Here is a 121,705-nt window from a genome sequence, read left to right on the forward strand (position 1 = left end):
GTGTTAGACCGGAGTGTCGATATTTACTCAACCGCCAGAGGTCGCATAGTCAAAACGTAACACTCGGTCGTAATACGGGCGTGTACAGATGACCAATGTGGTCGTTTTTGGTTTGAGGACAGGCTGCCTTAAAGAGTAACAATCAGAGGATTTTCAAACTTAACCACATTTTCCTTGGTAATGATCCAAGATTTAAACAGTTAGCATTAAGTTTGTAGGGAGCATTTAACTCCGGTGCAGCCAAGTCAAGCTGTGATAACATTACTCATACCCAGAAAGCCTAGTAAAACCTTTCTCTCCTGTGCCATAACACTCACACTGAAATCTGACCTGACACATCCAGATCTCCTACCTGCTCCCAGGTGTATTCATACAGGATTAACAGAATAAATAAAGTGTCATCAGCAAAATATTGTTGTGTGACACATACGCTGCAGCAGAATCCAGTTACATGAAGCTCACAATAATATATCAACACTGATAAAAAGAACAAAAACAAATTGACTACCAGACCTTAAAGCTCGATCCACTAATTACTATTTTTATATTAGCAATGAATAGTGAATATAAGAGGGAATTAGACCTTAAGTCATCACCGCATGCATGTAAAGGTTCTCTATATCTGTGTGATGTAAAGGGTTATTAACACATTGATGAAAAGTGAGGCAGGATGGGAGTTTGTCACCTTGTTGTGCTGTCCCCATGCGGCCAAAAACGTATGAATGCAGCTTTAAATGTTATAATTGTTCAGTCAAAGATGTATAAAGACCTGCGATTGGAGACAAAAACATAATCTCCAGTAAAGAAGCCCTGAAATTCAGATCAAAATGGCAACCTTGGATGTTATCCTTGTCCTAAAATGGCATAATTATAATCGCAGTTAAAGCATTAGTGCGGATCCAGATACTAATAAAACCCACTTCGCCTTAACAAAAATGTCAGTTTTTATTTAGAGCATTGGTAGAACTGGTAGTAGTTCCATCCATCCATTCTTAATACAACGCTTTACCTTCACTTGGGTCGCGGGGGTGCTAGAGCCTATCTCAGCGGACTTGGGCGAAGGCAGGGGACACCCTGGACAGGTCGCCAGTCTGTCGCAGGGCCTGGTAGTAGTTATGATCCATATTGCATTTATTACTGACGGTCTGAAAAACAATGTGTCCATACAGCCTTTGGTCTTGGTGTTCCAGTCACTTTAAAGCTTAATTACACTATGGTCAAAGATTCTATAAAAGGGGAACTATTCCACGTAGACCAGCAGATATCGTCATTTAAACATTTTAAAGAAAAACTGAGAAAACTGCGGTCACATGTTTGAAATGTTAATCCTTCTGCCTGATATTTAAAGAGGAATGGTGCTTTGTCATGTTGCCAAAGCTTTGCCATAGTCCACTTATAACAGTGAGAAAAAGTTATATATTATTATCCAAATATTTTTCCTTTCAACAATAGAACATAACACATTCTTCACATACTTGAAAATAGCCTACAGGATACAGATATTTGGGTCAGGAGGGGTTGCTGTGCCTTTGGATCATTTTCATCTGCATTCTTTTGATCTGTAGAGATTAACTACAGCATGGCAGTATTTCATGTAATGACAGAGATTTTGTTGCGTCTGAAATAACATTCTTATTGTTCTCCCTCTTTCTGACATAAAAGCCCAACACATTTTGAAGGATGACTCGTATCTTCGTGTAAGTTCTGATTGTTTCTTTCATGCAGTTTCATGTTGTACCCCGTGAATGTGTGTGCTCTCAGATGTTTCGTATTAATCCTCAAAATGGCACTTCTCTGACAATCAGACGTGTAAAGTAGCAGGTGGACAACACACAGAATGTAAACTTAAAAAGAAAATTTACTTGATACGCATTATGAAGTCGGTTTCGCCGTACAAATGAGTGTATGTTTAGGGACATGTGGACAAAGGCTAACTCGTAAATGCTTGTAGTCGATAGAATGTTGTCAATAGTATTTATTTTTCAGCTATGTCAATCAGCTTGCTCCTGCATGTGTCAAAGACAGATGGCCCAGTTTCTTCTTTTCTTTTTATAGCCTGCTTTTTATGATTGTATAGGATTTTCTAATCATACCTATTTAGAAAACAGGAGATTACTATACAGCGGTCAAAAATATAAAATAAGATTCAAAAAAACATGAAAACATGGATGACTTTGTAAATAAACATGTACATAACAGAATACCTGCAATAAATTTAAAAAATTAAAGCGTCTTTCTGGATTGTGATCCTATTATTTCAGGTTTTTGTTTCCAGATATATTTATGCAAGCATGAGGTAAACTTTCGACACAACTTACATTTTAAAGAAATGTATCTTTATTGTGGTATGAAGCAAATTGTCTTAATCTGTTTAAATACAAATAAAAATTAGCACATAATGAGTTTAAATCTAACAATTACGATAAACAAATATAACCTATGATATTTTGGCAGTTGTATATAAACATAATGTAGAGATTTTCACTTTCTATAATTCCATATATTTTCAAATCTGTAAATCGGGGTAAGTGTTCCTACACATATGGTGCTTGTTTCAGAGTCTTGCTGAGAAGAGCCGATGCTGAAAATGTGCTTCTGTGGAAATACACATAGAAGTTTGTGCTAACTTACACATAGGAAGGAGTTCTTGAAGCTGATGTATACAATGTCCAAATTTCGATGCTGCAAGATGAGGAGCAATGTGTCAAGAAAGCTGACTGATCGATCCAGAGACCTCCGCTTTGAACCAGAAAAGAAAACAAAGCCACTGTCAGGATGCTGACATGCTCACAATGACAGTGCACAAGTGTTGCACTTAGTTTTAGTTTGTCACGATGAGACTGTGAGCACACTGGCTATGTACTAGTTCAGACAACAGTCCAACAAGCTGCCTCTTGTTTTTTTCAATTTTGGTCTTTTTGGAGGGTTAAAGTGACAAATTCTTGTTTACTTTGCTAATAATGGCTTTGATAGCTTGATGTACTTCAATCTTTATTTGGGAACCATTCTTGCGACATGATTTTAAAATCACACATGGATTTATTCTTTTTTCTTTGCCATAGTAGGTGCTCTGATAGACATATAAACAACTGAGCTTGGGGTGAGCAGCTAGCTAGCTGACTTTGGCCACATGCATCTTGATGCTTCATGTCAGTACTCATCCTTTCAGCCAAACCTGCATCTGCCACTAATTGGAGGAATGCACAGCTCATCTGAGTAAAACTGGGGTGGCTGAAGTGGTTTTACAGTGTATGGTTTTGCATTGTCTGTCAATTACAGGTACTGTATGCTTTAGTTTCATGCACTGTTCTGCCTCCAAATTCAATTTGGTTCCCCTTTTTTTATTGTTTAGTCTTTTGCTATATATTCAGTCTGCTTTTCAGCATTTATTGTGTTTTTGGTTCCCAGCTTGTAACATCGGGTTTGGACTGCATTTCCATGTCCTGCTTCAACGCTGGTCAATTGGCATTAAGTACCAAGTGTATGTAAGGCTGATGGAAATGGCATTAGTTTAGGTTAGATCAGAAACCAGACTATTAGGATTATTTCTTCCTGATAGAGGAAAAATCATATGATCACCAAAGTTGATTGGAAAACATCTTCAGCAGAAAAATTAATGCGTGACATGCAGTTCATGGCAATTTTTCAATAGCTGCTGTTGAAAATAATGTCCTTGAAGTCACAATTTTAAAGATCAAAGTGACAGAGGAAAAGTTATTAAAGTCACTGGGATTAATCATCAGAGAACTTTGAACTTCTACACCAGATATTTAACAAATTTATAAGATCTGCTGGTGACGCCACAGAAAAATGTGTCAGGAGATTGCCATAGTCATTTAGATTAATCATCATTTATGGAAATTCATTCAATGTCAATGTCAGGGTACCACGACAACAAAAGTCAGAGGGATTCACAAAATCTTACCTTTAGTTGTGTAGATTTTTCAGTCTGTACCGCAGAGGTGGACTAAAGGCCCACATTACACCACAGAACCGCATTTTTTAAACTAACGAGCCAATCGGAAACAGTGAACACGGAATTAACCCACTTAGAGCAACAAAGGCAAGTTTTTATTATGTGTCCGTGCTATTATAACAGCATGCGACCCACAAACATAATCACTGTATACAAATTCAGAACAGACATTCCAGAAAACATCAGTGTGTATACAAGGTCATGACCCTAACTGAGGAGAAAAAGACTTTTGGGCAAGAAAAGAGAAGGTAGCCGTTTCAAACAACTTAGAGGTGAAAATGGGCTGAATTAACCCATAACATTAAAGAATGGGTAATTATTGTTGGCTGAATAGTGCCTCACAAATACACACAAGATTTCCTTGGCATCTGAACCGTCCACATTGATAGTCTACATCATTAGACATTTTAGAGTTTCTCTTATTAAGGAGCAACATAAGGGAGTTGGAGGGACTGACAGTCATGTCCTGTCTGGGATTGTACTTTTTCAGTTTCTTTTCTTTTCTTTTTTAGACTTCAGTTTCAATGTAACTCTTTAGTTAACTTTAACTTTTTTTGGTTAAGTTTAGGCACCAAAACGTTTTGGTTAAGTTCAGGAGAGGATCATGGTTTGAGTTGAAACGCACAACATTAAGCACGTGTTCCATCTCATTGTCTGAAAAGAAGTGAAGAAACCATTAGAGAAAACTTGGCTGCTGTCTTATGTTATCTATTCCTTAAGTTCAGGGAATTTTATTGATCTATTAAAGCACCTTGTGACACTGAAGGATACCCAGATCGTAATGTCATAAACCAAAGTAATGTCATGCCAAAGGGACCTGATGAAGCTAGTGAATCTGACCGAAGTTAGTGTGAGACCAGGCTCAATCTCAGTCTCCTGGCAATTCTCTGTGGAAGATGGCCAACGTTTTGTTTGTTTCTTCTCCTATTTTAAGGTCTTTTTAGCAGTTGACTAATGACTAGTTTTGTTTACAGCTTCTTCTCCTCTGTTGTCATGTGAAACATAGCCGGACAACATTACCCAGCCTAGTTTATTAACTCTTAAATCACAGTTTCTTTTTTAATTCTTTCACTTTGTAAAAAATTCCTTTCAATTTGATTGTTAATATGGAAATATGGAAACTGACTTGTTAGAGTGGGAAACTACACTTTTATCATTTTTACTAGGACATGGAGTTTGATGACCTAATTATTTTCAGTGCCCACCTTCAGCTGTGAGAGCTTGTCCAAGGCCTTTAATCTTTACCATTTGTATCTGTAGAAAACACTGCAGGACATGAGTAAACATTAATTAAATTGAGCTGCTGGAAACAACAAATTACACTGTATTGTTTCCACCGTTCCTTAATCCATCAGATAATCCAAGGGATTAAATGTCTGCAGACAACCTTCTTACCTTGTACTACTCGAGAGCTACAACCCCCAATAAATCTTCTGCACAGCATGCATGTGTCTTAATCCTAATGTTGGAGCAATTTACAGCAAATCATACTGTGCTACAGCTGGACAGAGTTGAGGCTTTAAATCGTTGCATTTCTGGAGTCTACCCAAGTAGAGATGCTGCTACTTCTGAGTGCTTATAGTTCACTGTGATGTTGTGACATTGCTGATTGCTGATTGTTGTGTGGTTGCTCTACGTGAAATTATGAATCCATTTGTTCAATCAAAAAGTTCTATTAATTTCAACACCATAATGAAGTCGAAAATTGTAGTAAGTCAGGTTATACAGCTAATTTGTTTATTAAGAAAATAGTCAAATTTCCTTTAGACATGTCAAGAAATACAGGAATGTGTTAAGGAAATATCCAAATTTTTTTAAAATATAATTTTACTTGTGATCTTGTACTTTAAAGCAAAGGACGAGCTACCAGTTTGGGTTCACAAAGCTAACACCATCTCTACTTTTAAGAACTTTTAAAAATTAAAACTTGCATTTTGATGAAGCGTATAGTTTGTGCTAGCTGAGGTGACCCTGAATCATCCTTTGGTTATGCTGCTTTTGGCCTAGGCCAAGATTATCTTTGCATTTGTTTGGTTTCTTTATATAAATTTGTAAAATTTTCACTTGCTTCTTTAATGCCTCAAGATTACAAAGTTGATGCTGTATAAATACAATGGTGGTTCGTGGTAAGAAATGTCGTCTCACAGCTAGAAGATCTCCTGCTCGCATTTCGGCCTGGGCCTGGGATTTTTCTGTGTGGAGTTTGCATGTTGTCCCTGTGCAGCACTGGTTTTCTCCGGGTGCTCCATTGTCCATGGGTGGGAATTTGAGTGTGATTGTTTGTATGTGTAGCCCTGAGATAGAGTGGCGACCTGTCCAGGGTGTCCCCTGCCTTTGTCCTGAGTCAGCTGGGATAGACTCAAGCCCCCCATGATCATGCAGAGGATAAAGCGGTGTATAGACAATGGCTGGATGGATGAATTAAATCATCCATCCATCCATCCATTCTCTATACACCGCTTTATCCTCACTAGGATCGTAGGGGAGCTGGAGCCTATCCCAGCTGACTCGGGCGAAGGCAGGAGACACCCTGGACAGGTCGCCAGTCTTTATTGAATCACTACTCGAGGTTGGATCCAAGAGTGAGTATATTCCCATACATCTCCATGTTAAAATACCCAACCTTAAAGCAAAAATAAACAGGTGTAGAACCTGATACAAAAACTGTTTTAGTCTCCATAGGTAATTTCCATGTTCATGGCATCTGTACATGGGATGAGTTTTTACAAAACCAGAATGACTCATAATCTTAAGCTTAAGATTATGAGGAGCCCCACTAGTTCAAATGGTTGACCCAAAATCAGAGGTAAGCAGAGGTTATTGTCCCTAACGCAGCGGATGCTCAAAAGATACAATAACAAAGGTGGTACAGTGGGTTGTTTAATGATTCCAGGGTTGGTAATTCGACCTCTAGTGCCTCCATGTGTCACAGTTTCCTTTGGCAAGACTTTGAACCCTAAGCTGCTGATGGCAGTCGAGCACCTTGCATGGCAGCTCCGCCATGGCAGCTGTGTGAATAGATGAACGAGAAGCACACTGTAAATTGCTTTGCAGAACCCAGTTAAGGTTGAAAATCACTAAATATGTCACTAAATAGATCATTTATCAAAGATGTCACTACAGAGAAATGCCCACTTGAGCCTTTTGTATGCATGATTTCATTCTTTTGGTCACCACCCAGAGCTCATTAGAAGAGGTGAGGGTTGGGTTTCTTTTGTTCTGTATTTGTATGGAGTATTGATTGCTACTTTAGTACAGACATGTGTGCACAGAGGTCCAACATCTCACCGTCCTTCCACTGACCAACTCCACTTCCATGTTTTTATTCACTGAGTGACTCCCACAGGAAGAACAGAATTGTGACAAATTTCCATCTACAGAGACAAAAGACAAAACTTACATGAATTGCGACATAACCATTCCGGTTCCTTTGCAAAATTCAAGACTTGTATGTTATTTTGGACCACATATAGAAGTGACTCAAATGTGATCTGACTGACCTGTAACCAAATACAAAGATTTGGGCCACTTTTGTCTACAGTCTGAACGCATCCACACAGTCTGGTGTTAAAAAGGGTCTGTCAGGGAACTCTGATATCCACAGTTTTACTCATGATGTGCAGTGCTGTGAAAAAGTATCTGCCTCCATCCTGATATCTTCTATTTTTGCATTTTTCCCACACTTAATATTCCAGATCATCAAACTAGTTTTAATGTAAGATGAAGATAACCCAAGAAAACACAAAATGCAGTCTTTAAATCAAGATTTCATTTCGTGAAGGGAAAATGCTGTCCAGATCCACCTTGTCCTATGTGAAAAATGAATTTCCCCCTTCGCTTCCAATCCACCACATGACCGAAGACCCACGTGTGACTACTGCCAGGCTTATTGGATCCAAATATCATTTGAATCTGTCTGGCATTGTAGAGTAGACTAAAGGGTCTCACAGCACTGGAGAACCTGAACTGCCAATTTCAAGAGAGAAGACTTGGGAAAGTGAAGATGAACAAATACAAGCAGGTTGCATATGACACACCTTGCACTGTTCCACCACTTTACCCTCCCTAGTCTCTTCCTTTCTCTCAATTTCTTACTGCCTCTGCCCATCCCTCTGCCTCTTCAATCCTCCTTTACTCTGTGTGATCCTGCTCCCAGTCCCACCGGCTACCCCTCTGCTCTCTCCACCGCACCATGGCCTAACACACTGACCTAGACTCCCAGCCTCCTTTGATGTGAGTGATGTGACCCCCGCGCTCCAGATGCCCCCGCACCGCCAGTCTTATCCTCTCCGAGCGCCGGCACAGCCCACAGAGAGGGCCAGTCATTAACCCCGTACAACCCGGGCCTCCCCTCCACTGCTTAAACACATGATGTATCACGACACCCACCCCCACACATCCCCCCAGAATTCACCCAAACATGCATGTGTGGGCGAGGGCCGATGATGCAATAGGCTCTTTAAACATTTAAAGAACAGGTCAGCTTTTCAAAGGGAGGGGCTGGAACCTTTGGCCACTGCTTCAGTTATCATGGTCAGCGGTTGAAAGTCTGATGATATGTCAGGAGGAAAATAAATGAATGTCTAATGAATGGAAAGCCTGGATAATGAATGAAGCTTCACACTGGCGCATCACCCGTTTATTTAGATTATGAGTGTATATCTTTGCCATACCGGGACTGATGGGGTTAGATAGGATGAAAAGAAACAATCCTTTTAAGTACTAAATGACAGAATATGATGAAAAGTAGAACAAATGTATACATAAATATGAGGAGAACTGTTACGTATAAGACCTTGAAACAGCACTGAATTTCTTTTCAAGTATCTTTTGGCCAACCCTACATCATTTTGTTACTTTTGCAGAGAGAAAATTAAAACAAGTCATCTCAGAGTAATGATGAGTCATGGCCTTACTCAACCTTGAATCTTAAACCTAAACAAATCATAGTCCGGGTGCCCCGCATGACAAAGGAGAAGAGTGCAAGAACAAGAGCATTCCTAGGAGCAGAAAAACGAGGGAGGGATTACTTTATTAAGATGTACTGAAACACAGATCACCACAGATGGATGAGCGCCGCGCACAAAGAGGGTTTTCAGAGAGCCCAAATCCATCTCGTGCAGGAGTCACAAGCATCTGTTTGAAAAGCTAAACTGTTGCAACTTTATGTCTTTCATTAGAAACTGGAAGCCCTCTTTTGAAAATCCTTAGACAACAGGCTAAGGCATCAATGTCACAGGGCTCAGTTAAGGCTTAAGAAGACAAAGAGAGGAAGGAACAAAGAAATGAGCTCTCCTAAGAACTAGAGTTGTGCTTCTCCATGCAGTTCAAGCACAGACAAGCAAGTCTGGGCTTCAATCGACAGAGCATCTGGGCCATCCACATAAGGAGGCAAATGCTAATATTGTTCTTGCTCCCAGATAAAATAGAGCGAGCACAGTCTAGTCTGAGGCTTGTGGCGGGATGACAGTGGTGGTCAGTCTGGAATTAGCAGAGCTTTCCATCAGATCGCACATTTTCTGGTTCATGTAAAGATGTCCAGCACATCAGCGAGGACATGCATCACCACGATGAGAAATTTGCCTCTGTGCACAGCGGCCGTTTTTTCGCCGAGACAAGTCCTGGGCCTTAAGCGCCGACACAGGAGAACAGACCCTTCCATCTCCCACCATTCAGTCTTTCAGCACCACTCCTGGCCAGAATCCTGGAGAGAGAGCGAGAGTGGGAGGAGAGAGGGGAGGGCAGGGAGTGTCCTGGGAGGGAGGCAGTCAGGGATGGTGCAGTGTTGAAAGGGTGAGAACCAGAGAGTGTCTCTGAGCCGGAGAGCCGAACACAAGCTGCTAAGCTGTGTCCAAAGGCTAGTTGGGAACTTTGAGCTGGAACTGCTAGCAGTGTGAGTACGTACATCAGCAAACAAGCATCTGCTTATATCTGAGATGTCCATCAGCAGAAAAGCCGAAAATCATTCCTCAGGTTCCAACTGCACGCATTTCTATAGAATAATAATAATACGTCTCGCCATCAGTCTGGCCGAGCATTTCACCTTCCTGATAAAAAAAGGAACATTGTGAGGCACTGTTTCATTGCACTCATCTGATGTGTCTGACACTTTTGATGATGTTAATTTTGGTAAATAAAGTGACGCTGGATATTATCTTTTCAAAAGAATCTTTGACAGTAAGAAAAGCAGAGAAAATCAGCGAAGTTTGCATTTAAACTACATTTTTTTATTCAGCTATCTCACATATCAATATATTCCCAATTCATTTAAATAATATGTGCAGCTCTGCAATTGCAATATTCATCTTTATGCTGGTGTTGTCATCTTCTCTTGTATCTACCTCATTGCCATTTTGCACGTACTTGTCATTCGTGTTTGTATTAGTATGTTACCAGGTTGTGTTTTTTTGTCTTTTTTTCTTTACTTTTTTCTTTTTATTCTTATATTACTTGCTCTAGATTTCTATATGTATTTATCCATATTTCTTTCTGATGTCATTGTTGCACTGCCTGCTCTACGTACCTTTTTAACTGAAAGTTTTCTGAATCTGAATCTGAATTCTCTGGGTTACAACCACTTCTCTTATCATTTCAAATCTCATTCTTAATAACAAAAAAAACAAAATGTATGCATGTATGCTTCATGGAAATGTAGTTTGTAATATGTTTTTCTATACTTGAATAGAGATTGTATCTCCTTTCAGAACAGATCACAGCTCACTATACTATCTAGAATAGATTATGGAGATATCCTGTATGCCCATGTTGAGACTATTACTCTTGAACCACTGCAGGTCATTTATTATCATGCCATTCAATTCATTACTCAAGATAATTTACCACTGTGAGTTATAAGAAAAAGGTTGGATGGTCATCGGTGACATCCAGAAAGCATCAGCATTCCTGTGTTTTGTCAGCGTACTTTACATCTTGGTGGAGTTCAAACTGAACAGCCGTGACACCAGATGATAGGAAAGGACAGCTTTGAAAGTTCCTTATTCCAGCTCTGACAAACAGGACTGGTTTCTGCTTCTACTACAAGTGAACTGATTGTTCTAATGTTTGACACTGACAGATCTTGATCTCAAGAGCACGATGCCTAAATAAAGTAAAACTGAACAAACTGACTACATAGCAAAGTTTTGAGACCATTACATAAGAAAATATGTCGACTGATATGAAGACAGAAAGGAAGAGGAGGGAAAGAATCTTGATGCACTTTCATCTAGCCAGACAGAGTTGATGGTACGGGTGAGAAAAATTGTTTTTATCGTGTAAAAGAATATTGAGAAACGCTGTGTGAATCTGGGCCAAATCAATTTACGGTAACAGATGAGAGGTCTTTCCATGACAGGTAAATTATGACTTTGCAACAATTCTTATCCCAAAAGCGGCTTCATTTGAGTGAATTATTGTGCCGTACCAACCATGCTATCCGGTTTAGTGCAAAGAACGCGCATCTATTCATCATTTACACAGAGACATCTTGGTGGAGACTCTTTTTAATCATAGCCCGCATTAATCAGGATTTGATTTTAGCATTATGTTTTCATCAGACAAAGAGGATTCACTGCCCCGCTATGACAGGACATTTTTTACCAAAATACGTCTCTCAGCTTCAGTTTTCCATGGAAGATTACCAAGACTGAGTGAAATTATAGCATTTGCTCAGTAAAGCCATCATATCAGATTTGAATGAATGGTTAACGTTGTAGAAGTCACATCCATCTTTGTCATGGGGAGACTAGGCAGAGTAGACCATAAGTGTTTCAATGTCAGAGCTGGGTCCAGCTATAAAATGTCCTCCAGCTGTCTCATCATTAGAGCTGATAAGGCTCCGGGGCCAGGCTCCCCTCATTCCTCTCTCAGTCTGTGGGAATTACAGGTACAGACTGTAAGTACTGGTGAGTAGAAAACAGCCTTTTCTCTCATCCACCTGGGTAGCAGTTTCTCCATATGGAACCCATTTAGACTAATGTCAGTCTACAGGATCTTGAGCGTGCTGGTTTATTTCAGTCTAAACATTTCTATCAGTTTTGTCCTGGGAAGATCTCTGCAATGCAGCTACAGACTGCAGAACAAATACAACTTTTATATGGGTCAATATATAATTGAGGGACTTTTGAAGTTCATGGGATATATCTTGCATCCATTTTTATTAAAAGTTAAAAAAAAAAAAAGTTTTTAGGCTCATTATGATCATGTCTTTACAAATTCCATAAATATTTATTATGGAAACAGTCACTTATTAATAAAAAATGACTGTATATCACTAAAATCTCAACTAAATCCAAAAATAAAACTATCCATCTAATTCTGATTTCAGACCTTGGTTCAGCTGTGACCTGCAGCAGTTGAAAGTGCAGACAGTTTTCCTGTGCAGTGAAAGTTTATTAGCATCATTTTGGGTGAACACACTTTACACACAGGTAGTTCAAGTGGTTCGAATAGTCTGACTAAAATGTTGCAGCTGTATTCCCAGACCTATGCCGTTACTTTTGTGAGTGCACTATGATCATAACCAAAACAATGAAAATATTGTAATTCTGTTTTAATTTAACTGATTTTAATTGATAGTTGATTATTCAAATGTGATTGGGTCAAATGGTTGGTTTTGTTTGCTTCTATGTGATCTGTCTAGTTAAATACTGTCAGTTGCTTGTCTCTTCTGTATAATTTCAACCATAGAGGCAGCTAATTTAAAAATTCCAAATAAAGAAGAAATAAGCAGAGGCTTGCTCAGACTGTGTAACATTGTTTCAGCTTATTAAAAATATTAAATATTTGAATCGAAAGTCGAATAGAGTCAAAAATGTCAGTGTTAAAACTGAATGAAGATTCTGGTTAAACGAGCTTGTGTGAACTGATTACACATAATCTAATAGCAGTAGGACACAGTGGGCTTAAACAATCTGGTCATACGAAGCTGTCGATTGAGTAGCGCCGCAACAAGAGAGTACCACACCCTCGTACAATAACCTTGCTTCCTACGAGGCATGAGCTATTGGAAACTTCGTGACTGCAGTCATTCATCTATAGGAATACTCATCAGGGAGCTCTGTAACTGCTGGGGGATCAATACCACACCTACAGAGTAACTGAACCCAGGGGTAATGAGGCAACAACCCAGCCTGACCCCTCTGTGGCTTCAGAGACAGTGTGCCATCGCAGCAGGTCAATACGTCTAGAAGCAGCAGTATGGGGCCATCACATTTTGGGACAGTAAGCTGACCTATCATGCGTGTCACACAACCTTTTGGAAATGGTTCATTCACATTATGTTGACAAAATGTTGCTGTTTTACAGGTTTTTGATTGCTATAGTCTAATGTGTTGTCAAGACTTTTAATCTCTTTTGGTAACTACTTTTTCCAACATTGTTAAACCCAAAAAATGCAGGTTAATTATACTGTCTTTCATATTGTCAGCAATGTAACAATATTGCATTACAAGGTGACAGGAATGGGTTCGCTTCTTATGGGATTTTGCTTTGGAAACATAAAAAGCGTTGACTTGAGCGGAGCATATCAGAAATATCATCTCTCTCTATGAACAACAGTTGCAAATCAATAAATGTCACTCTCCAGAGACACTCTTAGCTGCTTGTGCCACCATATTGATCTCCCTAAATGCAGGTGTCTGCATGTTGCACTTGGACAGATATTGTGGTCTGTCTGTGCACCAGAATACCAGAAAACCTCCCAACCCCCTTTGACCTTATGCTTTCATCCTGTGTCTCCCTCTCTCTCCCACCACCCGGGCAAAACAGCCAGCGTAGCACCTCCACAGAGGCCGATGTGTGACTTGATGGCATCAATAAAACCATCATCTGAGATGGACTTCCATCGCACCCCGCACAGCCAGTCAGGCCCTCTGCGATCATTCACCTTGATAGAGGCAGGCCCTCAAGGAGACAAACACTCAATATCTCACCAGTAGGTTTTCTTGGATCCATACCAGTTCATGTTTTTGCTTTTTTTTCAGTATTTTTTCTCGTTCCTGCATTGTACTCCAGGTCTTCGGGGCTCTCGGTTAGTCAGCAGCAACACTCACTGGATGACGGCATAATGGGTTGAAAAGTAGTGAGGTCTAAAGTGAGCAGTGGATGAATGACAGGAAAAGTTAAGCTGAGAGGCCTTGTTCTAAAGCAGGAAAAATCATGTAGCTGCTACTGAAAAGGAAATTTCTAAAAACCTGAGCTGATCACAGCTTTTAAGTAAGTGTGATGGAGCTTAGAGGTGTTTTAAAGCTGAGGTTGAAGGTGCACTGCAGAAGAACTGAGGATTACTGAGCTTTTTGTGTCTGTGAATCAGCTGTTCTGTTTTTATCTTATCACTGACAGGCTGTTTGGTTTTTGTAACAGCTTATTATCTACGCATGTGAAAAAGGTCACACTTTTGTAAATGTACGAGTGAGTGTCTCTGCATGTGTGTGTGAAAAAGAGAGAAAGAGGCTGTGATATCATGTTGGTGGTCTTTTTCTTTCTCACACTTGAAAAGCTAATCTGTGAAATACAAACTTTCTGAGTAACTTCACAGAATCAAACATGAAGATGCCATTTTAAGAATTCTGTAATTTCTTGTGTTGTCTAAGCGCAATGCTGTTAAAACCTCCAAACACATTTTTATAACATGTGAGGCAAAGTTTCTAGGAGTGAGTATGGGTAAAAATCAAGCACCCCTTTTGTAGACATTACTAGAATTAACTTTGCCTGTTGTTGGCACTGGTTCATAGTTAACATTGTCAGTCTAACATTTGACAGTTGACAGTAACAGTATGGAAGACACCCCATGGTCCCATATCTGAAGAGAATCCCCTATCAAGATGGATGGCTCTGGAAGGACAATAAATGGCTGAACTCACTGATAGGACAACAGACAGACATCAGCTATGATAAATAGGTCTTTAAATGCAGCATGCAAACATAACTGTAATCTTTAGGTGTCTTTTTGATTAAATTAGTCTAGTCTCGGTGATGCATGTGACCAAAGAAGTAACTAATGATGGGCTGCAGATATAGAATCTTGTGATTTATGAAGTCCGTTATTGTCATTAAAAGTCTATGGGAAAGTATAATGTTACAGAAACTCCCTGCTATGTCTAAGAATATCCATACTGGTGTAGTTTATACAATCTTTTTTCCTGCCTTCTAAGATCCAGACTGAAGGTAACCTACTTCTAGTGTTTAGGCTCTCAGGGAGAGAACTGCTACACCCGGCGTTTGTCCAGAATGTAGCTGAGATGGATGAGTGTGTGACAGCACTCTCCCTTTACTCACTCTATGGGAGTCTCACACTGAGCCATGCAGAGAGTGTGTGTGTGTGTGTATGCGTGTGTGTGTGTGTGCATACTGGCTGTATAAACTCACCCAGAGGGACCCCAGGCCTGGGGGAGATAAAGACCTCTCCTAAAATGTAAACACTCTCTGAAGTGGCGAGTGGGGCAGCTGTAGTTGCACCACACACATTTAGAGAAATGCAATCCCAAGGTCAAGGTTAAGCGGTACACTCTTTCAAGGCTCACTTTCCCTCTTGACCCTCTGCCTTGCTGTTGGATCTGCTTTTTGGAGTTTGGGTGCTGAAACATGGGCCGCCTCGACAAAAGAAAAACAGTGAGAATGTGCAGAGTGCTGGTGCTGCAGAATAGTGGTCGTGCTGCCACTAGAGTTTGACACAAGAAAGGTCTCACTGAGGCCCACTGATGAGGAACGTTGGAAGAATGGTGGAGATGACACTAGTGACGTAAATAAGAGGAAGGATTAAAACTGTTTTAGAATCAATTTTCCTTCATCAGTCCTCAATGAAACCCCTAAATCGTCTCTGTGAATAAAGCTACATACAGTATTTTAATGTTTTTATCCATGACAGATTATGCTCCCCGCATTAAAATGGTAAAGGTATAACTCTGGGCCTCTAGATTGTACTGATCTGTGAACTTTCTATATGGACTCTTCAACTTTCTTTGTTAACTTTCTGCTTCAACTTTAAACTAAATTTACTTCACTAAGCCAGCCCTCTGGACTTCCATCCATCCATTCTCTATACACCGCTTTATCCTCACTAGGGTTGCAGGGTCACTGGAGCCTATCCCAGCTGACTCGGGCAAAGGCGGGGGACACCCTGGACAGGTCACCAGTCTGTCTCAGGGATTACATATACAGACAAACAATCGCACTCACACTCACACCTACAGGCAATTTAGAGTCATCAATTAACCTCAGCATACTTTTGGACTGTGGGAGGAAGCCGGAGTGCCCGGAGAAAACCCACGCATGCACAGGGAGAACATGCAAACTCCATGCAGAAAGATCCCAGGCCCACCCCAGGATTTGAACCGGGGATCTTCTTGCTGCAAGGCGAAAGTGCTAACCACTACTACACTGTGCAGCCCCCTCTGGACTTCCAGTAAGCTGTTTTCCTATTGGCTGTCCAGGTGGTTGCTATTATCAGGTACACCTGAGGAGCTCAGTGTCTTCCTGCTTTATGTCTGCAGTCAAACATTTCCTCTGCTTCTCTTCACTGAACTGGGTTTGGTTCCGTTGCTTTAGTTTGTTCTTTAGGCGTTGGCTTGCAGCTTCCAGCAGTAAAATCCTCTTTAATGTGTTTCTTGGTGTGTTTTAGGGCTTTGTACTGGATAGTTGTCTTGGTAAATGTGGTTCTTTAGCCACAGTTATCACATGGTGCTAATGTGTGCAGTGATTAGTGGATTTGGTGCAGCTGAGTGTCTTTATCTTGGCTGTAGTGAGTCTTTAGAGGTTTTTGGTTGTTTGTGAACCAACGTTGGTTGTCCAGAAGGTAAGAGTTCCTGTCCTGATTCTCTGTTTAAAGAGCTTCTCTGGTAGGCTGCAGGAGACTTTAGCGTTTGGGTTGTTCTAGTTTGGTTTTTGTACGGTTTCATTTGGACGACTATCTTGAGGCCCGTCCATGTGGTTTAGTGAGGTTTTCTGGAACAGTTCTACAAAGCAACCTGCAGCAGAAGAGACTTAGTTTTTAGGAAGTTCAGGAGACCAGACTTTAGAGCAGCAGAAAGATTTGTCAGCAGTTTGAGCAGGAGAAGGTGAGCTTCAGAGTAGAAATGAGAAGGAAACCTTCTTGACCCGTGTGGTGAGGTCCTGTACCAAGAGTTTGAACAGGTTGTGAAGAGTCTGTAGTTCTTTGGTCTGAAAGCACCAGAAGAGTCGACTCATTAAAGGAGGAAACAGCAGATTGGTTCTTCTGTTGCTTTGCAGTTTCCTTAGACTGAATATCAAGTTTATTTCAAATGATTTACTGTGTGAGCCCAAGAAGACTTCAATAAACTCCCTCCAACCCCTGAACACAACATATTTTATTACCATGTTAAATGTTTTTTTAATGTTTTTGAGTTTTAATCAGTTTTTTTCCCTCTTTGCTTGTTTAGTTTTGTCTGTGTGAAAGGTTCTAAGCAAATAAAGTTGAATTAATAAACTGAATAACTGATGAACTCATGATTGTGACAACAGAAGTATTTTTGTGATTTTTAAGGGTTTGTTTAAGTTTTAAGGCTGTTTTTTTTTTAATCAAGTATGTTTGTTTATAAAATATACTGGACATTAATAAAAATGTCTGCATAGTGAAATATATGAATTCCATCTGCATTTATGTGTATATAATATACAATATTATATATATATATATATATTATTTATAAAGTGTGACTTTGAAAATGTAAACAAACTGTAATAAGCGTTAGCTAGCTGCTCCACTTGCTCTGAATATTTTTGTTGTCGCCTTTGTGAAAAACTAAGCCATATTCTGGCTACATTACAGACAACAGCGTCCATGGAGTGACCGGAAGTTAGCCGACCTAGCGGAAGTGCTAATGAGGTCTGCTCTGGCATGGATCATTACTGTCACACATGTAGCTTTTAAAATAAATCTTCTACAAGAGACAGAGCTGGAGCTCCGTTTCACTGTGAGCTCTAATGTTTCTCTGTGTGACTGTGTCTGATTTCCTCTAATAAAATCCTCCTGTTCACTGCCAGCTGCAGCCATATCTATCTACTGATTCATATCTATGCTAACTAGTCCTGTCTGATGCAGTCTCGATGATGACGTTTCATGAGTACCTCAGAACCAAGTACGGACAGTTATGTACTGAGAAACGGCCACAGTCTTCTTACCGCAAAGGTACAAAGCTGTTCGTCTTCTCCTCCGGCATCAGGAAACTTCTTCAAAGCTTCTTCAAATCCAAAGGAAATACAATCAAAACATCAACTATTGGGGCATTCAGGTGCAGTCGGAAAATGAAGTTATGTTCAGGAGCGTCAGAAATCGGATTTTCACTGATGTAAAGTTGTTGTTTTTTGTGGGGGGGGGGGCCACTGGGTGGCCAATCAGATCACTGGGGGTGGGGGCGTGAGGACACTGCCACTGAATTGAACACTTTCACATTTATTCCCCTCTTATATTTCTCCCCTTATATCCCTGCTGCTTAATGGGAGAACTGAGCTGCAAGTTGTCCTGCCAGTATTTTGAATCGTGGTCTGAATGGTGTCAGGGTCGTTCTCAAACACGTTTGGAGCTCATTGGTCAGTCTGGTACGATATTTAGTTTGGATTACATTCATAGATGAGAAAACTGCCTCATAGCTGTATGTTCAGCCGAACATAATCAGCATGTGCAGGGCTACTTTCTTCTCGGTGTCGCATTATTTGTCTTTCTATCTACTCTGTCCTCTCGTCTGTCCTTTGCCTCTAAATTGTTTTCTGAACGCTGAGCTTGCTTAGCGGCTACAATGCAGAGATTTCATTGACTGAGTAGCGTCACGTGGGATGCCTGAATTCATATGTACTTGGTCTGTGTGTTTCCTGAGCTGATAACCGACGACGTAAACACTGGAAAAGCTGCGCTGGGATAATAGAAGTGACCTGTGAAATTTAAAATGTCATTACAATTTACTGATTACAGGTCCGGGAGAACCTGTTGACCAGCCCCACTAGACACTGGCCCACCGGGACAGTGCCCCATATGCCAGATGGCCAGTCGGCCCCCTGTCTGTGGACAAATATACTCAAAAACAGTCACATAAAACCTTCAAGTGCTGTGTAGGGTATTACCAGGGTGATGTTTGTGTGCACAAAGAATAACACTTGACAAGTACTTAACAAAGTACCTTCTGCTCAGTGAGAGTGCTGAGAAAAATGAGGGGGGACTGGTCCGGTCCGCTGGTAATCTTTGCTCGAGTCCATCTTTATTATCTTGGTCAATAGACAGAAGTGGATCCTGAGGTAAAAATACCCCAGTCTGCTTCCCATCAGTGTGATGGTCTTATCTGACATTTCAAACACATTCAGCAGGATGAGTAGATGAGTATGTGTGTGTGTGTGTGTGTGTGTGTGTGTGTGTGTGTGTGTGTGTGTGTGTGTGTGTGTGTGTGTGTGTGTGTGTGTGTGTGTGTGTGTGTGTGTGTGTGTGTGTGTTTGTGTGTGTACACGAATATCATACATTTTAAAAACATCAAATTTTTTTAATGTGCAAGAGGATCATACTGAGATAAATAAGGATACTTGACTACAGTGCAATGCTAATGGTGGTAATGGATCTCTGTGGTCATGGTTACAAAAACAGACTCTCCACTAAGGTTATGAAATGGTCATGGTTAATTTTCAGTGTGAAAGTACATGTTAACATCCAGTGTTTTGCCCTGCCCGTACATTAAGACCACGGATCTGTTAAGGAGAACTGAATAAGAAACGGCAACGGTGGTTCCCATGGACTTGAATGAAGACTTCTCATCTGGTGCATGAGCTTAAAGAGCTTATAGCATCCAGATCTACTTTCATGTTGTGCAGCTTTAGCATTTCTCACTGAACCCCAGTCATGAGTTGCTACTCAGCCTATATACTGCATTCGAATTCTGAACTTTTCCAAATGCATAGACAGTTGTGCATTTCACTTATTGAACGCAGAGTGCACGACGTAAAATCAATAGCATAATTGACTTTATAGAATAGGCAAAACTGGAGTGAATGTTGACGGGAAACTGATGTAAAATGCAGAAGATGGACATGAGAAACTTTATCATCAAATGAGAAATCTGACATCCGGAGTCAGAGATCAGACATTTTAGATTCCCAGTTTCTGCAAGACAATCAATTTACATCACATTTATATTATGTGATGCCACTAAAATAAAACTCAGGATGCTTTCCAAATTATTACTACTATGTGAGATGCTACCATACTAAACAGTATTCGAGGTAAAAATAAAAAACTGTATCCTCCAAATGTTGCCAAATGCCACCCAAAATCCTAGAATGTCCTACCATACTCAGCCACATTTTGCAGTATGCAAACCAACTGCTCATTCTGAACAACAAGCTTCTTTCCAAATTGCATACTTTGTGTTTTTCTTTTAGTATGAACTGCAGCTGCCTTTACAAAGTATGGACTGTTTCATGCAGTATACATACATACGTCATTATGATATTGCACTTTAGGTTTTCGCTGTTGCAATTAGTAATGCTAAATAGGTTATTTGTTCATTTAGGTTATCTTTCTGTGTGCTCTTGGTGGCTAAAGCTTGTTTATACTTGCATAAGGCACCATGACATAATGTGTGTGACGTACCTTCTGTTGCAGGAAAGATTGTAGAAGCCTTCTAATACCCATACTACCCCACTATATAGCATGCCAGAAAAAGATTTAGTTTAAGTCAGTACATAGTATGACAAATGCAGTGCACCAAAAACACCAGGATGTATACTACATTTCATAGTCACAACCTAGCATGCTTTTCTGGCCATTCTGATCCATAATAATGATACACTTCACGGGTTCTCACCTGAGTATGAACAAGCTTGAGCTGCTGAGAGTTCGCAAACAGATGACAGCTCATTTCACACTTTATATAATGATGTCTCAATTTTATGTATACTCCGTACAACAGTATGTATTTTGTCAGGGTAGCTGCACTATGTACTGAAAGTAAAAAGAAAAATTACTCAATTTATATCACAGCTTGTGGTTCTGAATAGCCAGAAATGAGTGTTGGCTTGCATGTTGCAAAACGCAACTGTATGACTATGCAATTTGGAACTTATGGTCACTTTTCCAGCTGCAGGGGAGATTTTACAATTATGAAATCCCCACGGAAGATTAAAACTGAAAGAGTTTTCAGCTGAAGTGTCCTGTCAACAGTTCTACAGATATCCCTTAAAATATATCTTATTGTATAAAGGGAATATAAAGTACTCTGTGGTTGCAGTAGAATTTTTAGTTGCAATATGGCAAGTGGTCATTAGAAAAAAATTGACCTTACACATACCCTAACCTTAATCCCACAACATCATGCACCCCTTTACTGTTGTGTACTGTATAATACATGCATGGTTTTGGCTTTATATCGCCTTACTTCCATCATTGCTGCTACAATAATTACTGCAACCCCTAAAGGTCACTGCTAGAATAAAACATAAGTACTGATCATAATTAGGAATGTCCAATATTGGCTATATTGTCAATAATCAATATGCCGATATTGTCCAACTCCCAATTTCCGATTCCGATATCAGCCGATACCGATATATGTGGGCTATTTAACTAATTTTAGGTAGCATTACATCTCCTGTCATGGAATTAACACATCATGACTAATTTTATTGTGATGCCCCATTGAATGCATTCTCAAATGCAACAAGGCTTTCAAATGTAAACATTGTCTGTGCAAAATAATACAACTATTTCTACTTAAGTCAGTTTTTTAAATTGTCTCAAACAGTTTACACTCTCCCTCCTTCTATGAGTCTATTACAGTGTGGCAAAAAATACTGTAAAATTTTGAAAACTGGTGGCAAAATCCAGGCATTATTTTTATCGTTTTTCACGATAGACAAAAAAACACATTAAAGATATTGACCGATATAACATTTTTATGCAATATCGGGCCAATAACATCAGACATCCCTAGCTGTAATCATACATTTGTTGCTGAATTTTTTACTGCTTTTCAAGAAATTAGTCTTTTTTTCATTGTTGTTTTTGGGCAGAAACTACTGGATCAAGATCATTTTAGCTTATTTTTGTGGCTGACAGACACGGTGAAAGGGTTAAAAGGAACAGCCATCTACATCTTTGAAGCGCAACAGATATCAATCCAGCACAAGGTGGAGACAAGGGGCAACATTAGCTGGGTTTCAGAACAACAAGGTGAGAAATTGCAGCTCACAGCCTACAATAGTTCCACTCTAGTGAGCTATTGATTTTATCCCCAGTTTTTCCGAGGCTTGGAACACTCTCCGGCCTTCGGTGGCAGTCTTCGTCCTCCTCTGGGACGTGGGATAAAAGGACACTGCCACGGAACAAGTAACTCCAATGTGTAGCAAATCGTTTAGGGAAACACCTCCAGAGATGGCTGTCCTTGTTTTTAAACTGAAACAATGGTCCTCTTCGTTTGGCTGCTGCATCCCTGAACTGCTTAGGGATGCAAACACTTGCTTTCATTCGGTCAGGTACAAAGAGAAAGAGGCAAAAAACCTGAAAACAAATAGGACTGGAGGGAGAAAGATGAAAAATGCAATAAGTGCACTTTGTACGGCTGCATGCACATCAGGAAGAGTCAGCGACGTGCAAAGAAAAGACAATTTAAAGCAGACGTTGCACCTCATTGCAGTATTACACTTTTACACTTTTTAAAATTAGAATATTTTTGGTTGACATTTGTAAATAAGGAGTTTTTAGTTGTTTTAGATTGTTATCTGCCCGATAAATATCAATACAATTTTTGTTTGATTTCTAAAATGTTAGCGTTTTCTGCTTTTGATGACAGGTAATTTGTTCAGCATTGTATATAGTTGTAAAACCCTCAAAATCAAAAATCAAATTGAAGGAGCAGGACAGCAGCTTTAGGGTGAAAGAGGTTGCTTAAGTTCCCCTTCAAGGAGGCAATTGGGAAAGCTTACTTAATTCATTATCTCGGCCATCTGGCTTGAATGAAATGTTCTTGTTGGAGTGATATTTGGGATATTAGTCAGTGAGAATTGCCCGTTACAAGCTCCGTCTTTAAATGGGTGTTGTCTTAAATACTTTAAATGTTCTATTGGCTGCGTTGCTGTGCTTCATTATTGTACTCCTTGTCTTCTACGTCAAAAGTTACAAAAAGTTATTTTCAACTATGTTTTTTTTTCTTCAAGTAATAAATGACAGCACAATGACTAAAACAGCAATGGATAACTGACAAACAGATGTTCATTGCAGCTGCTGCTTCAAAGATCGGACATATTTGGATGCCAGATGATTTGAGGTCTTTCAGACTCTGTTGGCAAAGACGCGTTCCTGAAAAACTGACATTTCAAAGCAGCTACTTCTTAACTTTCTTTGTAGTAAACAAAATCTGCTAATTGGCATGTGACATAGTCTTCCCATATCCTTCATGATTGAGTTTCTTCTGAGTTAAACTCATTTGCCCTGAAGTGTTTCACTCATTTTACTGAGTGTCCATATATCAAGTTGCCAAGGAGAGTTAAAATGTAAAGAGGGAATAATCCATCAGAAGGAACAAATACGAGCAACAGTTTCTCAGTGTTGCACAGATACAAGCGGCAGGAGCGTCGAGGGCATTAAAGGGAGCAGGCAGGCAGACGAGCAGGCGACAGATAAAGAGGACTCTTATTAGTCTCGGCTCATTGCGCCACTCTGATTTCTTTCCACTTCCTAATTGGCTGGCTTCTGTAGGCTTGGCGGCCATATTTCAGTTTAAAGGAGAAAGCTGCACAGGTCACGGGAATAAAGGAGCCCGTTTGACAGGTCAGCAAGCTGATGTCTACAGCATAGTCTTAGGTCAATGGTCAAACTAACATCAAGATAGGCCGTGGCAGTGTGGGTCAGCTCCTACACCGGAGAGCCCAATAAGTACGTCGGCAGACTCAGTGGAATGTTGTACCTCAGAGTTTTGGTAGACATTCGAGACAATGAGGAAATTAGGTTCATCATCTATAAAATTTTTTTAGAATAACATCATCCAAGCTCAGGGCTCAGGCAACGTGTTGTGAAAGAGATAAGAAAACTACTCAAACTCAAATTACACAACTGACAATGCAATCAACTGCTGCATTAATGGTGTTAAGTTTCAAACATTGTTCTTTTAAATTTCGGAAATTGTGGTGCAACTTTTGTTGCACAATAAGTTGTTTCACATTGGTCAAAAATATGAAGTTTAATGAATTTCCCTCCATTCTGTCCTATCACCCCATTTTTAGTGTTAATTATATATTAATTTAATTAAAAAAGTTTCATTTATAGCTACAGACGTCACAGTTTAAACAGAAGTTAAAGTTAGAGAGGGGGATTCAAAACAAATACATTTTTTCTCATTATTTTTTACATTACTGGCGCAGAGTAAGACAAAAATAACTAAAGTAATCCAATTATGAGTAATCCATGAATTGCAGTAGTCAGGGGGCTTAGGGACCTGACAACAGTCTTTAGGAGGGATTTGATGTGTGCAACAGATCACATTGGAATCAGTACCTTCCTAACTCAATTAGCATTAAAGTTCACCTCGAGGAGATGAGTAGTCCTAAAACATGAAATTCGCTGTTTGCATTTGCACACGCACACACACACACACATAAACGTGTGCACACACACACACAAGCGCAGGACAGTCTGCCTGGCACCAGACAGCAGTGCACGGCCAAATGAGATGTGTGAGAGCCCCCTGCTGCCAAGAGGCGGACAGGAAGAAGAAACAAACCCTCTCTAATGGAGACATGACATGCTCGCCGGGGCGGAAACTCAAACAAACGATTAATGGGCCATGGAGCCTTTGGTACAGCAGCAAAATATCCTCCGGTGCACCCCCCCCCCACTCCCTTGCTCTCTTTCTGTCCCATGTTGGTTGGCCGAGGGGGTTTGACATTTGAAGACCCAGGCCTCTATCCTGAGGCGACATATTTCTGTCACCCCTTTCCCCAGTTCTACTGAGATCCCAGTACTGATGGAAACGGACATACGATATAAGTATCGAGAAAATCTCTAAAGAATCCTGTCCACCAAAGAAAACTGATTTCATAGTAATTAATTACTGTCATTAATCTATTGCTGAGTCTGTGGTTTAAGGTTGACAGCGAGTTATGTCTGAATTTTGTACAACTGATAGGTAAATGTCCAGCTTATCTCCCTCTGAGCAGGGATGGGAGTCTATTTCAAGACGCAAAAGCAATGTCCCTATCAGAACAACACAAGAGTACTGCAATCATGTCCTCTGGTAAGGGGCAGCTGGCTGCAGGCAGTGACCTGACAATGGTGATGCAGCACCGAGGGAAAGAACAAAGCCAGGCAAAAGATAGAGACCAAAATCCACAATTCCCATGTGAATCTGTGGTGCAAATATGATGGAAGGTATTGATAATGCGGTAAATGACAATTAAGTGAAGCAGAAAGAACCTTAAAGCTTTTATGGCGTAGCTTATAAAATTGCAATGCAGTGAATTTGTAGCTTGTTCTAATTTAGCATTTAATATAGCAGTATATGTAAAGTTAGTTAATAGCAGGTGAAAGGATTCTTGGAATGAGTCCAGCAAGTAAAGAAGTTGACGTCTTCCATTCTCATGGGGCAGTGGAGGTCCATCCAGTTCAGTAGCTGGTGCCGTCTCCTCCTTCATCTCCCGGTGCATCTACTCCTAAGCCTCAACTCAGCTAAAGAGAAGCAAAAGAAGAGGGGAAGAAGGGAAGCCCTTATGTTCATGTGTTTTGATTAGCAGGTAATGATCTTTGATCTAATGCGCTGACTGGGAAAGTGCGGCTCCCATTGAAATCCGGTGGATGCTTGGCCGACCTGGAGCCAGTGTCACTTCTCGTTAGGGCCTGCAGCTCCATGACCTCCCCGTTGCCAGTCCCAGCCCCCTTCCTCACAGCATGAGCACCCTGCGTAATGATATCAATAGCAGCAGGGGTGCAATGAATACAAATCCGCGTGCAGAATGTTTGGACAAGAATTCGCTCCCAGCCCTCCCTCCTTCGGCCGCCCCGCTCACCACCGTTCAACCTCTATCCCCCGCACAAAGGGCTAGGTTAGGCTGTAATCTGGATGGTTGCTTTCCTTCAAAATAGGTGGCTACTGCAAAGAACAAATGCCCCCTACTGGCTGGCTACAGTTGCTTACCTGATAAAGCACTAGATTATATATTTTTACATCAGTAGCCAACACTGGGCCTAAGAATGCGCCTGCAAAAATGTGTGCAGTTGCATTGAATTGTTTTAATTTACTCATGCATGCAGCTAAAACCATTCAAGCTGCAAACTATATGATAATGACTGTTACATGCTTAATTGAGAGAATACAAAACTCACTTGTCCATCTGCATGAAATAGGGCAGTTCACAAAAATCTTCAATTAGAAATATTGTTTGTTTCACACTGTTGCATATAAGGTCTGTTTTCTGTATGCTGCTGAGCTAAAACCTCTTTTATCTGTCATCAGGAGGCTCACCAATTTCCCTTACAGCCTCACTATAGCAAAATGTAATTTTATTACTGTATATCATATCATAAAATAAACACCAACTGTCAGGGGGGGGAAATAAACGAGTACAGAGTTCTAGTTTTAGGTACACAGTCGTCCCCTATTGAACACTCTGTGCAGTGTTGGACCTGACATGGCAGCCACCAGATTTCCGTCTCTGGTATTGACACAGCCATTTAACGCAGCCTGACCACCGGTGCCCATAACAAAGGTATGTTCATGGAGCCAGCCAACGAAAGCCTCAGTTAAATCAGGAAAGAACCAATGCATTTCTTTTCTGAATTAACAAGACTGGAAAAGCTATAAAAATCCCTGCTATGAGACCTGTTTATTATCAATTACTGCAGCACAATGCAGCCACACTGTGAACATACATACATGTGCTGCAGCCATGTGCCTCCCTGCGCAGATTGCATGCCATGTGCACATGCCCGGCGCACACAGAGTCCTCTCTTCTTCGGCTTGCCTGCTTCATTACCGCTGTCTGAACACACCTCTGTTGCTTTCTACAAAGCTCTCAATTGCATGGTTCAGTGTTTAATGTGCTGTGCGATGCGGCAATGTCAAGAACAATGTCCAAGAGGCCTTAGTTTTAATTATCGGTTTGGAAGAAGAGATAATTGAAGCAGTGGAGTCATCCAAAACGGCAAACCTCAAAATGTGCTGAAGTTTCATAGTCGAATTATGGTGGTTTCAGACTAAACTGCTAGGAAGAACGAGTCGAAAGCAAGAAAACAATCAACAGATACAAATATTTGTAATAAATATAATATTTAAACCTATTCTTACATTCAAATAAATGCAAGTTTATGTTTTTTCCACATACCAAAACCATATGTGCCAAAAATTGCAGCAGCATAGCAAAAGCAAATGTCATTAGTAGCTGATTAAACTCAATGAAGATGATGATGACACTGCTCATGTGAGCGGCGGTGACACTCTTTCGCCACTTTTTAAATGAAGTGTGGTTTAGATCATCTTTTTTGACACTGAAACTGGACGGCATAATTCATGTTCCTCCAATATCTGAGGCATGCTCCTCGTCACAGAAGCTTGTGGCCTGTCAGCGCCGAGGATGACACCATTTAAAATCTGTTAATTGCAAACACACAAGTGCACGCGCTGTCATTATGCGGTGCAAAAGACAGATTAATAACTTACAGAGAGAAGTGGTGTTTTCTCCGCCCTGGCTGCCTTCTGCTTGCTCTGTGTGGAGATTTGTTATTTTGCATTTTGTTTTAGGGATGGAAATACTTACAAACACAAAAGGTTTATCAGATGCAGAATTTAGTTCTACATTTAAGAAGTCACAAAAGCTGGAGAAGGAGAGAAAAAACTGCCAAATGTGGACTGTGTTGAATAATTAATCATGTAATATATAGTCACAGCATGACATTTAAACAAGTGTGAGGAGTCCCATCTCCTCTGAGTCAACACTCAGGGACTCTGTGTCTCAAAAGCTTTTTATTCAAGTACATCTTAAATGCATTAGCATTAATATGACTACAGGAAATTAAATCTTTATGCGTACATGAAGAAGCTTCCTGGGGTCACATATCTTTTGTCATACAGTGTACAGAATATTTCAGCCTACAGCTTTTTTGTTGCACTGATTCGTCTTTTGTTTTTGATATTTTATATGTAATGGTGACAATATACTCAACACATCCTGATTATTTTCTCATAACAACATGTCCTAATGTTTGATAATGTAATGAAAAGAGAAATGGTCTCCAACTACATCTAGACTGAATGAGAGGAAAGATTAAGATAAATAGCTACATCTGGCTCTCACTTGAAACTCTAAAGGAAGTGAAGATAACCAAGGAGGGTCTGGTTATTCATCACCATCCAGACATGTGCCCGTGCACCACTGCAGCGGCTTACAAAAACAGACACAGGCCGTTAGAAACTCGCCAGCCGTGCGCACTCGAAAGCAGCACCTGACTTTGAGCCATGTTTTTAAAAAAACATTCTCAGAGTTTCATTGTTGAGCAGCAGAAGGGAAAGCGATGAATTGACAGCTGGGCCAGGAGGGCACCTGGTTAATATCACCTATCATCTAGACCCTCAGTGCCCCACACATCCGCTTGCATCCCTCTCTCATTTTCTTTCCAGTCTTTTTCTCAGGGGAGCAACTTTTCCTCCAGATCCTGACTGACATAAACCCCAGAGCCTCAGACCCCAAACAGAATTTGCTGCAGACCCCGGGCTGCTTGTCTTCTGTCTGCTTCATCTATCTCTTTCTTCCACGATTTCCATCCCGTTAACCATCGCTCCCTTTGTTCTTGTAGTCGATCGATGCACCATAACTCATCTGGCCTCTGGCGTTTGATGTCTGAGCTCTGGATATCATTTCAACCATTTTTGTTGAACCAGTGAACCACACTGATAATACCATGTCTCACGAACACAGGCGTGCAAATGATGTGCGCGCACACACACATATGCAGGCACAATAAACCTACACTTAATAATAAAAATAAATGGAGGCAGAGAGATCACTTGAGGGGAAAAGAAAGAGAGGCTGTCGTGAGTCTTCAAACATGCATTAAGCCTGAAAACAGTAGGTGATATGTCAAAAGGTTTAGCATTCTGAACGGTTGTCAGTTTAGGACACGAGCATTTAAATAAAAATTAGTGTGTTGAGGGTTGTTGGTGATAAAACTGCTCACTTTATAGCAGTAATAGAAAAAAGATAACCTTAGTTCCAAACAATAAATTCAGTCTACTGGAAAATGCTGCAGAGAGCATACAAAGAAACATCATAAATAACTCATAAAGCAGAAGCAAAGTATGGTTCTTATTAATCTCTGATCCCAAATACACATTGTGTTTTTTTTCCTTTATCCAGCGTGAAGCAGTCTATGCAAAATGATGTGCATGAAGGAGGCAGCAGGAGAAAGTCGAGTTTTTGAGGGTAAAGTGACAGATTTGCACAAGATAACACTTTATCAGGTAATAGGTCTGCTACAGTCATAAATAATGAGGGCAAATACTGTCCAAGCTTTTTGTAGGTTTTCTCTCTGACTACTCAAAACCTCTCATTTTGACTTTTAAATCATGCAGCGGGTTTTGTTTTTTATCAGAATCATGTGAGTGGAGAAGAAAATATTCACGTACATATAGTAAATTTAACAGGCATGTTTAAAATGTTTCAAGAAAACAAAACAACCCCGGTTAGATTTTGCTACCTCAAGAATGAAGTGGAGCCTGACTTGTGGCTGTATTGGGTCTATTATTAGAGTAAAAAGAATCATTTAGCAAAGAGCTAGTACCGTGTATCATGAATTAAATTTGCAGTTCGTAATTTTATGGAGCATCCAGTAGTTATTTCTCACACAGTTTTTAACAGACATTTAAAACTACTCATTAAAAATGGCTAAATATCCATGTCGTAATCATTTCTGAACGCCACTGTAATCATTTCTTTCAAGTAATGTCTCACTGAACCAAAAGCCAGATGACATTTTACAGGCGGCAAGTGGCTCTGAACCAACATTGTTGGATTATCCATTTCACAGATTTCAGAGCTGCCTGTCAAAGTTGTAAACGTTACCTTTAGCATCACACGAGGACCTCGGTTTGTGAGCTGTCTACTGCTATCATCATGAGCACCATTCCAGATTTAAGCTTCAGATCCGAATATAAACTAATCTATCGGGGTCGCTCACAAAATCTGGAAAATACGGACATTTATTTCATCCAGTGTGGAAACAAAGTCATCAAGTTCCCATTCAGTGGTTCAAATCTTTTTTAATTTGATTGTAATTTAGTGGAATTGAAGAAATATGGCTTCATATTTAACTTTTAACAGCATAAACCAGCAAAATCAGTGTGCTCAAACTAACATGCATACAGTCTTGTATTCTGTGCAAAACCAAGCATGCTTAAGAACGGTTACTTACAAGGTGTAATTTAATAGAAATCTATCCCCGTCTTTCCTCATTCCCTTAAATCTTGCTGCACCAGAGAGAGATCTGATTTGACCTATCATGTCATGAGATAGAGGAGTGTGTTCAGGTGCAGTGACCTGGGAGGGAGTGCAGTTGTCATGTTCCCTAACGTGTAGCAGGATGTATTGCTGGCAGAAGCAGCAGGGGAGATCCAGAGTCTCTCCTGAACACTCACAGCCTCATGAAAGAATGATGGTTGATTACCTGCAGGAGATGAACTACACAGGCCCTCCAGGATAGCACTCCGACACCGCAGAGCTGCACCGCAGAAGATGACTGTGAAAAAAATCCATCTTTGCCCTGTTTCTTAATTGAGGGTGTTTCCCTCAGAATCGAACAGAAAATAAGAGCTCACACAATTTATGAACTCAGATCAGTCAAATTTCTTGCCTTGTGCAACGGAAAATTAGCTTAAAGCATGATTTCATATTTTAACTTTTCTTTCAGTGAACCAGCTTTTCAAAACACATTACCTGTTTATCTTCAACACCTGTCAACACTGTTACCTAACACTGACTTTCTTGGTTTAAAAACACAATCGAGTCATATTTTCCTTCGTATATTCATCTTCAGATTTCACCGTCAATAACCTATTCTGTGCCACCGCCTGACTTTTTGGTAGAACAAGTTCCAGATGGCTCGAGGGCCCCGTCATTTTCCTTCCACCAGCCACTCTGGTTATCGGCAAGTTCACTTCACTTCAAGGAACCACTGACAGCCTTGTTAATTAGCACCTTTACCCCTTTTTTCCCAGAGACAGACAACACTAAGACATTCATATGTCGGCTAACTCTCGTCCTCTTCTAGCATCTTGACCCTGTTTTTCTGTTTCAGGTCAGATTTGAATGAACGGGGCACAACAAAATCAGCTGGTGTGCAGCAAAAGTTACAAATACAGGAATTTCAAGATAAATAGTTCTCGGACTATTCTTGCCATATCTGTAACATCTGAAATGTCTGTAAAGTTATGTTAAAACAAAATAAAAAAATTTGAATGACAAAAAAAAAACATAAATAGTTCTCCTTACAGCAACACTTGTGCAAAGTCAATTTATAGCAAACTTGAAGTGAACTTTCCATTAACACCAGATGCTGTAATTACCACCATAGAGGAAAAACTGATAAAGCTGTGGCAGCATTTTTGCAACACAGTTTTCATTTTAATCCCTTTACTATCAACAAAAGTGTGATTATCAAAGCACTGGATGTTACCAGTGACACAATGCAAGACGTAAAACAAGATAGTTTAGATACTATCAGTACTGCCACCATCTGCAACACCACAGAACAAAAATCCAAACGTTTGAAAATGAAAGCCATAAGACGCAGTTCACAGAGCAGTGGCATCAGTACAGGGTCAGATCTGGGTTCTTGGCCTCTACCCTCAGCGGAACTGAGTTCCTGACCTGTTGGTCATTTGTCCGAAGTGCAGGTTCGAGCCTGGACAGCCTGCAGAGGAGGAAAATCAACCCGCAGCTTTGATCTGCAGTTGCCATGGATTGGGAGTAATGAACGTGCCTCTGCTAAATTACAGTGGAGTTCAAAAGACTAATGAAAAATCATGTCAAGCAGCTACAGGTGACTGTCACAAATCTAAATCACATTCTGCAATTAAACAGCAAAGGTGACTGCTGGTGGATCAATAGATGGGACTAGATGTTTTAAACTGACAAGGTAACTGCTTTTCTTTCGAGGTTTTCTTTAAATGAAAGAATCATTAAAACAGCAATTTGCTTATTTTTCTGTAATCTGCTCATTTATTCTCTTATATTAGTTTGTTAAAGCTTTGCTAAAGCATATATAAGAGTCCTTCTGAACCGTGTGATCCAAATATGATTTGGTAGCAGGTGACAGCTGCAGATCGAGGTCACATTCTGCAGTTGAATAGAAAACAAAATTTTCTGTCACAAGCTTTTGAGGCAAAAAAAATGAAGTTTTTCCAAAGTTTTCTTTCAGTTCAAGATCAATCAAAATGGCATGGACTCATTTCCCTGTCCGGTTGTTGATTAAAACTCTGTATGAGTCTTCTTGACTGTATCATCCTAGTTTATATAAAATATAACTAAAAAGAGGTCTGATTCTCCTGTGTTTGAAGTGGTCCATTGGGGGCGGGACAAGCAGTGTTGATTGATAGCAGTTCGGCCTATAGGGCTGGCTCAGCTTCCTCCAGAAGGTCACGTCCTGTCTGGCCCCTGTCCACTGCACACTTCCACAACATATCCGGGGTCTCGGCCCTCCAATCCGGCTGACACACACACCGTACATACGCACACACTCCCCGACACTCACACAAACACTGTACCCCCTCGGCGCCATGCCGCGGTGGTGGTCAGGGCCTTGCGTGCCATCCAGGGTCTGGTGTGAGGGAGAGGGGAGGAAGCAGGAGGGAGCAGGAGATGGGAAAACAGTCTTCAACCAATCCCAACCCCGAGTTCTCCTTATGGAAAAGGTTACAGCACCCCTCGTCCCCTCTGCAGTCACTGTAACTGCAATTTTAGGTCATTCTGTCTTTTACATCTATATTACTCAACACACCAGATGTAAAGTATATAACCTGTTAGCTCTGCACCTGGCTGTATATATATTAGGCTTCAAGGGACTCCTAACACCACTCAACCTGCACACTGTTACTGAAAATTAGTGGCCACTTTTCAAAGATGCTGCACATTGCAAGCTTTGAGTGATTCCTGATAAATGGCTCTTTACACAAACTTTTCCACACCAGGCAGCTGGTTGTTTCTGACACTACGGTCATTTTATACCCGCTCACAAACATCCAGGACTGAAACCATGATGGGAGGCCCAGAAAAGCTCGCTGGCTTTCAGGCTTCTCACTCAGACTGTGGACAATGGCTTTATCGCCATCTTTTGGTAACTAAGGCAAATGCAGCAGCATATGAGGTAGTGAAGAGGTTTTCTTTCAACACTGAATGCAAAAAAATTAACTGATTTAAAGGAAAAACTTCACAAGCTTCACAAAACAGTGAACTCAAGAGAAAATTAAGAAATATTAGACGGCAATTTAGAATGCATTTAATGTTATTTTAGACTGGATTATGTGGCCACAATTCTGCACAAAGTTTTTAAAATGGTTCAGCCTATGTTCATGTGGGTTTGAAAATTGAATATATTTAGAGAAACTTATTCTGTAGCACATTTTTGTTACAGTTAATTACAGCATGCAGAATTATTAGGACAGAGATGTTCATGGTGAATCGGTCCTACTTTACTTTTCTAACGTGTTTTGAATTATATTATTAAAATAACTCAAACTTTCTGGAGCCACACAGCATCAAACATAATTCAGTAACGATGCACAAATAATAAAATGGCTTTAAAAGCTTTATAAAGTCTCCTAAAATACTATTTAAACACGGTTAATAAAGCAATGCTTGCAGTGGCCAGCTTCTCAGGGCCACTGTCCTAACAAGTTTTGTCATCTTGTTATCCAGGGTTAGTCTTAAGCGTTCTGCTGCTTCAACGTCTAGTGATTATTTTGATTTTCAGTGTTTCTCTGATCCTGGGGAAGACAAATGAAGTGCGTAACCACAGAGAGACAGACAGCTCACAGAGGGTGAAAAGAGAGTCTGGGAAAACATTCCTTAGACAAGGAAAGGAGAGGAAAAAAAAGAACGGAAAGATGTGGTAATACTACTCTTCAATATGTTCAGTCTTGTATGAAATCAAACAGAAATTTTACAACTCCAGATCAGGATGCAGTGACTTTAAGTTAAACCAACTGTTAGAAGAATAATGAAACTGGACCTCAATAGCAAATGTTTTTTGGTGTGATGCTTTAATTGTCCTGCTGTACTACAAATGCATCACGTAATGCTGCTGTGTATGTTTAACATTTTACATAACCACACTTATGTGTGAATCTTAGTAAGTACAGAAATTTCACTTCAACCTCACAGTGAAATCACATTAACCTCCTGTATTGTCACACTTGAAGCAAAACGCCCCTCTTCTGCTGTTCATTAATAACGTAAAGTATGGAGCCTGGAAAGAGCTGAGGAAAGCATGATGCTGGTTACAAAGATATGAAAATGAAGCTAATTTAATGTAATAATATGTACAAGGAAACAGATGCATTCAAAGTGCTCAGCGAGGCCAAGGGTCGCTTTAGGAAGCCAGGGATGGAAGGTGTTGACTAGATGCAAATGAGTTGGCCCCACTGAGGAGCAACAGTGCAGCTGATAACCCAGTTTCCACCCACCCGGAGAGGAGCTCTTTATAAGGGCTTTCTGTCGGGGCCCCAGGCACCTGAACATCCCCAAAAATAACCCTCTCTGAGTCCTAATCCAATGGGCTGATGGGCCGTGGCTCCATGCCAACATGTTTCCCCCCGCTTCAAAGCAGTCGCTCTTGTGTTCTCGCTCATTTATGCAAGCAAAACTCCTCATTTAACGGAGCTTTTCTTGATTGTGGATTAATTGCAGAGATGTAAAAGATATTTAGATCATTTGCTTGAGTAAAAGTACTAATGCAAAGTAAAAAAAAATGAAAAAAACTTAAGTAAAAGTAAGAATTAAATGCAAAATGTATTAAAAATATTACAATAAAAGTACTTTGATGCATTATATAAAACACTATTAGATTATTAATACTGAAGTGTCTTCATTATGCTATTGTAGCTGCTGCAGGTGGAGTCAGTTGAAACCACTTTATGTAAAGTTTTATGTAGGGATGTCCCATAATATTGGCCCACTGATATTATTGGCCTGATATCGGCATAAAAATGTAACATCGGTCAATATCGTTATCGTGGTTTTTCTTGCCTATCATGAAAACCGATAAAATAATGCCTGGATTTTGCCAACGATTTTCAAAATTGTACAGTACAGCTGCCACATTGTAATAGACTCATAGAGGGAGTGAAGGAGGGAGAGAGTGAACTGTTGTTGGAGACAGTTAAAAAAAGGCATTTTTCCATAACTTAAGTTGAAATAGTTTTCCTATTTTGCACAGACAGTGCTTACATTTTGAAAGCCTTGTTGCATTTTAGAATGGATCTAATGGGGCATCACAATAAAACTAGGCAGGATGTGTTAATTCCATGACAGGAGATATGTGATGTTACCTAAAATTAGTTAAATGGCCCACATACATCGGTATCAGTTGATATCGGACTCGAAAATTGAGAGTTGGACAGTATCGGCATATCAGTTATTGGTAAAAAAACCAATACCGGAGATCTATAGTTTTATGTGCAGAAACACCAGATATATCAGCGAGGTCATGAGATGATTAATGGAGGAGGTAAGAGGAAGATAAAACAAAGTTCTGATAGATAAATCTGTTTTAGATTTCTTGACTTTTTCTCTAATCTACGATTTTCTTGGTGAGATATTAGACCGACTGTAATGAAACCATGTGAGAAACTAGGAGGGAAAAATCACAGTTTGGTGGAGCTGTTAACAACTCATAGACATCTGAAATGTGACCCCAACTGCACACTGCTTTTTTCATTAAACCTAAACGGCCGGAAACCGCTGTTTTAATCTTTAACAATGTGCTGTATTTTTAAAGCTTGTTATATTACCTGCTGTTTAAATTTTTTTTACCTTAAAAGCAACTAAAGCTGTCAGACAAATGTAATCAATTAGAATTTCCTTCTAAAATGTAGTGAAATGAAAGTATAAAGCTGTATAAAATAGGAATACTCCAGTACAAGCAGATCCAAATTGTATTTATTACAATACTGTGTTTTATTTAGACCTGTGGAATCCCATTATCAACTCTCATGGTCCTTTGCTAACCCCTCAGCTGTATATTTAACCATCTTCACTGCATTCATGTGCCGTCCATTTCTTTTCCAAACCTCAGTATACACACAACAATCCCAGCAGCCTCTATTTTCAGGGTTTTGTGGTCACAATGACATAAAATGGGGAGAATGTGGGAAGATTCTGAGGGCAATAAAAGAAAGAGACGCTCAACACAGGGGGAAAAAAAAGACTTTGCATGCTGGCTGTATTTCACTTTCGTGGTGCACAGGCAAGCAGCGGAAACACTGTCTTGCAGCTTGCTTTAGACGTAATAGTCCCTGCTGAAAAGCCTCCTTCCTTTCTCAGAGGGTGAATCCAGATTTACAGCTTGACAGCAGCAACAGATCATAGCGGAGACGCAGCTCTAGGGCAATGAAGGATGTTCTTTGCATTACAATTGGCAGGTCGTGATTCTAGGCAGCACGGTTTTCCAGAAAGTATATTTGGATTCTTGATCGTTTAAGAAGGCATCAAATTGAAACATATGACTATTTATGTCAGTTATTCTTCAATACGCTTGAATTGTTCCTGACTTTTTAAACCCCACAATAATAACATGATGATCATTTTCTTGACTTTTAAACCGTTTACTAAACATCTCAAAGTAATGACTACTAATCATAAAGTATAGAGGACATGTCCAGCAGAGCATCTTGTAGTTTGTTTAGCCAGGTTAGAAGCTGGTACCTTGGTTTTGAGGAGACAAAACACGATTTGACATACATAAATTACTTCATCATATCTCTAAAAGTGTTTTTCCTATCACAGAGGGTTTGCATCCTAACAGTTAGTGCCATTTCTGAACTTCAGCTCGTCACACTTCATCACAGATTTTAGGGAATGGTTTGATCACTTTGCCAATCTGGTTCCGATTCAACTTACTGTAAATGGCTTACGGCCAGCACGACCTCAACAGACGGTTCTATTTCTAATTAGGAAGTTTCTGGCCTGAGACAGGCCCACTGACTATAGTCCTTCCCCTGTGATCAAGCTAATTTTAAGTTGCCTCTAAGCATCTGCGTGGCAGGTTGTTCCAAACATCTTCATGAGTCGCCTGTTTCCAAAACAAAGCCGCAGCACTGTAATTATAATTTGACAATAAACCGAGCTAACCAGCGTTTGACCCAACAACATCTCAGCTCCACCCAGTCTGAGAGGGCAGCCTGACAAAAAAACAACTACAATTTTAATTTAAAAAAAAAAAAAGCACCATTGAAGATATTCTGCTAATGAGTTGTCAGCAGTTTTCCCCACAGAAGAATGAAATTGCTGAGGCGAGAGCGGCTAATGTCAGTCATGTCATTCCTCAAGTGGCCTTTTGCCTTGTAAGCGATAGCCTGAGAAAGGGCAGCAATCTTATCACGGAGGGAGAGCACAGAGACTGAAGGGACGGCTGCTCGGGAAAGAATTAAACAGGCACAGCACACACAGAAATATCTGCAAACAGACAACCGCTTTGATAATAGATTGAGATTAATGAGATAAATGTGGGACAATTCTAAATATATAAGCGTGTATAGAGGCTACTTTGAACTTAAAGCTTCATTTAGCTCACTAACAGTGCATTAGTATATATGTTTTCCAAACCATTAAGTTGAATTTTTAATACTTTTCTTGTCTGTTTTGTCTGCACAGTTTTATGCAGCTCTGCTTTGACTAGTCCAGCCTGCAGGGAAACACCAAATTATGCAGATCACAAATGAAGAATGAGTGCATAGCCTGCTACTTTTTGCGGTTTTATAGAATAGAATAGAATAGAATAGAATAGAAGATTTTTATTGTCAATTTCTCGATATATCCAGGGCATACAGAGGAACTGAAAGACGTTTCTCTCTAAGCGTAGTATTAGTGCCATACATTAAATAAAGGATCAAAATACAGTCTAAATAAAATAAAGTAAAATAAATAAAACATATAAAAATCAGCATATGTACACTGGCATATATCTTTCTAGTATTTATTTGACAAACGCCTTCATTAGATCCATGCATTGCTTGGTTAAATTAAATTTAACAGTATGTGTGGATGTTTTGTCTGATTTTCAGTTTCAATTTTTTTGTTTTTTAACCCAGCAGCTGTACATTTTAGGAATCTAAACACTGATTTCTTCTCGTGTTTGGTTGATGATTTTCCACAGTCAACCAGAACTTTATTGTTGTTGACTTTCTATCCTTTCTCCATAGGTTTCAGTTAACTGTAAAGTTTTTATTGGTGAAAATCAACTTGCTGAGGCTTGAAATGTTAGTGTTGCCGCTGCAAGATGAAGCTGTTTCCTTGTTAGTGCAAAAGCCACGTTCTCATGAAATCAATGTTAAGAGACACGCATGGACAGTTGATAAAGGTAATACAAATTCCAGGCGTTGCTTTGATGAAAAGGTCAGCTACATGTAAAAACTCCAGTGGCTCAAGTTCCTTTATTGAACCTAATGGGAATTTGATTGACAAAAAACAGAATCAATTGTAATGTAAAGTTGGCACAGATTTGCAATGCAGCTATAGTTCCCTTCCAATAAAACTTTTAAACTCTAAACCAGCATGTCTGTTAAATATGTCAGCTATAGGCCTGTCACATGTCTAACTGTACATACATGTATGTAACGACTGTCCGGTATCCGCCTCTCACTGTTATGAGAGCAGCAGTATTCTGATGCTCCAGCTCTTTGTCATATCTTAAGTGGATGCTGTGTCAGTCCTGGGAACCCTAAACCGAGATAAAGCTGCCGTTCCTGATGACTGGAGAGCTGCTGCTGCACTAGAGGTTGCCAGGACATCAGATAGACTCAGCGGGGGGGGCAAGGGATGTTTTCACAGAGGACGGTATGCGACGTAAAGGCAGGCTGTGGTCAGTATCTCTGCATGAGGACTAACTGATATCAGAGGCAGCAAATTCTCCTTAAGCCCTGCCTTCAGTTCCGCATAGTTTGGGGACAGACAGTACAGGGGTCAATATATAATTGCAGGACTTTTTGTAACATAGTTGACAGGTATCACAGTTTTTCATATTTTTGCTGTTTTCAGGTCTAAAATCAACATGGCCGCCTATAACCAAACACCACATGGCATTTTTACAGAAAGATTTTCTAAATTTAGTTAAAAGTTAATTATAAAGATATTGTAGTAAACCTGCTGACATGCCATAAATCCACACTTGACTCACACACTACTTTATATTAAATAACTCAGAAAGCCTTGGAGTCTTCCAGTCTTTTCTTCAGGAGGAAATGACATCATGTGGAGCAGGTCATGTGATCTGGAATCAACACACTTCCTTGAGAGGTGTTTTTGTAATGGGGGACTTAGTTGAAAGTGATTTCTCACACACAAATGCATTTGTTATTTTCCAAATACAATATATATTGCCAGATATATTTCAAAAAAAAAAATGTGTCATGATTATCTCAACTTAATAAAAAGAACACAATCAAAACAATTTTTGAATAAGTTCATTTTATTATTGTTTCGCTAATTAGAAGGCGGTTGTTATTAAATTGGGATTTTTTTTTAGTTGACATTTTAGTGATATTCCGTATTTTTTATTAATAAGTGATTGTTTCTATAATAAATAATTATGGAATTTGTAAAAACATGATCATAGGTGTAGAGTAAGAGAGCAGCTGGTGTGTTTTTATGAATGGTGGTTATTTGGAATATTTGGAGTCTACGGCTGTGAAATATGACAGTGCTCTGGTGTGTGTCCAGTGACAATCTCCATGGCGACACGAGCGTGTTTGGACCAAATACGTGACCCGACTACCACCCATTTAATTCCATCTTTAGCCGCATTCACACACACGACTGGAAGCCACAAGTCTTCACGGAGGAGCCACGGCCCAAGAGTGACTGCAGCCATGAATAACTTATGATAGCTTGTACGCATATCATCAAAAAACAGCTCCAACTGTAACCACATCCAGATGGGCCCAGCGACCTGTCTCTGCCTCACTTTCGTTGGCTCTTTCCTCCACGGGCTGCTGTGCATGTGGTCATGTTTTGCACCTTCCAGGCAGCTGAAGAAATGACAGAATTTTCCTTTGTCAGATGATTGACTGTTGTATCTTCTGCAGGAAATAAATTACATGATCATTTGAAAGGTGGCCAGAAAAAAAAAAAACACTAAAATGTGATGCTTCTCAGATGGGAGAGACCTGATGCATTACTGATGACAGAAAAACTCAGGGTTTTATGATATTGCTGATGACAATTAGCCTGGAGATTGTTACTTTTTTTTTTTTTTTTTTTAAATCGGTGATTTATGTCTAAATGGAAACTTTGAACATTTTAGAAACAAATCAAGCCTTGATATGACAAATACTACCTAAAAGACAGTAAATATTAATAAAGTGATTGCAGATGTCAAAACAGACTTCAGACAAATTAGTAACACACAAACATTAATCAAAGCATCAGTTATTGTTAGCAGTAAAATTAATCAGTAAATGCCACTAAATACCGTGGTACAAGATGGTTTATTTCAATGTATTGTGCCAAACATTGTCTTAGATTCTAATATTACAGATAAATAGATGTATTTTGTTATAGTATGAAGCAGAAATTTACACCTAACTCGTATAAGTTTTGTATAGCTGTGGGGAAGTTTTCAAACTGAATCTGCACAACCTGCTTGTGTTAAAGGCTATTTTGAACAAACTGAGATTGTACCTCGTAATGCAAATGAGCCATATAATCTCAGTTTCCCCTTTCGTCTTCCCTTTCCTTCCTGAGTCGCCTTTGACCTACCAAAGGGGTAGTAATAAGGTGGAATTCAGCCGTCTTTGGACACGCCTGCAGTGCTGTTTTTTCACCTTAAGAGTGCAGCATTGTCCCTTTACAAGGTAAAATTACAAGTAGGCATAAAGGTGTGTTTACATTTTACAGAATTTCTGGCTTCAACACTTAAAAAACAGGATTTTTTTTTGCCTTTACCTTGTAAATTTATTAGCTGTGCATCAGCTAATAAATGCACGACTGACTGCAAAGGAAGACAGGACACAGAATATCGTCTCATTCACGTCTGTATTTTGCTTTCTGTTAACAGCTCGAATAGACATATTTTAGTACTCAAAAACACTTTGATTAAACTGTCAAGAAGAAAACCCAGTTCAGTGAATCATCCTTTACATACTCTGTGAAAAATGTAGAGTTCAGTCAGCAATCATAGAAAAGATGAAGTTCCTCTCAGCAGTCCAGAAATGCTTTCTGCAACCCACCTTCTCCTTTAATCCACAAAGACACGAGACAGATGTGAACAACACTCATCCTCCAGGTCCACACGGTGCCTTCAGCCCTTTGTGTCCTCCTCACAGTCTCTTCTTCATCTTGCCCTTCTTCTGGCCACCTCGTCCGAATCCTGACTTCTTAACTTCTCCCAGCCACTGCCTGTTCTTATTGCGGAGCTTCTTCATCCCTCCACTCTGAAGGAACTTATGCTTCTGGTTCTTCTTGCGCTGCGTCAGGATCTGCTGGCTCGTCTTCAGCTCTGAGCGTATTCTGCGGCCACCAGGTGTCTCCTGCGGTGCAGCAGGACGTCCACCGCGACCTCGACTTCGACCGCGACCTGAGAGAGGCAGGACACAGACAGTGAGGTTAGAAGTTCAGCAGCAATACAAGGCAAACCTGCAATATGAACAGTGCCTTTACTGTCACTGGAAATTAAAGTGATCATTTTGAGCCATACGCTTTCTCACTGAGAGTTCTGTAAGTTCATAAAGAAACGATCTGGGACATGAAATGGAATGGAAAACAGCGAAAACAGTGACAGAAATTCTCCCTTGACAGGCCTTCAACAATAAAAATACAACACATAAAAACACACTTAAGACACAAGCTCAAGTTTTTGCGGGCCAGTGGGACTTTGCAACGTCTGCCTGATGGAAGTAACTGGAAGAAGTGATGCAGGAGGTGAGAGGGGTCCTGATTAACAATACGGGAGAGTTTTTCTTTGTGTTTAGTGGAGAGGGAGCTGTACCAGGATGAAATGTTGAATGTGAGGTTGGAGTCAATAACTGAGGTGTAAACCAGGGTTAAAATGCCTCTGCTGAGATTGAAAGTCCTCAGTTTCTTCAGCAGGTTAAGGCGCTGCTGTGCTCTTTTTGTTGACTGAATCAGCATGATTTGCAAACAACATTACATTAAAATACTTCCTTACGGGTCTAAAATGAAACGTATAGAATGCTGTTCTCTGTGCTTTGCTTTGTATTACTGTGACATGCAGCTACAAATGTTTCAGAAAATATCACTTATCTGCATTGTTACTTTTGACAGATAGAACTTGTCATAAAAACATTATTATTTGTCATATTTCAACTCAACCACGAGCAGAATCTATTTTACCGAATTGTTCATTTTGAATTAGATTCTGAATCAGTGGCATGATGAAAAAAAAAACAGTGGAAATTTCAGGCTTTTACCTTTAATAGTTCCTATGGTGTTGCTATAAAACATGACCTAAAATTTCAATGTGCCAAAAAAAAAAAAAAACGCGCTAAAGGCAATTTTTTACTTATCAAAAAATGATTTGACATCTCAAATGGATAATCTAAAATTTCACAGATACCATTCTACGCATCTACAGTTTAAAAAAAACGTTTCAAACAAATATGAGACAGAGAGTCCCTGATGTTTGAGAAGGAAAGACTCAATCACTCATTTCTTATAAAATTCTGCTTTAAAAATGTGAAACCTCTGAATGAACAAGGCTTAAAACTGGATATTTAAAGATCAGCTTTTGTAGATTCCTGATGCATACGTGAGAAATCTTCCATGTTTGACTGTTAGAGATGTTGTCCTACCTCCTCCTGGCCTCCTTCCTCCTCCTCTTCCTGTCTCTCCATCTGATCCAGATCCTCCATCGTCGATCTTATATTTCTTCTTCCACTCCTCATAACTGCCATGTCGTTAAGCGATACAACATCACAAAAACACAGCTAAGCGTTGTCCGAGTGAGAGAAAGCAGCGTTAAACAAGCATTCCAAGCATTTTTGTTAGAAGGATACAAGTTCTTCCTGTTCTTGTTGTTACTGATGACCTGACCACCGTCTGTTCTGATCTTCTTCTTCTGGTCCTCTTTTCCTGTGTCTCTCACAAAACGCTTCCTCTTACGGTCCCTAAAGGTGAGAAAAAGGCGCTGCGTTACGGTAAGAAAATGTTAAATCAGCAACATCTGGAGTCAGAAGGAGGAATAAGGTGGAGGAGTGAAGCGAAATTTTCACCATTTCATTATTTTTTTGTGCTGGTTAAACCGGTCATCCTGGTCTCCCATGAGGTCGAGGACAGCTGAGGAGGCCTGCTGCTCAAAAGCGCTGCCCTCTCCACCGAGACTCAGCCTGATGACACACACAACATGACATCACCGGTTAAAACACGCTTTCACTTCATGGTTTGGAGTCACTTTGTTTTAGTCGCAGTGTTTCATGCCTCACCCTCTCTCAGAGTTGAAGTCTTTAGGTCTGTAAGGGATGTAGTGCTCGTCATCTTTGCCCGTTTGCCGGCTTCTCTTATTCTTTGGACGTCCTTCTCCGTCTTCCATCGGGCCTCTTCGTTTACCACCCACCACCTCTGAGAACACCCCCTGGTGGACACATTCAGGATTACAAGTCAAAAACTGATACGAATGCTGCGTATGAAATGAAGATTTTTACAATAATTAACATGTAGTATAGGTCAAATATTACTTGTGTAGCACCTTTCATGTAGTTTAGTGCAGTTCGCAGTGCATCACAGATGACTCAAATGTGAAAATTATGCCAGAACAAGCGGACAGTAAAACAACGATAAAGACGCGAAAAATATCACCATCACATATAAAATTATGGGAGGAAGCCAGAGTACTCAGAGAAAGCCCACGCATGCACAGGAAGAACATGCAAACTCCACACAGAAAGATTCCAGGCACAGGCCGGGACACAAACTAGCTGCAAGGCGACAGTGCTAACCACCACTGTGCATTTAATGTTTTAGATCTTATTTACTTGCACTGGGTGAAGTCTGGACCAACACCAGGTCAATCCGGACCCAGAACTTGCGTTCTGAACACTTTATTGAGTGTAATATTTTCTATTTTGAAACAAATTGTCTGTTGATCAATAAACTGTAAGCTATATTGCACCTCTGGAGTATTCACAGTGATTCTGTCCTCAGACAAATGTAGTTTTAATGTGGCTTATTTCACCATCGTTGACATCGTTGTCATGGTGATTTTAACTGCTGTGTGCTGCTGCTGCTGCCACGTATTAACGATACGCTGGAGAGTTTGCTATCAGCTCCTAAATCGTAGATCCAGAACGTGTGTCATTTTCTCCAGTGTGTAATTTGTACAATTAGTGTAAATATAAGCTCATGTCTCAGTGTGAAAAAGACATGGACTAACTGTAACATGAACTGTCATTTTAATGCCGGCCCAATCACAAGAGATGTACCGTTTGTGGTGTGATCTTGAGGTCAGGGGTCACACTGATGGAACTGACGGCAGCAACACAATGCCATTACTCCCACTTGACTTGAATGGAATTTAAGTATCTTGACAGTCTTGATCTTGAATGCATGTTGCTTTAAAGTTAAAAATTAGTTAATTGAATGTTTTTTTTCTTTGGCAATCACTCTGGACCTCTGACCAAATATTCTCATTTCTCAGAAAGAAAAGTTAAAAGTTTCTTATTTCTTCTCTCAGAGCATCCTGCCTCTGTTTGGCACTGAATAACATCTGGGACACTGAGCCGTCACATAAAGAATCATTAGCAAGTAGGGAAGGACTCATAAAAATCTTTCCATGCAAGAGCTTTTCTCAGAATTGGAAACAAAAAGTGAGGCAGTGCAAGCAATACAGCTGGCAACTAAAAGGATGGCAGTGAAGGCAAAAGTAAAAAAACAAAGAATTTGCTTGCAAGTAAAAAGTTTTGATTTTTTTGACAGTGACTTTTATTCTTTCTCAAGTTTGGTTTGCAATGCTGTTTGACTGCACAAATGTAATTCTGTAGTGACAGAAGAAGTGATTTCAGGCACACAAACAGTCATAGTCAGTGAAAAAGACTTTCAAATTTTAAACTTAGGTAAATGGTAATTGCTTATGTTATTTCAAGCAAACTTTCTGAAAGATGACAGTGTTTTAGTGTCTCCATGGTGAAGATTCGCTGCATTTTTTTAAAATCTCATCAGAAAGTAAACAGAGTATCTTGGAGTATTACAAAACATCCATCCATCCATTCTCTATACACCGCTTTATCCTCACTAGGGTCGCGGGGGGTGCCGGAGCCTATCTCAGTTGACTCAGGCAGGATAGGCCAGTCTGTCGCAGGGCTACATATACAGACAAACAATTTAGAGTGATCAATTAACCTCAGCATATTTTTGGACTGTGGGAGGAAGCCGGAGTACCCGGAGAAAACCCACGCATGCACAGGGAGAACATGCAAACTCCATGCAGAAAGATCCCAGGCCCAGGCCAGGATTCGAACTGGGGATCTTCTTGTTGCAAGGCAAAAGTGCTAACCACTATTACAAAACCAGACATCTGAAAACATACTGTCTATCTGGAGGCTAAGCCAATGCTTGAAGCCTCAGATTTGTTTCACCAGGACTTTAATAATTGAAGCATTTCAATAACGTGTGTATTTACTGCTCCAAAGCAATTGTAATTCAACATTCTTCATCTCAAACAAACAATTCACCATGACCGGCTTCTTCAGCGGTCAAACCTGTTCTACTTCCTGATGTATATGAATTCATTGAGAAGATAAATGACAAAGATCCTCTTTGTTCCGACTCTGAATGTCTGTAATGTCCAACAGTGGTAGGTGACATTTCTTTCACCTGAGAACAACTGACCAAAACACACCTGATATGGATCATCGAGTGTATTTTAAAAGAAAACAGAAACAGAATCTCACCAGAGTTTTAGTGTATGTGCCATATTCTCAGTGCACTACCTGCAGATCTAAATAAACACTCACATACTTGAAGGTATTAGCGTATATTACCTTTAGATCATCTTCCTCCTCGCCTGTGGTTTGTGTGAAGTCACAGTCAGCAGTGGTGGAGCTGCTGACAGGCTGATGCAGTCGGCTTTCTGCAGCCACGTCTTCTCTCTGTTTGCTGAATTTGTCCACTAACCGCGCGTCCTTGGAGCGTTTGGCTCGCATCACCTCACTGGCTGGTGTCTTACTGCTAGAGTTGATTTCAAAGATTGTCTACATGAAGAAAAAAAAGGAGATTTTTTTTTAGGTTTCATCACAGTTTAACAGGAAAATACAGCAGCACTATGAGATATGAGAGACAGTGTAACTCACCGATTTGGATTTGTAGCCCTTGATGGCATCAACTATTTGAAGACGTTCCAGTTCCATTTTCTCCAAACCAGAGCCTGAAACAACATTAATCAAATGCGGTTATTAACTATCTGAGCATGATTACTGCTGTTAATAGTTTCAGTATTTTTGGAGTTTAACCTCCTCCGAACTTACCAAGCAGTGGATGGACAGCCATGCTGGACAGATCTGTGTTTTTGACCCGTCTGATGGACTCTGGTGAGGGGTTCGGTCTGGATTTGAGGTACTGCTTGTAGGCGTTCTCAGAGACACGATGTAGGTTTTGTAGGTCCAGCGAGTTTTCATAAGTTGTGATCAGATGAGAACTTTCATCGTCCAAGATGCTCTGAGGGACACGACCAAACACACCGTCTGAATCTGGAGGGATAGAAGATGGTAGAGAGGGAACATCAATACAGTGAAAAATTAAGTTTATTGGAAACCTAAATGCAGTGTGCGCCAATGACGTCGGACCATCGGTCAAATCCGATTTGTGTACCAAAAGTCCGGTAAAACTTACTACATTACCGGTCTCATGTCCGGTGCAATTTTTTTCCTGTAAATCACCCTAAAGTCGCCGAGAATCGGGGGGGTGATGTGTGCGGCGGCGGCGCAGCGACTTCCAATTGCTGGGCCGTTTACAATCGAACGACAGCTTGTTAACGTCGTTAGCAAGCTATCGTTAACGTCGTTACCATCTCGCGGGAGTAGCTGCGACAATAAAGTGTTCAAACTTGAAATGAAATCCGCGGATCCGCGGAAAATTCCCATCCCTGAGTACAAATTCAAGTTTCTGCAGGAGCGTGTGAAAGTAGCCCCAAAACGAAGCTGAGAGCTGTTTTTCTGGTCAAATTGGACGTGTATGGTGAGTAATTCAATGGTAAAAGTGGATGGTGGTATGGTAGAATGGTGTGGGAGGGTGTAGTGACGGTGACAGTGCATGCAGATGGTAATTTACCAGGTGTATAATGAGAGAGGGTGGATGCTGAGCTAGATTTGGCTGTTGCTATGAGAGTATGGTAGGTTATTTCATGGATTATGGTATGTAATACCATAATCCATGGTATGGTAAGCATAAAATATTCGGTCCAGTAAAAACTGTTTCGGTCCAGTAAAAAATTACTGTTTACTGGTCCACGGTCCAGTAATAAATTGTGCCCATTCGCGCAGACTGTAAATGTACGCAAATCCAAGCCGGCATTCTGCAAAGCTAACCTTGCGTATGTTCAAGTGTTGCCAGCTGAACGGGGCGTCCCAAGAAGAGGTGCAGGTCATAGACATAAGGCATCTCATCTGGACAAATCATACTGTAGGCTGTTCCACTGCGACCAGCACGTCCCACACGGCCTGATGGGAAAAGACACGTGATGATCAACGTAATGTGAACTTAACCTGATCCAAGAGCAAACCAGGATGTTAACTTTGCAGCTAAGCTACTCACCGACTCTGTGCAGGAAGAGTTTGGCCTTGGAGGGGAAGTTGTAGTTGATGACATTGTCCAGCAGAGGGATGTCTATACCACGAGCAGCTACATCGGTCACAAGCAGAACCATGGCTTTCCGGTGCACAAACTTCCCGATGTTGATCTTTCTGGCCGTCTGATCGAGGGCGCTGTAGATGTAGGCACACTCTAAACCCTCAGAGGTCAGCAGCTGGAGATTAAAACCAAAGAATCAAGGCTCATGTTTTCAAAAAGTCCATAACAGCTGGATTCAGAGTGTGAGTGTTATCTGGTGTTGTTATGTTACCTCCTTCAGGTACTCCACGTGGTGTTTGGTGGCAGCAAAGACAACTGTCTGTTCCTGAGGCTTCACTACGTTCCTCAGGAGGTGCAGCAGCAGCGCCGGCTTGTCGTCCACACGGAGGTGGAAAAATGACAGCTGATGGAAGACACGAGAAACATTTTAAAAAGAGTTGGTATAAGTATTAAAAAAGATATTCAAAAAGGTTCACTACCAATTGTCTTACACTTTGCATAAATAGTACAGAGCACCTGAACGCATCACCAGAAACTTCAAGCGTCTGACACATCAGCAGTTTGGAAATGTGCTATAATGTGCAGTAAATGCAGGGATTATCGTGTGGTGACTTATTTTGAAATAAAAACTTTTTTTTTTTACAGTTAATAAATAAAATACATCTCCAAGGTTGCTCACACACATTGCTGCTAAATGTTTTTATAATTAGTTAGTTACTGTAATAATAATCAGTTACTTACAAAGCACATCACAAAAAGCACATTTTCTTCTTCTCCGTATTTTGATTTACTGATCCAGAATAAACAGTAATTACTGCCAACTTGGTCAATCAGTCAATCAAACTTCATTTATATAGCACTTCTCATACACCTAAAATGCAACAAAGTGCTTTACAACAATTAAAAACATTACAAAAAACCCTGAAAAACAGAGAAAACTCGTCCCTCCCATCCTCCATATATACATTAAAGTATAAAAACACAAGCACTGACCTTTATTTGGTCACTTAGCTTAGAATCCACATCCAGACGGATCAGTACAGGTTCTGTCAGGCCTGGAAACACAGATTATTTACATAGTTAATCAGGAACTTAAGCACCAGGATCAATATTACCATGACAACACTTTAAAGCATGTGCATTTAGATGCTTTTGCAATTTAACAGATTCAAAATGAAGATGAAATCTAGAGCAGAAAAGATCAACTTGCTTTGCCTTGGGGGGGGGGGGGGGGGGGGGGGCACTTTTGCACAGTGACAGACAGCTCGGAGTCAGTTAGGAAACAAAGAATACTCTTTACCAGATAAAATGAATAATCTTTAAAAAGGCCCATAGCTCAGCTTTATTTGAAAGTATTTATTTCCAAATGAACTGACTAACAGCCAACATACATTCTTAAACTTTTACACATAACAAACAAAAAGGTGCAGTGTGAATCAACTCATTTATTACTATGAATCAGAAAGCAGACTGTTGGTAAGTTGAGTATCAGTGATGTAGCACACATGATAGAGGCATGCATGCAAAACAAAACTCACATTAAACTGGATAATAAGAAAAATAAGACGGTTTATCTCACCAGCTCTTGCAAACTCCACCAACAGTTTGGGCAGAGTAGCAGAGAACAGCAGAGTCTGTCTGGTGTCTGGAAGCCTCCGAATGATCTCCTGCAGCTGCTCGGCAAAACCCATTTCAAATAATCTGAGCGGAGAAAAACAGGTGGGAGCTCACACACATGTACAGGCAAATTCAACGTGTGAATTGGAAATATGACACCTTCAAATGCACAAAGCCATTTCTCACCTGTCGGCCTCATCAAACACCACGTACTCCACGCTGTGCAGCTTCAGGTTCATCTCCTTGACGACGTGCATGAGACGACCAGGAGTACCGATGATTCTGAAAAAGGCGGTGATCAGGATTGGATCAGCATGGAGGGCAAGAATAAGGCTTTTCGGGGAGCGCTACAACAAAATACACTTACATGTCGGGGTTTTCATGAAGAGCAGCAAACTGATCTTCCATTCTGGGGAAAGAGAAGAGACATTTACATTGATTCCAGAGGTAAAACACAAAGCTGCTGGTGTTAGAGCACAGCAGGAACAAATAGACTGTACAGCACAAGACAACTGGGAGTCATGTACCTGTCTCCACCAAGGATCAGAGCAGTCTTGAGGCCAGTGAATTTTCCCAGCTACAATGCAAAAGTAAAAAATAATAAAATTAAAATTGAGTGCCAGCAGTTATTGGCAAAATCAGACATTCTCTTCTCCACAAACACAACAGATTCAACTCACCTCTCTGGTGAACTTCATGGTCTGTAGGGCCAGTTCTCTGGTGGGGGTCAGGATCAGGGCCCTGGCTCCTGTTTGAGCCTGAGGGGCCTTAAGCTTCTCAAACATGGGAACCAGGAAGGCAGCCGTCTTCCCGCTGCCAGTCCTGGCCATGGCTACTATGTCCTTTCCATCCAAAATCACTGGGATGGTCTGAAGTGGTGAAGAGAAGCATTGCGAATCAAACATCAAAGTGACAAACGTCTGATTGCAGGATCCTGAAGAAACACTGGCTTACCTTTCTCTGAATGGGAGTGGGGACTTTGTAACCCTTCTTCATGACGCCTTTATAAACAGGGTAACTGAGGCCTGAAATCACACATAATGTAGTCAAAAAATGTGTAAACGGAGCACCAGAATTTCTTTCAGCTCATTCCTTCAGTACTTGCCCATTGACTGAAAGCCTCCAGACTTCTTTTTCTTCTTGTTTTGGGCTCTGACCAGCTCCCTGGTGTCAGGCTCCACATCTGACAAGCAGTCGGATGCTGCAGGGAACCGCGGCAGTTTCCTCCCCGGCTGTGAGACAAATTGGAAAACGCAGCTTAGACAAAATACTCTCCATTCAACAAAAAGCATGTTTGATCAAAGCAAACACATTTCTACTATTGAAGGGTCTTCACCTTAACATTCAATTTAGTCAAATTCCTATTTTTTTCTTATTCTAAATGTTTAGACGTGTTTGGTAAACATGTAACATCAGTCCTATTTCTCTACAAGAAAGCACTTTTGTTCATCATCTGTGGTTAAGAATGTGCTATATGCATACCAGTGACTTGACAAAACTTTATACAGTGTAAAAGTTTTCAAAATATTAGAGAATAATTGCTGTTTCTCGGCGAAATTGCTCAGCCAGGTGGAAAGCCACCCACATCTCGATCTTGCACGACAGTCATTACATAGATTCTACCTTAATGTAGGTTGAAATTTTCATTAAAACTCCTTTGAAGAGCTTTCAGATCATTTTAAAGGCTGCTGTTTAAGGTGCCACTGAGTTGGATTTTATTGCAGTGTATCAGCAATACATTAGAATTGGACATTTGGAAAGCCAGAAGCACAGAATTTTTGTCATTTTTCCTGAATTGTTATATTTTTCTGTAGGTGTGGATGTTTACATGCACGGCAAGAGCACACAGCATATGTGTGCATCCACTTTATTAGGTTCATGTGTACTAAAGCATTCAAAATCAACAGCCTGGACATAACACTGATCTGTACCCGCTAATTATGTTTGATTGCTTGTTAAAAATGCTGAAAACCAATTAGATGTTTATTACTGAGGTAATACTTCAAAATGCTCTCTTTGTTTTCGGTCCTCTTTATAGAAGCAAGAGGAGCAAAACATTGAAAACACCTCTTAATATAACAGAGTCCGGTAAAATAACACCTCTGTTACTTAAATGCTAAATCAAAAGGTGCATATCGTGCTTCCATTATGAGCCTCCTCATCTCCTCTTTTCTTCTGCATGCGAAGCAGAAACTGATCTCAGCACAACATCTTGAAGGATGTCAAGTTCTCAGAATGTTTGAGGAGTGACGAGCGAGGAAAGACGAGGCTTGTCGGAGGAGGCACAGGTGTGTTCTTGTTCATATCGCGCCATTGTAATACAAGAAACACTTCATTTGTGTGTAATTTTATACAAAAATAAAAGAAATTAGGTGTACAGAAAAACAAAGCTAAGAAAGGACAAGGGTGCAATGCAATTATGCAATTTCATTTAGCAGACGATTTTATCCAAAGCGACATACATCTGAGAGTAGATGCAACACAAGCAAAGATTTAGTCAAGAGAAAACAACCTGGATAAGCGCCATGAAACAAATTCAAGTGTGATAATAGGACCGTGGTGTTTACAGGCAGTGCAGACGTGATAGGGTTTTTTTTAATGTTATATTTTTTTTGCAGTCTGTCAAGTGCAAAGGTGTTCAGTGAAGAGCTGGGTTTTTAGTCTTTTCTTAAAGACTGAGGGGGACTCTGCAGATTGAACAGAATTTGTCAACTCGTTCCACCACCAGGGAACCAAGAGGAGAAAACCCTAGCTATGGACCGACCCTGTTGTGGTGGTTGTATCTATGCTTTCTGTTGGAGGAGTGTAGTGAGCAGGAGGGAGTGCAGATTTAAACGAGAGAGTTCACGTAGGAGGGAGCTGTTTTCATTGTAGCTTTGAATGCAAATGTCAATACAACTGCAGTGGTACATACACAGCAGAGACATAAAGTTGCAATTAGAATTGACAAGAACTATGAGACTGATATCTTAGTGCAAAAATGAAAACATGTTAAGGTGTTTGTGCAAGTATTTGATGTAAATGTGCTGAAAGTGTCTATGCATGTGAACGTAAACCCCCCTGTTAACTATTAACACCTCTTTGTGGCAATGAAAAGTGGACTTTTATGAAAGAATAGTTGCGTTTGTTTTCATTAGACTGTGCAGGTGAAACTTAATAAGTTGACACAGTACCAATACTTTCCATTTGACTATTTAACAATAGAGGGGAACAAATTCTTACAGACTTATAGTGCTCGTTTATAATTATTCCAGTAATTGCAGTGTATATTATTCATACATCAACAGAAAAGTCAGGGGGCATCCGGATTTGAACCGGAGACCTCTTGATCTGCAGTCAAATGCTCTACCACTGAGCTATACCCCCAACTGCTGCTACAGACACAGTGAAGGCATCTCATCTTACTTTATTGTCACTGCAAGATAGGGTAAGTGTTTCTTTGGTGTTAATAATTCAAATTCCCGAGTTAAAACTGTTTTCTTACCGTGTCATCGTCTTTAATTTCAGCAGCCAGCTCGAAATCTCCGCTGTCAGAATCAGCCTCCGGCTCTCTGCTGGCGGTGTGTCTCTTCTTCTTCGTCAGTTTCTTCTTTCTTTGAGCCATTCTGCCGCTTTAAAGTTATTTCAATATGCCGCTGACAACTCCTATATACAAAATATGAAACAAAACGGGCGCTAAACTAGTTTCCAAAACCAGCTCATATCTTGTCAGCACACAACAACACGGCGGGCAGACATGTTGGAAACACGTGTGGACCTCTCCTTCTTCTTCGTCTTCTTCCTCCGCGTTGTCTGACTGTTGTCACGTGACTCACAGCTCAACTCTGCCCCCTGCTGCTGTGGAGGCTCAATCAGCAGATTCACAACTGCATATTTTCTCCAAGTCCACTTTCTCTTGGACTTGGATTGCAAATTTTGTCATTTTATGGTATTGTCTTGTATATTATACTATCTTATTACATTCTGCTATTATATATTACTACAACAGAAACAAGGTTATAAGAAGTTCTGGATCATATGATATAATAATCACCTATTTCATTCTGTTTTCACAGCTATACATTTATACACTTAGGTTGTTCATACCACTCTCTCGATACAGTTTTTACTGTAATATCACATAAACACTTAAACTTCATGTGATGTGTTTTACTGCACATCTGCTTAGATGCTATGGAGCATTTTGTTGTCTTTGTATTTGTGCTCTTTGCAATCACAGTAAAGTGTAATCTAATCTAATCTAATAACATGGACAGTAATCTTCTTCTTGTTTTTGTTGTTGTTCTTCCTCTTCTTATTTTTTGTCTCCTTATTCTTTTAAAAAGACCAGATTTTAAAATAAATATACAAACACAACATGGTGTATAAAAATGGAAAATAATGCTCAGAAAATGTATTACTATTTTATTTTCTAGCCTTTGCCTTACAGATTGCCTTATTACTGGTACTGATACACATCATACATGCTTCAGCAAATCTACAAGACATTTCTCATTCACCACACAAAGCCATGCCAAATTATGGAACCAATGCTTCTCTTTCTGTTAATTGTCACTGACTGCATGTAATTTTACAAAAATATTCGTAATATTAGACTTGAATTTGACAGTTTTATATAACAAATAGAAGTATAACTGAAATTATAATAATTTTCCAATGTATTTTGCCAATATTTTTATGTAAAAACTGAATAATATTTACTGGCAAAAACCTTGTTGGATTTGAGAATGCATCCAATGGGACATCACAATAAAATTAGTCATGATGTGTTAATTCCACGACAGGAGATATGTGATGTTACCTAAAATTAGTGAAATAGTCCACATATATCGGCATCGGTTGATATCGGAATTGAATATTGAGAGTTTGACACTATCGGCATATCGGTTATTGGCAAAAAAGCCAATATCGGACATCCCTACTTGAAACCCATGAGAAGCTAATTATACTTGCATCTATTTGAAAATTAAAAGCAATGTGCCTGTATGACTTCAGTGTGATGGTTACATATTTATATTACTCAGAACTTGTAGAGCCATGCAACATTCAGTGCATTTCTTTCTCTTGCATAATTTTTCATGATATGACTGCATAGGACATTTTGGCAGGCAAAGCCTACCCATCCATGCAACAACTGTCACACTTATGCTACTGGAATCCTGAAATATGCTACAAGATTTGTCTGGAAAGAAAAAAAAAGAATAGATTTTACTCCAGTGCACAAACACAAGCTCTGCGATAGAAAATAAATTCCAGCATGCATTATGTCCAGTGCTAATTTTAGCATGCTGTCCTTAAACGCCGTCTATATAAAATTCATATAAACCTGCATTAATATTAAGGCTGCATCTTGTTGCAGCAGCCTGTGTTTGATTCCATTCTAGTCCTGCTGCTGCCCTTTGCTCCCTCTCAATCCCTTTTCTGTCTCCCTTCAGCTGTCCTCCACATAAACAATGACAAAAAAATCCCCCAAAAACATAATCTTTAAATAGTGTTAGCATTTGCCGCAAAGCCGTTTTTATCACTCCTTTACCACGCCATTGCTGATGACATTGCAAAACAGAGCTCGCCCTCCATTCACAAATCTTTCTATGACAAAGATAATACTGAATATACTTGCTTGAATTAAAATTAATCTTACACAACCGGATGAATCCGTCAGGGGATCAAATATCAGATCAAATATGAGTTTCTTGTTCTCATTTTTGGCTTTGGGGTAAGCAATTTCGACAAAATGTGTTCCCTGGATGTCTCCAGCATGCATTCACTGATGTTCTACTTTTTTTTTCTTGCACATTGATTATTGGGCCTATTTAAATGTCACATGCAGTTTCATTAAAATTCAAGTGCAGCTGCTTCTCAAGAAAACAGCTGCCAAAAACATCAAAAAGCCCACAGAACTCCAAGCATGTTATTCATTAGGAATCAATACGAAGATCTCAGCCACGCTTTTCTCATCTGAAGCATCTTTTGATCTCATGGGAATGCACTTATTTTATTAAGCGCATTAATTAAAACCAATACATAAAAGCGTGCATGAAAATATCTTGGCATACTTTCTGTTGGTCAGTGTGTCTTCGGCTCAGAGCACATTCTGCATTCGCTCATAAATGTCAGTTGTTTATAGCCAGCCTCAGTTAAATTTTTTAAATCACCCAGTGGAAATGTGTCCTTTGGATGATAACACTGACACTAATATGGCAGCCAGAACGTGTACTGCGCTGTTTGAAGTCAGTGGGCTGATATACAGTAAATAAGTCAACACCATGGCAACAGCCCACAGCTAATGCCATTCATATTCCCTCACACAGCCTGGCTGAGGTGGCCACGAACCAAATCTGTTCGGGAGGATGAGAGGGATGCAGGGTTTATTCAGGAGGTGCAGCAAGTCACCTATAGGATCCCCTTTTGTCCTGATGGGCGATTTGAGTGATAAAGCCTAAAGGGATTAAGATATGAAGCTGGCAGCAGAGGGGACGCTGCGGTGGGTTCAACTTGGCATCCAAATAAACCGGGTGTTGGCATCAGTGTGCTCTCAGGTCAGCCTCCAAAGCTCCTGGCACTGTCTTAACTCTCAGTTTCCCACAAGCCCTCCTGATTCACTGCTTCATCCCCACATGATGCGGTTCAGACAGTTTCTTTTTGATAATGTTTATTATTCATGAGGCTTTTAATATATAGAACACTTAAACGAGGAGATGGAGTAGCATGCTTTGATTTGCTTAATAGGAGAGTCACTGAATGAAAGAACCCACCACTTAGAAATCCCCCTGGGAGGCCTGTGATTTATTTCACAGAGTATGATGACAAGATTTTCAAATCATTTTTGATTTATGCGGACTTAGTGTAGGCCGAGCTAAGCTGCATCCTGACTTGCAGTGGAATACCTGACCTTTAAAGACCCTGTAATGTAAATTGTGTCTGCTGTAACATGGCTTTAGTTTGCTCACAAGCATACAAGTTCACCAAGCAGTCAGTGACTAAATGGACACTGAATGAATGTCATTAGGGAAACAGATGTCAACATGTCTCAGGTTGGATTTTCATAAAGATGGGTGTGTGTGTGTGTGGCAGATGCTGCCTCTAAGCCTTGGAGATTTGAGCTGAATGTTTAAATTAAGAGATTATTGAGCTGATGGTCCGTAAAGCTAAGCTTTTAAATGGGGGTAGCAGTTAAATATTCTCCCAGCCTATCTGTGTCGATTCAATTATTTATCAGCCGCTCTTCAAAAAGCTGGCCATGGGTTCAGTGGACCTTTTAAAAATAGTCCAAACATCCAATTAGTATTGCGACTGATGTACTGCAGCATATCAGGCAGGCAAGTCCCTTCAGCGAGCCTTCAAGTCTGATTTGCCATGCCAGATGCTGTACATCCAAGGGGCAAATTAATTTCAGAGATCTGATAACAGCTCCTCAGAAAGAGAGTTACATCTCGTGAAAAGATTATATCCCAGCTGCTGAATGTGAGAATTACTGTGAATGCTGAACCTGAGAAGAGTCTCTTTATGTACACTTAAAGGCATTATGGAGGATGTTTTGTTTTTTTTAATTTGTCTGATTCACATAAAATGAATATACTGACCTTTAGTGGACTTGTATGCATGGTCTCTAAAAGAACAAAAAATAAAAAAAATAACTGTGGACATGGCAGGACCTGAAAAACATCAGCCAATCATTGCGCTCGGACCGAGGCGTTTGCTTTGCTCCCTTTCCTGTCAATCAAAAATCTTCCGGCTCAGGCCAAGTTACGTAGATTACGTACGCCTTGGACTTACGTGTTTTCTGTATGTGTTGCTTTGGTATAGCTTCGTAGTTAGCTGGAGACTTGTTTTGCTCATCTTTTTTTACATAATGGCAGATAAAGATCCAGGGGGACAAAGCCGTAAAAGACAACTTCACGAGTCCTACGCGAGTTTCTGGAGGGGGGCGTTTCTTCGTAAATGTTAAGAGGGGGGAGGTTAGAGGGGGGAGCGGAGGGAGAGGTTGTATGTGCGCATGCACATGCTACGTTCAAAGTCGTAGGAAATTAAATCTCCTCTAATGCCTTTAAGTACTTATGTATACTTACTCTCTGTATGTACATATAATCTGAGTTAATATAATATTAATATGAATGTATGTGTACATATTGACCATATAGATAGATAGATAGATAGATAGATAGATAGATAGATAGATAGATAGATAGATATGACATGACCAAATTCTCATTTATTTTGAACACTCACCTGTTGTACACAGATACAAAACTGCAGCTTTTATTTACATTCTCTGCACAATATGCCTCTAGACCAGCAACCAGTGTGCATCATGCTGCTGTGAATAACCTGATGAGGGAGACAGATCTCAGGGCAGAGTAAGAGGTGGTCAAAGCCTGGTCTTGAGCACTGCACTGTGAATGTAATAGTGCCACCCCTAGTGACAGCAGCAGATGGTGAGAGGGCCCTGGGCTTTACCCCGAGGCTCCTGGGCAAAAAAACAGAGCAGCCATGCACAAAATATCTGGCCACTGATTGGGCTGTGCCACACTAGATGCCACAGGCTGATAAGATGGTGAAAGGAGCAGCACTTACATGCTTGAGAGGACTTATAATTATGCTAACCCGGTAGCTTCGCCGGACCCTCCGTGATGAACTTATGTAGCTTATTAGGTCAGTAAATGGAAAGTCTCACTAGTGCATTGGCTGAACTGAATTCAGAAAAAAGGCAAAGATAAAACTACTACTGCTACTACTAATATTAAAAACAGTAAAGATAATGCTGACATAATAAGAATAATAATGAAACAATAACAATAATAATCAAATAAGCAACATCCAAGTAAGAGAAAGAACAAGTGGAATAAAAGAAAAATAGAGGGGAAAATCATAAACACGTGGTTAAAAATCATGATAATAATAGTAGCATAGCAAATAAGTAAAATAAATACTTTAAAAAGTAGATGAACAAAGGATAAAAGAGAATTAAATGAACTAGAAAATAAATTAGAAAATAGACAATAAAATAATAAACAATGAAGATGTCAACTAGATAAATTTTATGATTTTTGATCAAAGGATTCGAACATGTAAAAAAAACAATCATGTAGCACTTGGGGATATGGTTTGCAAAAATGGGCAATCATTTGCAAGAAAGCAAGAATACATGTTAATAATAAATTATATTGTATTTTGAATGCATGGACTGTGTGGAAATAGTCTCAGGAAATTGGTATAAAAATGATAGGAGCTGTACTTTAAAAGGCCATAAAGTGAAATTCAGAAGCGCCCACATTTTTGCAGCTGAACATAAGCCTTTTGCTTAGATGTCTCCTTTGCTGTATAAGGAGAATCCAGCTTTGCACTCCCTTTACTGTTAAACTGCAGAGGCACATACATTCGGTCAAACTTTCAATTACTTGATATTCTGGGTGCTAAAAGGCAGTTTCCCTTCACAGCTCCCGCAGTTAATCTTACAGCTAGTGCCAGCATTAAGGCGATAATCGTGACACATGTGACAAATGCACAAAAACTGTCCCTAAAGGGGGGAGCTAAACAGACCCCTGAGGATTTCTACGACCAGCCAAAAGCGGTGGAGCATCAAAGTCCCTGAATCGGTGTCAAAACTCGCTGCTCTCTGTGCAGTCTCTGGCCTTTTGTTTTGACTCTGCCGCACATCGCCACCAGAATATCCGTCCATGTTGTGGAGTAATGTGGTCAAACACTACTGGATTACTGCTCATTAACACTGCCGAGAGCCTGCTGGGCTGTGGTGAAGACTTAATGACCATTTTCAGTTTCATCTCTTCCACAGTTTCAGAGGAGGGTTATGTGCGATGACAGATGCCCAGAATTAAAGCCCACAGAGCAGAATTAACTTTTCATGTATTTTCTCCCCACATCCTTGTTGTTTCTTTTCGGTTGTGGCTCGCACAGCCTCGGGCTCACTTCTTCTTCTGGTGTCTTAATTGCAATTTCATCAAGAATTTAAAGCCACGAAGTCTTCCCTATTCTCGTCTCTGTCACTCCTTTCGCCACCGCAGGGGACTTCAAGGGTATTTAAAGCAGCCATTGTGTGTCATAAGATAAGTCAGGAGCAGCTCGGGGAAGACTCACTTTCATCATTGTAGTACTGCTGGACCTCCTCTTTCCCCCTCCGAGTCCATCCTTCTCTCACTCTCCCTTTTATGGCTTTATCACTCAAAAGCTCAAGCAGCTCAGCAGAATATAAATGAATAAGGGCTGAGAGGAGAAGGGAAAAAGGTTGAGACAAAAATTGCATGTGCACATCAGCACTGGGACTTTTACAAGAACTGCTCTTTCATACTTCACATCTCTCCGTTTGGTTGTGTTATGCAAAAAGAGAATTTCAAACTGTAGATTCGCCACCCCTGACCATGACAAATCTTGGAATGCTGAGTTGTGCACGCATGTGTTTGATGAATATTATTCAGCATTTTGGAAAATGAAAGAAGACGCTTCTTGTGAGGTCACACAGGCACAAATGAAGATTTACACAGCATCTTAAAAATCAACATCTTTGCACACGCACAACTGTCCACATGAGCCTTGTGCTTCACACAGATAATACACACTGCTGGCGTTTCTGTTCTCTCGCCTTGTTTTTCTTTCTAACACACTCACGCAAACAATGACTCATGAATAAAAAGCACAAAGAGCAGAGACAACTCTCACACAGCTGCACACAGTTGCAGATCAAAAAGCGAGCCTTTATGTGCATGTGTGTGTGCAGAAACTTAACAAGAATGGATGAACTGTGGGACATGATTAGCCATTGTTTGTTTTGCAAATGACCTCTAATGGCTCAGCTTATGTGCAGCACCCTCATAATTAAAGCATATGCGGAGAAAATCTGCACTTGCCCCTGTAAATATGTCTTAATATGAATGATAGCAATCATTGGCAGCCATCTATCAGGCCAGACCATATGTTGCTTTTGGGTGGGGAGGGAATGAGGGCTTACCACAAAGCCTGCCTTATCCTCTGGCATTACAGTCTCTAAGAAAGGATTTAGTCTTTAATTCTTGATTAGATAGAATTTTCTCCCTAGTGCAGGAGTGTAGTGATACACCAAGCACAGATAACCTGCCCTATTGGAGAAAGTGTGCGTGTGTGTGCTTGCAAGTGCGTTGGCTTTGCTCCCTTTCCTGACACACACTTGCACACACCAATCTGCACCCCTGTGTGCCATCCCATTTAGCGCCTGGGCTTTTAACACATTGTGATACGGCTATTATTAGAAGCGATGGATTATCAATCAGGAATTAATCCTGATTGACGTGTTTTCCTCAACCGGAAAAGGACAACACTCAAAGCTGGACTGTTTGTTTTCATCTGTCTGATGAGAGGAGATGTTTCTTTCTTTTCTCACCTGCAGGAGGTGACATGAGAGAGGAGAGGATTGTCCTTTTTTTCCACTTTCTGTGATCAAACCACTCCTTCTACCACCTTGAGGATGTGAGGAGACCACTGAGGAAGACATCCATTCATTTGGCTCCTTCAGTCAATCATTTTCCGCCCTCGTCCTCGCCTCTTTGCCTGACTGGCTGCTGAGCTGACTGACTGCTTGGATGGTTGGCTCCCTCTCTCTCTGGGCTCTGGCAGTTCACTCACACAGTGCACGAGCTTCGCTGAGGCAGGAGTGGAGAGAGACTGTCGGGCTGCTCAGGGCTTGGAAAAGTGGGATCTCTGCTAGATTTCTCTGTCTGTCTGTTGTGGTGGGCTGTTAGATGAGAGCAGGGGAAATCTCTGTCCATCTCTCCTCCGGCACAGACCACTGACCGTCACTACTGTGCTGCATCCATGACTTTACATACCTGGCTGGTGTATGGGTTTGGATTTATCTTGGTTTGGACACTCTGCTTGGCACAAGGTGGGTACAATATGTTTTGGTTTTGAAATGTTTGTGCATTTTGCAGTGGACTTAGACACATGTACATGCTGCATATGTTTGTGCATACATGTGCGTGTGTGCACTAATCAGACCTAATGATCATCATCTTACAACAGCTTTTTTCAGGCAAAGTAATCAATATCATGATGTACAGTCATAAATGTAACATCTTGCAGGATATAAATGCAACAAAAGTATAATGAGCATCAACTTTAAACATCTGTAAAATATTACAGTAACACAGACTGTAAGAAACGGGCTGGTGAACAGAGCAACAGCAGAACAGATCACATTTATATAATGAACGACCGTGTTTGCAAGTGATTCCAATAAATATGCCTTTGTTCGGCGTGTAATTGACCTGGGAGTTGAAATCTATGTCTGTGTAAGTATTGTCCATAGGAGGCAGCCTAAATTTCCCTGTAGAGCAATAACCATTGACCTGACTCGGCTCGGCTCTAACCTTTGTGTCAGTGGGTGCCAAACAAAAGAAAACGGGGTGATGCTGTGTGCTGAGATGTCGCCTTGCTTTATTTGAACCTCTGTGTTTTGTCTGAGTCAGATAACCTCTGATGTGAACTCCAGACGCAAATGTGAAGTAAGCTCCTGATTAATGATGGTCTGTTTACTGATATGGCAACATCCACGAAAGGTAGCTGACGAGGCAACACATGAGGCATGTTTGTAAGAACAGCTACAAACAGTTTTGACTTCAAAATTAAGGCTATTTCTGTTGAAAATTAATGTATCACTGGACATAGGACATAATATTGTAATGATAGAAATATAATCCCCGAACAAATACATGAATGCACGCCAACATCTGTGAACAATACAGCCTGCTGAGCGCACTTTAAAAAACACCTTGAATATTTTTAATACACCCTTAAAAATACATCAAACTAATCAAATGAATATTAGAAAAATACGCTCAGCATGAAGTCACAATAGCACATAATTTAATATATGTATTTATAATTCTTGAATGCAGCAATCATCCTGCACATGTTTGTTTCTAATGTGTTTATGGAGCATTAGAAGCTAATTATGTGCATGCGTTCATATCCGTGCTCCTTGGAAAGAAAAAGAACTCAATACAATGAGACAGGAAGGCAATAATCTCCACCAAATGTAATCCATGTGTTCTCGTAATGATTCTTAAAAACATTTTTTTGCTACGCTTAACTTTCCTTTTCAACTGTCTTCTTGTTAAACTGTTTCTCTAATAATGTGTGAGGCATATAATAGTATTATGACTGTAACTGGCGCAGTTTAAAAAAGAAAGAAAGATGATGAATGAGGTGTTCGCATGTGCTCGACTGCAATAATTAATAAAACTAGATTTAGGTCACAACAGATTCAGAGTTAATCAACATTTGCAATGCATACTGGGAGAGGACCTGGTATACACTCACAATAACACTGCACCACGGGAGCTGGATGTGTTTCTAATATGCTCTCATTATGTTGACAAATGCTCATATCAGGCTGCTTCTCAATGTTTCATGAGTGCTGTGTAACATCACAGCACGTTAAATTGTTACGTCAGGTTATTTGCCAGATGTAAATGACCATTCCACCGCTGTTTATTTCCATTGCCCCCTTCTAATGACACACTGCAGTATTTATGAGAGCTTTCACTACACGGTGTATCACCAACAGAGGAATATGACACATCCCCTGCAGACTGGCATGTGCTCTGTGTGTCCCTGTGAGGCTTTACATTGATTCCAGCAGATTTCTAAAGTGATTTTTCTAAGAGCATTTGCCTGGGATTAGTTTGCTCCTGAAAGCTCCATCAGAGCTTTTGGTGGGCTATTTAACAGAGCAGAGGCAGCGAGAGGCTGGCGTCCGCTCTCTGCCCTCACACTGAGTCCACAGGGCTGCACAGATAAAGAGGGGGGATTGGTTTCAGCCAAAGCTGATCTTCCATCTTCTGTGTGTAGGCTTTTGGAGGTCAGGCAGGTATGTGAGGGGTTTGAATTCATGGACAATCCCTTTAAGCTCTAGTGGATTTGTTCTGCTGAGGCTTAGCCTTACTTTCTTAAGAGTTAGACACTTGAGAAGAGAGACAGCTGCATGGGTAGAGAGGGGAAGTTAAGGTGAAAGCATTCCTTGGAGCATTTCATTTCTTTAAAGATGTACTTTAAATTCCACTGTATTGTGATCCAATCAGTGCCAGCTCCTCTTCTAGCTGAACGCTGACCAAAACCTATTTTGGCAGCTGATCATGTTTACTGAGTCTTTTCGTTTTTAGGTTGAAGCAAACAGCATAAACTAGCTGCATGATGCTCTAGTGCCTTGTGAGTCCTTTTCTTTGCTTTAGCTTCCACTACTTATAGTATGTTGAGTGGAAGAGACGTGGCTTTGAGATCACAAGCTGCAGCTGGCAGGCAGACAGCTTTGGATGGGGTGTACTACTGCTGAGGGTGAGTCACCCTTAAGAATGGATGAGAAGAGAAGAGAAGAGAAGAGAAGAGAAGAGAAGAGAAGAGAAGAGAAGAGAAGAGAAGAGAAGAGAAGAGAAGAGAAGAGAAGAGAAGAGAAGAGAAGAGAAGAGAAGAGAAGAGAAGAGAAGAGAAGAGAAGAGAAGAGAAGAGAAGAGAAGAGAAGGTGCTAGACTATACTTGTCTTAAGAAACTACTCAAGATGTCTTCAGTTGAATAGCTGACGGACTGCTTTGGAGTGAACGCATTTGCACTGTTTCTTTCTGCATAGCTTCAGGAAGAAGGACAATGATGCTGCAACTTAAGTATACTTCTTCAGCTGTTATCAAGATAATTACAGCTGGAGTCAGTGCAGATGTCTCTGATGTAGATTTGGAGTTGTGGGTCACTTTGAAGTAGGCGCATCACTATTACCAACACTGAAGTTGGGTCTTGTTAGATTGCATAGCTTCCACCGGCAACAGTAAGATCTGCAAGAGTCTAAAAAGAAGTCTGGTAGTTATATTTTCATAGGTTATTTTTCAAATCGACACCACAAAAACATTATAATTAACAGAAATCCAATAAAAAGCAAAAGCTGTGATGCCAAATATTCAAATGCACCAGTTAATTGCAAAAAATGGGGGATGGGCTTGACAATTAATTAATTAATTAGCAGTGTGCAGTGCAATGATGCTTTGCAAAAGGTAAAGCTATAATGTTGTGAAGACACGGATTAACAAAGGAGGGCGGCATATAAGACCTGACGCTGGATTATGATTAAAGAAAAAGCTCATTAATGCTGATAAATGGCATGCAATTGAATGTTACATTCCTTTCTTTAAAAAATGTCAGTGATATAGAATAACTGTGGCAGACAAGGCTAATCTTTTCAAATCAGTTCAGATCTTTGAATTGATTTCATTTGATTCCCTCAAAGAAATCTCATAAACATTCATGTGCTGCTCCAAGTGTTCACAATAGGTTCTCTCTGGACCTCAGCAGACACCAATTCGTCTCTCCCAGTCATTTTAAGCAACATAGCTAACAATAACTAACAGATTCTGCTACGTGTGCATGTTTTTTTTTTTAACCATATGCCAAATATAGCAGGGAAGCTGGCACGCCATGTCAAACTGCACTTAATTCACTCTTCTCATGCATTTATTGTTGTGTGTTTGTCTTGCAGTCCAGGGGCTGCAGTGCTATGGCTGCAACATCATCCAGGGTCAGAGATACGTGGACGTGGGCTGCTCCAACCCCGAGGTCATCACCTGCACCCACTCACACAAGGGCTTCAAACACCGCTTCTGCATCAAGACAGAGAGCAGTGAGTAAAACCTTTCATGAACCACATTTCATGATTATCTTCTCTCCCCTTTATCCTCTAACTCAGTGAGCTAATGCGCTTGTGCATGATACATTTTTGGAGAATATTTATGGGGCCGCAGATTATTAAATCATGATGAACTCATGCTGACGTGCCACTGGACATTGGCATAATCATTTTTAATCGTACTTTCATGTAAATGTTCTTTGTCCTCTGATGTGAATATTCTATTTCTCCCTGCGCAGAGGATGGTTACATAATGCTGCTTTGGTGTGCTTTGCTGAGTAAATTATAAGTCATTCATTGTTTGATGTTAAGTCAAACAGAGGATGTGGACATCCGCGACAGGATGGTGATGGTCAGATGAGTTTATCCACAGAAGCGTAGACAATCCAGCTGTTTCTCTGCTTGACGTCTCCAGAATCTGCTCACGTCCAAAGGGCTGATGAGGCACATTTTTCCATTCGCTCAGAGAAACAGCAAGCTCAGACAAGAACTGACGAACGCCTGTCAGACACACTGTGACACGCATTTTGTCAAAATCTTGAAGCAGTGTCTTGGTAGTAATCTGTGGCGAGCCAGCCTGTTAATCTTCATGTGACCCCGCCAGACCCAAATCAAACAGATGCTGATAAAGTTCCGTAAGAGTCTTAGAGTTTAGGTCTCCCTTTGTCCTCAGATGTTTGTCACAAGGCCAGTTTCCATCTCCTCTGACCTCATCTGACTCCAGCCTGGAACTGATGTAAAAACCATTGACAGACAAAACGTGGAGCTCTGTCATTGTGTGATATTAAGCTAAGAAGCATAATTTGCCTACTAAAAACACCACAAAACTTGACAATGCTCACACTGTAATCACTCATACCACCGACACTGTGACATTTCTTATTACTGTACTAATCAACAAAATAAGCAAATTAGGTTATATTATTCATTCATTTGCGATAATTAGCAATATGAAACAATCCATAAACAATGCAGAAAAATCCACTTTGGGATCATTTTAAAAACCGACTGACAAAGTCCAGCTAATCTTTTAATATTGGACCTGCTGCTCTTACTTGGAGGATTACTCTGTTTTTAATTTGGATTTGTATGAATAAACACCACTTCTGTGTCTGGGGATGCCAAGTTAGGAACAACAGAGGTGTTTTTAGCCGCAAATTAGGACAGTTATCAGCCAGATCTCATCATAGAATATCAAATATCATTATAGAAATTCAAGATTAAAGAGTTTTTTCTTTGCCACATCCTTATGCAGTATGTGCACTGAATTGAAAAGTGACTGTTCCTCAAAGCTGTGCAATAATAATAAGAAATTACAAACAAATCTTTGAAAACAGCTTAAAATAGGGGGGAAAGCCACAATGATATGAAAAGTATCTAAAAGCTGTATTAAATAGAGCAATGACTCACATTTATTTAGACTATATTGATTCCTGGTGCTGTTGTTTTAAATAAAGTAGCAAATTCAAATGCTGCATCAATTAATTAACCTGTTGGCTCTTGGGATTCCAACGAATCACAATATCAAAACTCCTTAATAAACCAGGACTATCCAAGTGCCAACTGGTTGAGGTGCACACCAAATTAATTTAAAAGCCTATAATTTAAAGGACTATAAATAAAAAAACTAAAGATAACATGAATCTCCAATGCAAGTGCAGTCAAGAGAGAAATGATAGTTTGTGTTTGACATGCTACTGCTAAAATGTCTTTCTCTTAATACATTTTTTTAACATTTTCCCAATTGCATAAATGTGTTATCAGTATATATGCTTTACGGTATGGTGATAATGTGTTTATTTACAGTATTTAGACTGTAAAATGTACTTCTTGTCAAGGGATTAGTTTCTCAGCTGTGTTGACATTTCCTGTGGCGGGTAGATCTCTAAATGTCTTCCTCATTACACATTTGGTGCTTACTCGTGCTTTTTTTTTCCTGCTGAGCCAAACACCAGCTCATCACTCTTATCTGACTGAGTGACTGACTGACTGACCATCTTCGCCTCCTCTGTTCCCTGCAGCGGCTCTCGGTATCGTCCTGACCAGCGGTTGTGCTACGTCCAGACACTGCCAGCAACAAGAGCTGCCAGGGGTGCGAATCCACTGCTGTGACTCAGACCTATGTAACAGCACCCCCCTCTGGCATCCCAGCACACTCCACTACATCTGTGCGATGTTCAGCCTCCTGCTGCTGAGGATGTGGTTGTGATGGGACCACAACCAAAACACCAGTGGACTATTCTCTTAGCTGCTTAGGAGTTTTGCTCGGTGTGGAGTTCCTGGTGAGCACCCTGGAACAGCTTTGGTCACACTGTTAGCTTGGACTCGCGATGAGAGCGAAGGTTAAATAGCCCTGTGAATAAGTTCGATGAAAATAATGACGAAGCAGCTTGCAGTCATCAGTGAATTCATTGTGCCCATCCACTCATTCAAATATAGCTTGAAGTATGCAGCATCTGTTGCCATGACAGCATTATCTTTGTTCGCATCATCATGTCAGTTCATTAAAAGTTTTCACCTTATATGAGCAACTGCAGAAACACACTGACTTCAGTTTTATGGAAACACATTCCTTTTCTCTGCTGAGGCGTTCACTATCTTTTTTAGGATCAGATCTTCCTGTGGTTTGTTATTTTAAAGTTACGGGCTGTTTACTTTGCAAAATGAAAGATATTTTTTTTAGTTTGCTGTGCAGTCCTCCAGGCCAGACTCTGGAAAGCACACTGCATGTGGTTATTCTATGTATGACTGTAAGTAATATTGTTCAGTGGAAGCATGTAATGTTGTGAATTATTGTATTAAAATGTTTCATACTTTTCAAAAGAAAACTGATTTGAACTCTGATGTTTTGTTATACCAAGGCAAGCCATGACTGTCACGTGATACACATAATCACAGCAGTCTGAAATTGAACAACTGGAATTAAAATGATTGGCTAATTTTATTTGAACTGACTGCCTTAAACAGTAGACCACGTGATTGGAAAAGTGTTTCATAGTTTTATATAAAAATGTGCAAAGCTGACATAAAATCAGTGAAAGGAAAGTACTAATACAATAAAACAGAATTAAGATGGGATGTTTTAGTGTGGTCTTACTAAAACATCCCATCCTCTAACCAAACACCACATGGCATTTTTACAGAAATATTCTTCCAAATATTATGTATATACAACTGAGTAAAATTTGAATTGAAAGTTATTTATAAAGATACTGTAGTAAACCTGTTGACATGCCATAAATCCACACTTGACTCACACACTACTTTATATTAAATAACTCAGAAAGCCTTGGAGTCTTGCCAGTCTTTTCTTCAGGAGGAAATGACATCATATGAAGCAGGTCATGTGATCTGGAATCAACACACTTCATTGAGAGGTGTGTTTGTAATGGGTAACGTAGGTGAAAGCATAGACTGTATAATAAATTATTTTATATATATATATATATATATATATAATTATTATTATTATTATTGTTAGGCTATTATCACTATGCAGTTTATGGTCGAAAGTGATTTCTCAGACACAAATACAATTTGTTATTTTCCAGATAAAATGTGATATATTGCCAAAGAAGAAATATCTGTCATGATTATCTCAATTTAATCAAAAGAACCAATCAAAACAAATTTTGAATAATCTCATTTTATTATTGTTGAGCTAATTAGAAGGTGGTTGTTACTAAATTTGGATGCTTATTTAGTTGGTATTTTAGTGATATTCAGTCATTTTTTATTAATAAGTGATTGTTTCCATAATAAATAATTATGGAATTTGTAAAGACGTGATCATAATGAACAGATTTTTTTTTTTAACTTTTAATAAAAATGTATGCAATATATATCCCATGGACTTCAAAAGTCCCTCAATTACATATTGACCCTACTATATTTTTATAAGAGCCTCACAGAGTAGCTGTTGGCAAGGCAACTAATTTCTAGGCCATACAATCTCCAAGGCTAAATTCACGTTTCAAAATCAGGTCAAGCAGGTGCAGCTAATTAAATCCCCCAATGTTCAGTCTTTTATCTCCTGATTTCCACCTGAGTGATGATTTCACATCAGATAATCGGCATCAAGTGGCACACATCCAAATTACTTTAATAACGCCTGCCGGCAAATTGCTATGTCAACAGTGTGGATGAACACACCTGAGAAGGTGGCTGCTTTGGACCGAGCAGTGCTTACTATTGGTGCACAAACCGCAAATCGCCGCATACGAGGCTCTTTGTCCCAGAAGCCCATTGTATAGAGCGGAGGAAACCCTGTGCCGTGAGCAGCCATCTTGGACAGACAGATCATACTTGAGCCAGGATAACCTGCATACCTCCTCTGAATTCTGAACAGCTCCACAACACACAGCTCAAAAGACTTAATTTCTGGTAAGGACAGAAACTAAAAAAAAAAAAGCTTGAACACACTCTCACACACCATCCAATAAACGTAAAGACACTAATATTTGAATTGTGAGACAGTTGGAACTGCTTAGCTATCCTGTGTTTGCCAGGAGTTAGCTTAGTGGAAAGCTAGCGACGCTAGCTAAGAGATGGCTAACGCTAGGTTGGTGTCTATCGTTAGGTTCCAGGAATATCAGATAATGCACATTAAACAGCCTGAGAATACTACTGTAGGCGACACACGGTTTGATCAGCTTGGGTGAACAGTATATTTTAGCTACGTGCCTGCCATTAGCTGAAAAACTAGCCTGTTACAGCTATCGCTAGCTGTCGTTCGTTTGCTGTATGGTGATTTTTGTGAAATTAAGCTCAGCTCAAAATTGTTTTTTAACCCGTATATGTTAAATAATGGCATTGACGCGATTGTTTGTGTGCTGATAGAGACAGCTGATTTGGGTGTTGTGATTTATGGGGATTTGTTGTCAAGATGCATCCGTTGATGTCAGCAAGCAGGTAGCTAGCTAACGCAAACTTAGCTGTCAAAACAGCCAATTTAAGGCCGCGAGTTTTATCAGATACGATCATCTAGCTAGCTAACCAAGTCAGTGTCGGATTTTATTTCCACTTCCGCATAGTAATGCTACTGGCATGTTGTGCTTACTAGTAGTAGAGAATTAACCAAACCGACGCTGTCATTTTGCCGGTGGTTAAGCTAACGCTAAGCTAGTCACTGTGGTAAGGAAACAGGCATGACGTTACAGTGTCAAATTAAAGAGTTAACGTGAGACACTCCTGTCGGATTTGTTGTTGGATTTGATCCTACTTTTTATCACTCGTTTCCTGTCTATAAGTGGCTGTAATATTGCGAATATCTGCAGTGCAGTGTTGCACATATGAACCAACGCTAAGTCCTTAGCTAATGTTGTTAGCCTCCTCCTTGCTTTTGCTTTTCTAAACTACACGTGTGTAATATGAGAACTGAATTTAGTGACAAAGTAGACCATTAATGTATGGAAATGTTAGAAATCTTCTCAGATATATCTTTATGAATCCTAAAATGCTGCATCATTCTATTTCTTGTGCCAGATTTGTGTATTAGCAGGCTTAATCTTACAGCACTATTACTGTATTACTTGTTCTTTTGTATTGGTCTTGTTATTAAATCCTGTAATCACCATCATTTTATGTTATCATTCATGTGTATGTAGTGTCTGTCACGTTGTGCTTATGCTTGTAAATAACAGTGATTATGTCTCATTTTATTGTTTTTATAGCTTGAAGAGTCACATGATTTAAATAGTGGGCCTTGACATGACAGTGAAAGTGAGACTACACAGTGTATGTTTCATGGTTTCTTGAGAAGCAACATTTGATTTATTTGCAAGACACTCATCCTCTCATGAGGTCTGACTGTTTAAAAGGAGGAAAGGCAATGCTGCCGTTTTTCTGGAGAAAGATTCAGTGTGTTGGGGAGTAACTGAGAAGTGCTGAGGCTGCAGTCTGGTCACATGGACTTGACTCGCCTTCTCCTTGATGGATACTCATGGGGTTTATTTCTACGTCATGCGCTCAATAGGCTGAAAATGGGGCTGAGCATCACAACTGAAACACACTTTATTTTCCGCTCTTGCTGGAGATAGCTACTTTAATAGATTAGCTCCCATCACACTGGGGATAGAGGGGCCACATGAGGGTCATGTGACAAGAAGCAGTCTAGAAAAAGGCCATGAAACGCTAAGTTCTGAGTTTAAAGGATGTTGTGTGAACGGCTCATGGTCTCTTTTTCACCTTTAAACTGCAGTACCAAATCAGCGCGTGGGACAGTACAATTCCATGCACTTCCTTTACTCATACCACTCAGGATAATTGGACAGCTAGGATGAAACTGATTCCAAAATGGGAATTGCAACATTATAGGGTAAACAACCTTTTAGTGGCAAATCTACATTTGCTATGCTTGTGATATCACAGTTGATCATATTTTCTAACAACGTAATATAGTAGTTTCCCTTTATAGCATGTCCAGTTGTAAATAGGAAGTTCATACAGACTGCTTTTAGTTTCGGTTACCTGGTTGTTGTTGTTAGCCCAAGTTATTACCAAATCTCAGATCAAGTTGCAGAGTTTGTGGAGCACTTTAAGTGTGAGCCAAGTGGCCCTGTAAGTTGTTTCCACACTGTCAAATTATAACAGTCAGAGACTTTTTGTCTATCGGTAAAGTATTTTTATATACATTGTCAGTTTTATTTTTTATTACCAAATGTGTTTTAACATCATTTGACATTTTGCTGAAATATATTATTCTATCATGATGTTTAAGGCCTCAGATTTTTAGTGTTTTTGTCACCCAACACTGTCTATTTAAGTCAAGGTTTACGTGGCACTTCTATTAATATATACCCCAACTAAGCAGAGTTGTAGCTCCTCTTAATTTCTTGTCCAGCCAACAGATGTCTCCGGCAGTCTATATTTTCCTTATTTACTCAGTTTACTTATGCTACTGCTCCTTCTTATTCCTGTTTCTGGAGTCTCTTTTCTGTTTATTTGCTTGCTCTATTTCCGGTCTTTCTCTCTTTATCTTCCTTTATCACACCCCATCCACATTTCTCGTGGTTGTGTCAGCATTAATCTGGCCAGTCAGACATGGTCACTGAAAGGCAGATGTGGAAGTATGAGCACTGGGCTTTGATGTGGCACAGTGATTTCATTTCCAAGAAACTGCTTTGACTGCAGAGCTTCAGATTAGTGAGAAGCTCTTGTTTAAGTCAGAAAGACCGTATTTGCTAGAGACATAGAACCCATCAGGCTGCTGAATGATTATGCTTTTGATTAAGTCTGAATTATTTATTTCTCTACAGCAGCACCTCGATGCAAAATTATGAAGCTGCCTTAATTCACCACCAGCATAAAATAGCCTTGACGGCATTATACGAAGTACATTTTATGTTGAAATTCATCTTTAGAAATAGCGCACTTTGTGTGAAGTGTCTATACTGATGTCATACCTGACAAGATTATTTATGAAAAGATCTCTGCAAGTTCAAAAAGAGCACCTCTTTATCGCTGTGCAGCCCGTGTATTTGTGTTAAAGCTCTTTCGGACTAGCAGTGGTGATGCTGTGTGGTAAATCTGAGGAATTTCCCTGCATGTTGTTGTCAGTGTGGCGTGAATTGAATGTGAACAATGAAGCATCATAGATAGGTGTAAGTGGTATTTTTAGCTCTGAGCCTATGATGCTGGAGGTATTCTTGTGAGCATCCAGTGGCATTAAAATTAGCAAGCATCACTGTTTCTCTATTATTATGAGAAGTGAGAAAGTGCAGACGACGGGATAACGTGTTGCCTTCTATAGAGGGGTGACTAACTGACCACTGAAGAGCATTCTTCACTCCTACATATTAAAGTTCTGTCACCTGACTTGTTTTTCTGATCTAAGACTATTGTGACTGTTAATATAATGAGTGCTTGTTTGTGATTGTCTGAAATGAAGATGTTGCAGGCCAAGTCTTGGATTTATACCCATTTTGACTCTGTCTTGTGTATAAAATATGGAAAAAACATATGATGCATATGATTGGTATGTTGTAAAATTAGACACAGTGCAGTCAGTATGTTACATTGACTTTGGATAAAGTAAAACTGTTTGCAGGTGTTGCTGGTGATTGCAAGTCACTCCTTTTACCTCAGTGACTGCCCATATAAACAGGGAAAATGCAGCTATCTTTAGGGCACTGTGAACTATCCACAATATCTGACACACTCAATTGAGTTTTTCCTCAAGCCAAGTGAATTTTGGTGCAGAATGTGAAAGGTGGCATGAGTTTCATCCTCTAAAATACTCCTAATGCTTTTATGTGATGCCTGCCATCTCAAGCTTTGGAGACAGCCATAACAGTTTGGCACTACATCACCTGTTAGTTTGTATTATAGGCGGAGGGCTGGATGCTCTCCAGGGTAAAATTGAGTAATGTTGACTCACATATGGAATACAAATTAGATTTAGACTCCACTAAGAGATTAATTTTCGTTACTTTTGTTGTAGTAGCAATAAAAGCACACTTGATGCTGATGCATTCCTCAAATTGTGTGGCTCTTACCGGACGTCTGCAAACACACCTAACTTCATCTCATTAAATGGGAACAGATTGAAGTCACTGAAAATCATCACTGACATTTACATTACCAGTTATATTGAAGGATGTTTAAACTTGCTCCGTTTACATTTACAACCACACATGCTCAATCTTTATTTGGTTTTCTTTTCTTTTATGCTCATTGCATATGGTGTGAATAAACTGATTTGTGTTTAAACACTTAACATGCATTGTTCTTTTCTTTGCCCTTTTAAAGTTTAAATGCTGAACTGCTCCCTTTTTCTCTTTCAGAGCCACAATGGCCACCGCACCGTACAACTACTCCTACATTTTCAAATACATCATTATTGGTAAGTGAATGCTAGAAGATGAGATGCATAATCTATCAAATATTGAAACAGATAACTGACTATTGATTGTGAATCACACAATTTCCAAAGTGCCCTAAATGAGCTTTTAAATTTAGCTTTAAGTTACTCTAGGCATGTGCCAACTAACAAAAAGAAAACAAAGATGCTGGTTCTGTACTCCTGTAGTATATGTGTTAATGTCAATTTCTGCTACAGCACTCAGTTTTAAATATCCAGTTTTATGATATCATGTTGAAAAGCTGTTAAACCCAGCAGCTGGAGTCGAAACAGGCATGCAGCACGATCTAATGTCAGGCACGTAAAGAGGCAGACAGAGGTATTAAAATCTCTATGGATTTATTGACGGTCCAGTGGCCCACTAATGTAGCATTCAGTAGGCTACATCATTGTGGCTAAGTGTTGTTTTAAGCATTAAGGTAGGCTCCTATAGTTTCAGTAATCACATCAGGCTATGACCCATCCAATAGTACCACCTCATTGAGCAGCTATGCCTTCATAGCAGTGTTTTCCAAGTCAGCATGAAAAGCACATTGGATGATGTCAACATTAACATCCGAACATTTGTCCGCTACGGCGGTATCCGGATATTAATTTTGGTATTCGAATCCTCCTTTCCCCCGGACCCCCCACAAGGATGTTACAGGTGGAAAGAATATGCGGCGTTACTGTCTTCCCTCCGCCTTCTGCCCACATCGGCTCATATCTGCTCATATCGTCCTGTGATCACATACACATATACACATATGTCTATGTGGTCACCCCCTCCTCCCCCCAGACGAAAATATTCGGAGCTCGTCTCTTCCCTTCGCCTTCAGCCCACATCGGCTCATCCCGTCGTGTTCGGCTCATCTCGGCTCCTCCATTCGTGTTTGTAAACACCACCCGAATGGCCGGGTTGCTGCCGACTCTGACATCACGCTTCACTTCGTTGCATAAACATAAGACAAGATGCCAAAGACCTCCGCTGTTTGGCAGTTCTTCAGTTTAACTGAAGGCAAAATTTGGACCCGGGAGACCAGACGAACGGATCCGAATATTCGGGCCGTCTCCGCCACAAGCCACCACTGCACCGCCCGCCCACCCCCCACCCCCCTACCCCCCTGTCGGACATTACGGGGCGGAACGAATATTCGGATATTCGTCTTTAATAGGGCCCGAATATTTGGAGGCCAGAAACCACTATTCGGGCCAGCCCTAGTCAACACGTAATGTACAGTTAAATTTACTGTTAACTAAGTTGATCATCAATATCAGTATGGTTACATCCTGAGTGAATACAGGTGTGGGGACTCTAGTGAGCAGTATTGATAAACTTGTGGGAGTAGTTTATGACTCCGTTACAGTACAAGGTCCAAACAGCTTTATGGCATCGATCCATGTCTTTTTTTATGGAGATCTTATGCAGTTTGTCCAGTTAGAAATAACTTGCTATATTTTGAGCTACTGTGTTTCCTAACATGAGACATCCAAGTAGACACGTTGCTGCTTTTTACTCTTTTTATCTATACACATTTATAGAGCGATATAAACCCGTACACTCAGCACTGAGTTGTTTATCCGCACGTCAAACTTTAAAATGCACCGCCTCAAAACTTAATGCTCAGCTTGGATCTTCAGAGGCTGATGAATAAGTCAGAGGAGAGGCCATGAGAGACTTGGGCGTACTGGTTTACCCGTTGCTTTCTTTCATCATCTATAACAGCGGAGAAAATGTTCACTGATTGTGAAGCTTTTAACCCTCATGTTGTCCCGTGGGTCAGAATTGGCCCTTTTTAAAGTGTGAAAATGTGGGGAAAAAATATTTTCACAGGGAAACTTCTGATGTCCACATTTTCAACATTTTTGGGAAATCTTTGAACATTTTTTGGTGGAAAAAGAAAGAAACTATTAGAAATTTTACTGGTATATATGTCATCACTAGATATTTTTAGGATTTTTTTTGAAAACTTTTACTCATTTTTTGAAAATATTGACAAGAGTTTTCTGGCCAAATTTGGGAGATTTTTTTTTTTTTTTAAATAAAACTTTTAAGGGAAACTTTTAAGGAATTATTGGAATTTTCTTCCTGAAGGTTTTGCAAATTTTCAGAAATTTGGGAATTTTTTTGTGGATTTTTTGGATTTTTTTAGACAAGGAAATGGTATTTTATGGTGCCCGTACATGAAGACAACAGGAGGGTTAAGATACTGATTCTTGGAGTTTTCAAATGTCTTGATTTTCTCAATATTTAGCGTTAACACGGATAAATTTGTATATTTTTGTTGCTTGTAGCTTTGAGATGCAAAGAAATAGGCTGGAGTTGCAGATGAGAACATCAAGAGACATGATAAACACATCCATTATAGACAATAAAAAGGAGCATACATATTAACTCGCTCTCTTTTGCGCTTTGCCTCTCATAAGTCCACATGAAATTTTAAGCATTGTTGCTTACTGCTACATGATGCATGGTGGCAACATGGCAGACTCAAATAGAGAATTGTTGTTCGTTTGTTATTTCCTAGTTTAACCTGAGGTTCTCTCCACAGGGGACATGGGGGTAGGGAAGTCATGTTTGCTTCACCAGTTCACAGAAAAGAAATGTAAGTACCGCCCTGATTTTGACTCCTTTTCCTCAGTGCATGCAAGGCTGCCAGGTTCAACTGGAGTGCCTAAATCGCTTTAGATTTCCTTTTTACGCCAGCGGAAGTCAGCGGCATAGAAGTGGAGTGTGAGCTCAACAGTGAGAGCCTCTTCTTCTGTCTACGAGCCAGCTGCAGCCTCCCATTACCATTCAGCTCAGTTTTGTTTAGCACTACTATTAACGAGCCAGATGCTGTGTTCCTCATTCACTTGTCCGTGATCACATCCTGCCTATACTCACACATACACACTGGGGTGATTTAGAAAAGATTTGAGGATACTTTCTGGGTGTTTATACTTTCGATGTGGACAATTCAATGACTCTAAAGACTGTTATTCATTATTGATACAATTGCTGCTGCCTTACTGTTGAAATGAGGTGTGTGTGAGAGAGACTGTACACATAAGCCATATCCTAAATCTAGGAAAAACATTTAACTTGGTGTCACACTAACTGCATTTTTTTCCAGCTTGAAAGTTAACAAAGCCATTTGTAGCAATACAAAAAAATAGTATCAGGCAACAGTCGAATTTACTGACATCAAGAATCAAATTGAACCTCCTGTGTCCTCACTTCCTCTCCCCAGTCATGGCAGACTGCCCTCATACAATTGGCGTGGAGTTTGGTACAAGGATAATCGAGGTGAGTGGGCAGAAGATCAAGCTGCAGATTTGGGACACAGCAGGACAAGAGCGTTTCAGGGCCGTCACCCGCTCCTACTACCGCGGAGCTGCAGGGGCGCTTATGGTCTACGACATCACCAGGTACACAATGCTTTTTATGTGTTGATATACACTAAGTTTCCACCTGTGTTGCTCAAGACAGCTATCTAGCACGTTTCAAAAAGATATAAGCCAGAGTAAGTTAAACAAAAGCAACAGACTACCTCCTGAACAAATACGAAGAGTTTGTTCTACAGCCTGTGTGCAACCTTTGTGCCCAAACTGTCAGGGTTATGCCAAACAAATACAATCCAACATGTGGAATGTCTGTCCAAACTGCACCCAACTCCAATACGGGGCACTAGGGATAGAGAAACAGTACTTAGCTGTAAAAACTAACGTGGACTGTAGCATCACTGTTAATGTAGAGCTTCTGCTGGCCTAATGCACAGAAATGAGAGGAGTGTTTGTACTGTCATGCATGGTTGCTGTAAATACACAGCTGATCACATCTGTGTCCTGTAATTAAGGCGTGTGACTTTAAATTACTGGATTTTATATTTACATAATATTCCCTGTAGGTTAAGGATTGTAAAGTGAAATGTGGTAAAGTCCAGTTTAGAAGACACCATGTGTTGATGTAATGTTTGGATAAAGAGTGGGAATTTTTAGGATTGATGGTGGAGGGATGATGCGGATGTGGGTGTAGCTTCCATAAAAACTCAACCAGACTTCAAAGTAACTCATGCTAGGGAGGATTTGTTTCCACTTTTGGACCAGGTCCTTCTTTACTTAAATTCTTGCACATGATGGTCATCATTGGGATTGTTGATAAAATGGTGCACTTGTTGGAAAATGGAAATTCAGCTGTAACTTGGAATATTTGGTTGGTTGAACAAAACTTTCTGCATTTCTTAAGCGACACCAAAGCGGTTTCCACAGTTCTGAATTTATCCACAAGTCCCACATTCTTTCCTCTGCGGTGATCTCCTCATTATGTTGCAGCTGCTGCCTCTATTCTGATTCCTCAAAGATGGCAGGATGTTATGTCTTTGCTGGTCGTCATAGTAACCTCTGTCCCTCTGCTGTCATGCAGGAGAAGCACGTACAACCACCTCAGCAGCTGGCTGACTGATGCCAGAAACCTCACCAACCCCAATACTGTAAGTCCACAGATTACCATCTTTTCTGTGTGTCGCTTTAAGCTGTACGGCCCTGCACATGGAGCATTTCCCTCTTTATATACACAGCTCTATGGAACTATGTAGATTTTCTTTTCCCTCTGTTAGCCTTAGTTCTTTCAGTTGTATCCTTGTCACTTCTGCTGCTTCATTTCTCCTGTTCCTCCCCTGTCTTGTTCTGTCTGGGATCTTTGAGGCCACAGAGCTCTGTCCATTTCTTAAATTGTTTTTTCCCGGTAAATGTGATTAGTGTGGATCCATCCTGTTCACTCACGGAGTTCTGTGTCCTATCAGAAGTGTCCATCACGGCACTTCTATGTCCTGTTTTTCATATCGGCTCAAAATTGTTTTGCTGTTGTTAAACCAAAAGGGCCGTTTATGTAAATCCATACACTTGTATACACATGTATGAGTTTTATCGGAAGCCATGCTTAGTTTTGCTAATTTTTATGGACAAATCATACCTGACAGTAAATTCTACTATACCCTTGGGGTGATGCAATAGGCGAGTCTCAAGGGTGCTAGTGCCCTGAGCAGTGAGTCCTCCGTTCAAATCCTGGCCTGACCATTTGCTGAATGTCACGTCCCTGCAGTCTGTTGCCATATTTCCTGTGTCTCTGTATTGTCTCACTCTTTAGTAATAATGGCACAGGATGAAGTACAGTTTGAATAACATTTGAAGCTTTTGTGGTTTTTCTGACACTGCTTCACTCTTAAAAGTTTCAAAGTGTTAATTTTCCACTGATCAGAGTCACAGGAGTGTTGTCGCCTATCAAACCCCTTCAAAGTAATATGTTTCCCATGATATCCCAAGCCACCCAGCCTAACCCAAACGTTATATTAAGTAATGATAAAGGGTCATTATCAGTCACACAGAATAAAGACTTACAGATATGTTAATATGGTATTTCTTTCATAGTATAATAGGACAAAACCTGTTCTTACTTTTTTCTGAACAGTTGTTTTTCTTGTAGTGGCCACATGGTGGCACTGTGATTTAAATAGTAAACATAATGAGCATACTGTGTTTCTAATCGTTTACTGATGCTGAACATAAAGACAGGTAACTAAGACTTGTGATTCTGCAACAGCTTTAAAAAAATGGTCCTACTTTTCCTACCAAGGGCAAATAATTCAATTTAAAAAAAGATCAAGATTTCATTAGATGTTAGTCTAACATCGGTCTCAATCTGACATCAGCAGTGCTTACATTTGCGCCCGTGACTTTCATGGTGCACTCAAAGATGTTTGACATTGAAAGACTTACAATTAAATTTTCTTCCCAAAAGATTATCATTATTTGCTATTGCACTGAGGAGCAATAGGACAAAGTCTGCAACAAAACAGAACTAAACAACATGGAAAAAAACGTCATAGTTCCATTCAGTTCTACTGGAGTCACTCTCCTCCAGGAAGGAAGCTCATTACATCAGTACATTAGTGGTCTAATTACTTAACAGTTGCTAGGGGCTCTGTCTAGTGTGCTCATATGTTCCTCAGTGGATCTCAATCAACTCTCCTAACAGTCAACTCAGCAGTCCTCCTACGTTCCCTTCAGCTATTATCTCATGGAGACTCGGAAAAGCAAACTTGCCCCAGAGAGTCTGCTCTCAAGGAAATTGTCTCACGCTTGCTCTGCCTGTCCTGTGTCTGTGTCATCAGGTGATCATCCTCATAGGAAACAAAGCAGACTTGGAGGCCCAGAGGGACGTCACGTATGAGGAAGCGAAGCAGTTTGCTGAGGAGAACGGTGAGCCACACACCAAGAGAGCAAGATAGGAAGTCAGGGAACATAAGTTTAAGCTGCAAAGACTGTTTCTCAGTTCCAACAGAACAATACTCACAGGGATCCCAGCAAAATGTCCAAATATTTAGAATAAAAAGGAGTTTGACCCTCTGCATTCTTTTCAGACTGTTTGTAATAAAGAACCTCGTGGTTGATTTGAGGAGACAAAAGTTCCATCACCGTCCATCGCTGTTTATGTCGTTTAGATAGTAGCTTGAAGTAGGAGACTTGGGGAAAGAACTGAGAAGAGATATTAATTGAACACGGGGGCGAATGAGGACTTGGTATTTGAAGTATGTGAGCCTGGAACAATGTTTTAGTGACTCCGTCATCGTGTCTGTTTTATGTTGTACAGGTTTGTTGTTCCTGGAGGCCAGTGCAAAAACGTAAGTCTGCACAACTTCAGCGTTCAGTGCCTGCAGCACATAAACTATTCCTTTGCCTACATTTTTTTTCAACACTCACTCGCCTCCTCTCTCACGCTCCTTTTTCAGAGGTGAAAACGTCGAGGACGCTTTCCTGGAAGCTGCTAAGAAGATCTACCAGAACATCCAAGATGGCAGCCTGGACCTGAACGCCGCCGAGTCGGGGGTCCAGCACAAGCCGTCGGCACCTCAGGGCGGCCGGCTAACCAGCGAACCACAGCCCCAGAGGGAAGGCTGCGGCTGCTAATGACCAAGCAAAAGCCCCCTTTGCCCTCCCTTCCTCTCTCCCTTCCTCTGTCTGTCCTGCCCGCCCTCCCTCAACCAACCCCCTCCATCCATTCCGCCACCTCCGTACGTTCATCCCTCACTGCACCAGGAGCTGCATGAGAGCAGGGCTGCGGAGCGAAGGAACGGGGGGCAAATATCAACTTGGGCCAGACTGAGCTGGGCCGTGTGGACTACATCTCTCCCTCCTCCTCCTCCTCTTCTTCCTCCTCCCACTCTTCCTCTCTGCCTGTCTTGACTCCCTCTGTTGCCGTCTCACTCCTCCTCTTTAAACTCTGTCAGCGTGTCGTCGTCCCATAACTCTCCTCTTTCGATCCTCTCGCACCATCCAGTCTAGCTCCCCTCCATCATAGTATTGTAGACGCCACCACCACTCATTAAACCGGTCACTGACACTTTAGATAGATGTAATGTTCATACGATATGATAAACCGAGACTGTTTTTTTTATGTTTGGTTTTATAGCTATATATGAAATGTAAACACCGCATTAAGTTTCATCCACCACCCATCAGTTCTGTAAGTCAGATCTGAATTAGAATCGGACTCCCCTTCGCCTCTCCTGCATGGTTTACGATTCCAGCATTTTACGGAGACATGCGGGTGTGATATCTCACTCCCTGCTGAATCTGTGTGGGACAGAGGAGGCGATGAAGTAGTGCATTGTGCAGCCACACAGGTAGGGGCTCTTAACCATGTGTCCAGGAATGTGTAGCTGAGTGAGCTTTTTCCGCGGGATTCGAAACCTGCTCGTGGCTTTTAATTCTGTTTTTTTTGCTGCTTGGCACAAAGCAAATTCCTTTGCCAGATGTGGCAATGCTGATGTACTCAGGAGAGAGAGAGAGAGAGGAGGGAGGAAATTTAGAAAAGCAGGAATTACCCACAAATTCCTTTTGGGTAATTCCCCCAGTCTCTCTGCAGGAATATCACAGGAAGGAATACTGGGTGTTTTCCGGCTCATCTGTGTGTGTGTTTGTGTTACGAAGGTGGACGGGCGGCTCTTTCGACGAAGTTAAAACGACACTTTAACAAAGAAAGCACGTCTTTTCCGTTTTTGATGAAAAGATTCATTTAAATCAGTTTCTTTGCACCAGCTCTCCCTCTCCTCACCCCCCCCCCCCCCACTCACCCTCCCACCCATCATATCAACAGATTCTGTCTTTACCAGCATTTTCTTTGTCATTGTTTGTTGCCTTATTATAATTAATGTTATTACTCTTTAATCATTGTTTGGCTGCACTTGCTCTTCACCACTGCTGTGGGATTCACCTTGATTCAATAAATCAACTCTTTTTAGAATAATTCTTGCATTGTACTGGTAAATAACGTGAAAACTGAAGAGGTGGTTCACATGGCCAGAATATCTCAAATGGCTGAGTATCAGCAGCATGGTCCTACACCCACCCTTCATGACTATTAGGGTGTAAAAACGAACTTCACTCCTTTATCTTAATTAAACCGCACTGAAGAGCTGATTTCTTGTTCATTTGGGCAGTTGTTCCTCTGCCTCCCATAACACAACACCAAGCAGCATGCCCCCCCTCTTCCTCTGAAACATGAAATTGTCAAAATCAAATTGTTTCTCCTTCCTTCAAGTACGATCTTTTCTGTACCATAGTGACTCCCTGATTGGACAGCTGTATATATTGCTTCTTAACTACTGGTGATGACCTCGCTACTGTACTTTGGATTTAGAAATTTATTTGGTGGCTCTGCCAAGATCTGTACAGTCGGTGTGCTAGTGGGTTGCCTGTAATTCATGCTTGGGAAATTCTGTAACATAGTTTCTATTAATAAATGTATGTAAAGGACAGACACCCCCCCCCCCCCACCCAACCACCCCCGTCTGCACACTACTGAACCTGCCGATTGGTTGAGGGGAGAGGAAGTGGACTGAGATGATGTGCAAGCTAGTATTTATGTCTGCAGACCTCGATTCCTCTCATTTCAGTACGGAGTGGAGGATGGGGCACTTTTGTTGATATTCTGTTTTCTTTTTCCACCCCACCCCCCCCATCGTCGCTCCTCTTTATGGGAGGGGCCTGCATCGCTGTCTTAACTTTTTGGGGGCTGGGGATTGGTTTGTTATTGTGGGAAGTGGGTGGGCTGGGTCTTCCTTTTTCCCGTGTCCCACCTCTTTGCAGTTTGAGTGACCACTTCCTGCTTTTGTCTGTCCACAAGTACAAACAAAAAAAACAAACGTACATATGTATAAATTTTTAAGGAGCTGTGCTAACATTTAAATGCGTTCTTGCGTGTATATGATTTTAAAATGTTGACATTTTGATTTTAATGACAAAATACTCTAGACAGAAAAAATAAATTATACATAACCTGTTGCTGTGCGTCCTGTTTTTCTTTTTTTTTAATGTGAAATGGAGCAAATGTCGCTGCAGTAAAGGCACATATACATGAATAACACGTTTAAAAAAGTACCACAACAGTTTTGTATTTTATTGCAACAAAAATTGCACAAAGGCTAGAGGAAGAAACAAAAAGAAACACATTTACACATGAAAGCAAAGTCTACAAAAATGGTGAGAAGGCTTAGACACAAAAGTAGAGTAGTGGTATGGTCGGTACGGAGGAGGAATTTAAAAAAAAAAAAAAAGAGCCAACACTGAAAGTACCATGTCGAAGTCAAGGCAGCTAGCGGTTGACTTCTGTCCTCAGGCATCGCAGTCAGACGGCATATGGGATGGGACGACTACAGCACAAATACTGAGAATGTCCAAAACATGCAGATGAGAAAGGAACGTACGATGTTACAGTGGAATTTCATGGTTTCTTTTAGTCTGTAATAGTCGACCCTCTCTCACGTTATTTTGTGAGATGATGAGCGACACATCCATAAACATTTCAGTCCAGTGTTTCCCCCAGGATATAATTTTTCTTGCTGGGGTGGAAAGGCCTCTGAAACAGCATTTAGACCATGTGACATAAAACCCTCCGTTCTGTGTGGCAAGAGAGGCCGTCGGAGAAACACTGTTTCAGTCTGTTACTCCTCTTAGCGGATCAAACGGCATGCTGCTGCAAGGCCAAGCTGCTACTGATGGCTTTTGTGACTGGCATGTAGAGAAAGTGGAATCAAACTTACATAAAAAAAAAAAAAAAAAAGGTCCAGTCTAAGGACAACATAAAACGACAGTTAGATCCACTGAGTTGCAGATTGTGCACCCTGGTCCCTCTCCAGTACAGGCTGGAGACAAAGGTTTTTTTTTTTTGGTATGGCAAACATTAAATTCCAATAAACAGCTATTCTGAACCACTTGGCACAAAAACAACTCCGCTGAGAGTGTTTAAGGCACTATTTGTTACCAAAGTGTGCAGAGAAGCAAAAAAAGGTGAGGGCTAGCGGCATGTCCTGCCTCTTCTGCTTGCTCCTGTTACTACTTTATGGCACATGATTTCAAATACTGCAAAAAGCATCCGTACAAAACACACATTTTATCACTCAGCACACAACCAATCACCGATGACACGATGCAGAGAAATGTGAAGTGTTGGGATGCGCTGGACGGAGGCGTTAGTTTGATAAACACTGTGTGATTCCAGAAGCTCCCTCATTCTTACAGGTGAAATGGAAAACATGAGATCAGTTGTTTTGTGTTAAAAGGCCTCCTGGAAGAAGATGAGGTGAAGTATTTTGTTTTTGCTCATTGTCGTCAGCATCGATGAAAAAAAAAAAAATCACACACACTAAGAGTGACGGAAACAAATATCGCAGGCCGTTTTTATACTGGTGTCAGTGATAAAGGGGGAAAAAACAAGCAAAAATACATAAGACATGACCATTTCAAAAATGATTGGTGAAAAGTCATGTTGAAGAATTGGCCCCTAGCCTCATATTAAGGCCCAATGAAAGTGTTCATTCATAGTTAAGGCTTTTAATGTTGCAAACTCTCTGTCGGCATCTACGTAAAGTTTCCTTTGAGTCCGTCCATAGCAACCACAGGCTTAGGTGTTTCAGAGTGTGCTGTAGTGAGAACCTACACTGCTTCTGCTGCTCTCAATAAGGAGTTACCCTCAGCTCTGCCGCATGAGCTCAGCTTCAGCCAAAGTTCATGCACATGCTCGGAAAGAAAGGGTAGTGTAACATACAGGTCATATCAGTTTTATGTTTGGGTCGTTTAGGATTTTAAGGCGCTACCTCTGAACAATGTCACTAATCTCTTTGACGGAGGACAGCAGCTTGCTGAAGTCCTGCTGTGAGTTGGAGCCCCCTGTGGCAGTGGGGCAAATTTGAAGCTCGCGCAAGCTGTTCTCCAGCTTGTTGATGGCCTCGCGAAAGGCGAACTTGTTCCTCATCTGCTGGATGGAGTCGACGTAGCTCATGCAGTACTTCGACAGGTTCTTGCCGGCCTCCAGCACAGCGCTGTGGCTACCTGTTTGCTCCGAGTTGCGGCAAATGGCTGCGCGGAGCAGCTCCGTACCCTCCAGCACCATCTCGCGTGTCACAGCTGAGTTTGGGGTGCGTTCGGAGGCCTGCCGAGGTGCAGTCTTGCGGAGGGAGCATCGGGTTCTCGCAAGAGGGGTGAACGCAGGGGGTGTGCTCTGATCAGCAGAGGAGGTGAGGGAGGAAGACAAGCCTCCTAGGCTCTGACTGGAAGGGGAGGTGGTTACTGAAGTGGAGGACGTGGAGGTCTTTAACGGTTGAGGTTTGGAGATGGAGCCCAGGGGCAGCTTCTTGGAGCCCTCAGTGTGGGGCGAGCGGGCTTGGTCACTGGCAGCGGCTGTATGGTGGGGGTCTGAGATGGAAGGAAGGCACTTAGCTTTGATGTCTGAGGTGGTAGATGAAGGAGAAGGGAGTTCTTGAGTGGGGCTGCGGGAGATCTTGCCCGTTTTGGCATTGGTGGGCGGCGGAGGAGGGGCCGGCTTAGGTTTCTGTATCTTTCCTCGTTCCCTGACAGAGGAGGAATCTACAGTGTGCTTTTGTCTGCGCGCCCTGCACTCGTCTCCAGCTGCCCCCAAAGCAGGAAACACGTTGGGCTTCAGAAGCTCAGCATGGAGAGCGCTGGTCCTGGAGCTCTCCAGCCCTGGAATACCGGGTCTCTTGACCACCTTAGGTGTCAATGCCTGGGGGCTGGAACCAGGACTGGGATCAGAATCTTTGTTTAAGAAGGAAGGCGACACATCTGATGATGTGGTCAGACGTGGTGGGGGGGTCAGGGTGCCCATTCGAGGAGCATTCTCCCCTTTCTGCTCACTGGTCCTCTTTCGTGGCAGAGCTGGCTTGCCCCCGAAGGTGCCTGAGTCAAAGTGACGCTGGCCCAGATCTCGTGGCAGCGTGACAGATTTCCATGCATTCCCATCTGAGCCAGTGGCCAGACTAGAGGACCAGAGAAAACGCTTTGAGTTAGAAATGGATTCCTCCTCACTAGGTGGCGTTGTGGCTGCCTTGCCTCCTGGGCCAGGCACTGCAGGAGCTCCCTTCTTTCGGGGGAATAAAGGTCCTGGGTAGTTAGGAGCCCCATTTGTGATACCTCCTGCCCCATTGTTGTTAGCACTCAAGAACTTTGAGTCAAGCCCATGCGTAGTGTCATTATTAGCCAGAGATGCACCGTTGTTGAAGCTGTCACTGTCTCGAGGATCTGGAGTCACACCCCTCCTGTCAGGGTGGATGTCCATCTCTCTGAATGAGGAGCTACGTTTGGGTGGAGCTGGTGCGTTCTTCTTCTTTTTCTTAATGAGGCTGAGAAAGCCACGTGTCTTGTCTTTGTCTTTGGGTAGCAAGCGCTCGTCCTCATTCAGGTTGCTGTCCAGGAGGGTGCGCTCTTTCCTGGGAAGCATGGGCGATGAAACGGCCGCCTCTGGCTCCACTGGGTCTAGAAGAGTAGAAAAGACCCGGAAAACCATCAGTGATGAAGACAAATTAAAATGGCTCTTACTCATGATATGTGACTGGTCAGCTAGCTGTTGGAGGTGGCTGCAAAAAAAACAAAAAACATAAAACACGATAACTGGAAAAATGCTGAATTTCAGATCCAAAAATCAGTCAGATATATCTACACTGGACCTGCTTTTGATTTCATAGATTCCCTGAAGTAGAATAACTGTAATCTGACTTTTTTTTTTTTTTTTTTTTTACAAGCAACACCACAACACATTGTATAAGTGCATCTCACCTGGACTATCTCCATCCCGGTTGTCCATGTTTTTGCGAAGAGTTCTGGTCTTGGTGGGCAACTCTGGAGCCTGCTGGATGGAGCCTAATGTTGCCTTCTTCCCCTTCTTCCCCAATTCCTTTTCCACCTCTAAAATGCAAACCCAGAAAAGATTTAAGCAGGTAAACAGATGAGATTTCCACATTTTAAAAGCAGTTACAGAAGATCTAAAAAAAGATCAGGTTAGTAGAATATATCAAAGAAAAATAAAGCAGCCCTGACCATCAGAGATGCTGGATTCCTGAAACATGGTCTCAAAGGCTTGGTGTGTTTCAGCGAATGACGGGCGCTCTGAAGGGCTCCACCTCCAACCTGATCACAAATAAAAATTACAGTTAAGGAAGTCCTTTCAAAAGAAGAAGAAGTGCCTTCAGTCGTATTCTAGATGGATGTGTTTTGTTACTTACAAGCTGTCATGAGCTCATACACCTTCTCCGGACAGCCCTCTGGTCGGTCCATGCGGTAGTCTTTCTCCAGCAGCTCGTAGACCTGAGACAGGTCAATGCCGGGGTAAGGAGACATGCCGTAGGTGGCGATCTCCCACAGCAGCACGCCAAATGCTGGAGATGTAAGAGCAAGACAATTAGTCGTGAGTCATACAAAAATAAAGAATTAAAAATAAATGATTACAGTGTAAGTTCAAGCAATATGAAGGAAATGAAGAATTCAAGCAGGAATGCTGGTGTTGCCGAAATGAGATCCAACTTACCCCAGACATCAGACTTAATGGAGAACTTGTTGTAGGCCAGACTCTCTGGAGCAGTCCACTTGATGGGGAACTTGGCCCCAGCATGAGCTGTGTACGTGTCTCCAGTCATTAACCTGCTCAGGCCAAAGTCTGCAACCTTCACCAGGTGGTTCTCCCCAACGAGACAGTTACGGGCAGCCAAGTCTCTGCAGGGGGCAAAGCAGGGAGGAGGATAAGCGATGGGCAAGACGAATTCTGACTTTCACAAACAAAAATGAAGCAGATCTGAACACACTGTCACTGATGTGAAAAAGAGAAGGCGAGTCAGAAAAAAATCATCAATAGTCTTGTTGCAGCATCCACTGTGGTGCTGGATTTCTGCAGATGTTTTGTGCTGTGCAAGAGTCACAAGCCGAGTCTTGTCGGGCTTTAAAATTAAAATGCAGTTTGGCACAATCAAAGACATTAATCATCTCATCGCTTCTAAAGGGCCTCCTTAAACATGCCAGAACAAACTAGCTATGTTACAACATCGACTTGTGATACCAAGTGAGAGTGAAAGGAGGATTGTTCAGGAATGGGGAGAAAAGAGATAAAGACTTTTAAGGTCACAGACGGTATTCTTGCAGCTCTGACTAAGACCCCACAGCTGATGATTGGGAAACCCGTTGTGATACTGAGGACTAAAATCAGTTCTAGGTGAACACTTTCATGAACTTATTCTATTCTCTTCAAGCTAAAACACTGCCCCCACCTGTGAATAAAGTTTTTTTTCTCCAGGTACTCCATGGCAGAGGAGATCTGTGTGGCCATGTGTAGCAGCACCACAGCGTTGACCTCCTCTCTGTTGCACTCCCTCAGGTAGTCTAGTAGGTTACCGTGGGTCATGAACTCTGTGATAATGTAGAATGGTGGCTCCCGTGTGCACACACCTGCCAAGTACAGAAAGAATATTTTGTGCTAAATTTGTCAGTTTTGGTGCAAAAAGCATCATAAATAAATATTGCTGTTGGAGTCCGTTCTTTATCTCAGCTGAAAGGAATCCTCTATTAAAATGAAATGGTTCTAAATGTGTTCAGTTGCTTTTTTAGGCTTGCTTACCCAACAGTTGCACTAGGTTGGGATGTTTGATCTCTTTCATAACAGCAGCCTCCTTAAGAAACTCCTCCACCTCCATTGTATCCTCCTGAACAGTTGTCGGCAAAAAAAACCGAGGAAAGCCATGAGATGGTGCAGTTGCAAATATATAACACCAGATGGCAGCATTATTCAGCCAAATTAAAGATTTATAGCTTAATATGTGATGTCAGTGGGCACCGAAATGTTTCCACTGGGCTTGATGGATGCTGACATTTGCCCTCTTACTCAGAAAATCATATGTTTGAACCGAGAAGCAGTGAGCATTGCAGAAATAACTTTCTCGGACCATTACACTTGCTCTCTTTGTGCCTTCGTACCTTTAGTGTCTTGACAGCCACAGTGAGGTTGTATTTCTTCCAAACGCCTTCATACACCTCCCCGTACTGGCCCCCTCCCAGTTTGTGCTTCATGGTAATGTCAGTGCGCTCCATCTCCCACTTATCGTAGTTGGGAGACACTCCATAGATGGTGGGCTTGTTGCGCTTTGGCGCCGGGTAGTGCAGCGTGGTGATGAGGCCGTCGGCCACAGTGGAATGGTGGTGCACCAGCTCCGCCAGTGTGTTGAAACGGCTTTCAGACGAGACGTACAGCTGGAGGAACATTTTTAAAAGATTATACAGTTGAGTGGATGCATGTGAGAGGTCAACTAACTCCTGAGAAACATCAAAATTTGATTTATGAATAAAATAAATCTAAACTATATCAATTATGCTTCTCAGCTATTGTGTACGCAACCTTTCAAACCTGAAATATACAAGTTTATGCTATTTTAATGAAGACTTTTGTACTCAAGCTGGCTATAGATGCTAAATGTTATTGAAGGTTGCCATGCCATTATAACTACCAGCGTTAACATAAAAAACAAGGCACTGGTATGTGGAAATCTGAAGTTAAAAGTGACAGTAAAACAGTCCTCGCAAAACTACACCAGAATATGTTCTTCATAAAGAATGATCCTAGCCCACTCCAGACTTGCAAGGCATTTGTCAGGAAGCTGGTGGACGGAAGGATATTGGTCAGGGCTCAGTGGACAGTCTTTTCCATTGTCCAAGTGTTACATAACCCAAAAAATGATTTGCTCCACAATCTGTCTTTTGCATTTCTCTGCTGGTGAACAGGCTCTTTGCATAAGCTGAAGGCGCGTGGAGAAAAAAGTAGAAAAAAAAAAAAGGACCTTGACTGTGGGGAAAATGCCATTGAAATCTAAAGAGGATTTAATGGTCAGTTGGCTGCTCTCAATTCTTGAAACCATGACCATTTACCACATTCAGAGGGAAAAAAAAAGCTTTACTAACACAAAAACTTTTTTTTTTCCAGAGCAATGTTAATCACAGAGTCAGAGTGAAACAAAAGCTGCAGCTCGAGGGAATGCTGAGGTAATCTCAAATTATTGGAGTAGTCTATCATACCAGACTCTTGACTTGGAGCTCAGTGGGAGGATGGAAAACAATATGCGATGGGGAACCGAGTGCATGTGTCGGGCTGTCTCTGTGTGCGTTTGTCCATTTGTTTGTTCTGTGTGCGCACATACTTGGCCGCATCTGTCTGTGCTAATGCATGTCTTAGCATGGGCGTCAGTGTCTGGCCCAGGCCTCACGTCTGCTGGCCATTATGAGAAGCACAGTGGCGGTTAGAGGAATTCTTGTCATAGCTAGCGTTCCTGAAGCTAGCTCACCTCGCTGCATCACACACAGGAGGGGTGACACAGCCAAAATGGCAGTGGCTTCTTGACTGATATAGCATTTTGGGGGAATCCCACACCAGGAAGTTCAGCCAAACATACAGACCTACATGTATCTGTTAGAAATATCAGAATGCAGTTCACTGCATATTTTAAAAAATGTCTGAATTTATTCTCGCTCCAAATACCTCGCCTTCTTTACCCACACTTTTAGGGACAATAAAATAATAAATCTGTCATTTCCAGGTTTGGTTTTCTGTTTTCTTTGAGAGAAACACAAAAACAAACATCTGTTTTTGTAGATTTTTTTTGTGTGCGAGACATTTCTGTCTAACCATTCTCTCAGTGGAGCACCAACTGAAAACAACCCTCTTAGTTGCTGGACTGGACAACCATCTTCACTGTACATCAATCGTTGCATTCCAGTTACAGCAAATACAGAAATGTATGTAAGAAAGAGCATCTGCATGTCTGAATTCAGTTCCCTAAAGGAGGTAACAAAAAGTCTTAGATTTCATTTACAAGGGTCTTGAATAATGGGTCTTGCTTTAGATTGTGATATTTGTTATGACTTTTGTTATGTGGTTGTGGTCCACTGAGATACATTACACATCTAGAAACTAAAAGTTAGACTCTTGCAACAATGGACTGTGAAACACAAGGCTGTTTAATCCTTTTTGTGGGGCTTCAGTCAGTGCAATTAGACTTAAAGTAATTAAAAGACGCTCTTGTCCCCATTGGTTTTCCATCATTCCTTGACCAATAATACTGTGAAAAGATAATTAAGCCATGTTGTATTCAAAATGCCTTCAAACATTTTAACACCATACATACTTGAGTAAAAGCAGGATAAACTTTCAGGTATTTCCACTGATGCCCACCTTGCCGTCAGACGCAGTGTTAATCCTGTAATGGTAGACTCTCCCCTCATACCGCAGAGAAATGGACCTCTGGCCGGGGCTGCTCTCACTCTCACGGACCAAGAAGCTTCCGTTGATGCCAGAACTGAGCAGGTATTCTGCGGCGTTGCGTGACACGGGCCCATGGTACCAGCTGTGTTTCTCCAGACTGTTGACTGGGGTGATGTAGTTGGAGGGAACCCAACCCTGGCCATTCTTTGTCTGTGCCTCGCACCACTCACCGTTGTGGTTGTAACCGAGCACACGCAGCTTCTCACCTAGCCAACACGTGAGATTAAAACACAAAAGTTATCCAACTGTGGGTGAAGAACCTGGGTGAATGCACACACTAATGACTACAGCTCATTCATGTGTTCCACCCTATTTGCACATCTGGAGCTGTTGTGACAGTTTAGCATTGAGAACAGGCTACCATAAATAACATGGACACTGTGCAAGAGATAATGTCAGCAGAAGTCACAGAATCTACAGTTTTTCCTTGAATATAAAATACGCAACTCAGATTAATCTCAAGTTATGCAACTAACTTTAAACATGATTAAATAATAACAGTGGCAAGTATGCAAGCTGAAGTGGAATGCCGACAGTCAGTTATTTGCCAAGCGAATCTGAAGTCAAACAAACCTAGTTCTTTACAACAAAACCAGAAGAGAACACACTGGAAAGTTATGTTGTACTGGGCATTTTCTTGTTTATTCCGGTGCATATGTTCCCTCCTTCCTTCCTCTGTTTGTCTGTGTGATCCATCTGCAGTATTGTTTTACAGTTGGTTCAGTGGAAAAAGACCCACGTGTGGGACCATTGTCAGGAAGTGAGAGTCAGATGGGAATGAACACAAAGAGGGAAGGAGACGGGAAGCAAATAAGCAGATTCCCAGTAACCGTGATAACCTTAGGGGGACCTCAGCTATCTTCTGAAGTGTGGGTCCCTTTGCGTGTCACTTCCAACTAAAAAACAATCACTTAGAGTGCAAACATCCAAGCCCTATCCCAACTTGTTTGAATCATTCTAAACTGGAACTACTTTAAAAATTGGGGGATGGTTGTCATTATTTCTTACAGTAAAAACTTCCTTATAGTGACCTGCTGACCAGGGGTTTAAGGCGCTTAGCAAGGTCCTGATAAGTCCAGCTACAGACATTTGTTGCATGTAATCCTCCTTTTCCTGTCTGCTTTCTAATGCCCACTATCTACTCAAAACCAAAATGCCCAAAAAACACTCTCGTCCTTCCTCCCTCACCTTTGGTAATGCTTAGTGTGTTGTCACCACTGGCCACGAAATCATAGAGTGCGACAAACAGGTTGGGGTCATTCTCGCTGGGTCCGGCCAACAGGTTCTCTTTAGAGTTCCAGCGAGCTGCTTCTGTCAGACCCTGACCCTCGAAGTCTGGTCTCTGGAGAGCTTCTGGAAAAACAGAAAGAAAACAACCCTTTCAAATGACATGTATTTAACTGAAACAGGAGCAAAAACATTTACAACGCAGCACTGAAGACCTGTAGGTGTGTGTTTAGCAAGCTTCACTCTGTGAAGTTTTCCTCAAATGGTTTCACACGGGTAAGGTGATTCAGCAAGTGTCAACTCTTGCCTCTCCACATGTCATTTAAATTCTTCTACATCCCCTTCAACTGTGCCTTGCCCCAACAAGCAGATCATCAGCTGTGATCCCACCATGGGATTAGAGCAATAAACCTGATCATGTGACCTGCACTGTCCTTCATGTCTCTACAACTTTTCATTTCCTGGATTATCCCTACTTAGTTTTCATTTTCTTGAATACCTAGACAACTACACCACAGGAGACCATGGGAATCCATTTCAGCATGAATCTTAACTGTAACTGTAAAATGGATGCGCCATATCTCCGGCAAAGTGCCTGAGTTGGAAGTGCTTTAATTTATAGCTATGTTAATTACAGACAGCACTTGAATTATAGCAATTGTAGAGCAGTAAACGCTTGGAAAACTGACAAAATGTGAGAAAAGGAAGAAAAATGATGAGAAACAAAGTAAATTGTTCTAAAGATGAAGCGAGAGGAGCACAGACTGATGTAAAGTTAAAAAAAAAATGTAACAGCAGTTTGGCCTTGACATGAGCCTGATTATGTGGTTTCCTCAGCTGTTGTCGCATATGTTTTAGAGGTATCTTACATTTCATCCCCCAACCCGCACATCTTTTCATCTGACACAACAGGCTGGGCTGGCATTAGGTTTTCAGCTGCTAGAATTTCACAGCCAGTAGCGAGATGTGAGGAGGGAATGTTTCAGATTAATAAAATGTGAGTTCAAAACGGCGACAACAGTACAAAGTGGCAAACAAACCTGAAAAAGTGATGAAATGCACAGAAAGTTAACTTAACCTCACAAATCTGACTACAAAAAAATAGGTTAGCTGCATACATGTGACATATTAAAGTCTTAATGACTAATGCACAGAAAGCTAAAGCCTTGAACAGCAAAACAGCACCCAGCCGGTACACTTGCTTTCTTTGTGACGTCCCTTCTACTGTCTTGGTGACTGTCCTGGCCAAGATCAGCAAAGCAATTAGCTGGCAAGATAGTCCACTGCAGTCCACCTTGGCCTCGCAAGTAATAAAATAGGCCAACAGCTGACATCTACCCTGCATCATCACGTTTTGGTTTGCACCTTCAGCACTTCCACAGCACATCTCTGCACTGCTTGCATTGCTGGTAGCATTTATCTACACTCTCCATGGCTCTCTTTGTTAACTACAGTTTGTTTTGTGTAAAAATCTTGGAACATCTTTGCCACGTTCTCTACCGCTTTGCAACGGCAGCGTTTGCGTATATTTGCAACTTATATAAATGTTGCCAAATGTTTGATTCGCTTGAATGCGAAAACATCTGTTGACCTGCAGAGTCTGGGGATTTGCTAACATTGGACAACTTGTGAATGTGTTTATTTAGTAATTTAGCAATCATCCGGATCTAATGCAACTGAAAAGATTGCAGACAAACCTAAAAACAGCTAAACAAACATAAAAATATCGACTGCCCCCATGACAATGAAATAAAACTCATTTGCAGTAGAATGGGTCATATATTATTTCACATATATAATTCACAATAACATATTTTTAACCCAAGAAGATCCATCAATAGAAAGAAGTAGCCCATTCCAACATTAGCAGCTCATTCTACCAGTGCGAATAGTCTAAGGGTGAAGTTTAGTTTCTGAGGACAAAGCAAGGGGGATTTGTAAAACTATACTACTGCAGGTTGGTGGTATACCCTCAAGGCAAAAAACAATTAAACGACGTTCATTATGTATTTGATTATAAAACCTTCTGGCAATTAAAGAGTAAGTTTTACTATCGCCTGGCACCACATAAACACTGACTAGCTGTGATCTTTGTACGTGTTAAGACCATACAAATTATATGCATAATTAAAATTCCTAGCAACACTGATAACAGTGGAAACTGCAGAGAGAGCTGATTCCACCCACAGTATAAATTGAGAATATGCTCTACTCCACACTTTCAGCATGACAATGAGTCTAACAAGTGATATTCATTCCTAGAACAGGATTCAATAATTAAAGAATTATAGCTCCAAAGGCTTTTGCTCAGGACAGTTCAGTAACACAGAGCGGCAGGTTTTTGCTAAAACATCTGGATTGATGTTCAAACTTTGATAAAACCTAACAAAAGCTGTAATTAAGCTCATCATAGGCTGCTTTGCTATGCCATGCAGGCAGGAAAAAGAGCTGAATTTCCCACTTACCTGCACAGAAAAACAAGTAGGATTGAACAGTTATCTAATATCTGTCGTATAAAAACATAAAACCTAGGTTTTCATAATTATAGGTCTCCTACTTGTACCCCCTGAAAATCTATTGGGCTTACCTCAATATATCAAAAAACATGCCACTGTCAATGTTGCTTCTCTGAAAAGGTGATATAAGCTTTTCAGTGCTCACTGGAAAGCACTGGAGAAAAAACAAATCTCCTACCTGGACAGTATAACAGGCTTGGTCATTGTTTTTACTTCATAAGTGGATGTTGGAAGAGAGAAAATTTCAGAGATCATCAGTTTGCCTTTGCAATAAATAGAAGTAATATCACCTATGCTATTTTTTTCAGACATAATGCCTTTTGAAGGAGTGTTCAAGTCTGTCTCATCTGAACAAGACCATGGTGTAAAACTCACCATACTTTGATATATCCACTACATAAGGATCATTACCTTGACTTGGGTAAAGGACGATGTGTTCTACAGTAATAGAGGCACAGCTGGATTTGGTGAAACTCAAAGCTATTGAGCTGATTGAAAATAGCTGTGGCAAAGCCGGGGCTAAATAGAAGAGTCACATGCTCCCACTCTGGATGATTTAAGATGTTGTTAAATACAGAGCTGCAAGCGTGTTCTGTACAACACAAGTCTTGAGGGTGATTGTGTCGTGCAATAGACAAGCTTTCCACTCAGAGATCAAAAAGATATGACTCCTCAAAAGAAAAAGTAAAGATAGATTGTAACATACACCTCTGAAACTTTTATAACCCTAAGAGAGTTAACAGGCCCAACACCCTGTCACATGACATTGTTGACAAGTTGCAGGCATCACTGTGTTGGAAGGTCGGTTAAAGACTTTCACACAATCTCCTTTCTCAGGTTATAGGCTCATCAACCTATGCACTCTGAGACAATAAGAGCCAAACGGTGCTCATTTTAGGTCACAAATGTGCCATTTTTTATAATATAATAATGCCACTATAAAGCATGTGAAACATATTTGCTCTAGAGTTGTATTGAGATCGGATCTCGTCATCAAAAGAGTCGCATTTTGATCGACAGACATGAGCAACAGAATAATGCAAACTATTCCTTTGGTCCTTAACAGTCTCCTACTTTTTGTTTACTAGGGCTGGCCCGAATAGTGGTTTGTGGCCTCCGAATATTCGGGCCCTATTAAAGACGAATATATAATTCGTTCCGCCCCGTAACGTCCGTCTTCAGCATCTTGTCTTGTTTTTATGCAACGAAGTGAAGCGTGGCTTCAGAGTCGGCAGCCACCCGGCCATTCGGGTGGTGTTTACAAACACGAATGGAGGAGTCGAGATGAGCCGAAGAACACGGCGGGATGAGCCGAAATGGGCCGAAGGCGCAGGGAAGAGACGAGCTCTGAATATTTTCGTCTGGGGGGAGGAGGGGGTGATCACATCGACATATGTGTATATGTTATAGACATATGTGTATATGTTTATGTGATCACAGGACGAGATGAGCCAATGTGGCCTGAAGGCGGAGGGAAGACAGTAACGCTGCATATTCTTTCCACCCGGTGACGTCCGACGGCGGGAGGGGGGGGCGAATATTCGGATACCAAAATTAATATCCGGATAGTGCCGTAGCGAACGAATATTCGGATATTCGGGATATTCGGGTCCAGCCCTATTGTTTACAATAGAAAACTTACAAAGGATGTCAAAAAATAAAGTTTTTCGCCAGACCTGAAAGTAAGCAAGACATAGTATACTGCTAAGTGTCAGGCCTGGTCATAAAGTGTGTGGGCAGCGAATTTGAGCAGTCCATGCCCCACATGTCCACTTAACGGGCCACAAATACCACAGCTCTTTGTGAGAGGGTCACAGCACACTGACACATGGGCCAAGAAAACGCACACTCACAGAGAGGAAAAGAAAAGTCATAAGAAAAAGCAAACTTGGGAGGTAAATGTGAGGGGAACATAAAGGACGAGAAAGGCCTTTTATCAGACTGCAGCGCTCCAGAGTCATGGAGTGGGAGAAATTACAGCATGTCTTGGCTGCATTACTGAGATGACAGTCAAAATGATTAAATATGTGTGGAACTTGTAAAGAAATTCATAGCTATGACTGCACTGCTATGAGCAATTAGAATGCACCAGAGGCCACCCACAGATGCCAGATAGAAATTTCCTCAAACAGTGGGCTACTTAAAGAAAATAAAACGTCATGTCTGGTTCCACGTGGTCCTGGTGGCTCCAGTCGTCTTAAATGAGCCGATTAACACCTTGGACTAAAGCCAAATGCATCTAACTACCTGGCCCACTGGTAACCAGAAGAGGTCTTGGTCCACGATCATGAATCTATATGACAGTGTGGTCCACCTCTGTCAAGTCAGCCTTGGTAATAATCCACATATTTGTGAAGCTGAGAAAGGAAAAACCTCAAGTTTACATATTTTTCTTGCATCACCTGTCATTACCAGAGTAGTAGGTGGCAGAGAACAAGGGGAACAGATTCAGATCTCATGCCTAAAATAAGTAGGACATATTGTGAGGGAATGTTCAGACCAAGCCCAACGGAGGTAAGAAGGGAACATATGAAACAGGTAAAAATCCACCTACTAAACATGAAAGAAGTAGCATTTCCTTTATTTAGATGGCAAGTTGACATAAAATACTGAACCCCCATTTTCTCGCTATTATATCCCAAACTACAATTCTTCCAATGAGGTCAACTGATTTTTTTAACAGGAGCAAAAGATAAATAATGCCTCCCAGTTAGTTTAATTTCAGTTGGAACATCTCAGCATGAGATTTGCTGTGTCTTTTACCATATGGTCTAAAAATTAGAGACTCTTTATCACTGTCATCCACTTCAATGGGGAGGACTATTAACTCTATTAGATCATTTGGTTGCACAATGTTTGGCAGACAGAAGTCCTAACTGAGTCTTCCATTACTAATCAATTAACTATGTTGATTATGTAAAGACTCAATGTGCCCTGGATTTCTTCGAATTCCCCTCGTGTTTCATACATCATTCGCAAATCAACTGTGCATGACATCGGAAAGAAATAAGAAAAAATATATATCCATGTTATCTTCTAAATTTATTATGGCTACAGTGAAAAATATCCATGCAGTGGAACACAGAGAAGTGAAAAGCAGAGTGCAGACTGAGATTAGATCCCCTCTCTTCATAAACAAGAGTTAAGTGGGACATGGCCAGGAGTCAGATTTCCTTGTATTCTCTTCTCCGTCTCTTTTTCCACTTTTTTCCTCTGCAGCTAGCCAGTGTGTCTGGCCTCCCTCACCCTCCCCTCCGCTCCCTCTCCGCTTTCCCCTCCCCATTCTTCAGTTTCCACAGCTCAGAAATCATTGTTGAGACTTTACACGGTGATACTTCATCTTTTCTCCATCTCCCTGTGCTTGTTAGCCCCAGCATTTTCCCCATTTCTGACATCTCAACTGTGATATTTGTCTATACCTCTCCAAAGCAAACTGTAAAATCGAGGCCCATTCTTAGAGACAACATAACAGCCGTTACTAAATATCCTTACCTTCCAAGTAACAGCTGGAGGAGGACGAGAGGCCTTTCTTAGATTTACACCCCACCAATTTCAGGCATATCTCCAACATTTTCATTTGCTTTCTTTCCCTTCCCGCTGAAATTTTGTGGGTTATTCAAATCAGATGTCCTTCGAACGATTACCGTCTACATGTGTCCAACAAAAGAGGAAAAAAAATCAAATACAAAAGGAGAAACAGCAACAAGCAGAAATGTATACTGGTTCAGTTTTCCCAGTTCCTTCCACCTTCTGTAAATCTTTTTGTCTTCGTCTCTTTCCGAAACTGAAAGAGTCCGCTGTCCGGCAAAGTCTAACAACTTTTTCTTATGAGCGTCTCCATGTTTTTTTCCACTTTGGCTTTCGGGCTTCTGGTTAGCTCCACTTCTCTAAGACGAAAGAACGATCCAAGAGCAGAAAATCGGTTCAAAAGCTCGCTAGTGTTGCAGATGTGTCAGTGGAGCAGGCAGTAGGGCAGTGTGAGCAGTGCCATTCCTCTCTCCTGTCCCCTGTGTGAGTGTGTATCTGAGGCACAGGGACTACTCGTGCTACAGCTGCCAACAAAGGGCCTCTTTCAGGCTCAGCTTGCTGCACTCAATGACATCAGCTGAGCCCTCCCACCTCCAGCGATGGGAGGGAGAGACCACTACCACACACATTCTCCAAGAAGAATACAAACAACACTTCAACGGCATCCAAAATTCATGCCAGCATGCGAGACAAAAGCTCCAGAGGTCTTGTTTAAAAATGTGAAGAGTTTAAATTCTGTGTAATTCTAATACATTTATCCTCTCGTCCTGTTCTGAAGTTAGAAGATAATTACACGATGCTCCGCCTCCAACTTTTGACCCCCCACCCCTCTCTGTCTTTCTGCCACCCTCTCTCCTTCTCAGCTTTGGTTTTTCCCTCTCTCTCCAGTTCCAAATGTTTACAAGTTGAGGAATCAGTCCGGGAAAAAGGACCAGGTGGATAAAGGCAGTGAGGAAAGTTTAACCTTTGTCAGTCTGGCTTCATACACCACTCAGACAAGCCTCATTTGACACAGATCATTTCAAATGGGAATGAAGCGAGCAATGTATTTACATTCAGCAAATGAGAACATGCATATAATGGTTTCTGGAGAAAAATGTGCGGCCGTAAGTTTAGTCACATTTCTTAACTAACCCAACTCGAACTAAGTCGAGTGGAAAAGTAAAAACTATGATTAAAAACAATTAGAATAAGAATGTCACAACGGCTGCGGTTATAAATGCATCTGGGAGTGTCAATGGCATCTGTCAAAAAATTAATGTATTGTGGGCTGTGGCCTCTGTGTTCTTATTCCAATTGCTAATGTTATTATTTCATCCCACCAAATGACGCAAACTTCTTAGTAAACTCCTTATTTTCTATTTCACGTTTAGCTCCCTTCCTCTGTTGCTCCAGCTGACCACTATACATATTACTGCTCAACATCTGATTACATTCTGCTGAAATATTCCTTCTCCCATTCATCACTACAGTATTCCACAAGTGAGAATTATGCAGTTCTTTGAATATACTGTAGATAATGGGTGAAGACGACATCAAAAACATTCACAGTACCTATTGCAATTCTAAACAACAGCCATAAAACAAATACTGCAGTCAGGAAACTTGTCTCTTTTCTCATCTCATTCCTGAGGTTTACTTTCTTTTTATTGCCGGATATTGCTGCGTTTCTGTTATTATGTCCACTCAAGCTTTATGGGCTAAAAGGATTATTGATCGTCATTACACTGAAGACTAAAACCACAAGAGCAGCTGCAATCTACTGAGTACGTCTGGCAAATATTTTCCACACAAATGACAATCATCCCAGATTGTGTGTATGTGTTTGACTTCACAGATAAGAGGTCCAGTCAAGTGGGTGATTACATACTGTTGGGAAGCTGACTCGATGACACCATATCACCTATTATGTGTGCCAAACCAGTTTACTGGCTGACCTCCTCCTTGCAATTTCCAATCAGAGAACAAAAGAAGTGACTATAAATACGTCCCATACACATAAGTGCACAGATCCGGAAACAGCTTCTACTTTACGTAGCTTCCAAACTCCAAATGTAAAGCAGTGACGAGCTGACTGAAAGTTTGTGTTAAACAAAGTTAAAATCTAATCCATTTCTTCAGACACCAAAATGACTATACAGTTGAATAAACTCCTCTCTAAATCAGTTCTCTACAAAAAATAGAAGCATGGATTCCCAAGGAAGTACAGAATAACTGAACGATTGTTGCATTACATATATATTTACAATACCGGTCAAAAGTCTTATAATGCGGGTGCTCAGATAGCTCAAGTGGTTGAGTGGGCGACCCATGAACAGAGTTATAGTCCTCAACGCAGTGGCCTGGGTTCGATTCCAGCTCATGGCTCTTTGCTGCAGGCAAACTATATTACTTACTTTCCTGTCTGTCTTTCTACTAACCAGTTCAATAAAGCCAACAAAAGGTTAAAAAAAAAAAAACTACTTAGAACGCTCCAGTTTCTCATGAAAATTTAAGTAGTAAAAGTCCAATTAATTGACTGAAATGGTACAAAGATAAGCGGTGAACTGCCAGAGGTTAAAAAACAGGTAAGGATATCCAAAACTGAACATTAATGTACGTTTCAGAATTATACAAAAAGGCCTTTATCAGGGAGCAAGAAATGGGTTAACAACTTAAAGCTGTTCTGCAGCAGTGGAGGTTGATCAGGCTTTGAAAGTTGGTGCTACCAAATCCCACAAGTGTTCCAACTTTTCCTGATTACCTACAACCCCGTCTGTCTGCATGAAAGTGGTGTTGGAACACACTGTAGCACCATACCCTTGAGAACATTATTTGAACAGTATTGTCCTGCAGAAAATAGTGTGTTGCTATAAAAATGGCGAGGAAAAGGCAATTACCAATAGAAGAGACACAGACCATCATAGCATTTAAAAATGGAGATCTTTCCTAAAGAGAAATTGTGAAGAAAGTCAAGGTGTCAGCGAGTACATTATTCTTAACCATCAAAAGGCATTCAGGAAGTGGAGGAAACTCTGACAGGAAGAAGTCTGGAAGACCCAAAGCCACAACAGAATCAGAAGACAAGTTTCTGAAAGTCAACAACTTGGCGATAGGCGGCTCACAGGACAACAGCTTCAAGCACAGCTTAATAGTGGTTGTACTGAGCAAGTCTCAATTTCAAATATGGAGGAGGAAGCATGATGGTCTGGGGCTGTTTTGCTGGATCCAAGGTCGGTCACTTGTACAGAGTGAGAGGAACCCTGAACCAAAACAGCTACCACAGCATTCTGCAGTACCATGCAGTACCCTCTGCTATGTTCCTAGTTGGTCAGGGATTCATCCTACAGCAAGATAATGACCCAAAACATAAGTCCAAGCTATGCCAGAACTACCTTAGGAAAAAAAACAAGATGGTAGGCTTGAAAACATGGAGTGGCAGCACAGTCGCTAGAGTTAAACCTCATGGAGCTGGTTTGGAATGAATTGGACAGAAGAGTGAAAGCAAAGCAAAGTACAAGTGGCACATTTGTAGCACATGTAACTAACACTGCCTTCAAATGGAAATTGTAGGCTCGTAATTACGACATAGGAATGCATGTAAATGAACGTTCACATGGTGACACCATCCGCAAGTCATAAGAACACTTCTGCTAGGCAATGGTAATATGGATGTTTCATCAGCACCGAGAAGCCACTTATGATAACCTTTAAGCACGTCAATAGGTTGGTATTGTAACGTACGAAATGCAAGCACATAACGGAAAGACTAAGCCATTAGGAATATCAACAGTTGCCTCAGACATTAAGAAATTAAAATCTGTTACAAGCCACTGAAAAAATAGCTGCACATCATTCATAATTGCTGGACACATAAACAAACAAAACGACATGGTCATCAATATCCCCGCCACATGTGATGTCTATGAGTCTATATCCAAAATAGTGATCAAGGGCCATAACTCTGTTAAATATCATCGCACAGGTCTCATTTTCGAACTTGATCAAGGTGTCCATGGTGTGAAGCTACACACTAAATTTCGTAATCCTAGCTGTAATAGTTTCCAAGAAAAGCTGTCCCCTTCATGTCGGACGGACGGACGGACGGACGCCAAACCTATATACCCCTTTTCCACTTCGTGGAGGCGGGGGATAATAAAACGTGTCACAACTTGTGACCTTGAAGTTTTCCGAAAATTTCCAGTATTGAGGACATGAATACAATATAGAGGCATTCTAATGGACTCTTGTCAACATGATAAACACAGTCCCATTTGAAATGAATAAAAATCCTCAAATCTCAGCAGCACTGAAGGTTGAACCTTTACTTGACTGTATTTTAAACTGCATGGAGATTTCTAAACAACTCTGAGTGACATAAGTGTTTCACAGTACACTGTGCAATGTAAGCCACTATTGTTTCGGTCTATGAACAAGTTTGCACTTGGTCATGATGAAAATTTGATCAACAGCTCAGATAATGTGCAGATGCTCAGTAACAAGTACAGGAATGCACAAGGACTATTACATAAGTATGTATAAAAAAACAGCATTGAGAAATTGAGTTAGAATAGACTAGAACAGCTTTATTGTCATCATACACGGGGGCATTATGAAAATGTAAATAGCTGTCACTAGATGATGCATTGACAACAAGCTATGAGTGACAAAATAACATTAAATAATAAAATCAAATGTACATGCTAATTGATTTATCAAAGAAGAGAGCTCTTCTTATTGCCAACAATCTTCTGTCTGGATTAGGTGTTGTAAATATTCAAAGCATGAAAATCTAAAGTATTTGTGTATCCTTGCAATAATGACACAAGTTCTGACAGCTAGAGGGAAAAATTTGTGGGATTTTAAAAGAAATCCAGATCAGGCTTTTCATTTCAAACTGAGAGTAATCCAACCAACTCAAAATCACAGATGACTGAAAGCATAAAGAAAATAAATACACAAACGCCGCAGCACTGACATGGACAGGCCTATCATTACACATCCATAACAGCTTCGACAATTCTCATTAGCAATTATATGAATCCTTCAACATGCATCAGTCAGACTGGCTTTGTTAGTAATGACCTCAATACCCTGAACATCCACAGTCACATGGCACCAGGCTCTATACCATTGCTGCAGTGCTGGTATGGCAAACATTTGTGTTCCTCTCATGCACCACCCCAAACACCAATTAGGAAGAAATGCAGGCTTCCTCAAACTCTGAGAAAGGCCCATTAACTTACCGCAGTCACAAAGTGTCGGGCAAGATGAGAGGATGAAGGGAAGAGAAGAGGGGCTATAAAAATGGAGGAGGAAAGAGGAAAAAAGGTTGCAGATGGAGAAACATGAAGCACATTGTTTGGAAGTGAGCTCATAGGAGAATCACTCACTTGCGTTTTATAATCCGGACCTAGTATGTTAACAGTTAGCTGACGTACATCCACCAACGAGAGGGCTTTTGGCCTTTTGTCTCTCATGTACCCCCCCCTCCTGCTTTCCTGATTATTTTCTGCAAATTTTAAGTAGAGAATAAACTCATACTATACATTTGCAAATCTTACTGTTGACATGATCCATATAATACATTTCAAATCCTTACTATTTTCACTAATTATAGACTGGGCACTGATTTTCCATTGCTCTTTTACCCATATGCACCGAGCAGGAATGCAACTCGACAATTCAGGCTATTACAAGATTATCTGATACTGACATCTGCTATAAACATTTTTTATACGATGATATGTGGTAAGGCAGCGAAGGCAGAGGTAGACCACTAACATGTACGATATTTAAAACTGGTCATGCTGATGCTCATGAGAAGAGAAAATTAGGAGTTGGTAAGAAGATCTGTTTGAGGACTGCTAGCTCTCTGTCATGCCCACTTCACGCCTGAGAGCACACACACACACACAAACATAATCGCACTGTCTAACAATGTTAGAAATGCAAGCCAGCCAACACATGGCATAAATCCTCATCCATCTAAGCTATGGAACAAGTGTTATTAAACCAAGTAAGTTTCCTAATTACGAAGTAGGAAAAAAAGGGTGGGAAACAGGGAGTGCCACAAAGCAGTGCAGATTCCTAATAATGATTTTGCACTGCACATGGCTCATCAATTCATTGCCCAACTGAGCAATCATATCAATCTGTAACTGTCAAGTGTACTTATATATCAGACCAGGTATCATATATGTAACATATGGGTGTGTGTGCGCACATGTGGCTGTTTACTCAGGGTCCTCTTGAGAATGCAGACAGAGTGTCTGAGGCGTGTAGACCAGCAGATGAGGTTAAGAGGTTTAGAGTTCCACATAATTCTCCACTCAGTGTTGTCCACAGGGAGAATGGACACTTGAGAAGAAAAAGGTCACTGCTCTAGTTCAATGTTAAAGTTTCAGCATCAGTCTGTGGTGCTAATATGTCACCAATGCTGGCAACAGTGAAACCAACAGACAAACTTAGAAGCAGATAAATAGATTTTCCTAAAAGCTGCTGTCAACAAATGGACACAAAGAACAAGACAAGCATCCTTATGTCGATTCTCTCTGGGCTTTTTGAAAGTTGTTTTCCTGCCATAAACTGGCCCAGAGGTCATTAAACAAAATTGACGATGAAATTCTATTTATGTGCATCTGCTCTCACACAATCAATATCTCTTTAGCCTAAACCCTTCCTATTTGAGGTGACCCACAGAGAATACGCTAAGTGCTCAGCTTTACACAAGTCTTCAACACAGACAGACCAGGCTGCCGGCATGCTGAGCTGAGGCAGGGAGTTAAACCCAGCCGGCCTATTGGAAAAGGAGCGGAGGAACCATTTTATCATGATGACAGACACAAAATAGGGCAACACAAACCAGGTGACTAAGCAGAACCGTTGCTCATTTCTCCACATGACAGAACGTTGTGACAGGTCCATCATGCGCCAGAAATATGCAAACCATGCATGAGCGCCAGAAATGAGCAAACCCTTAGAGAATTGAAATGTATGGATGCTAGCCCAGAGTTTAAATTTCATACTTTGAGCAAACAGACAGGCAGGTCGAATATACACAGCCATTCATCACTTGTCAAGTAATAAAATGCTGTGCTAATCATCTGTGTTGAAAAGGTCTGTAAAAATTAAAAGGGCAGAAGAGAGGCCAGATAAATTAGCTCTGCTCAGAATAAGCAACCTATCAGTACATGTGTGGAGGAGAGACAGAGTAAATCCAGTCTTTTTCAGAATTTAGCTGAACTTCTGAATTTGAAACAGAGTGCTGGCATTAAAGCACAACTTTTTATATTCCATTGTTTTATGAGAGTGCAGACTAAGAAAGCCAAGCTCTTTCAGGAGAGAAAGAGAAAGCTGCATAGAAAGGTTGCATGTATGATTATGAGGTTTGCAATGCTATAGCAATTGAAATAGAAAGTTTTAGAATAGAAAGCAGTAAAAGTATTGGATTTGACTTCATGGTTCAAAATCGCAAAAAGAGAAAACAATGATAAAAGCAGACACAGTACACAGTACAGTAACCAGGACAGACCAAAGTCAGTCTTTGTACACTGGTTTTCTGCTATCAACTAGGAGACATTATCTAAATGCCTGAGGAAAGACCCCATTTGTCTGAATGCCCACTGGAGTAAAAACAGCAACAGATACACAGGAGAGCGACTCTGGCTATGAGACTTTCAAGCTGCAGCAGTGGAACTGCTTGGGCTCTTCTTAGTGTCTAAGTGGATCCAGATGCAGCAAGCATTGCAGGCCCCCTCTTATCCTCATATAGCGCTAAGAAGAGGAGCTTAATGCAACACAAAGGGACAGAACAGCATACCAGTGCTGTATAAATTGGACTGGTGAGGGAAAAAAAACAAACCAGACAATAATGAAACTGGCCAGACAATGCCTTGGTGAACAGGATTTTACTTTTTCCAACTCTATAAAAAATACATTTGAAAAATGTCTTTAAAGACAGAATTCTAACCATAAGAGAAAAAAAAAATCAACAGACAAGTAGAGGAACATCAGCCATGTTTAAAGACACTCTGAAAGGAAAAGAAAAAGAGATGCCCCATGTCAAATCTTGCCCTTATATCAGACTTGACACTGTGGTCTGCTAGGGGACAGAGGGATTCTGAAAATGAATGCATTTTCTACAGAAAGACAAAGCTGACATCCTAGGTAACAGGTTGTCAGCAGAGAAAACAACAGCTGTGTCTGGTGCTGCCTGCTTGGGCATGGAGTGGGGAACGGGGCTGTTTTTCTGTGTGCGTGGAACCAGGTGGCGACATGCTTCCATACTGCATTCCTAACTCAACTTGGAGGTTCTCTGTAAGCACGTGAGCGAGTGCTGCATGTCCTATCTATATATGTGCAAGGGGGCGATGACTTGCAAAGTGAACAAAAAGATCACACATGTTGCTTGGTGATCGGGAAAACTGTGATACCAACATAAGACCCCCTCCCAAAAAAAAAGCTTGAGCAAAATTTCAGCAAAGAAACGCTAACATAGCTACAGAAGCTTTCTTGAAACGCAAAGAAATTTCAGTAAATAATTATTTTCTTGTCAGCAATAGGACAATCACAAGCACATTTATTTATTTATAAAGTGTTTCAGATGCTGAAATGAAATCAAACAAAAAAAACCCAGTAAGAGTCAGTGACTCCACAGACTCAACAGAACTGTTTGTCCAAAACTGACTTGGATACACTTTCAATTGTTCTGTGGAAAGGACTGCGTACCCTAAGTATACGGAAAAAGCTTTGATTTAAGCTTCGGTTTAAGCCTTTGTGATCTTTTTCTTCCTTTGTTTGCATTTGGGATCTTGTTTCTACAAATTAACTCCATTACAGTAGCCTTTAAACAGACGGATTTCTGGTCTGAGAATGTAAAATACTGTATGATTGAGACGGGAATCTGAATTTTGTTATCTGTTAATGCTTCCAAAAAAATTACATAACTCAAGTTGTTAAATCAGATTTTTTTCTGAACAAGTGTAAATAAACGCATCTGTATTTGCCAAGTACTTAAGTGAGAACAATCAAAACAAAGGTGCAACTGTATAAAAAGCCTCATGCGTTTCCGTGTGGAAGATGAGTATTTCTGTACATCACAGCTCCTGATTTTATATAAAAAAACAGGATTGATGCTGAACATAACATTTCAACTGAAAGCTTTAATAATGGAAGATCACACAGAACAGCTGTGAGATGATAATTTTCACTTAATTTGAAAATTTAAGGCAGTAGTTGCTCATATCTTTATGTCGTAGCAACCTATTCTGGTCCAGCAGCTGTAACTGAATGTCTGTATCATGTTAGGGAGACATTACATGGACTCGGCTTATGTTATTAAATATTCATGATAGTTTGGCAGAGCTCCAAAAGACATTTTCACTAAAGCATTACTTAAACACTCTTGGATCACCCCATCAAGTCTCCTCAGCATGTTATCTTCAAGTCGCAGACAAGCCCAGCTGTGTTTCATGCTCATCAACTTTAATTTTTTGTAAAACAAAACATAATTGCAGCTCGAAAGCTGTGATAGGAACATATCAAACGTCTACAACATACAGAAAGAACAGAATGGCCTTGTCTTACAAGACAGAAATGGTGGGAGATGGCAGTTCGTGGCAGCCATTAAGAAATAAACTTATTGCAAGGTAATCACATAACTGTAAATGATATACATTTGTCAATGTTTGCTGCTTGTGTTCTATTTACAGTCATAGATTGTGATTTTTGATGTGCGCTCAATTATATACTGTTGATTTTTTTTACTAAGTCCATTGTTTGCTTTTCCTTTTGTTCTCTGTCTATAAAAAAATTATATGCAATGTGAAATCCAGCAATGAAAGAACTTGAAAGCAAAAGAAAGAAAGAAAGAAAGAAAGAAAGAAAGAAAGAAAGAAAGAAAGAAAGAAAAGAGGGAGGGAGGGGGATTGCACCAGTTATTTGATAGAGGAATGCACAAGAGGTCACATTCTTCACTCCACTGCTGTGGCTTGCCCTATGTTCAACTCTCTCTTTTTCTCTGTGCAAAATAGGCAATATTACTCAACACACCTCTGGTGCAACAGATCACACACAAACATATGCGATTCCCTTGGAAACAGAGTAGACTGGCTCAGGAGGCGGAGAGTGAAGAGGCCTTGGCAAGAACCCATTAATGATATAGTCATACCGATCAGATAACACTCTTACACAATAGGCCTTTTATTCGAGGACAACATTTTGATATTTTACAGCAGGGGGAGTGCAGGTAAAAATACTAAAATTAATCATGGCTGAATTACATTAAACCTTTGTTGATTCCAGTGACACTGCCATGGATTAATGGGACACCTGAGAGAAAACGGCCATCATTAATACTATTAGTAACACCTGTACTTCCTTCTATTATGACAGGATAAATCACTGTTACATACTACCAAGAAAATATTCTAAGACATCTAGCAAATATATTACATGTTCATCCCAAACTTACTCTCCTCCCACGTCATCAAATTTAACTTGGAAATAAATCTATCATGCTGACAGTCAGTAGAAAATGGAAACATGCTCACAATCAAATACTGTACATTTGTCATACTTTTACCACTTTAAAGCAGCACGATTACCATTCATGTCCTCTCTGACTTTGATTGCAAGAGTTAAAAGTAGGGAGCCTCTGAAGCAAAGACGATCTTGACTACCCTGATTTATACACACAGCTGTTTTGGCAAGTCACTGGCTAGCATGGCAATAAAGTGGAGTCTTTTCCAGGTGGTCAAGACTTGATGAGAGGGGAAAACACTTACTAATCAGCAATGTGTCATCCGGCAAGGGACAAATGTGCGCCACACACACACACACACACACACACACACATTCAGACACACACATTCACAGACACACATTCATAGACGCAGTAATATGGCATTACCACTAGATAAACTTCCATCGCAAAAAACCATTCAACCACAATCAAGGTTGGGAAGTAAACAGATTAGAGAGAGAGAAGTCCATTTAGTTGAGAGTTTTGCAGAATGTGTGTGTGTATGTGTGTTCACTAGAGTGGAAACATGGCCAGCCAGGGTAAGGGACAAGGCACCAGGGGCCTAACAGCTGGCCTGAATGAGCATTACTACGAGGCGCCTGCAACGTGGGTATGTATGTGGGTGTATACACACACACACACACACACAGACCCCCTCCTCCCATCTTCAGGACCCACAGGGATCACGGGAGGAGATTTGGTGTCTAGACTGTATAGATTCCTCGAGTTCCAGCCAAAAAAGAGCCAGTTACTGACTAAAAGAGAAATGGATTCACTTACTGCGCACACACTGAACACAGCTGCTGCAGGAAACACACAAACACACACACACACACACACACAGAGAGAAATCAATTGACGTCACTAGAGGAGGGGGGTCAGACTGTGTACCCTCTACCCAAATACAGCAATACAACATCAAAGTAAATTACCATGCATCAGTTAAAATGAACATTGTTTTTACTCGTATTGTCAAAACCTATGTAGTAGATCAACAAATATCAACAGATAAAACGTTGACTTGAATATCCAGGTTACTGAATGCTGCTGATAAGCCATTAATAGCCACTGTTACACTGAAACTAGTCATAGTTTATAATCATGGTATCTTTAACGACTCTTATGTTTTGACCAGTCAAAATAACAGTTGGAGATCTCTCAAACATCAACCACAGTCAACTACAATCAAGGTTGGGTAGTGGACAGATTAGATAAGAGAAGAATCCCGTTAGTTGAGAGTTTTGCAGAATGTGTCATAATGATGTCATTCAAACATCATTATGACTAGTCCAAATTGTTGTGCATGACACTGCTCATATGAGGCTTCCCATTGGATGTGGGTCCTGCAAAGCATTTGAACAGCTGTTAGCATAGGTAATGGTGGTTGCTGTGGTGGGTAAGATCATTAGAAGAAAAATGTGAAATAGAATGAGTTCATCAGCAAGGATGTTGTGGATAACGAGCATTTTTTTATTAGAGAATTATATTGAAATGAACTAGAAAGTTGTTCGAATGTGGCAGTACAACAGCTTGTCACATGAATTTACAGTTGCATTTTCTGTAGTGTGTTACTAGATATCTATAGCATCACTCTGACCAGCTAACACTTATTTAAACATATCCAGAAGGGACAATAAAGACATCTTAAATTACAATGATGACCAGTTATAATTAAACAGCAGATATTTAAAACAGGACTTACAACTAGGTGTAATGTCTGTGTAGGTTCTCATTCATCCAGGTCATGGTTATCCAAAATAGTTTAAATAAATCCACCGGACTTTAAGAAAGTTCCTTGAAAAGGAACTTTTCAAGGAACTTAAAGTCCAGTGGATTTATTTAAACTACTTTGGATAACTAGGTGTAATTCAGCTGCAGACATTCTGATTCACTCTGCAGCTGATGTGTAGATATTTACAAAGGAAAATCCTATACACACAAATGTGTATAGGGAGGTAGTTCGTCCATGAAAGAATGACTTTGTAAATATCTGAAATGTAATTTTTGACAAGGAAGAATTGAATTATGGATACCTGCACTACATATCGCTATTAAATATGTACTACTGTAAGTACTACATCCTTTAGTCATAATGAACTGCCCAATCCTAACATCATTTGTACTTCCTGGAATGTCTGACATGACAGAACTACTGTAGTATTTTCACTGCTGACACTAATAACTTGTTCCAAGCTCCAGATATCATGCATAATTTGCAAAGGAGAAGGAGAATGAAGTCTTGTTCTTATATTCAAACCTATTTTATCTGTGCCAGGTCTTCATGTTCACATATTTAATGGTTTTTCATTTAATTCTCCTTCACAGACATGCAAATGAAACGGTTGTTTGTTTGCACATAGATTAGTTTGTATCTATGTCAACCAATGTACTGTGTTTTCCTGTTTTCCACCCTGTGCATGTTGCTTCAGCATCCACTGACCCTGTGCAGAAATCATCTAATGAAGACAATGAACAAGTGGGGCGTTATCTTCCTCAGTCCCCACAATTTATTGTGCCATGGACATACTTGAAGTTTTGCCAGGCTAGCCTGCAGGCATCAAACAGGGGAAAAGTGCAGGGTTAAGTTCAGAAGAAAAGCCCTGTTGTGCCCATACTGAAATCTATCCAAGCAAGTAGTAACATGCCAGAGGTCCTTCCATTTTCTGTAAACCAACTCGTCTGGCTGGTGACCATAGGTTGGCATTGTTCTCTTCTTGTTGCCTGCACATGAAAGTTGGCTGTTCGTTTAATCTGGAGACAAGGGCAGTAGCTAACCACTTGCCAAATCTGTCATCTATAAAACCCTTATACAGCTTCCAGCTGTTGTTGTTTTCCACTGGTTTGAGGGAATTACAGCTAATAGGTTAAAGTTCCTACGAAGACACATTCTCTTAAACAAAATGACTGAACAAACACAGCGTTAAAAAGGACTCTCTTGAAAATCTGCACCAATTAAATGTTTAAGTTCCGCTACTAAAATGTGTCAAAAACGCAATGGCTTTGTACAGTACTGTTTAATTAACTGTGACAAAATGTCCCACTTGCACATCACACATTTGCACAGTTGGGATACCTGTGACATATGATGTGCAACGATTACCAGAGTCTATGGTGTAGTTTTCCATGCGACAAGAACTGTGCAGTAAAAGATGCAATTGATCTTTGAATTGATATTATAAGTAGGCGTGCAATTTTTTAATACATTTCTTAACTGATAACTGGTACCTCATCAATCACTAATAGATTACTCAATAACACAAAATGAACCCTAATGGCAGAGATTATCAACAACAAGGCCACAGTGCTTTAGCACACTTCAGCTCATCTACAAAAGGAGTTCCCTGGCCAGTAGGCATTAACCTTCACAGGGGACTTTTTCATGGTGGCCCTTTCATAGTTAAATCCCCACAATCTTTTCTTGCCAACATAAACTGTGCGTAGTTCGAGTGACCACCTTCCCACAGCATCAAAGAATAATAGGTTCCACCTGATGGAACACATAGGTAGTACAGCTAATCTAGAACACATGTTCGTCACCCTCTGCCTTTTCATTAAACAGATTCTTAAGTTAAATTATTAACAGCAATTGATCAACTAACAAATAATTATTAACATCCCCAGTTAGAAGTCTATGGTGTGTTCATGTTTAAAACAAAGCATAATAAATTCATATATGGCAGCCCATTCATTATTTAAAAGAATCTATAGTTTGTACTTTTTCCTACTTGGAGTGTCAATCACAAGTAAATCGCTTCCCAGCCAACCCTGACTGCCTACGTAAGAACTGTCTGAAGATACTAGCGGCCATCTTGCAATGTCATGACACACATCAATTTAATAACGCAGTCATTATAACATTATGACAGGAGTGCTCAGTAGTCAAGAATTGGACCACACCCATCTTTAAACCTGGCCTTCATTTTTATCTCAACTAGAAACCTACAAAGTTATGAAGTCATCCCACTGACAGAAATCTTTCCACTGTTGTGGGTAGTTTCAGCTATGGTGAGTGTCTCTGGGAACGTATTGTAGCATAATGAGTCAGAAACACACGCAAGGTGAAAACAATACCAGCTTCACTATCACAGCTGGTAAATATTTTGATATGTTGTCAAATCTGTAATGGACTAACAGCTAGGTGTGCTGTCTGTTGATGGGAGTTACTAGAGATAACATTTATGGCTGCACACTCAGCTGGATGACTTTAGACTGCACTGCATTTGTATGAGTATCTGCCCACGCAAAGGTAAACTAATGCCATCATGTCTTTTTGTCACGGTGCTATATCTTTGCGTCATAGCGAGCTTTTGGAACACTTACTAAGATATACACAAGGTAAAACTCAATACACCCAAAAAGTAACAGTGAATAACTGAGCTGTAATTCTATTGTGCTGCCATGATCACTATGGGAAATTTCACATGATGCTCAGCCGGTTTTATACAGAAAAGCTTCATGTGAACACAGAAATTTTAAATATATGATTTTGAATGAGAATAGTATCTAGGTCACAGCTGCAATGCACTCTGATAAAACCCTGTAAATGAATGTAACCACCAGGGGGCAAATGCCCCTTTCCCTTCTTTTTTTCAACCTTCAAAATGAGAGCCCTGCAATTATTCAAGAATTGTCAGATAGTATTGTCATGAGCCTTAAAAAAAAAAAAGCAGATTCCATTTTCTTTAAACTCTCCAGCCTCCAAATCTTTCTCAGATGTCCTATTTCCTCTGTCAACCCTTTTAGGAAATGGCAGAATGGCAGGCAAACCAAAGAAAGGCACATTATTCCTTCATTAAATGCTAAATTCTACTTTATACACAGCAAATACAAATGCTGCAGACAGTCAAACTTGCAGCGTTGTTCCATGCAACAGTCCAAACTATCTCCAACTAAAATAAAGCTTACACTGATGCCAAACGTGGGCACATTATATTTAAAATGGGATACGTGTAGCAATGACAAGCTGTGTTAAAGATTACAAGCATTCAGATTAATAACAATAAAGGATGGCTACTAAACTGTAAAACTGATGTGAATTCTGAATAGATGTTATTGGCCCAGCAGCTGATCACACATCTCAAGGACGTATTTCTGTATCTACACATAATCACACTACACAACAAAAAATGAGACTGGAAAGAAGCGATCGACTGCATCCGTCGTGCTCAGACCTGTTTTTCTAAACAGGCCTGGTAACTTACTGCAGCTTGTCATTTATTCCATTATCTATCAAGTTGCATTGTTAACTTAAGAGCATACTCAGTTATCTGAACCACACACAGAGAAAGCGGCTGAAACTGCAGTCGGAGTTATAGTTCCAGGAAATTCACCGCCCCACTCAGTCCTTACAATCTGTGCTAGCTAACCAGTGAGATCATACCTATCCACTGTACAGTACACAGAGGTGCCAAGAACAGAGACAGGTCTTTGCTTGCCCCTCACTGCCTCCGTCTCTATCCCAGGCAGCTGCATGCAGAGGTCTGAACCTGCCTGCTGAGACGCAGCATGGTGCTGGCTATCCGAGTTTTAACTAGCTGGGACTCACCAGGAAGTAAATAAAAAAAAGGGGGAAAAAAAAGCATAAAATCATGTGTTGATGTTGCCCTCCTCGTGCACTGTGACTCATCTCCCTGCACATCACAAGAGGAAAGGGGCAGGGAGGAAAAACAAATATGCCCCGTGTCACTGACCCTTTGCCAAATTTGATCCATTTACCGGCAAAAGCTTTCATTCTGTTTTTCTGACCTTCCTCGTCCTGTCTCCCTCTGTGTTATGCAAGACTTAGAGTCAGTGGAAAGTACTGCTGCCAAGGCAATCACAACCCTACAGACACATTTGGTAAACTTATCAGTTAGCTGGATGCATGGCATAAATCTGCTCAATGGCTAATGACCTTTCTAAAAAAAACAACAAAAAAAACAATTCCTTTTATCTCTCAGTTTTCTCTGAACTTCTGTGTAGCATTGATAAACATATTTTCTGTTAACCATGATGATGTTTTACAATAAAAATATTGTATGTAGAAATGATCCACTTAAAGACAACATTTATAAAAACTACAAGAGGAAAGTTACCATTTACTAAGTTTAGCAAGAGTGCAAGTCTTCTGCCTTGTGTTGTGCTACTTTGGACAGTAACTTAAGACAGAGACCACCAAGAAGGTACTTTCATGCGCCAAAACTAGTAAACGTTAAACCATTGACTATTAATACAAGAAGTGCAGTAAGAGATGAGGTCACCACCGTTCTTTATGAGTTATATTTAAAACTATAAAAGTCTGCTTTCTGTGCACTGCCACATTTAAAAAAAGTCATCTGATGGTGGCACTAGGGAAAAACAAGAACAGAAACAGATTACTTTATATGGGAAGTGACTGAAATTTACACTAATATTTTCAATTCTGTGTCCCTGCTTTGCAAAGCACGGTGAGACTGTGGGGCAGGAGCATGTGAGCTTTGCACTGAGGAAAAAGAGGCTCTCTTAGTGGTGCAGTGACAATGCCTTCCTCATGCAAAATGAGCTTACTCAGCCAAGAGCATGAGAAGTATTCTGACTGTTCTAATAGCCAATTAATCACTTGAATAACTGTTTTAGTAAAACAGTCAATTAATTCAGGTTCCACATCTCAGTTCTGAAGATTTGCTGAAATGTAAGTTCAGCATCTTTTACTACTGTACAAATATGATCAATGGAATTATTAAGAAAATAATATGCAGATTAGTCAAAATTGCAAATACTTGTGAGTTGCAGTCCTAATATAACCACATCCAGGATAATATATATGGAGCACTTTGTAACACACACTACACAACATCCTGCACAAACAGAAGAGGCACTGCTGAGCTCTGCACATACTACTAAATCCGCTTTATAGTATAGGCGTTTTTTAATCATTGGTGGATGAGACAGGGTTATGTTTTATGTGTATTTGATCACTAAAGCTGTCTTTAATATATTTTTTGTTGCTGTCATTAGCCATAAATAGTCAAACATCACTGGGGAGACTGAGCACCAGACTTTGTGAGTTGTTCATAAATCTTTTACTCGTAGAGATGGGTCAAATCACTGAATGGTATCCTACCACCTCTGTGTGTTATACAACTATTTGCTTTTTTCAATATGAGTCTGACACTAGAATGAAATGCCGGAAATACAGAAAGGATGTAGCACTCATTTATTGAAAAATGTTGTAAAGGTTGTGTGTGCAGTTTAAATGTTCTTCTAATGTGCTCACAATAGTCGAAATGTACAAACCGAAAGCAATTTCTGAACTGTTTTTTTCATCTCAAAATCTTGGTTTCCCATCTTTAAAAAAAGTATATAAGTAAATGTTTAAATCAAATAGATATTAAATTCAATAAAATGATGGATGTTCTATGATATCCACACCATCACAAGTACCAGCCAATGAAAGAAATATCGGCATCCACCCACAATAAAAAGTCAATCCGTCATCAGTGTGACTGAAAAATAAATATGGCATGTTCTAAATGTAAGTCGATGATATACTCTTATTTTGCCCTTTAAATTTGACAAAAACTGCACTTATCAGTGTGCCATGAGCCAAGAGTAGGAATAATAATATGTTATTTCCACTAGAGGAGAGACTTGATGTTCTCTGCAATTACCAACAAAAGTAAAATTATGTTCATATATTGGTATTGACAATTAGTGAAACTGAGTTGCAAAGTATCAGCATATTCATATCAGCAAAAAAACTATGTAGTGTATCCCTGAACAAAAGTTAAGATAATTACAAAGATAATGACATTTTGTGAGGTGTCATTACTAAAAACTCATGTCCAGAATGAAAAAGAAGAGAAAGTGACACCAAATCACATAAAAGTTACTTCTGTAACATTGACTATAATGTCAGCAAATATCAATCAAGTGTAGAATTATTTTAGCACCATACTTGTTAAAATTACAAGCTTTGGATAGGTCACGTATACATAGGTGCGTCAGCGTGCTCAAAAACATTCTGAATGTTAATACGGCAGATTCAGCAGTAAAAAGACTGCTACAGATTTTGTATTAACCTCATTATTACATCCCACTGAGAGTAATTAAGCTTTTCATCAGATAGAAACAGGAGCCCTTGAACAATGCAGCTGAAACAGGTGCTCCTCAGCTCTTATAGTCAGTTGCTATGGCACAGACACCAAATCAACCAACATAACACCAAACCGGTTGCAATTTATTGCATGTTATACCTGTGATTAAAAACCAGACTTGCCAGCAACACTTGGTAATGAGTCGTCATGTAGTTTTACTAGAGGTATCCCACTGTGTATTAGTTATGTGAGGAACCATCGACCAAAGAGGTGACCAACCTCAGGTACATTAAACCGCCTCTAGGGTGTCTCCGTGTCAAGTTTTCAAAGCAAATAGTGGTCTTGTGAGCTATCTGCATTATTAAACTGCGGCTGATTTAATCAGAAGCTGTTCAAATGCATTACTGTATGCTTTACTGTCAACAGTATTTGTTCTCCTGGACACACAAGCAGAAATCTGTTATCCAGCTGGCGAGCTGCTTTTCAATAACACAAATAGAAGTAAGTTGATAAAAATCCGTACATTATGATTTCCATTTATGCACAGTAACATCTTCCAAATCTTGAATTCTGGCTCTTGCACAAGCTTGAAAAAAAAAACTTTGAACAAAATCTGGAGCTAATGCGGCCTTGCATGGTCCAAACAACAAACGCAAAAATATTCAAATGGATATCAAGTAAGATAAATACAAGAAACAAATTTTCTGGGAAGATGGAACCATCAACTGTCTGACATTACTGCTCAAACAATGACCAAAATAATAATCAACTATCAAAATAGTCGCCAATCTCTAATAATTGCAGATTTAACACCACAAACTTTTCCCTAAGGGTGCATTAGTTATTCCAGTCTACCCATCTTTACTATATACGATGTGCTTTGGTGAGAAAGTGGTTCACAGACAAGGGAAAACATAAGAGAGGTGTTCTAGTGTTTGATTTAAGGCCAATGAAGACATGTGATGCTAAAAAAGCTACAAAACTACACTTTCCCAACACTGAAGAAAACACTACTGGTAAAACAAAGGTCATATCAGAAACATTTGATCTTACCGTGCACAACAAAAACATTACAGGGCTGGCTCCCATGGCGTGATGACTCTCGCTTTCCCCCCTTGATGAAGGCCGGCAGACTGGGTCTCCTCTGGTCCCCTACAAACTTCCCCGGCTGCTGCCCCATAAGGGCAGGGTGCCAGGCCGCAGCCGGGACTCTCCAAACTGGACTCAGTTGCTCACCGTCCAACAGTTGGCCACCAGGCAGGGAGGGGATCGGGAGAAGGCAGGATCCCCTTTCCCTGGCTCAGGCTGTCCTCTCCTGGAGTATGGGTAATGCGGGTCACCTATGCAGAACCGTATTACTCCAGTAGGTCTCTGTTTATCATGCATTAATGAAGCCTGAGTGTCTCAGAGGACAAACAAATTGCACTTCACAGGAATCTAGAGGGGAATAAACAATCAAAAATTAGGGATGATTTCAATAAAAAGAAACCAAATACCCTCCTAGAATGGAAATAATACTTTTTTTAAAGGGACTCAATTACACTTTGCAAAGTAGGTAAAACACACACAGACAAAAACATAGTGGAAAAAGGAGCATATAGAAAAGAACATTTATGAGTTGAAGGAAGTGTTGAAAAGATTTGCCGTTATAGATTTTGTGAATAAGGAGAGTTCAATAAACATTAGACTTAATCTAAGCAATTTTGTCTGTAAGATTTGAGTGTCAAATACCACATTTTATGTGTATTTTGCTTGAATGATTTTAACCTGTCCCACTTCAGGTATGTTGTCAGTAAAGGTATATGGCACAGTATGTGCTTGCTGTAGTATTTAAACCACTTCCTACTGTTGTATAAAATCTGCTCTCCAACTGAATTCACTCCTATTACTGTAAATAATGCTTTTTAAATGACAAGCAAATATTTCTAATCTTTGTATACTGCATGATACACACACAACTATAAGGAAATTATATTGTGCTAAAAAGCTACAAAAAGTGATCGATGTTAATATTATTGCTGTGTTATAGACAGGAATTTATTTATTTTCAAAATAAAGTAAATTAATTCATATCAAAAGCGTCAGATTCCGAAAGAGTGTCTTGAATTAGTCACTTTTCGATTCTCTTTTATCCCAAATATATTTAAAACCTGCAGCTTTAAGAAAAAGAATAATTAACCATTTGTGTCCCTTCATAGGAGAGAAAATATTAGCTGAAATTAGCCTTTACACTATTGTCTCTGTTAAAACACAAAAAATCATATCAAAAGTGCCCAGTTCAGAAAACAGTGTCTTGAACTGTCACTTTTACATTCTCTTTTATCCCAAAAAATATTACAAACCTGCACCTTTAAGACAACTAATAACTGACCATTTGTGCTACTTCACAGCACACAAAATATTAGCAATAGTTAGCCTTTACGCTGTTGTCCGTTGGCAATTTGTTATTACAGAAGTCAGGAACATTTAATCATTAGTAACGAGCACTAAAGTGAAATAGACAGATTTGTACCACTTAATCCAAACTTGTGCTAAAGTTACAAACTCAAATAGCAAGACAAGTGTGAATGTAAACTTACGCGGTCATAGAAACTTTTATATTGTTTGTTAGCAGGCGACCTCAAGCTAATGTTGAAGGTAGCCATGAAGCTAACTAACGTCTGCTGGTGGTACGCAGCGCCAGATCCTGAACTGCACACCGAGCAGTCAACAGTTGGCTCCCGTTGCTTCGCCGTCAACACGCTGGTATTAAACCTCGTAGCAGTGCACTTAAACAACACACAAAATACATTCCGGTCACCGCAGCTCAACACTGTGCAGCTGATCTCTCCAAAGTCACAGTTTGCGCCAAACTTCCGTGTCCACTCTTCTCGTCTTGCGGAGTTTCTTTCCCTGTGGTACCCGGACTAAAAGGCACTTCAATCAAGGAGGCGAAGAGAAATAGAGGAAACTCAGCCTGTCGGAGGCCCACGACTCTCCCCGTTAGTCCTCTCCTCTGTTCACAGCCGCCGAGCTCTTCGTTACCGACCCCACGGTTCGCGTACTTATTCATCGCTTTCACGTGAAAATCTGAGCAATAAACTTTGGCCGAGTACTACTTGTGTCGCTAGGGCCGCCATACTTCCATACGCAAGGTGGTTTACAGAAATATGTGGGTGGGGCGACGTGTGGCGTCACGTACGTGCGTGGGCTAGTACACGGGAGAGGAGCGGAGGGTTTATTTTGCTGGGAGATGAGGACAGAGCAGCAACGCTGGAGGGAAAGGAAATTACTTTTTTTTTGTGATGGGGATTTATTCACTCTGGGGAACTTTATCAAGGCTATAAACTACCATAAAGCAAACTTGGAGGGACGCAGTGTGGAATGATGATGTAAGATGCCATTTGTGTTTTGCCCTCCTCTGAATACCAATGAAAAGCTAATATAGATGTATTTATTTGTTTATGTATTTTTAAAAATAATTATGCATGGTATGTTATGCACCTTTTATATCTGTTTTGGGAAGCTTCCAAGTTCTAACCAAAAACTGTCTGGACTTTCTTTTACTTTATTACTTTTTATTGTTCAGAATCTGCATTATATTTTATGCATCTGCACTAGCTATTCCTGTTTTGTGATGCTTGTTTTTAATAAAGTTTGAGTTTCGAGACAAGTTTTCGTTTCTGTTTCTTCATTGTTCAACAATACACTCCACAGCTTTGTTGTAAATGGAATTTATTCACATAAAAATCTTGGGGGGGCTTTATCAACACCATAAACTGCCACAAAGTAAAGCTGGATGGGTAATGATGATATAAAATATCATTACTGTCGTTTATACAGTTTTCTCTCCAAATCTACATTATAGTTCATGCATCTTCATTAGTTTTTAGACATGTTTTTCTTTTCAGTTTCTTCATCATTCAACAAGACAGACAACAGCTTTGTTGTGTTGATAATTTATTCACAAGGATTCTGGGGGAATTTTTCAAAGCCACAAACCGCCAAGAATAAAAGTTGGATGAACTGTGATAATGTAAAACAACATTTAGGTATTTTCCTCTCAATACCACAGTAATGTTGAAAGTAAGGTGACTGAAAAGGGAGTTGTGGCTGCTGTTTTTTTTCAGATCTGCAAAGTATGTTATGCATCTTCATCACTGTCATTCCTGTTTGGGAAACTTGGTCTTACCAACAC

General features: G+C 40.5%; 3 protein-coding genes, 1 long non-coding RNA gene and 1 other non-coding gene across 6 annotated transcripts; 2 read left to right on the forward strand and 3 right to left on the reverse strand.

The window, feature by feature from the left end:
* Nucleotides 1-41,178: 41,178 nt before the first annotated feature.
* On the reverse strand, nucleotides 41,179-53,364 carry ddx54 (DEAD (Asp-Glu-Ala-Asp) box polypeptide 54). The gene is made up of 20 exons (XM_022215522.2): nucleotides 53,061-53,364; nucleotides 50,682-50,808; nucleotides 50,531-50,601; nucleotides 50,257-50,445; nucleotides 50,104-50,153; nucleotides 49,944-49,985; nucleotides 49,763-49,858; nucleotides 49,539-49,660; nucleotides 48,953-49,014; nucleotides 48,231-48,362; nucleotides 47,924-48,134; nucleotides 47,698-47,829; nucleotides 46,639-46,860; nucleotides 46,465-46,538; nucleotides 46,156-46,365; nucleotides 43,603-43,751; nucleotides 43,393-43,506; nucleotides 43,177-43,287; nucleotides 42,973-43,067; nucleotides 41,179-41,738 (listed from the first exon to the last, which is right to left on the reverse strand). The coding sequence occupies exons 1-20, from the start codon at nucleotides 53,178-53,180 to the stop codon at nucleotides 41,482-41,484; spliced, it is 2,586 nt and encodes an 861-aa protein (XP_022071214.1). The 5' UTR covers nucleotides 53,181-53,364; the 3' UTR covers nucleotides 41,179-41,481.
* On the reverse strand, nucleotides 52,871-52,942 carry trnac-gca (transfer RNA cysteine (anticodon GCA)). The gene has a single exon. It is a non-coding gene; the product is annotated as a tRNA-Cys (tRNA).
* A 7,376-nt stretch (nucleotides 53,365-60,740) lies between the features above and the next one.
* Nucleotides 60,741-68,059, forward strand: LOC127530914 (uncharacterized). The gene is made up of 3 exons (XR_007937706.1): nucleotides 60,741-61,448; nucleotides 65,085-65,225; nucleotides 67,253-68,059. It is a non-coding gene; the product is annotated as an uncharacterized LOC127530914 (long non-coding RNA).
* Nucleotides 68,060-69,470: 1,411 nt separating this feature from the next.
* Nucleotides 69,471-83,394, forward strand: rab14l (RAB14, member RAS oncogene family, like). The gene is made up of 8 exons (XM_022215501.2): nucleotides 69,471-69,614; nucleotides 74,015-74,073; nucleotides 76,623-76,676; nucleotides 77,304-77,481; nucleotides 78,476-78,542; nucleotides 80,223-80,310; nucleotides 80,702-80,732; nucleotides 80,841-83,394. Exons 2-8 carry the CDS (start codon nucleotides 74,022-74,024, stop codon nucleotides 81,016-81,018), a joined length of 648 nt encoding a protein of 215 aa, XP_022071193.1. The 5' UTR covers nucleotides 69,471-69,614; nucleotides 74,015-74,021; the 3' UTR covers nucleotides 81,019-83,394.
* A 91-nt stretch (nucleotides 83,395-83,485) lies between these two features.
* abl1 (c-abl oncogene 1, non-receptor tyrosine kinase) lies at nucleotides 83,486-120,683 on the reverse strand. Of its 2 annotated transcripts, XM_022215482.2 has the most exons (12): nucleotides 120,108-120,683; nucleotides 118,582-118,965; nucleotides 92,888-93,052; nucleotides 91,610-91,905; nucleotides 89,365-89,637; nucleotides 89,009-89,093; nucleotides 88,662-88,839; nucleotides 87,929-88,113; nucleotides 87,627-87,779; nucleotides 87,442-87,531; nucleotides 87,181-87,309; nucleotides 83,486-86,880 (listed from the first exon to the last, which is right to left on the reverse strand). In XM_022215482.2, exons 2-12 carry the CDS (start codon nucleotides 118,706-118,708, stop codon nucleotides 85,202-85,204), a joined length of 3,360 nt encoding a protein of 1,119 aa, XP_022071174.1. In that variant the 5' UTR covers nucleotides 118,709-118,965; nucleotides 120,108-120,683; the 3' UTR covers nucleotides 83,486-85,201. The 2 variants fall into 2 exon arrangements, with proteins under 2 accessions (XP_022071174.1, XP_022071181.1); XM_022215489.2 differs by lacking the exons at nucleotides 118,582-118,965; nucleotides 120,108-120,683 and adding an exon at nucleotides 98,935-99,598.
* Nucleotides 120,684-121,705: the final 1,022 nt, after the last annotated feature.

The sequence above is a fragment of the Acanthochromis polyacanthus genome, chromosome 18 (genome assembly GCF_021347895.1).
Source record: "Acanthochromis polyacanthus isolate Apoly-LR-REF ecotype Palm Island chromosome 18, KAUST_Apoly_ChrSc, whole genome shotgun sequence".
NCBI lineage: Eukaryota > Metazoa > Chordata > Actinopteri > Pomacentridae > Acanthochromis > Acanthochromis polyacanthus.

What these genes read in the sequence shown, in the direction of transcription:
- abl1 (XM_022215482.2), bottom strand. Translation starts at nt 118,708, where the DNA reads ATGGGGCAGCAGCCGGGGAAGTTTGTAGGGGACCAGAGGAGACCCAGT. An exon ending in ACACTGCGTCTGACGGCAAG is followed by an intron (nt 89,638 to 91,609) that starts GTGGGCATCAGT and finishes ATGTTCCTCCAG; the next exon opens with CTGTACGTCTCGTCTGAAAG. An exon ending in CCGGGATGGAGATAGTCCAG is followed by an intron (nt 86,881 to 87,180) that starts GTGAGATGCACT and finishes CTACTCTTCTAG; the next exon opens with ACCCAGTGGAGCCAGAGGCG.
- ddx54 (XM_022215522.2), bottom strand. Translation starts at nt 53,180, where the DNA reads ATGGCTCAAAGAAAGAAGAAACTGACGAAGAAGAAGAGACACACCGCC. An exon ending in CTTCATGAAAACCCCGACAT is followed by an intron (nt 49,859 to 49,943) that starts GTAAGTGTATTT and finishes CGCCTTTTTCAG; the next exon opens with AATCATCGGTACTCCTGGTC. An exon ending in AGGGCTACAAATCCAAATCG is followed by an intron (nt 46,366 to 46,464) that starts GTGAGTTACACT and finishes TTCTTCATGTAG; the next exon opens with ACAATCTTTGAAATCAACTC.
- rab14l (XM_022215501.2), top strand. Translation starts at nt 74,022, where the DNA reads ATGGCCACCGCACCGTACAACTACTCCTACATTTTCAAATACATCATT. An exon ending in CCAGTTCACAGAAAAGAAAT is followed by an intron (nt 76,677 to 77,303) that starts GTAAGTACCGCC and finishes TCCTCTCCCCAG; the next exon opens with TCATGGCAGACTGCCCTCAT. An exon ending in CTGGAGGCCAGTGCAAAAAC is followed by an intron (nt 80,733 to 80,840) that starts GTAAGTCTGCAC and finishes CTCCTTTTTCAG; the next exon opens with AGGTGAAAACGTCGAGGACG.